This window comes from Hyla sarda, chromosome 1 (genome assembly GCF_029499605.1).
Source record: "Hyla sarda isolate aHylSar1 chromosome 1, aHylSar1.hap1, whole genome shotgun sequence".
NCBI classification, from domain to species: domain Eukaryota; kingdom Metazoa; phylum Chordata; class Amphibia; order Anura; family Hylidae; genus Hyla; species Hyla sarda.
Genome location: NC_079189.1, coordinates 19,315,506 through 19,459,684, shown reverse-complemented (window position 1 = coordinate 19,459,684; position 144,179 = coordinate 19,315,506). Strand labels below are relative to the sequence as shown.

General features: G+C 46.5%; 1 protein-coding gene across 1 annotated transcript; it reads left to right on the top strand.

Annotated features, from left to right (window-relative positions):
• Positions 1–52,325: 52,325 nt before the first annotated feature.
• On the top strand, positions 52,326–93,601 carry LOC130357680 (vomeronasal type-2 receptor 26-like). The gene is made up of 6 exons (XM_056560673.1): positions 52,326–52,381; positions 53,828–54,119; positions 56,979–57,863; positions 76,836–77,057; positions 85,052–85,175; positions 92,697–93,601. The coding sequence occupies exons 1-6, from the start codon at positions 52,326–52,328 to the stop codon at positions 93,599–93,601; spliced, it is 2,484 nt and encodes an 827-aa protein (XP_056416648.1).
• Positions 93,602–144,179: the final 50,578 nt, after the last annotated feature.

The window sequence follows — 144,179 nt, the reverse complement described above, 5'->3', positions numbered from 1 at the left end:
ATGCTGTGGGTTCAGCTCCACTATTTACTGAGGACGATCTAATGGAGGACCGTCAGCAGCTACTGCCCAGCTAAGAAGGGGAGGAGACATGCGCCGCTTGCTCTGCTAGGCGGCCAAGTAGGGATGTGGAGAGGGATGTGGGAGGCGGTGTTGCAAGGGTTCAGGGTCCTGAAGCAGACACTGTTGGGGAACCTGAGGAGGACATCAGTGATGTGCACACACCTGTAGATGATGATGAAGCCGATCGCAATTGGGAGCCGGGTGCAGAAGGGGCTTCATCATCTTCAGGAGAAGAGAGTTGCAGATTGCCCTCACAGTTAGCAGTCAGCATGGTGGCAGGAGTGGAAATTCAGGAGCCAAACGTGCCAGGGTGAGACCACCTGCTTCGCAGCAGCCTACCTTTCCGGAAGGTAGTGGAACATGGGTTCCTGGAGACGGCGCCAGTAGCAGTCAATTAGTGCGGACTGTAGGTGGGAAAATCAGCTACTCGGTGGTGTGGAAGTTTTTCATCAGGCATTCGGAGGAGGTTCACGTAGCCACATGCAAGATCTGTCAGCAGAAGGTGAAGCGTGGCCAGGGTCCCAATGTCGGCACCACGGCCCTGCGTCAACACATGCTTCGCCACCATAAAGCAGCCTGGGAGAACCGTGGCTCCAATGTAGTGGTCCAGTCTGCTGCATCACCCAGTGGCCATCCGCTCCCTCTTTCATCCAGCCAAGGCTCCACCACCTCAGCCGAAGGGAGCTGTGTGTCAAACCCTCCTTCTGTCGCTCCAGATGCTCCTGATTCTCCTGCTTTTAGTCAGCCATTCCGCCAACAATCCATCGGCGAAGCCATGTCCAAGAGACAACAGTGTGCACCCACTCATCCAACAGCGCAGAAGTTGAATGTGCTCCTGTCCAAGTTGCTGGTGCTGCAGTCCCTCCTTTTTCAAGTGGTGGACTCTGCACCTTTCAGAGAATTGATGGCTTGTGCCGAGCCGAGGTGGAGAGTCCCAAGCCGTCATTTCTTTGCGAGGAAGGCAGTACCAGCCCTGCATAATTTTGTACAAGAGAAGGTGGGCCAGTCCTTGAGCATGTCGGTGTGTTCAAAAGTGCACGGCAGCGCCGACGTGTGGAGCTGTAACTACGGGCAGGGACAATACTTGTCTTTTACGGCCCACTGGGTAAATGTGGTTCCTTCACAGCCACAACAGCAACTTGGACAGGTCACACCGCTTCCTCCTGAAAATGGCAAGTGTTACGCCGAGCGCTCCGGGTCCCCGCTCCTCCCCGGAGTGCTCGCAGCGTCCTCTCATTCACAGCGCCCCGGTCAGACCTGCTGACCGGGCGCGCTGCGACATTACTCCCAGCTGGGATGAGATTCGCGACGCGGGACGCGCCCGCTCGCGATGCACATCCCGGCTCCCGTACCTGACCCGTTCCCCGTCTGTGTTGGCGCGCGCGGCCCCGCTCCTTAGGGTGCGCGTGCGCCGGGTCTCTGCCATTTAAAGGACCACTGCGCCATTGATTGGCGCAGCAGGCCTAATCAGTATCATCACCTGTGCACTCCCTACTTATACCTCACTTCCCCTGCACTCCCTCGCCGGATCTTGTTGCCATTGTGCCAGTGAAAGCGTTTCCTTGTGTGTTCCTAGCCTGTGTTCCAGACCTCCTGCCATTGCCCCTGACTACGATCCTTGCTGCCTGCCCTGACCTTCTGCTATGTCCGACCTTGCTCTTCTCCACTCCCTTGTACCGCGCTTATCTCAGCAGTCAGAGAGGTTGAGCCGTTGCCGGTGGATACGACCTGGTTGCTACCGCCGCTGCAAGACCATCCCGCGGGCTCTGGTGAATACCAGTAGCAACTTAGAACCGGTCCACCGACACGGTCCACGCCAATCCCTCTCTGACACAGAGGATCCACCTCCAGCCAGCCGAATCGTGACAGCAAGGAAACTGTGCATGCACTTCAGCCACTCGTACACCGCCAAGCACACCTTCCTTGAGCTGCAACGTCAGAACGGTATTCCCACAACATAGTCTTATTTGTGATGTTGCCACACATTGGAATTCCACCCTCCATATGATGGACAGACTATACGAACAAAGAAAAGCCATCACCGATTTCTCGATGATCCAAGCAGATAGGACTACTCCCCTGTGTAACTTCAATGTGAACCAGTGGCAGCTCATACGTGACACCTGCCGTTTGCTGAGGCCCTTTGAGGAAGCCACATTATTTGTAAGTCGCCTGGATTATGCCATGAACGACGTAATTCCACTCCTACATTTCCTACAACAAATGATTGAAACGATGGCTGGTCGCGGCAATGGAGATGTTGCGCCTACATCTCAAGACTTCATGAGCCCTGTGGGGGCTGAACTAGAGGAGGAGGATGAGGGGCAGAGTGGAGCACAGATTAGGTTGGATGAGATGGCTGGTGTTTCTAGTCATTGGACAGGAGAGGAGGAACAGTAGCAGCCAGAGGAGCTGGAGGGTTATGAGGAAGGCGAGACAGAGGACCTAGACACATCATGGCAGTATGCAGTGCAGATGGAGGCAGGTAGTCCCTCCGAGTCACTGGCGCAAATGGCACGATGCATGCTCAGTTGCTTGCGTAGTGACCCCCGAATTGTCAAAATTCGTCAGCGGGATGATTTCTGGATCTCTACCTTATTAGACCCTCACCACCGTCCCAGAATGGGGGCCTTTTTTACACCCATTGAGAGGGATGACAAACTGACCTACTACAGAGAGATTCTACGTAGTCAGTTGGCCCATGCCTATCGGCCACATTGTCCATCCACTCGCAGGTCTGACTCGGGGGCCCTCTGCGCTCACCTTCCACTGCCATGGCTGCTGGGGAGGGGTGGCAGGAGCAGTACCAGCTCAATCAGCAGCAGCCTGAGTCTACAGTCGCTGATGAGTAGCTTTCTTCACTTGCATAGTGAAGCAACTCATCAGCAGCAGGTAGACATGGAGCAGAACGTGAACCAGCAGGTGGTGGCATACCTTGACATGGCCATGCCAACAACCATTGAAGATCCGCTGGACTTCTGGGCAGCCAAACTTGATTTATGGCCGCAACTAGCAGTCACCCCTTGGGGCCATAGTCACCCCAAGGCAAACTCGTCTGTCCATTAAAAATGTGGAGAGACTGACGTTTGTCAAGATGAATCAGGTATGGATCAGCCAGGATTTCCAGCCACCAATGCCAGATGCCTCAGAGTAGATTGACCATGCTGCTACACCAACACTTTCCAATTATGGTTATAAAACCCTCTTGGGTTATCAATTAGGGTTATGAAACCCTCTTTGGTACTGCGATTGCCTGCTCCTGGCTCATCCTGTGTCTTTCAGGAACTACTCGCCTCACAGATGCTTCGAGCCTTGGCCCTTTTATTTTTGGATGTTTAGCAGTAGCTAAATACATGCTTAATGCAAATTTCAATATTGATCTTTAAATGTAAGGGGTTATGAAACCCTCTTGGGTACTGCTAATGCCTGCTCCTGGCTCATCCTGTGTCTTTCAGGAACTACTTGCCTCACTGATGCTTCTGGCCTTGGGCTTTAAATTTTTAGAAGTTTGGTAGTAGCTAATACATGCTTAATGCTAATTTCAACATTGATCTTTAAATTCTCGGCACTCTGCCAGTGCCGTTGCCTACACCTCCGGGGCCGATCCGCGCACCTCACTAAACCATTCAATCGGTAATAGAGACAGGCAGTGTGTACAAAGGCCAGGGACTTAATGAACCCGAGTGTAAGGGACCGGACTGGTATGCGGGGAGGACACGGGTAGTGGATCCTCTGTGCCAGAGAGGCGATGGCATGGGCCATACCAGGGGAACAGAATCTAAAGGATTACTGGTATTCACCAGAGCCCGCCCCAAAGCGGGATGGACTTGCTTCGGCAGGTAACCCCCAGGTCGTTCCACCCGGTGGCGACTCAACCCCTCTGGCGGCTGAGACTGGCACGGGACACAAGGATAAGGCAAAGGCAAGGTCAGACGTAGCAGAAGGTCAGGGCAGGTAGCAACGGTTTGTAGTCAGGGGCAACAGCAAGGGTCTGGATACACAGGCAATGGGCTCACAAAAACGCTTTCACTGGCACAAGGCAACAAGATCCAGCAAGGACAGAAAGGGGAAGTGGGTTTTTATGTGTTTGGGAGTGATTGGGAACAGATTGAGCCAGGCACCAATTAATGGTGCACTGGCCCTTTAAATCTGAGAGACCCGGCGCGCGCACGCCCTAGAGAGCGGGACCTCGTGCACCGGGACTGAGCGGAAGGAGGACGGGGCAGGTGAACAGAACAGGATGCGACCCACGGGCACGTCCCGCCGCGTGGATCGCATCCCCGCACTGCAAACAGGAGCCAAACGCCGCAAGCTCTCCGGGGGAGGAGAGGGACCCGGAGCGCTCGGCATGACAGTACCCCCCCCGCTTGGGTCTACCCCTCTTTTTGGAACCAAGGAATTTGTGGATGAGCTTCTTGTCCAAAATATTGGCCTCAGGCTTCCAGGACCTCTCTTCAGGACCACAATTCTCCAAGTCAATAAAAAAAAATCTTATACCTCGGACAACTTTAGAGGCGAGGATTTCCTTCACAGAGAATACATCGGAGGAGCCAGCGACAGGAGTAGGAACAGTGACCTTGGGAGAAAAACGGTTAAAAACAACAGGCTTGAGCAAAGAAACATGGAAAGAATTAGGGATACGGAGAGAGGGGGGAAGTTGAAGTTGATTAAAAATCGAGGGCTTATCTTGTAACTGGGTACCCGAAATCATATGTACTTTGCAGAAAGCCATACCTTGTCATCGGGAGAAAAAAACAAGAGGAACCCTTCTCTTCTTGTCGGCGTGTCTCTTCATAAGGGAAGACGCCATTAGAAGAGACTTTCGAGTGTCACGCCAAATAGAGGAAACATTTTTAGTCAGTTAATCCATGGCAGGAACTCCTGAAGGAGTGGGTATGGGGAGGGGGGGAAGAGGGTGACGGCCGTACACCACAAAAAATGGAGACTTAGAAGAGGATTCAGAGTTTTTAAAATTGTAGAAAAATTTGGCCCAAGGCAGAAGGTCGACCCAATCATCTTGACGAGATGAAACAAAATGTCTGGTTCACTCTTTCCACTTGACCGTTGGAATGTGGGTGGTAAGCAGAAGAGAAATTTAATATAATTTTTAATTGACTGCAGAGTGCCCTCCAGAATTTAGAAACAAATTGAATGCCTCTGTCAGAGACGATGGCCCTCATTTACAAAGACTGGAGTGTTGGTTAGGTTTTTTTTTTCAGTGTACTCGTCTTTTTTTTCCTTGTGATTTACTAATCTGTCGCCCAATTTCCCTTTCTTTCTGTCGCAGGTTTTTTTTCTGTCACACAAAATGTATTCTGTGCGACAGAAAAAAGTCTCTGCAAATTCTGACTACATTAGTGCTTGTACTACTACCCCCATCATGGAACAGGGTCTGTTCCATTTTGGGGGTAGTAGTACAGGGGCTGAGGGATTGATCGCACCGGGTCTCACTTCTGAGACCCGATCCGATCAGATGTTATTAAGCAAGGGAGCGGGCGGCATGTTCCGATCCCCTGCAATGTACAGTAAACTTTCATTTTTAAATTCCCCACCAGTCCACCAGGAGCCCTGAATGGCCGGGACCGAGGAGCCAATCAGGGCTCCTGGCAGAGTTTTAATATAGAAGCGCTGTGGTGGGCAAAGATGTATAGAATCGCTGGGGGGGTATATATTTGGCCCCTCCAGTGTTTCTATATATCTTTCCCCCTGCTGCACTATATCAAACTTAGTGCCCGCTGCGCTTGAATAAAAGTACTGCCCCCCCAGCACTATTATATATCTATACTGACCCCCCGCTGTGCATATACTGACCCCCGCTGCGCATATTTATATATATATGCTGCCTCCCCCAAGCTGCGCATATTAATCTTCATCTTCTCCCTCCCCTGGCTGCCAATGAATGAAAACTCTATAAGCGGGGGAGCGGAGGGCTGCTGCCCGCTCTCGCTGCTAAGAGTTTGTCATTCATAGCGGGCAGCAGCAGCATATCATGCTGTGGGGGTCAGACATATGGATATATGTCTGACCCTCACAGCATACATATACAAATGCCGGCTCACCGCTATGAATGACAAGTAAGCTATTGGCAGCAGCAGCGAAGCCTCCGCTCCCTGCACTGCTTTACTTGTCATTCATAGCGGTGAGCCGGCACCTGTATATATAGATGCGCGGTAGGGGTCAGACATATGGATATATGTCTGAAGTGTCCTGTTAGTAAATGAGGGCCGATGTGCGTGGGAAGCCAGTGGAGACAAAAAATTTGAAGAAAAAATTGTTTCGCCAATTGTGGCGCGGAAGGAAGACCTGGCAGAGGGACAAAATGAGCCATTATAGAAAAACGATCAACGACCACCCAAATGACTGTGTTGCCAAGAGAAGATGGAAGGTCAGTGATAAAATCCACTGCAATATGGGACCATGGCTGTTCGGGCACTGGCAGAGGAAGGAGAAGACCTGCAGGCTTCTAGCGAGGAGTTTTATCACAGGCACAAACTGTACAAGCCCGAATGAAATCAGTCACATCCTTCTCCAGGGAAGACCACCAATATAGCCGGAAAATTAACTGAATGGATTTTTTGATTCCAGCGTGGCCTGCAAAAAGAGAGGAGTGACCCCATTTGAGGATCGAAGATGTGGAGGGACAAAAGTCTTTCCAGGAGGAATTTGCACCAGAGAGGCTGGGGCAGAGGAGATCAGGCACTCAGGTGGTATAATGTGCTGTAGAGGAGCTTCAGACTCGGAGGCATCGGTGGAACGTGATAGAGCATCAGCCCTGACATTCTTGTCAGCAGGACGAAAGTGTATTTCAAAATTGAAGCGGGCAAAAAACAACGACCATCTAGCCTGGCGAGGATTTAGCCGCTGGGCGGACTGGAGGTAAGATACATTTTTATGGTCCGTGTAAATGGTGATTGGGCAAAAGGATCCTTCAAAGAGATGTCTCCACTCCTCAAGCGCCAACTTAATGGCCAAAAGTTCACGATCTCCAATGGAATAGTTTTTTTCTGCAGGAGAGAAGGTTTTGGAGAAAAAAACGCAAGTGATGTTTTTTCCAGGAGCGTTTTTTTGAAGAAGAATGGCTCCAGCTCTGACCGAGGAGGCGTCAACCTCAAGGAAAAAAGGCTTCATAGGATCAGGCCTGGACAGGAACGGTGCCGAGGCGGAGGCGGTCTTGAGTCGGTTTAAAGCTTCATCAGCTTGGGGAGGCCAAGATCTTGGATTCGCGTTTTTCTTAGTCAGTGCCACAATTGGAGCAACGATGGTGGAGAAGTGGGGAATGAACTGACGATAATAGTTAGCGAATCCAAGAAAGCGTTGGATAGCACGTCCAGAGGGGCGTGGCCAATCCAATACCGCGGAGAGTTTGTCAGCATCCATTTAAAGACCCTGACCCGAGACTAAGTATCCCAGGAAAGGAAGGCTGCTGCATTCAAAAATACATTTTTCAAATTTGGCGTACAGATGATTTTCACGAAGACGCTGAAGCACTTGACAGACATGGAGACGATGTTCCTCTAGGTTGGAGGAAAAGATTAGAATGTCATCTAAGTAGACTACCACGCAGGTGTACAGCAAGTCCCGAAAAATGTCATTAATGAAATCTTGAAAGACTGCAGGGGCATTGCAAAGTCCAAACGGCATGACGAGATATTCAAAGTGTCCATCTCTATTGTTAAATGCGGTTTTCCACTTGTCACCCTCACAAATTCGAATGAGGTTATATGCGCCCCTTAGATCAAGTTTGGTAAAAATTTTTGCTCCAAGCAGTCGATCAAAGAGTTCAGAGATGAGTGGCAGAGGATAGTGGTTTTTCACTGTGACTTTATTAAGATCGTAGTAGTCTATACAAGGGTGTAGAGATCCGTCTTTTTTGGCAACGAAGAAGAATCCAGCTCCAGCGGGAGAAGAAGATTTCTGGATAAAACCTGTTTTTAGGTTTTCCTGAATGTATTCAGTCATGGCTTGCGTTTTTGGAGCAGAGAGTGGGTAAATTCTGCCACGGGGCGGTGTGGTACCAGGAAGCAAGTCAATAGGGCAGTCGTAGGGTCTGTGTGGTGGTAAGACCTCTGCTTGATTTTTACAAAAAACGTCAGAATAGTCCTGATAGGCCTTAGGAAAGCCTGGCAATGGTGTAGCGATGGAGACTTGGCTGGTAGGAACAGACTTGAGACATCGCTTGTGGCAGGAAGATCCCCAACTTTTAATGTCCCCAGTGGCCCAGTCGAGGACAGGTGCGTGACACTGGAGCCAGGGCAAGCCAAGAAGAATTTCAGAGGTGCAGTTGGGCAATACAAAAAATTCAATATTTTCATGATGGAGAACTCCAACGCTCATGAGCAGAGGTTCTGTGCGGAAACGCACGGTGCAGACCAGTTTTTCTCCATTCACTGATGAAATGAAGAGAGGTTTGACGAGACAGGTAACAGGAATATTGAATATGTTGATGAGAGAGGCTTCAATGAAATTTACTGCTGAACCTGAGTCCAGAAAGGCCACAGCGGAGAAGGAAGTATTCGTATTTGCGGGTAGAGAAATCCGCACAGGAATAGTCAGTCATGGAGAGGAAGAATTCAGACCTAGCAACGCCTCTCCCACATTAACTAGGTGGGCGCGTTTCCCTGACGCGGAGGACGAATAGGACAGTCCTTCAGGAAATGTTCGGTACTAGCACAGTACAGGCACAAGTTTTCGTTCCTGCGGCGAGTCCACTCTTGTTGGGTCAGGCGAGATCGATCAACTTGCATAGCCTCCTCGGCAGAAGGCACAGGAAAAGGTTGCAAAGGACACTGGAAGAGAGGTGCCAAGCGAGGAAACTGCCTGGTGTGAACAGGATCCTTTTCCTGGCGAAGCTCCTGGCGTCTTTCTGAGAAACACATGTCAATGCGGGTGGCCAAATGAATGAGTTCAGACAGGGTAGCAGGAATTTCTCGTGCGGCCAGAACATCTTTGATGTTGCTGGATAAACCTTTCTTGAAGCTCGCGCAGAGGGCCTCATTGTTCCAGGCTAGCTCAGAGGCGAGGGTGTGGAACTGTATGGCATATTCGCCCACTGAAGAGCTCCCTTGGACAAGATTCAATAGGGGAAGCCCGGGCTGGCTCCTCAAAGACACTGCGTACTTCGCAGAAGAAGGACTGAATAGTAGTAGTGGCAGGATCGTTGCGGTCCCAAAGCGGTGTGGCCCAGGACAAGGCCTTTCCAGACAGCAAGCTGACCACGAATGCCACCTTAGACCGTTCTGTGGGAAATTGGTCCGACATCATCTCCAGGTGTAGGGAACACTGGGACAGGAACCCAGGGCACGGCTTAGAGTCCTCATCAAACTTATTAGGTAGGGACAGATGGAGTCTAGAAGCTGCCACTCGCTGCGGAGGAGAAGCAGGAGCTGGCGGAGGAGATGGTTGCTGCTGTTGAGGCAGAAGCTGCTGTAGCATGGCAGTCAACTGAGTCAGCGGTTGTCCTTGTTGGGTGATCTGCTTAGGTCAGCGATACTGGGCAGCACCTCAGCGGGATCCATGGCCGGATCTACTGTCAAGGTCCAGACTGGTATGCGAGGAGGACACGGGTAGTGGATCCTCTGTGCCAGAGAGGTGATGGCGTGGGCCATACTAGGGGAACAGAATCTAAGGGATTACTGGTATTCACCGGAGCCCGCCGCAAAGCGGGATTGACTTGCTGCGGCAGGTAACCCCCAGGTCTTTCCACCCGGTAGCGACTCAACCCTTCTGGTGGCTGAGACTGGCGCGGGACACAAGGATGAGGCAAAGGCAAGGTCAGACGTAGCAGAAGGTCAGGGCAGGTAGCAACGGTTCGTAGTCAGGGGCAACAGCAAGGGTCTGGATAAACAGGCAATGGGCTCACAAAAACGCTTTAACTGGCACAAGGCAACAAGATCCGGCAAGGACAGGAAGGGGAAGTGGGTTTATATGTGTTTGGGAGTGATTGGGAACAGATTGGGCCAGGCACCAATTAATGGTGCACTGGCCATTTAAATATGAGAGACCCGGCACGCACGCCCTAGAGAGTGGGACCGCACGCACCGGGACTGAGCAGAAGGAGGACAGGGCAGGTGAACAGAACGGGATGCGACCTGCGGGCAGGCATGTCCCGCCGCGCGGATCGCATCCCCGCCGGGGGAAACAGAGCAGCGCTCCCGGTCAGCGAGTCTGAGCAGGGCGCTGCAAACAGGAGCCGAACGCCGCGAGCGCTCCAGGGAAGGAGAGGGACCAGGAGCTTATGACCCGCACTTAGTTGGAATTCTTCTTTCACGGCAAATAATTGCAATCATCGATCCCTATCACGAACGGAGTTGAGCGGGTTACCCGCACTTGTCGGTGAAGGATAGACACACGCTGGTCTGTTTAGTGTAGCGCGCGTGCAGCCCCGGACATCTGAGGGCATCACACACCTGTTATTGCTCGATCTCGCGACTGATTGTGCAATGTAAGGGGTTATGAAAGCCTCTTAGATACTGCCGATGCCTACTCCTGACTGCTCCTGTGTCTTTCAGGAACTACTTGCTTTCATGATGCTTCTGGGCTTGGGCCTTTAATTTTACTATTGGTGAAATAGATACATACATACATACTTAATTAAAATTTCGACATTTATGGTGCAATGTATGGGGTTAGTAAACCCTCTTAGGTAAATTATTTTTTCAAATTTTCTGATAATTTTCTCAGTAATAAACTTGAATTTTCAAGAATAATAACCATTATACCATTGAACGCTTGTTGTGTGTGATTCTTTAATTAAAATTGTCAAAAATAATACGGAGATGGATGAACTCTGCTTCTTTATTTCAGAAAACATTACTTTAGAGAAGAATGTCTTTTTGTGGTCCACCGTCCTGCATTATAGAGTCTTCTGGACTCTTGGATATGCGTTTCTTCTTTGTCATTCAGGCAATATATGGCGCTGCTGGGCCTGGGTCTGGGAATTAAAATTTTCTCATAGGCAGCACCCGCTATCCAAAAGTCTTCTTCATAAATTTCTACAATTGTTGTGTTTTTTTGCGGGGATTGTGAAGCCCTGGTGTGTACTCATGCATCAGCCAACTCCAGGCTGTCATTCAGGCAATGTATGATTTACTGATGCCACTGCTGGGTCTGGGTCTGGGAATTAAAATTTTCTCATAGGTAGCACCCGCTATCCAAAAGTCTCCTTAAAAAATGTCTACAATTGTGGTGTTTTTTGCGGGGAATTGTGAAGCCCTGTTGTGTACTCATGCATCAGCCAACTCCAGGCTGTGTCATTCAGGCAATATATGGTTTACTGATGCCGCTGCTGGGCCTGGGTCTGGGAATTTCAAATTTTCTCTCAGATAGCACATGCTATCCAAAATCTTTTTCAAAAACTTCAAAAATTATTGTTTTTATGTGGGGGGATTGTGAAGCCCTGCTGTGTACTCGTGCATCAGCCAACTACAGGCTGTGTCATTCAGGCAATTCATGGTTTACTGATGCCGCTGCTGGGCCTGGGTCTGGGAATTTCAAATTTTCTCTTACATAGCAAATGCATTCCAAAATCTTATTCATAAATTTCTAAAATTGTTGTGTTTTTTGGGGGGGATTGTGAAGCCCTGGTGTGTACTCATGCATCAGCCAACTCCAGGCTGTGTCATTCAGGCTATATATGGTTTACTGATGTTGCTGTGGGGGCTTGTTGGATTTGGTCCTTCGTACCCACACGATGGGGGCCCCTCAAAGTTTGATTTAAATTTCAAATAAAAAAATCAGACATTTCAATGATCTCCTCATGCATCAGCCAACTCCAGACTGTGCCATTCAGGCAATATATGGTTTACTCATGCCGCTGTGGGGCCTGGGTCTGGGAATTTCAAATTTTCTCATAGGTAGCACCCGCTATCCAAAATCTTCTTCAAAAATTTCTAAAATTGTTCTGTTTTTTTCTTAGGGATTGTGAAGCCCTGGTGTGTACTTATGCATCAGCCAACTCCAGGCTGTGTCATTCAGGCAACATATGGTTGTCACGATTCGGCTAGCTGGATGTGGATCCTCTGTGTCAGCGAGGGATTGGGGTGGACCGTGTCGGTGGACCGGTTCTAAGATGCTACTGGTATTCACCAGAGCCCGCCGCAAAGCGGGATGGTCTTGCTGCGGCGGTAGCAACCAGGTCGTATCCACCGGCAACGGCTCAACCTCGCTGACTGCTGAGAAGGCGTGGGACAGAAGGACTAGGCAGAGGCAAGGTCAGACGTAGCAGAAGGTCGGGGCAGGCGGCAGGGTTCGTAGTCAATGTGGATAGCAGAAGATCTGGAAACACAAGCTTTGGACAACACTAAACGCTTTCACTGGCACAAGGCAACAAGATCCGGCAAGGGAGTGCAGGGGAAGTGAGGTATTATAGCCAGGGAGCAGGTGGAAGCTAATTAAGCTGATTGGGCCAGGTACCAATCATTGGTGCACTGGCCCTTTAAATCCTAGAGAGCCGCGCGCGCCAGCACATGACAGCCGGGGACCGGGACAGGTAAGTGACTTGGGATGCGATTCGCGAGCGGGCGCGTCCCGCTATGCGAATCGCATCCCCACCGGCAAAGTCAGTGCAGCGCTCCCGGTCAGCGGGTCTGACCGGGGCACTGCAGAGAGAGAGACGCCGTGAGCGCTCTGGGGAGGAGCAGGGACCCGGAGCGCTCGGCGTAACAGTACCCCCCCCCCTTAGGTCTCCCCCTCTTTTTGTCTCCTTGTCCCTTCAAAAGAGATGACAACATGGGGGACGCCTCTTGAGTCTCCTTCTGAACAAAGAAATTCTGGGTAGCTATACCAGCGGCAGGTAGTTCAGAAGAAGTGGAAATGGGGAGGGGGGGCAGAGGGTGAAGCTTGTCACGGGGCAGAGTGTCACCAGGACAGGGGCTATGAGGAGGCACAGCACAGTCCAGATAGGCCTTGGGGAGGCTAGGCACAGGAGGAGACACTGAGGCCCGACAGACGGGACTGGGAGCCGATGTGAGGCATCTCTTACGGCAAGCAGGGCCCCAATTCTTGATCTCCCCGGTGGTCCAGTCAAGGATGGGAGAATGATGCTGGAGCCATGGAAGACCGAGGAGGACTTCAGAGGTGCAATTGGGAAGGACGAACAATTCAATCTTTTCGTGATGGGGTCCAATGCACATTAAGAGGGGTTCTGTGCGGTAACGCACGGTGCAGTCCAATTTAACTCCGTTGACCGAGGAAATGTAGAGCGGTTTGACGAGACGGGTCACAGGGATGCAGAACTTATTCACCAAAGAGTCCAGAATAAAATTTCCAGAGGCACCAGAGTCCAAGCAGGCCACGGCTGAGAGGGAGGAGTTGGCAGAAGGAGAAATCCGCACGGACACCGTGAGACGTGGAGAAGCAGATTTCGTACCAAGAGACGCCACACCCACGTGAGCTGGGTGCGTGCGTGCGTTTCCCAGACGTGGAGGGCGAATAGGGCAATCCACCAAGAAGTGTTCGGTACTGGCACAGTACAGACATAAATTGTTATCCCTACAGCGAGTCCTCTCTTCGTGGGTCAGGCGAGACCGATCCACTTGCATAGCCTCCTCGGCGGGAGGCACAGGGGTAGATTGCAGAGGATACTGTGAGAGAGGTGCCCAGAGATCAAGGTCTTTTTCCTGGCGGAGCTCCTGGTGTCTCTCAGAAAAACGCATGTCAATGCGGGTGGCCAAATGAATAAGTTCTTGCAGGTTGGCAGGAATCTCTCGTGCGGCCAGCACATCCTTGATGTTACTGGATAGGCCTTTTTTAAAGGTCGCGCAGAGAGCCTAGTTATTCCAAGATAATTCGGAAGCGAGAGTACAAAATCGGATGGCGTACTCGCCTACTGAAGAATTACCCTGGATCAGGTTCAGCAGGGCAGTCTCGGCAGAAGAAGCTCGGGCTGGTTCCTCGAAGACACTACGGACTTCAGCGAAGAAGGACTGGACTGTGGCAGGATCATTGCGGTCCCAGAGCGGTGTGGCCCAAGACAAGGCCTTTCCAGAAAGAAGGCTCACTACGAACGCCACCTTAGACCGTTCTGTAGGAAATAGGTCCGACAACATCTCCATATGTAGGGAACATTGAGATAAGAATCCACGGCAGAGTCTAGAGTCCCCATCAAATTTGTCCGGCAGGGACAAGCGGAGGCTAGGAGCGGCCACTCGCTGCGGAGGAGGTGCAGGAGCTGGCGGAGGAGATGGTTGCTGCTGTAGTAGTGGCAGAAGTTTCTGTAACGTGGCGGTTAACTGCGACAGCTGCTGTCCTTGTTGGGCGATTTGCTGCGATTGCTGAGCGACCACCGTGGATAGGTCAGCGAGACTTGGCAGCGGCACCTCAGCGGGATCCATGGCCCGATCTACTGTCACGATTCGGCTAGCTGGATGTGGATCCTCTGTGTCAGCGAGGGAGTTGGGGTGGACCGTGTTGGTGGACCGGTTATAAGATGCTACTGGTATTCACCAGAGCCCGCCGCAAAGCGGGATGGTCTTGCTGCGGCGGTAGCAACCAGGTCGTATCCACCGGCAACGGCTCAACCTCGCTGACTGCTGAGAAGGCGTGGGACAGAAGGACTAGGCAGAGGCAAGGTCAGACATAGCAGAAGGTCGAGACAGGCGGCAGGGTTCGTAGTCAATGTGGATAGCAGAACATCTGGAAACACAAGCTTTGGACAACACTAAACGCTTTCACTGGCACAAGGCAACAAGATCCGGCAAGGGAGTGCAGGGGAAGTGAGGCATTATAGCCAGGGAGCAGGTGGAAGCTAATTAAGCTGATTGGGCCAGGCACCAATCATTGGTGCACTGGCCCTTTAAATCTTAGAGAGCTGGCGCGCGCGCGTCCTAGAGAGCGGAGCCGCGCGCGCCAGCACATGACAGCCGGGGACCGGGACAGGTAAGTGACTTGGGATGCGATTCGCGAGCGGGCGCGTCCCGCTATGCGAACCGCATCCCCGCCGGCAAAGTCAGTGCAGCGCTCCCGGTCAGCGGGCGCTGCAGAGAGAGAGACACCGTGAGCGCTCTGGGGAGGAGCAGGGACCCAGAGCGCTCGGCGTAACAATGGTTTACTGATGCCGCTGCTGGGCCTGGCTCTGGGAATTTCACATTTTTTTCTAAATTCATCTTTTAATCTTAGGAATTGTGAAGACCTAGTGCCTACTCATGCTGCTGGCAACTCCGGGCTGTGCCATTCATCCACTATATGGTCTCCTCATGCTGCCAACACCTCCACGCTGTGTCATTCAGCCACTATATGGTCTCCTCAGGCTGCCAACACCTCCACGCTGTGTCATTCAGTCACTATATGGTCTCCTGACATTAATGCCACTACCAGGGTCTGTCATTGTGCTGCTGTGTGGCAGTGATTCTAAAAGCAATGCCGGTAATTTGCATGTTATTCTGAATAACAGTATTATTTCACTACCCCAGCATACTCCATATGCGTTCTATACCTCTATAGAGGCTGTATGTAGGCTAGAAATAGCCTTTTTAATATAGATTTGCCGCAAAAAATTTCGGATCAAAACAAACTTTTTCGGAAAATTCGGCGAATCGGCCGAATCAAATTTTTCAAAAGTTCGCTCATCTCTAGTAATATGGCTTAAAATAATCATAAGCTTTAAATTAGAACTGCATATTAGTATTTATGCCTATATTTAGTTGTACTATTTTGAGTCATGACACATGTTCTTGTTTTTCCTTTTTTTTTTTTTTCTTTCTATGATGAGTCTAGGTCCTTTGCAAATTTCATAGAGCGAGGAGACATGGCTCCTACTATTTAGATCACCTTTAAGGCTTCAGTCTTCCCTCTGGGCCTTCTGCCTTCTGTTCCCCATAGTTGAGGAATTTTCTTTTTCCCTCAGGCTGTTGAAGCTTTAGGTGTTAGTGATAGCTTGAGATTCCTCACACTCAAGGGTTATATCCCTTTTGTTATTAGGTTATATTACCTTTTTTTTTTATTAATATTGCTTTTATGCATATGTTTTTTTTTATTGTCTTATTTTTTTCTTTTTCAGATTTTTAGTTTTTCTTGTCCTTCCTTTGCACGGTCTGAACTCCTGAAACTGATGCTCCACCACTTCATGTCATCTCCACATTGGGTCTCCTCTGTGATCAATTCATACCTAAAGGTCTGGTATGGTAGGTTCTTGCATATTATCTTATATGTCCCTTCTCAGTTTTTATCATGTCGCGTTTAATGTCACTTAATGTTAAGGGGTTAAACACAGATGTCAAGAGACACCTCCTCTTGAAAAAGTTGAGGACTAAAAAATAGACATAGCTTTGGTGCAGGAAACCCACCATGACGAATCCTGCTGATTTAAATTCGCCCTCAGATATTACCTTGAAATTTTTATGGCCACTCTAGATAAAAAGAGAGGAGGAGTTGCCATATTGATGTCATGTACTTGCCCTTTCCAAATATCCTCCACTGATGCGGACCCGAGTGGCAGATTTATCATAATTTCAGGCAAATTGTCCAATATTCCTATAACAATTTGTAACTTATACGCCCCAAATACTCCACAGATTGACTTTTTAAATAGTTTTCACAAAACTTAACTCCTTCCTCCCTACCATGTTAGTTATAGGTGGTGACCTTAATGTCCCCTTTTCAATCCTGATGAATAGACATTCTGTTTTGCACCCTACCCTTTCTCCTGCAACCATAAGACTTTCTACAAGCTTTCTGCAAACTAATAAGGAATTCTTTGACTTATGGAGAATTTGCAATCCAAAATCTAGAGAATTTACCTACCTCTCCCATCCTCACTCTACTCACACGCGAATTGGCACGTTTATTGGTAATATCCCCGCCCTTAGGATAAAGTGAAAATCCACCCAATAACATGGTCAGATCACGCTCCTGTCACTTTGGAATTGAGAACAACAACTATTCCCTAGAAATTATGTCATTGGAGGCTCAATGAGACTTTAATTAGAAAAGAACTACACATGGAAGTCTTAGCAACAGGTCTCAAGGAATACTTGGGGAGTCTGCTGTTAAACAGACAAGCCCTGTTAGCGAGCCATGTCTTGGCGTGTAGGATACTTGGCTGATTCGGTCCTCGTGGAGACGTGCGCACATCAATGATGCGCTGAGTATGCTGTGAGTCTTTTGGCACGTTCTTTAGGATATCTGACCGGAAGTGTGGCGTGGGTACAGGTCAGTATCAGACGCGTTTCGAGACGCCTGGGCTCCACCTCAGTGATGTGTGGACTGGATGTGGTTGTGGTTCTATTTATAGTGCGACTAATGGGCATGCATGAAAACATGTAGTGGAGCACTATTATAGAAATACTTTTGATGGCTCAATATAAAACCTGGAGTGGAGCACTATTATATAAATACTTTTGGTGGCTCAATATAAAACCAGGACTGTATACAAAATAGGAAAATTTCCAGGGTATATATAAATAGGTAAGGTGAAAGAGTAAATGAATGTGCATAGATAAATTTGGGAATAAATAGAAATCCTTGTATATGTCTGTGTTGTTTATAAAAATTGCTCTTTAAACATATTAGAGGTATGGAGGTATGAACATGTAATACGATATGTATAGGAAATAAATAGTAATGGTGAGATATAAGACCATGTGGGTGAGCTATAAAAACAATTTTCATATCTAAAAAAAAGATATCTATCTTTAAAATTGTCATTTTTTATATCCAGTCCTGGTTTTCTATTGAGCCACCAAAAGTATTTATATAATATTAATCCACTACAGGTTTTATATTGAGCCACCAAAAGTATTTATATAACAGTGCTCCACTACAGGTTTTCATGCATGCCCATTAGTAGTATAAATAGAACCACAACCACATCCAGTCCACACATCACTGAAGAAAATCCAAGGCGGCTCGAAACGCGTCTGATACTGACCTGTACCCACGCCACACTTCCAGTCAGATATCCTAAAGAACCTGCCAAAAGACTCACAGCATACTCAGCGTATCATTGCTGTGCGCACGTCTCCACGAGGACCGAATCAGCCAAGTATCTTACACGCCAAGACATCGCTCGCTTACAGGGCTTGTCTGTTTAACAGCAGATTCCTCTGCTTGAAGCTAGAGAACCGGCGCGATCTGCGGAGATCCGAAGCTTGAGGACGTCCCGTGCCTGGAACCAAGGGTGGGTGAGTGAATCTTGGTTTCATTTCTTCCATTTCTGGGTGAGTCGCGTTACAGTGTCTCACCCACCACCAACGTCACAGCAATTGTATAATATTTACATGTTTATGGATTTATCAAATACATGGATCAGACATTCAGCGCATTAGCGCTTATCCAACGCGCAGAACATTAGCACAGCAGGAGTGAGCCAATTCTTGAGGTGCTCCAGCGCTTCATTTACTTCACACAAACAGCCACCTTTTTCTATTTCTTCATGCACCATCGTCTTTTGGCAGCTGTGACAAATTTTTAACACAAATTGGAAGGTATCTGTGGACAGTGTTTACTAGTTTATGTCACGATTCGGCTTACGGGTTGTGGATCCGCTGTGTCAGCGAGGGATTGGCGTGGACCGTGCTAGTGGACCGGTTCTAAGAGGCTACTGGTTTTCACCAGAGCCCGCCGCAAAGCGGGATGGTCTTGCTGCGGCAGTAGCAACCAGGTCGTATCCACTAGCAACGGCTCAACCTCGCTGACTGCTGAGAAGGCGTGGGACAGAAGGACTAGGCAGAGGCAAGGTCAGACGTAGCAGAAGGTCGGGGGCAGGCGGCAAGGTTCGTAGTCAGGATGGATAGCAGAAGTTCAGGTACACAGGCTTTGGACACACTAAACGCTTTCACTGGCACAAGGCAACAAGATCCGGCAAGGGAGTGCAAGGGAGGAGATCAGATATAGCCAGGGAGCAGATGGAAGCCAATTAAGCTAATTGGGCCAGGCACCAATCATTGGTGCACTGGCCCTTTAAGTCTCAGAGAGCTGGCGCGCGCGCGCCCTAGAGAGCAGGGGACCGGGACGGGTAAGTGACCTGGGATGCGATTCGCGAGCGGGCGCGTCCCGCTGTGCGAATCGCATCCCCGACGGCCATGACAGTGCAGCGCTCCCGGTCAGCGGGACCGACCGGGGCGCTGCAGGGAGAAAGACGCCGTGAGCGCTCCGGGGAGGAGCGGGGACCCGGAGCGCTAGGCGTAACAGTACCCCCCCCTTTAGGTCTCCCCTTTTTTTTGTCCGGTAACTGCCTCCCCTGGGATGAGGACTCCGGGAAAGAATGGAGGGTTTCCTCAACGGCAGGCAGTACAGCAGGAGTTGGAATGGGGAGGGAGGGCAGAGGGTGAAGCTTGGCACGGGGCCGAGTGACACAAGGACGGGAGCCATGAGGAGGCACAGAGGCTTGCCTGACGGGACTGGGAGGGGGGGAGAGGCACTTCCTATGGCAGGCAGAGTCCCAGTTCTTGATCTCCCCGGTGGTCCAATCAAGGGTGGGGGAATGAAGCCGGAGCCATGGCAGACCGAGGAAGACCTCAGAGGTACAGTTGGGTAGGACGAAGAGCTCAATCACTTCGCGATGGGGTCCGATACACATCAGGAGGGGTTCTGTGCGGTAACGCACAGTGCAATCCAGTCTGGCTCCATTGACCGCGGAAATGTAGAGCGGCTTGACGAGACGGGTCACCGGGATGCGGAATTTATTCACAAAAGACTCCAAAATAAAATTCCCGGAGGCACCAGAGTCCAAGCAGGCCAGGGCTGAGAGGGAGGAGTTGGCTGAAGGAGAAATCCGCACGGGCACCGTGAGACGTGGAGAAGCAGACTTAGAACCAAGAGACGCCACACCCACGTGAGCTGGGTGCGTGCGTGCGTTTCCCAGACGTGGAGGACGGATAGGGCAATCCACCAAGAAGTGCTCGGTACTGGCACAGTACAGACAGAGATTTTCTTCCCTACGGCGATTCCTCTATTCCTGGGTCAGGCGAGACCGATCCACTTGCATGGCCTCCTCGGCGGGAGGCCCAGGCGTAGACTGCAAAGGATGCTGTGGGAGAGGTGCCCAGAGATCTAAGACTTTTTCCTGGCGGAGCTCTTGGTGTCGCTCAGAAAAACGCATGTCAATGCGGGTAGCCAAATGGATGAGTTCTTGGAGGTTGGCAGGAATCTCTCGTGTGGCCAGCACATCCTTGATGCGACTGGATAGGCCTTTTTTAAAGGTCGCGCAGAGAGCCTCGTTATTCCATGATAACTCGGAAGCAAGAGTACGAAATTGGATGGCGTACTCGCCCACTGAAGAATTACCCTGGACCAGGTTCAACAGGGCAGTCTCGGCAGAAGAAGCTCGGGCTGGCTCCTCGAAGACACTCCGGACTTCAGCGAAGAAGGCCTGGACTGTGGCTGTGGCAGGATCATTGCGGTCCCAGAGCGGTGTGGCCCAAGACAAGGCCTTTCCTGAAAGAAGGCTTACTACGAACGCCACCTTAGACCGTTCTGTAGGAAACAAGTCCGACAACATCTCCATATGCAGGGAACACTGAGACAAAAATCCACGGCAGAGTTTAGAGTCCCCATCAAATTTGTCCGGCAGGGACAAGCGGAGGTTAGGAGCGGCCACTCGCTGCGGAGGAGGTGCAGGAGCTGGCGGAGGAGATGGTTGCTGCTGTAGCAGAGGCAGAAGTTGCTGTAACGTGGCGGTCAACTGCGACAGCTGCTGTCCTTGTTGGGCAATTTGCTGCGATTGCTGAGCGACCACCGTGGTAAGGTCAGCGAGACTTGGCAGCGGCACCTCAGCGGGATCCATGGCCGGATCTACTGTCACGATTCGGCTTACGGGTTGTGGATCCGCTGTGTCAGCGAGGGATTGGCGTGGACCGTGCTAGTGGACCGGTTCTAAGAGGCTACTGGTTTTCACCAGAGCCCGCCGCAAAGCGGGATGGTCTTGCTGCGGCAGTAGCAACCAGGTCGTATCCACTAGCAACGGCTCAACCTCGCTGACTGCTGAGAAGGCGTGGGACAGAAGGACTAGCAGAGGCAAGGTCAGACGTAGCAGAAGGTCGGGGGCAGGCGGCAAGGTTCGTAGTCAGGATGGATAGCAGAAGTTCAGGTACACAGGCTTTGGACACACTAAACGCTTTCACTGGCACAAGGCAACAAGATCCGGCAAGGGAGTGCAAGGGAGGAGATCAGATATAGCCAGGGAGCAGATGGAAGCCAATTAAGCTAATTGGGCCAGGCACCAATCATTGGTGCACTGGCCCTTTAAGTCTCAGAGAGCTGGCGCGCGCGCGCCCTAGAGAGCGGAGCCGCGCGCGCCAGCACAAGACAGCAGGGGACCGGGACGGGTAAGTGACCTGGGATGCGATTCGCGAGCGGGCGCGTCCCGCTGTGCGAATCGCATCCCCGACAGCCATGACAGTGCAGCGCTCCCGGTCAGCGGGACCGACCGGGGCGCTGCAGGGAGAAAGACGCCGTGAGCGCTCCGGGGAGGAGCGGGGACCCGGAGCGCTAGGCGTAACAGTTTATTTATTTTATTGCATTATTCTAACTATTTTATGTTTCATGTTTTGAAGTGGATTGTCGGCATCCACTTTGATGTTTTATGAACTATTTACTCATTAACACCGATACAGCTTTCGCAAGGGGAGACAGGATTTACCTGTCTCAAAACACTTTGTGGATTGTAAACATACTGAGAGGGATCTTAAAGTGATTATTGTTGATCAGGTTCCCCCACTAAAACGGGGGGAGATAGAAATTCTTTTTAAAAAAGCTGGAACTAAAGTGGATTTTTACCCTCGATATGTTGAGACCGAAAGGATTAAATGTCGAATTTAAAACCTACCCTAGAATGTTCAAACGCTGACAGATCCCCTTAGCTTGTTTGTACCCCCGATGGGTCTGAAACCCGTGTGAGTGAGAAACATGGTAAAGTGAGTCTTTTTATATTAATTAAGATATTCTTATTTATTTTTTTCTGATGTTTTTTACAGATTTACATTGCCTATTGGACAATCTCACCACTGACCAAAATACTATTATTTAAATATATAAAACATCAATATCGGGATGAGAACGGATTGCTCACCTATTCTTTTTTTTTTTTTCTTCAAAATATATCTTTATTAAAGTATTCATAGTGCAGTACAACAAGAGCACTGTAAATAATCTTTAGACGGTACTACAGAAGTCATATAAACAGCATAAAACAAGGACTAAGCGTCATGGGACATAGAGAGCAAGAGCATAGCAATGGAAAACGATTGATTATATGGTAACTCACACACTCTCATCTAACGTCTTCAATACAGAGGTGATCAGTCGCGTCATCAGTGGGTGTCTTCTGTACTAGCATTACCAAAAGTGGAACTAAAGTGTGTTAGTCTGTCTGTAACAGGTGTCTGTCAAGACAGGATGCGTCTGTCAGTGGTCCACCTTGGGTCAACAGTGCATTCTTGAATGTGAGACAAGAGAGGGAGGTAAAAGTGAGGGAATAGAAAGAGACGGAAGAGACGGAAGAAGGGGGAAGAATGGGAAAGAATAGATTAACAGTCAAAGAGTACTTACCCTGCGGCACGGTGCGACGCCCGGAGATCTCAAGTACCTATAGCATGAACACCGACAACAAGTATTAGTGTCAGGAGCGCGTTTTAAGTGTCAGGCCCATGGATGGTCGTGAACTCGTCCGAGGGCATAGCTCACCTATTCTATTATTGTACATTTTATTATTTTTTCTAATGTCGATCGCTTACCCAATATATGGCGGAATAGTGGATGTGCCTATTGTGGCAGCAGAAACTCCCCCAAATTGGGACTCTAAGAGCGAAGTTCCCAGAAGTCTGATTGGAGGACGGTTCAATGCTAGGATCGATTCTTTGACAAGACTAAAGTTGGCAGACTGATGACATGAGGGCCATTCACGTTTGCTGATAATGGAAACTTTCCCTGATGGACTTGTGGAGTTGCTGCAGCATCGAATGAGTTAAGTTCCTACGCCTCTGATCGGGTTAGCCCCCACTACAAATGGATGTATTGGAATAGCAGGAGGCATTACGCATGCTCCTCCACGATGATTGATGTTGACAACAAGTAGGCCTTTCTTTTGATTGGGTGAAGCAATCTGACTCTCTCCTGACGCAGACGCGGGTTTTAGACCTAGCGCCTGCGCAATAATATTTCACCCACGCTAACGTGGTGGCCAATGTCTCTGCACGTATACCCGGTACAGTGGTGAGTGTCCGCCTCCTTATTAATTACTTTGAGCATCAATTTAACGTTGATTTTAACTTGCACTGTACACTTTATGGATCAGAGCAGATCTTCTGAAACTGTAAGCACTTTATTACTAGATGGATGCACTGATATGTATTTTATACTGTATATGGAGACACTGGATTGATATTTTATTGTATTTTCACTTTGTAATGTATTGGGTACCATTCAAGTACCTCGTGTTCACTCACTTACTATGCTTGAAAAAGACGTCGACAAGGCCGTCGAAACGTCGCACTTGTTTATATTTGAGGATGGAATAAACACTTCACCTTTTTGCTGAACTACTTTTGTGTGCTGCGGTCTTTTCCCTGTGGATCTAACCGGACTCCTTGACCAGGAATCCCATGATGGCGTGCACCTAACTAATTGTGAGACACCTGAGGGGTTGTGCTGTTCTTTGGCCTACACTACTCATTAAACTAGCTATTTTAAAACTGTAAATTTCTGCTATTTATTTACTTTTGGGCATTTTTCAGGCTATATCCTTGTAGTCTACTACTCACATATACACACTTATATTATCTACTTCACCCACACCACCAAATGAGTCCTTGAGAACCAGTATGTTTTCCTTCAATTTAGGTAGGTAGCTAGGTAGTTATGTAGGTAGGTTGTTAGGAAGCCAGGTATGTAGGTAGCTAGGCATGTAGGTAGGCCACCAGTAAGTTAGGTAGCCAGGTAGATATGTAACCTAGTATGTATGTAGGTAAAGTAGCCATTTAGTCCCCTCAGATAAGCCACTCCATGTAGGCAGGTATTTGCCCCACATTAACCCCCAGTAGGCAGATAGATCCCTCAGATTAAATTCCCTCCCCAGTAGTCCGGTAGTCCCCTCAGATTAAACTCCCTCCCCAGTAGTCAGGTAGTCCTCTCAGATTAAACTCCCTCCCCATTCATCAGTTATTCCCCTTGGATTTTTATATTAGACTCCCCCCAGTTGGCAGGAAGTCCCCGCTTGTGGCTGCAGCCATCTGTGCACCACACTTCATTGAGGACAATGCTGCTGCTGAAGGCAAAGGCTAAAGTTGTTCTGCCTCCAGGTTTTATTCATTGCCCTGACTTGACCTCCTGGTCCATTTGCATTGGAGCTAAGATACCTTTCGCTGCCGGGCAGAGGCTCCTCCCCAAGATGACGAGCAGTGTGCAGCCATACAGAAATGGCAGCCGCATAATGAGGTAGAACGTAGTGACGCACTGGCCCTGTGATTTTGGGAACTTCATTACATGTCCGTATCTGTATGGCTGCACACTGCTCGTCATCTGGGGAGGAGCCTCTGCCAAGTAGCAAAAAGTATCTTGGCTCTGAAGCAAATGGTCTGGGGATGCTGGGTTGGCGCAATGAGTGAGAGGCGGAGAGACTTTAGCTTTTTCCTCCTCGCCTACATGGGCTTAGTTATGTTGGCACTTCCGTGCCAACCGGCCTTTAGAACAGGTCCTACCATGAATTTCTTTGGTATGCCGGTAGGCCAGTCCGGCCCTGACTCTGACCCTGACCACAGCTTACTTTCTGCTTGCAGAGATGACATAGTGCCACGTTGTCTGCATTTGGTAAGGTAGAAAATAATTTTAACACAGCAGAATACCGGGCACAGACTGCACTACCTGACTGTGCCCCTCCTTGGGAAGGTTTCTTTATAGAACCTAAACATGCAGCAGCGTCGCTGTCACCAGAGCTCGTGAGACCAGCAGCCCTATATCTGTTAGGTTTCACAGGTTTTCTTCCTCTACCTCAGCAACGCTCTTCTTTGCTGCCACTTCCACTATCTTCCTGCTCTGAACACGTCAGCTTCTCCTTAACTGGTTTCCATGTCCTGTCCAACACGACATTATCCTCAACATTAAACTCCTCATTTACATTTTTGGGTTAATCAAACTTGCCCATTAAAAAATCCCACACTGGGGGGACCTAGTGAATGACCTGCAGAGAGCTGGAGGAAACCATCAGTAACACACTACGTCTCCAGGGACTCAAATCATCCAGTGCCAGAAGTGTCCCCCTGCTTAAGCCAGTACATGTCCAGGCCCATCTGACGTTTGCTAGAGAGCATTTGGATGATCCAGAAGAGGATTGGGAGAATGACATATGGTCAGATAAAACCACAGTAAAACTTTTTGGTAAAAACTCAACTTGTCGTGTTTGGAGGAGAAAGGATGCTGAGTTGCATCCAAAGAACACCATACCTACTGTGAAGCATGGGGGGTGGAAACATCATGGTTTGGGACTGTTTTTGAGCAAAGGGACCAAGACAACTGATCCGTGTAAAGGAAAGAATGAATTGGGCCATGTATCGTGAGATTTTGAGTGAAAACCTCCTTCCATCAGCAAAGGCATTGAAGACGAAATGTGGCTGGGTCTTTCAGCATTACAATGATCCCAAACACACCACCCGGGCAACAAAGGAATGGCTTCATAAGAAGCATTTCAAGGTTCTAGAGTGGCCTAGTTAGTCTCCAGATCTCAACCCCATAGAAAAGCTTTGGAGGGAATTGAAAGTCCGTGTTGCCCAGCAACAGCCCCAAAACATCACTGCTCTAGAGGAGATCTGTATGGAGGAATGGGCCAAAATACCAACAACAGTGTGTGAAAACCTTGTGAAGAAAACGTTTGACCTCTGTCATTGCCAACAAAGGGTATATAACAAAGTATTGAGATGACCTTTTGTTATTAACCAAATACTTATTTCCAACCATAATTTGCAAATAAATTCTTTAAAAATCAGACAATGTGATTTTATGGATTTTTTTTCTCATTAGGTCTCTCATAGTTGAGGTATACCTATGATGAAAATTACACCCCTCTCTTATCTTTTTAATCCCTTAAGCACTCAGGGCATACCTGTACGCCCTGATCCCGCTAATGGGGTTTAAACTGTTCTCACGAGCAGAGAACGGGTTAAACCCTGTGGGTCCCGGTTGTTACAGGCAGCCAGGACCCACGGCTAATGCCAGGCACCGCCGATTGGCCAATGCCCAGCATTAACCCTTTAGACATGGTGATCAAAGTTGATCACGGCATCTAAACTGAAAGTAAAATTATCCCAGCAGCTCATCGAAGCTGATTGGGACTATCGCGACAGAATCGCAATGTCCCGATCAGCTTACTGGATGACAGGAAGGTCCTCACCTGCCTCCTCATCATCCGATCGACGATCTACTAGTAAAAAGTGGTAAAAAAAATAAAAGAATAAATGTAAATAAGCCCCCCCCTAATAAACATTTTAATCACCCCCTTTTCCTATTTTTTTAATAAAATAATGTAATTAAAAAAAATCATATGTGGTACCACCGCATGCTTAAATATCCAAACTATGAAAATATAAGGTTAGCTAAACTGCACGGTCGATGGCGTGCACTTAAAAAAATACCAAAATCCGAAAAGTAGTAAAATAAATAAAACCTACATAAATTGCGTATCCCTGGGTAGTCCTTAAGGGGTTAAGTGGGAGAACTTGCACAATTGGTGGCTGACTAAACACTTTTTTGCTCGACTGTATCAGTCCGATCACAACACGGTTAGACATACATGTTCATCCTGTACCATGGGTTAAAGGAGTAGTCCAGTGGTGACTCAGTGGTGAGCAACTTATCCCCTATCCTAAGGATAGGGGATAAGTTGCAGATCGCGGGGGGTCCGACCGCTGGGGGCCCCCGCGATCTCCTGTACGGAGCCCCGACAGCCCGCGGGAAGGGGGCCTGTCGACTTCCGCACGAGACGGCGGCCGCCACGCCCCCTCAATACAACTCTATGGCAGAGCTGAAGCGCTGCCTTCTGCAATCTCCGGCTCTGCCATTGAGATGTATTGAGGGGGGGTGTCGGCCGCCGCTTCGTGCAGGGGTCGACACTTGCTATCTGGGCGGAGAGCCGGGGCCCCGTACAGAGAGATCGCAGGGGGCCCTAGCGGTCGAACCCCCCGCGATCTCAAACTTATCCCCTATCCTTAGGATAGGGGATACGTTTTTCACCACTGGACTACCCCTTTAAGTATCATAGGTTTTATTTTATTTCATTTTTTTTAACTACAAGAGAAAAGGTGATACAAATAAGAAAAGAAAAACAAAATGCCAAATTTGTATTAAGTTTGTATTTATGACTTGGAAGCATCTGGTGACAATAAGATTAGATTGTGACTAAATTGTATATTCTCCAGAAAGCTTCTACCAGCGTATATATAAGGGCTGAAATTCTGCAGGTTCAAGCATCGCTAGAAAATGATTTGGATGTGTCAGGGAAGCTATATAACTAATTTACAAAGGGTTACATGTGATTTTACTCCGAGATATTTATTCACCATAACTGAACATGATGAAATTCGGAGCAGCCTTTTCTCCAGTAATGATGGGTATGATCCTCTCCTCCCTTACACTGTCTATGACTTTGGCGCTGTCTCCTGTGTGTAAGCTGAGCCTGAAACCCTCAATTGATGATTATAAGTATTATAAACATGGAGACATCATCATTGGAGGGATTTTTACCGTATATTTCCACATGGATGAAGTAGAAACTGGGACTAATGGAAAAATCATGTGTTGTGATGGGTAAGTGATCCAGTCTATAACATTATAAACATCCCTTATTTGTATCACTGTCTAAAAGTATATATGTGTATATGTTATATAAAAAAAAAAAGTCATTACAAAGTACATACAATTGGTTCCACAAAAAACAAGCCCTCATATGGGCATGTAGATGAGTTATGGCTAATAAATAAATTTTAATACAGTATAATCTTTTTACAGTCTAGTCCATCTTTATGCAGAACAGCAATCCTGTTTTTTCTGATCTTTACAGAGTTCTTTATCCTTAGGTGCCATAGTTTAAATGACACAACATGGAGCTGGCAGCAGCATGAGTAGACACTAGGGCTTCACAATCCCTAAGATTTTATTTTATTTTTTTATTCGTTTTATTGAAAAGTTAACAAATCAGCCGTCAGGCCCATTAAAGTGAAGAAAGGTTACAATCAAAGTCCACATAATAAGGCACTTGAAGTCTAGTACAGGTGAGTAGAATGTAAACGACAGAATAGCCCATCCTAGTTCGAACAATGTAAATTAAAGACAAAGACAACAAAATAAAATAAATAGCTCCAAACTGAGGTACATAAAATAAACATATGGCCTAAAACAGTATCTTTTAACTACACAGCAAAGATTGTTGATACCACCGTGTTTCAAAAGAGGTGGATAAATAATTCAACCTAAAAGAACCATGCATCCACATATACGACAGAGGATGGGCAAACATAGACTCATAGAGTACTAACAGAAGACAACAATAGACAACATAAATGCTATAGAGGAGCTGTTACGGGGCCTGAGGAGAAGACATGGAATAGGAACACTGAGTTAACAGAGAGGAGCACCAAATACCCCACACTGAGAGAAATTTACCCGGGCATTTCTTATTCTTGTATACGATATGTGAGAAAGGGATTGTTGCATTAACAAGTGCCTTCCATTGAGATAAAGTAGGAGGGCTGGGGTCCATCCATTTGAGAGCAATAGCTTTCCTGGCCATGAACAAGGTTTCCCGCAAAAGTTTGCATGCGCGATGCGTCCATATCTCCTCATCCATGACACCAAATAGACAAATCAAGGGATCAGGAAACAGGGAAGGCTGAGCCAGAGTAGCGAGAAGTCGGAGGACTTCATGCCAAAAGGACATAATGGAGGGGCAAGCCCATATCAGGTGCCAGAAGTCCGCCCTAGCAGCACCACAAATGACAAGCATCAGAGTCAGAACGACCCATTCTATGCAATCTAAGGGGGGTAATATAACTATAATGAATAATGTTCAATTGGATCAATTTATTATTAGCTGCCGGCGACACTTGCATGTGGGAAGAAAAAATGGCCTACCAATCATCTTTAGTCAAATTAGGAATATGAGAGTCCCAATGCCGGACCGCCGGCACTGAGGAGTGGAAGTTCTTTGCCTGAATGAGGTGTGTGTAGAGCAGTGATGGCGAACCTATGGCACGCGTGCCACAGGTGGCACGCCGAGCCCCCTCTGTGGGCATGCGGCCACAGGCCCCCGTCACATTCCGGACATCCCTGTGTCCCGAAAGGTCATTTCGGGACACAAGGATGTCCCGGTTACCTCTCTGCGGTCCCGCGTTAGCTTTAAAAACGCAGGGACTGCTGGGAGGTAGAGCATGCAGGGACATCACGTCACTATCGTCACATGTGTGCGCCCATAAAGCAGAGCAGAGTGGAGCATCGGAGAGGACCGAGGATGGCGCACGCATGGTAAGTGACCAGCGGGACGTCATCTTCTGTGTTCCGAAACAGACATACAGCCTCCAGCCATACACTGTATATGGCTGGAGGCTGTATGTCTGTGGGGGAACACTGCCTGCCTAATGTGGGGGAACACTGCCTGTCTAATGTGGGGTAACACTGCCTGTCTAATGTGGGGGGAACACTGCCTGCCTAATGTGGGGGGAACACTGCCTGTCTAATGTGGGGGAACTCTGTCTGCCTAATGTGGGGGATCACTGCCTGCCTAATGTGGGGGAACTCTGACTGCCTAATGTGGGGGAACTCTGACTGCCTAATGTGGGGGAACACTGCCTGCCTAATGTGGGGGAACTCTGACTGCCTAATGTGGGGGATCACTGCCTGCCTAATGTGGGGGAACTCTGACTGCCTAATGTAGGGGAACTCTGACTGCCTAATGTGGGGGAACACTGCCTGCAAAATGTGGGGGAACACTGTCTGCCTAATGTGGGGGAACACTGCCTGCCTAATGTGGGGGGAACTTTACTGCCAACCTTGTGGGGGCAATTATACTGCCAACCTTGTGTGGGGAATTATCCTGCCAACCTTGTGGGGGGAATTATACTGCCAACCTTGTGGGGGGGAATTATACTGCCAACCTTGTGGGGGGGGGGGGAATTATACTGCCAACCTTGTGGGGGGGAAGTATACTGCCAACCTTGGGGGGGGGAAGTATACTGCCAACCTTGTGGGGGGGGGAAGTATACTGCAAACCTTGTGGGGGGGAAGTATACTGCCAACCTTGTGGGGGGAAGTAAACTGCCAACCTTGTGAGAGGAAGTATACAGCCAACCTTGTGGGGGGAACTATACTGCCAACCCTAATGTGCGGGGAACTATACTGCACCTAATGTAGGGGAACTATACTGCACCCAATGTGGGGGAACTATACTGCCAACCCTAATGTGCGGGGAACTATACTGCACCTAATGTGGGGGAACTATACTGCCAACCTAATGTGGGGGAACTATAATGCTAATCAAATGTGGGGAACTTTAGTACAACCAATGTGGGGGAACTATACTGCCAATCCTAATGTGGGGGAACTATACTGCCAACCTAATGTGGGGGAACTATACTGCACCCAATGTGGTTGAACTATACTGCCCCTAATGTGGGGGAACTGTACTGCACCTAATGTGGGGGAACTATACTGCATCTAATGTGGGGGAACTATACTGCACCTAATGTGGGGGAACAATACTGCCAAGCTAATGTGTATTCTGATTTAATTGCTGTGCTGGCACTTTGAGGGGAACAAAGTTGGCGTGCATTACGGTTCGTGCCCTCGGGCTCAAAAAGGTTTGCCATCACTGGTGTAGAGGATGGACACCAGCCCCCTAGGTCCTTGCGATTTCAGGACTCCAATGAGAGAGAAAGCCGAGATCGGTGAGCTCCCGGTGAGGAACTGAGCATTCAATAAATGGTGCAGCTGTAGATATTTAAAAAAACTGTTTCTTGGTAAATCGTATCTAGATTTTAACTGATCAAATGAACATAGCACATTGTCACGGTATACATGTTCTAAAGTGAGTACCCCTACATTCTTCAAAAAAAATGGGTCCAGTGCAGTATCAAGATGGGTGAGGTGAGGGTTATGCCACAATGGGGTATCCTCGGGCACGTCAATATAACCATAGATCCCTTTAGCGGCCCGCCAAACCTTTATATCTAACTAGCTGAGTACCCGACGTTGCCCGGTTTTTCCTTCCTCATCCTTGTTGGGGAGGAAAATCAACAAAGGAGGAAGCTTTTGACTTCAAATCCCATCCTCATATATTGTTGTCATATCCCAAGCCCATATCCCATTCCTCATACCCCGACCTCCTATCTCGACTTCCTATCTCGACCTCCCATCTCGACCTCCTATCTCATCCTCTTATCCCGTCCTCCTATCCCGTCCTCCTATCCCGTCCTCCTATCCTGTCCTCCTATCCCGTCCTCCTATCCCGACCTCCTATCCCGTCATCCTATCCCGACCTCCTATCTCAACCTCGTATCCCGACCTCGTATCCAAACCATCCCGTTCCTCCTATCTTGACCTCCTATCTCGACCTCCCATCCCAACCTCATATCCCGACCTGTAATATGTGTACCAGGTATTGAAATATCTCCAGCCGTACGGAAGTTATGTGGGAACATACATTTCCCATTGATTTGCATGGGACTTTAAACAAAAACCCAGACCCTCAAAAATGGGGGTAGCTAAGGGTTAAATTAACTATCCTATATTTTAAGTGGACATATAAGTAACATGTGACCAGATATTATCGAAATATTTCCAGACGTTTGGAAGTTATGCAGTAACATATATTTCCCATAGACTTGTATAGGACTTTAAACATAAACCGCGCCCCTGGCAAATGGGGTTGAGTAAGGGTTAAATCACCTATCCTATGTTTGTTGTTTACATATAAGTAACATGTGTCAAGTTTCATGTTAATATCTTTAGCCGTTTGGAAGTTTTTGTGGAACATACATACACATACACACATACATACATACACACACACACACACAAACACGTTGAGTTTTATATATATAGATTTATGGAGAGGTAGATATGCCCGGCCACCGGGGGTGGGGCTTTCTAGCAACATCCGCAGGGTCAGGGACAGGACGAACCGAGCAAGCAATTGCTCCAAATCAGGCCCCACATCATCACTAATCCAATGCCTAATATAGCGAATCTGACCCTCTAAATAATAAAGATAGAAATCTGAGAGTGACAAACCCGCTTCCAACTTGGGCCTTTGTAATGTTGTTAGTTGAATTTCAGGCCTATTGGGGCCCCAGATAAATGGAGAGAGGAGGGAGTGAATAGAGAAAAAAAAAGACTTAGGGACATGATCAGAAGCATATTCCAAGGCATATAAACATTCAGGTAAGATAATAAGCTTGATAAGGTTAATGCGGCCAGTGACCGACAGCGGCAGCGTGGCCCATATGCGGAATTTGGATTTAATGTACAGGAATAAAGTGAGGACATTAGCGGTAAGGTCAAGCATTGGATAACTATGAATGTAAATCCCCAAATATTTAAAGGAATTAACAACTGGAAGACCATTCATGACTGGGGGCCAATCTTTAGACAAAAGCAGAATCACCGCAGATTTGGTCCAATTAATATATAAACCTGAAAGAAAAAAAAACGATCCATCAGGGCCATAGCATATGGGAGCATGAATACTGGGTCCGAAAGGAACAACACCATGTCATCGGCGTATAAGCCGATATGCTCCTCCCTGCCCCCATAGACATACCGGGGAAGCCAGGATCCTGCCGAATACGCAGAGCTAGGGGCTCCACTGCCACTGCAAACAGGAGCGGAGACAGGGAGCATCCCTGACGCGTACCCCTGCCAAGGGCAAACTGGGGAGAACATACACCATTCACCAGGATCTGAGCCCGCGGACATCTATAGAGAAGGGAGACCCACTTCCGAAAGTTGGGGCCAAAACCGAACTTAGTGAGGACTGCCAGTAAATAACCCCAATCCACCGAGTCAAAGGCCTTGGCGGCATCTAGTGACGCCAAGGCCCTATCCCCTCCTAGAGCGCTCCCCACCAAGACGGCGGTTTGGACAAGACGGATGTTGTCCGATGTGGATTTACCCGGCATAAAGCCGGACTGATCAGGATGAAATATGGACAGAATTACATGATTCAAACCATTAGCTAAAACTTTTGTAAGAATTTTGTAATCCAAGTTCAGCAAGGAAATTGGCCTGTAAGAGCCACACTTTACAGAATCCTTGTCAGGTTTTAGGAGGACAACTATGGTCGCCTCATAAATGGATTCCGGCAAGGCACCATCGTCAAACTCCCTCTCAAACATGGCGAGCAAAGGCATAAGGAGCGTGTCGGAATACCTCAAGTAAACCTCCAGAGGAAGGCCATCAGGGCCCGGAGATTTACCTTTGGTCATGTCCGCCATGGCATCCTGTATTTCCAACAAGGTGAGGGGGCATCTAACATTGTCCTGTCACCATCAGATAAAACGGGGAAGTCAATGCCGTCCAGGTAGGTGGTCAGCTCAGCATCGTCATACTGTACCTGTGAAGAATAAAGGTTAGAATAAAAGGAGGAGAAACATTGTGCCATTTCCACAACGCCTAACAGCTCGGACCCATCCGAGGCCAAAAGTTTAAGAATTGGCAGAGGAATTCTGCCTAACCATATGAGCTAACAGTTTACTAGATTGATTCCCATGTTCGAAATAAAATTGCTTAGCAAAAAATAATTTCCTATTGGACTTCTCATGAAGGTGCAACATATAATGCCGACCCGCACGTAGCCAAGCTACTTTATTAGCCTCAGATGGGTCCGCAACATATCGGGCCTCCAAGTCTGCACACTGTCTGGCCAGCTCCACCGCCCTCCTAGATGTGGACTTTTTAATGAAAGAAATCGTAGAGCGTAAGCAGCCCCGCAGGTACACCTTCAACGTCTCCCACACCAATACAGGAGAACCCCTTGGAAGATTAGCCTGGAGAAAAACCTGGAGCTGGTCCGGGATGCGATCATTCGGGCCAATCTGGTCAAGCCAGAAGGGATGAATCTTCCACCTACGCGGTGTACCAGAATAGGCCATGGAGATATCAAGCAATAATGGGGAATGGTCAGATATAGCTCGCGGCTCATAGGAAACCTTAGAGACCTGGGAGAAAAGAAGAGAGTTACCACAAGCTAGGTTGATTCTGGACAGCGCATTCCTTCCTAGGGTATGACACGAGTATTGCCTAGTCTGAGGGTGCCTAGCCCTGAAAATGTCTACCCAACCAACCTCCTCCAAGAACATGGAGAGTGGAGTACCCCCAGTACTCAGAGGAACCCTCCTAGGACTATGATGATCCAACGCCTGGTCCGACACCATATTGAAATCCCCCATGCAAAGAACACGGACAGAAGGGTAACTAGCAGCAAAAGTTACTGCCCCATGCAAGATTTCCATAGAGGCAGGTGGAGGATTATAAATAAACAGTAAAACATATGGTACATTATTTAAGTAGGCATAAACAAAAATGAAGCGGCTCTGCGAGCTCCTACGTACTGTAACAGGCTTCCACCTCACTAGCCGACTAACTAAAAGGGAAACCCCCCTAGAGAAGGACGTGTGGAATGAGTGTTGGGACCACTGAACCCATAATTTAGTAAACTGGCCAGCCCTATCAGGAGTGAGATGAGTTTCTTGCAAAACCACTATATGAGGACGATACCGCCTAGTGTGAGAAAAGATTAAAGTGCGCTTACGTGGGTTACGGGCTCCTCTAATATTCTATGACATTATCCTAAGCTCCGCCATAGGAAAAGACAGAACGTACTATAGCAAGGAAGTAAACAGAAACACAGAGGACAGACAGCGCCCAACCAGGGCGGGAGACAAAAAACAAAGATGCATGGGTCTGAGTATACACAAGAACACGTAGGTGGTAAGGTATGGGAGTAGTACAGGGTATATCCCAAAGACAGGTAACAGAGATAAAGAGAGATCCCTAACAACACAAGGGATAAAAAATAAACTGAACAGAAAACAAAACAATACCAGTACTGAATTAGCATCAGTTGAGCAATAGCTCCATCTAGTGGGGAGAACCTGATTATACATGATGACAATGGAGATCCTTGAACAGACACAAAGAATAGAGGACCAGAGAAAACAAAGGAGGAGGAAAGGAGAGACAGGGCTGGAAACAAAAGGTGAGGAAGAGCAGTGAGCCAGAGGGAGAGAAGAGGAACTGTCAGAGGTAAGACCGACATCGAATAGTATCGGAGGGGGAGGGGAGGATAGGAAGAGAGAGGAAGTAGGGAAAAGGGGCCAAGGGAAGAGGAAGAGAGGAAGATAAGGAAAAAAAAGGGGAGGGGGAGATGGGAGGGAGGTGAAGGAGCAGGAGAAACAAAGAACAGGAAGCCTAAGGAAGAGAGAAAAGGGGGCAGGAGAGGGTGTTGGAGAGAGAAAAGAGAAAAGAGAAGCACCCAGAATCAGGAAACAAAAATACCAGAGTGCAAAAGGCAAAGTGCAAAATACTCCCATCCCAGACAGCAAAGCGTCCAGTCAGAACCCCAATAGTTCACCAAAGAGGGGGGACCCCAGCTCTCAAGGGTCCTACAGCAGTGGAGATACAGGACAAGTATCTTGATTCATAGGCCGTATTGTGGGGGGGGGGAGGGAAAGGGAAGGGGGAAGGTGAAACGTTAGAGTCATAGACCATGGCGGTGGTCCGCCAGGGGCACACATCCAGGGATTGCTGAGGGAAATGTATGGGAGGTAGGTGGCAGGGGAGGCCGGGGGGGGGGGGGGGCGCAGGGGGAGCAGGGGGGGAGAAAAGGGAATATGGGGTAGAAAGCCACAGGGCCGAGCATGGGCCATAGGGAAAATGTACAGTACCTTGCTTCCAGCGATATGGGGGGAGAAACAAAAAGGGTGAAAGGGAGATGGAAGGTGAGGCTCACAGCAAGGGTCATCACAGCAGGCTTCGGCAGAAGGGAGCTCAGGGAATCCCAGGATCAACGCTGCCAGTGGAGCCATTCATTAGCATCTTGTGGTGTAGAAAAAAACATGGCCCGGTCACCATCCACGACGCAAAGGCGGGCAGGGTAGGCCATGGAATAGGGTACCCCTCGCTCCCTCAGCCTTGCCTTTATAGAGGTGAAAGAAGCCCTTTTGCGTTGCAGGTCAGAGGAGAAGTCCGGGAAAATCGACACTTTAGTGTTGTGCACTATAATTTCAGGCAATCGCCGAGCCGACTGGAGGATCAGGTCCCTATCGTTGCAATTGAGGAATCTTGCCAGTAGTTGACGCGGAGGGGTGCCAGGGATGGGTGGCGCTCCATTGCATACGCGGCCGAGAAGGGGACATCTGGAAAGAGATCTCTGATCCACGTTTGCACGTAGGCCCCTGGGTTCTGGCCCTCCACCCACTCCGGAAGGCCTATCACCCGGATATTGTTCTGGTGCAGCCTGTTCTCCAGGTCGTCATTCTTCTGCAGCGCTGTCTCAAGCTGCTCCTGCACCGCTCTGAGAGAGGAGGGAAAGGGGCTGCACCGTGTCCTCCAGTGTGGAGATGCGAGTCTCCATCTCTTCCACTTGATCCCGTAGGTTCTGCAAGTCCTGCCGCAGGAGACCGACATCCACCCTTATCTCCTCCATCTTGCCGGTGAGTGAGGTCCGGCTCATCTGTATAGCCAACAAAAGCGTGTCGCTCACAGGGTCAGCTCAGGGGTTTCAGAGCCCTCATCAAGTGGAGGAGTGTCGCTTCCCTCCAGGTCCGCAGGCAAAGCGCGGGCACCGGCCGGCGCAATCTTGTTTTTCAGCGCGGGCATAGTCCCGAAGCTTTTCCACCGCGGGATGGTCCTTCAGGATCCAGTTTAGGGGCCATAGCTCTGGAGACGAGTCTGAGGGGTCAAGGACTCCAGGATTCAAAGCAGTATCAATGAATTGTTCTGAGTGGGAGCTCCTACATCGTGCAACCGCTCATTCCAACCGCCAGGCCACGCCCCCCACAATCCCTAAGATTAAAAGATGAATTTTGAAATTTAAATTGATTCAAATTTTTAGGCCCAGGCCCAGCAGCATCAGTAAGCCATATATTGGCTGAATGACACAGCCTGGAGGTGGTTGAAGCATGAGGAGACCATATAGTGGTTGAATGACACAACCTGGAGTTGGCAGAAGCATGAGGAGACTATTGAAATTTGAAGGGGTACTCCGGTGGAAAACTTTTTTTTTTTTTTTTTAAATCAACTGGTGCCAGAAAGTTAAATAGATTTGTAAATGATTTCTATTAAAAAATCTTAATCCTTACAGTACTTATTAGCTGCTACAGAGGAAATGATTTTATTTTTGGAACACAGAGCTCTCTGCTGACATCATGAGCACAGTGCTCTCTGCTGACATCTCTGTCCATTTTAAGAACTGTCCAGAGTAAGAGAAAATCCCCATAGCAAACATATGCTGTTCTGGACAGTTCCTAAAATGAACAGATATGTCAGCAGAGAGCACTGTGTTCCAAAAAGAAAATAATTTCCTCTGTAGTATTCAGCAGCTAATAAGTACTGGAAGGATTAAGATTTTTTAATAGAAGTAATTTGCAAATCTGTTTAACTTTCTGGCACCAGTTGATTAAAAAAAAAATTAAGATTTTGAAATTGAAATTTTAACTCCCAAGTTTTAGTGTCCCAGGTAGAGATGAGCGGACTTTTCAAAAATTTGATTAGGCCGATTCGCCTCAATTGAAGCATGAGGACACCATATAGTGGCTGAATGACACAGAATGGAGGTGTTTGCAGCATGAGGACACCATATAGTGGCTGAATGGCACAGTGTGGAGGTGTTGGCAGCATGAGGACACCATATAGTGGCTGAATGACACAGCTTGGATGAAGCTGAAGCATGAGGACACCATATAGTGGCTCAATGACACAGAATGGAGGTGTTGGCAGCATGAGGACACCATATAGTGGCTGAATGGCACAGTGTGGAGGTGTTGGCAGCATGAGGACACCATATAGTGGCTGAATGACACAGCTTGGATGAGGCTGAAGCATGAGGACACCATATGGTGGCTGAATGACACACAATGGAGGTTTTGGCAGCATGAGGACACCATATAGTGGCTGAATGACACAGCTTGGATGAAGCTGAAGCATGAGGACACCATATAGTGGCTGAATGACACAGCATGGAGGTGTTGTCAGCATGAGGGCACCATATAGTGGCTGAATGACACAGAATGGAGGTGTTGGCAGCATGAGGACACCATATAGTGGCTGAATGACACAGAATGGAGGTGTTGGCAGCATGAGTGTTACGCCTAGCGCTCCGGGTCCCCGCTCCTCCCCGGAGCGCTCACGGCGTCTTTCTCCCTGCAGCGCCCCGGTCAGTCCCGCTGACCGGGAGCGCTGCACTGTCTTGGCCGTTGGGGATGCGATTCGCACAGCGGGACGCGCCCGCTCGCGAATCGCATCCCAGGTCACTTACCCGTCCCGGTCCCCTGCTGTCATGTGCTGGCGCGCGCGGCTCCGCTCTCTAGGGCGCGCGCGCGCCAGCTCTCTGAGACTTAAAGGGCCAGTGCACCAATGATTGGTGCCTGGCCCAATTAGCTTAATTGGCTTCCACCTGCTCCCTGCCTTTATCTGACCTCCTCCCATGCACTCCCTTGCCGGATCTTGTTGCCTTGTGCCAGTGAAAGCGTTTAGTGTGTCCAAAGCCTGTGTACCTGAACTTCTGCTACCCATCCTGACTACGAACCTTGCCGCCTGCCCCCGACCTTCTGCTACGTCTGACCTTGCCTCTGCCTAGTCCTTCTGTCCCACGCCTTCTCAGCAGTCAGCGAGGTAGAGCCGTTGCTAGTGGATACGACCTGGTTGCTACTGCTGCAGCAAGACCATCCCGCTTTGCGGCGGGCTCTGGTGAAAACCAGTAGCCTCTTAGAACCGGTCCACTAGCACGGTCCACGCCAATCCCTCGCTGACACAGAGGATCCACTACCTGGAAGCCGAATCGTGACAGTAGATCCGGCCTTGGATCCCGCTGAGGTGCCGCTGCCAAGTCTCGCTGATCTTCCCACGGTGGTCGCTCAGCAATCGCAGCAGATTGCCCAACAAGGACAGCAGCTGTCGCAGTTGACCGCCATGTTACAGCAACTTCTGCCTCTGCTACAGCAGCAACCATCTCCTCCGCCAGCTCCTGCACCTCCTCCGCAGCGAGTGGCCGCTCCTAACCTCCGCTTGTCCCTGCCGGACAAATTTGATGGGGACTCTAAACTCTGCCGTGGATTTTTGTCTCAGTGTTCCCTGCATATGGAGATGTTGTCGGACTTGTTTCCTTCAGAACGGTCTAAGGTGGCGTTCGTAGTAAGCCTTCTTTCAGGAAAAGCCTTGTCTTGGGCCACACCGCTCTGGGACCGCAATGATCCTGCCACAGCCACAGTCCAGGCCTTCTTCGCTGAACTCCGGAGTGTCTTCGAGGAGCCAGCCCGAGCTTCTTCTGCCGAGACTGCCCTGTTGAACCTGGTCCAGGGTAATTCTTCCGTTGGCGAGTACGCCATACAATTCCGTACTTTTGCTTCTGAACTATCCTGGAATAATGAGGCTCTCTGCGCGACCTTTAAAAAAGGCCTATCCAGTCGCATCAAGGATGTGCTGGCCGCACGAGAGATTCCTGCCAACCTCCAAGAACTCATCCATTTGGCTACCCGCATTGACATGCGTTTTTCTGAGCGACACCAAGAGCTCCGCCAGGAAAAAGACTTAGATCTCTGGGCACCTCTCCCACAGCATCCTTTGCAGTCTTCGCCTGGGCCTCCCGCCGAGGAGGCCATGCAAGTGGATCGGTCTCGCCTGACCCAGGAAGAGAGGAATCGCCGTAGAGAAGAAAATCTCTGTCTTTACTGTGCCAGTACCGAGCATTTCTTGGTGGATTGCCCTATCCGTCCTCCACGCCTGGGAAACGCACGCACGCACCCAGCTCACGTGGGTGTGGCGTCTCTTGGTTCCAAGTCTGCTCCTCCACGTCTCACGGTACCCGTGCGGATTTCTTCTTCAGCCAACTCCTCCCTCTCAGCCGTGGCCTGCTTGGACTCCGGTGCCTCTGGAAATTTTATTTGGGAGTCGTTTGTTAATAAATTCAGCATCCCGGTGACCCGTCTCGTCAAGCCGCTCTACATTTCCGCGGTCAACGGAGCCAGATTGGACTGCACCGTGCGTTACCGCACAGAGCCCCTCCTCATGTCTATTGGACCCCACCTTGAGAGGATTGAGTTCTTCATTCTCCCCAACTGTACCTCTGAGGTCCTCCTCGGTCTGCCTTGGCTCCGGCTTCATTCCCCCACCATTGATTGGACCACCGGGGAGATCAGGAACTGGGACTCTGCCTGCCACAGGAAGTGCCTCTCCCCCCCTCCCAGTCCCGTCAGGCAAGCCTCTGTGCCTCCCTATGGCCCCCGTCCTGGTGTCACACTGCCCCGTGCCAGGCCTCGCCCTCTGCTCTCCCTCCCCATTCCCACTCCTGCTGTACTGCCTGCCGTTGAGGAAACCCTCCATTCTTTCCCGGTGTCCTCATCCCAGGGGAGGCAGTTACCGGACAAAGAGAAGGGGAGACCTAAGGGGGGGGGGTACTGTTACGCCTAGCGCTCCGGGTCCCCGCTCCTCCCCGGAGCGCTCACGGCGTCTTTCTCCCTGCAGCGCCCCGGTCAGTCCCGCTGACCGGGAGCGCTGCACTGTCTTGGCCGTTGGGGATGCGATTCGCACAGCGGGACGCGCCCGCTCGCGAATCGCATCCCAGGTCACTTACCCGTCCCGGTCCCCTGCTGTCATGTGCTGGCGCGCGCGGCTCCGCTCTCTAGGGCGCGCGCACGCCAGCTCTCTGAGACTTAAAGGGCCAGTGCACCAATGATTGGTGCCTGGCCCAATTAGCTTAATTGGCTTCCACCTGCTCCCTGCCTTTATCTGACCTCCTCCCATGCACTCCCTTGCCGGATCTTGTTGCCTTGTGCCAGTGAAAGCGTTTAGTGTGTCCAAAGCCTGTGTACCTGAACTTCTGCTACCCATCCTGACTACGAACCTTGCCGCCTGCCCCCGACCTTCTGCTACGTCTGACCTTGCCTCTGCCTAGTCCTTCTGTCCCACGCCTTCTCAGCAGTCAGCGAGGTAGAGCCGTTGCTAGTGGATACGACCTGGTTGCTACTGCCGCAGCAAGACCATCCCGCTTTGCGGCGGGCTCTGGTGAAAACCAGTAGCCTCTTAGAACCGGTCCACTAGCACGGTCCACGCCAATCCCTCGCTGACACAGAGGATCCACTACCTGGAAGCCGAATCGTGACAATGAGGACACCATATAGTGGCTGAATGGCACAGTGTGGAGGTGTTGGCATCATGAGGACACCATATAGTGGCTGAATGACACAGCTTGGATGAAGCTGAAGCATGGGGACACCATATAGTGGCTTAATGACACAGCCCGGAGATGCCAGGAGCATGAGTAGGCACTAGGCCTTCACAATCCCTAAGATTAAAAGATGAATTAAGAAATTTAAACCGAAGATTTTGGATAGCGGGTGCTGCCTATGAGAAAATTTGAAATTACCAGACCCAGGCCCAACAGCGGCATCAGTAACCTATAAATTGCCTGAATGACACAGCCTGGAGTTGGCTGATGCACGAGTACACACCAGGGCTTCACAATCCCTCCAAAAAAAACACCACAATTTTAGAAATTTTTGAAAAAGATTTTGGATAGCGGGTGCTACCTATGAGAAAATTTGAAATTACCAGACCCAGGCCCCACAGCGGCATCAGTAACCCATATATTGCCTGAAGGACACAGCCTGGAGTTGGCTGATGCACAAGTACACACCAGGGATTCACAATCTCTCTAAAAAAACACCACAATTTTAGACATTTTTGAAAAAAATTTGGGATAGCGGGTGCTACCTATGAGAAAATTTGAAATTACCAGACCCAGGCCCAACAGCGGCATCAGTAACCCATATATTGCCTGAATGACACAGCCTGGAGTTGGCTGATGCACGAGTACACACCAGGGCTTCACAATCCCTCCAAAAAAACACCACAATTTTTGAAATTTTTGAAAAAGATTTTGGATAGCGGGTGCTACCTATGAGAAAATTTGAAATTACCAGACCCAGTCCCCACAGCGGCATCAGTAGCCCATATATTGCCTGAATGACACAGCCTGGAGTTGGCTGATGCACGAGTACACACCAGGCATTCACAATCTCTCCAAAAAAACACCACAATTTTATACATTTTTGAAAAAAAATTTTGGGATAGCGGGTGCTACCTATGAGAAAATTTGAAATTACCAGACCCAGGCCCAACAGCGCCATCAGTAAACCATATATTGCCTGAATGACACAGGCTGGAGTTAGCTGATGCATGAGTACGCACCAAAGCTTCACAATCCCTAATAAAAAAGACAAACATTTTTGATGAAAAATTTTAAAGAAAATTTAGGACAGCGAGTGCTCTCTATATATTACCAGAATGACGCAGCCTGGAGTTGGCTGCAGCATGAGGAGACCATTGAAATGTGTGATTTTTTTTTTGAAATTTAAATCAAAATTTGTGTTCCGGACCCAGCCATGTGGGTACAAAGGACCTAATCTCACAAGCACCCACAGGGCTCATGTGGCCGTAAGATGTAGGCGCAACGTCTCCATAGCCCTGACCGGCCATTTTTGTTTTTTATACCTTTGTTTAAGAACAAGCGCATATCCAAGAGTCCAGAAGACTCTATAATGTAGGATGGTGGACCACCAAAAGACATTCTTCTATAAAATAATTTTTTATGAAATTAAGAAGCAGAGTTCATCCCTCTGCGTATTTTTTTTGAAAATCGTTCAATGGTGTAATGGTTATTATTGTGAAAAATTCAAGTTTATTACTGTGATAATTATCAGAAAATTTGAAAAAAACACTACCCAAGAGTGTTTAATAACCCCATACATTGCACCATAAATGTTGAAATTTTAATTAAGCATGTATGTATGTATTTCAAAAATCCTAAAATTAAAGGCCCAAGCCCAGAAGCATCAGGAAGTCAAGTACTTCCTGAAAGACACAGGAGCAGTCAGGAGTAGGCATCAGCAGTACCCAAGAGGCTTTAATAACCCCTTACATTGCACGATCACTCGCGAGATCGAGCAATAACAGGTGTGTTATGCCCTCAGATGTTCGGGGCTGCACGCGCGCTACACTGAACGGACCAGCGTGTGTCTATCTTTCACTGACAGGTGCGGGTTACCCGCTGAACCCCCTTCGCGATACGGATCAGGGATTGCAATTATTTGCCAGGAAAGAAGAATCACAACTAAGCGCCGGTCATAAGCTCGGGTTCATTAAGTCCCTGCCCTTTGTACACACCGCATGTCTCTACTACCGATTGGATGGTTTAGTGAGGTCCTCGGATCGGCCCCGGCGGGGTAGGAGAAGGCCCTAGCAGAGCGCCGAGAATTTAAAGATCATTGTTGAAATTAGCATTAAGCATGTATTAGCTACTGCTAAACTTCCAAAAATTTAAGGGCCAAGGCCTGAGGCATCAGGGAGGCAATTATTTCCTGAAAGACACAGAATGAGTCAGGAGCAGTCAGGAGCAGTATCCAAGAGGGTTTTATAACCAACCCCTTACATTTAAAGATCAATGTTGAAATTTGCATTAAGCATGTATTTAGCTACTGCAAAACATCCAAAAATTGAAGGCCCAAGGCCTGAGGCATCAGGGAGGCAAGTAGTTCCCGAAAGACACAGAATGATTCAGGAGCAGTCATTCGCAGTACCCAAGAGGGTTTGTAACCATCCCCTTACATTTAAAAGTCAATGTTGAAATTTGCATTAAGCATGTATTTAGCTACTTCTAAACATCAAAAAATTGAAGGACCAAGGCCTGAGGGCAGGGAGGCAAGTAGTTCCTGAAAGACACAGAATGAGTATGGAGCAGGCATTCGCAGCACCCAAGAGGGTTTCATAACCGCTTACATTTAAAGATCAATGTTGACATTTGCATTAAGCATATATTTTGCTACTGCTAAACATCCAAAAATTAAAGGCCCAAGGCCAGAAGCATCAGTGAGGCAAGTAGTTCCTGAAAGACACAGGATGAGCCAGGAGCAGGCAATCGCAGTACCCAAGAGGGTTTCCTAACCAACCCCTTACATTTAAAGATGAATGTTGAAATTTGCATTAAGCATGTATTTAGCTACTGCTAAACATCCAAAAATTAAAGGCCCAAGGCCAGAAGCATCAGTGAGGCAAAGAGTTCCTGAAAGACACAGGATGAGCCAGGAGCAGGCAATCGCAGTACCAAAGAGGGTTCCATAACCCTAATTGATAACCCAAGAGGGTTTCATAACCAACCATAATTGGGAAATGTTGGTGTAGCAGCTTGGTCAATCTACTCTGAAGCATCTTGACAAACGTCAGTCTCTCCACATTCTTAGTGGACAGACGAGTTCGCCTTGGGGTGACTATGGCCCCGGCCGCACTAAACACCTGCTCTGATGGCACACTACTGGCCGGGCAGGACAGCTTTTCCAGGGCAAACTCTGCTAGTTTTGGCCATAAATCAAGTTTGGCTGCCCAGAAGTCCAGCGGATCTTCAATGGTTGTTGGCATGGCCATGTCAAGGTATGCCACCACCTGCTTGTTCAGGTCCTGCTCCATGTCTACCTGCTGCTGAGGAGTTGCTTCACTATGCGGGTGAAGAAAGCTTCTCATCAGCGACTGTAGGCTGCTGCTGATTGAGCTGGTACTGCTCCTCCCACCCCTCCCCTCCACAGCAGCCATGGCAGTGGAAGGTGAGCGCAGAGGGCCCCCGAGTCAAACCTGCGAGTGGATGGACCATGTGGCTGATAGGCATCAGCCAACTGACCACATAGAATCTCTCTGTAGTAGGTCAGTTTGTCCTCCCTCTCAGTGGGTGTAAAAAGGCCCCCATTTTGGGACGGTAGTGAGGGTCTAATAAGGTGGAGATCCAGAAGTCATCCCGCTGACGTTTTTAGACAATTCGGGGGTCACTACGCAAGCAACTGAGCATGCATGGTGCCATTTGCGCCAGTGACTCGGAGGGACAACCTGCCTCCATTTCCACTCCATACTGCCACGGTGTGTCTGGGTCCTCTGTCTCAACTTCCTTATTACCCTCCAGCTCCTCTGGTTGCTCCTGCTCCTCCTCTCCTATCCGAAGACTAGAAACACCGGCAATCTCATCCAACCTAAACTGTGCTCCGCTCTGCCCCTCATCCTCCTCCTCCTCCTCCCCACAGGGCTCATGTAGCCTTGAGATGTAGGCGCAACGTCTCCATTGCCATGACCAGCCATAGTTTCAATCATTTGTTGTAGGAAATGTAGGAGTGGAATTACGTTGTTCATGGTGTAATCCAGGTGACTCACAAATAATGTGGCTTCCTCAAAGGGCCTCAGCAAACAGCAGGTGTCACGTATGAGCTGCCACTGGTTCACATTGAAGTTACACAGGGGAGTACTCCTATCTGCTTTGATCATCAGGAAATCAGTGATGATTTTCTTTGTTCGTATAGTCTGTCCAACATATGGAGGTTGGAATTCCAACGTGTGGCAACGTCACAAATAAGACTATGTTGTGGGATACCGTTCTGACACTGCAGCTCAAGGAAGGTGTGCTTGTCGGTGAACGAGCGGCTGAAGTGCATGCACAGTTTCCTTGCCATTTTCAGGATGTTTTGCAAATGGGGTGAAGACTTGAGGAAGTGCTTGACAACCAGATTCAACACGTGTGCCATGCAGGGCGCATGTTTCACACTTCCTTGTCGCAGCGCGGACACAATGTTCTTCCCGTTGTCTGTCACCATGGTTCCCATTTCCAGATTTCGTGGAGTAAGCTATACTCAGATTTCTTATGAATTAACTTTAGCAGTTCCTCCCTTGTATGACTCAGTTCGCCAAGGCAAACCATGTGAAGAACAGCTTGACACCGCTGTACCCTACACACATGGTACGATGAATGGCCACCGAGATTTGGACGTGCAGTGGAGGCCGATGACACGGTGGAGCATGAGGAGGCGGCGTCGCACACTGTAACAGGACCAACTGCCTGGGAGCAAGAGCGTGGAGGAGGAAGCGGTGTGACCTGTCCAAGTTGCTGTTGTGGCTGTGCAGGAACCACATTTACCCAGTGAGCCATAAGAGACAAGTATTGTCCCTGCCCGTAGTTACAGCTCCACACGTCGGCGCTGCCGTGCACTTTTGAACACACTGACAGGTTCAAGGACTGGCCCACCTTCTCATGTACAAACTTATGCAGGGCTGGTACTGCCTTCTTCGCAAAGAAATAACGGCTTGGGACTCTCCACCTCGGCTCGGCATAAGCCATCAATTCTCTGAAAGGTGCAGAGTCCACCACTTGAAATGGGAGGGACTGCAACACCAGCAACTTGGACAGGAGCACATTCAATTTCTGCGCCGTTGGATGAGTGGGCGCATACTGTTGTCTCTTGGACATGGCTTTGCCGATGGATTGTTGGCGGAATGGCTGACTAAAAGCGGGAGAAGCAGGAGAGACAGAAGGAGGGTTTGACTTACAGCTCCCTTCGGCTGAGGTGGTGGAGCCTTGGCTGGATGAAGGAGGGAGCGGTTGGCCACTGGGGGATGCAGCAGGCTGGACCACTACATCGGAGCCACGGTTCTCCCAGGCCGCTTTGTGTTGATGCAGGATGTGTTGATGCAGGGCCGTGGTGCCGACATTGGGACCCTGGCAACGCTTCCCCTTCTGCCGACAGATCTTGCATGTGGTGACTTGAACCTCCTCCGGATGCCTTATGAAAAATTTCCACACCGCTGAGTAGCTGATTTTCCCACCTACAGTCCGCACTAATTGACTGCTACTGGTGCCGTCTACAGGAACCACTGTTCCACTACCTCCCGGAAAGGTAGGCTGCCGCGAAGCAGGTGGTCCCCCCGGGCACGTTTGGCTCCAGAATTTCCACTACTGCCACCACGCTGACTGACAAACATGCTACCGCCTTGCTGCCTCAAGGACAACCTGCAACTCTCTTCTCCTGATGATGATGAAGCCCCTTCTGCACCCGGCTCCCAATTGCGATCAGCTTCATCATCATCTACAGTTGTGTGCACGTCACTGATGTCCTCATCAGGTTCCCCAACAGTGTCTGCTTCAGGACCCTGAACACTTGCAACACCGCCTCCCTCGTCCCTCTCCGCATCACTACTTGGCCGCCTAGCGGAGCAAGCGGCGTATGTCTGCTCCCCTTCTTGGCTGTTCAGTAGCTGCTGACTGTCCTCTATTGGATCATTCTCAGTAAATAGTGGAGCTGAACCCACAGCATAAGATACTTCTTTAGGAGAGGGAACAGGATAGGACAAAGGCAATGGGAGGACACGGACTGCTCCTGGGCCATGCCAACTGAGGGTTGTGTCTGAGGAACCCACCGACTGTTGACTAGGGGTGTCAGATGTCACTTGTGATGATGTGGATGAGCGTGTTAACCAATCGACGACGGCAGATGGGTTGCTGGTGGAGACACGACCGCTGTCTGATAAAGGGAGCTCAGGCCTCTCACTGCGACTCCTGCTGCCACTCGCTCCAAGTCTGCTGCCAACTCTGCCTGAAGTATTTAGGCCTCTGCCACTCCTCTGTGCACGTCCTGGCACTTCTCTGCCTGACATGCTCAGTGCGTTTATGAGGGTATTACAATACGCTACACTACTCTTTAAACAGTATTTGTCTAGAACAGCAGCAGGTGATTACTTACGGCAGATTAACAGGTACTAGATGGTACAATACTTGGATGTACCTATGCGGTATGCACTGATGAGGGCAGTAATATGCCTAACTATTAGCAGAAAAAACTCTGTATTTTTGTAAAACACCAGCCGGTTGATACTATTGTTTGGACTTTGACGGTATGGAGCACCTTGACAGCTTAACAGGTACTAAATGGTACAATACTTGGATGTACATATGCGGTATGCACTGATGAGGGCAGTAATATGCCTGTTAGCAGAAAAAACTCTGTATTTTTGTAATACACCAGCCGGTGGATACTATTGTTTGGACTTTGACGACATGGAGCACCTTGACAGCTTAACAGGTACTAAATGGTACAATATTTGGATGTACCTATGCGGTATGCACTGATGAGGGCAGTAATATGCCTTTTAGCAGAAAAAAATCTGTATTTTTGTAAAACACCAGCCGGTGGATACTATTGTTTGGACTTTGACGGTATGGAGCACCTTGACAGCTTAACAGGTACTAAATGGTACAATACTTGCATGTACCTATGGGGTATGCACTGATGAGGGCAGTTATATATGCGTAACTATATGCAGAAAAAACTGTTTAAAAATTTTTTGGGGACTTGCACAGTATGTTGCCCCCTGACAGATTAACAGGTACAAAATGGTGTAAATGCACTACAGTCCACTGAACAATCAAGTATTTCTGAACAGCAGCAGGACCCAACAGTGCAGCACCACAAAAAAAAAATCCAGGGATTAAACCCTAAATTGCACTCTGTCACACAATTCTGAGCAGCAGAAGTTTTGTGGAGCAAATAAAAATAAACTCAATTGGGCTGAACAATGAGGAGATAAGATGCTTCAGAGAGTTCAGGCAGCTTGGAGATCTGTATGAGGCAGCTGACAGCTATCTGCCCCTCTCTGCTGCAATGCTCAATAACGTGAATAGGAGGTTTAGCAATCAATGATCCTTCTCAGTGTAACAGCAAAGCACTCTGCACTCCTGTCTTTCCCTAATGCTGATGTGACTAGCAGTTGCAGTGTAATGCTGTGGTATGAGCTATTCACACACACGCAGTCCCGTCCTCTCTATCTGAGTGCATAGATGAAATGAAGAGAGGCAAGATGGCCGCCGATTATATAGGGGCTGTGACATCACAGGGGTCAGTGAACACTGATAGGCTGCATCTCACATGGGATTCAGGGTCAGCCTGCCTATCTTCACTCCCACCACTGTTTCCCGCCCTCCCATAATCCCCTGCCCCATGTACTCACATGTGGATCCGCCATCTTAGGTCCCTAATAGCCTGGAACGCTGTAAAATGGAGTTTAATGAAGCGATTCGTGCAATAGAATTGCGGCGATATTCGTATTCATTGCAAATTGAATTTTTCATGAAATTTGTAACAAATTTGGGTTCGTCAACTTCGATTCGCTCATCTTTAGTCCCAGGCCCCGGCATGAGGGTACAAAGCACCAAATATAACAAGGAGTCACATGGCAGTACAATGACAGAGCCTGGAGGTGGCATCAGTATGAGAAGACCATATAGTGCCTGAATGACTGCCTGGAGTTTGTGGCAGCATGGGGAGACCATATATAATGTCTGAATGACACAGCCTGGAGTTGGCTGAAGCATGAGGAGACCATATAGTGTCTGAATGGCACAGCCTGAAGGTGGCTGAAGCATGAGGAGACCATATAGTGGCTGAATGGCACAGCCTGGAGTTTGTGGCAGCATGAAGAGACCATATAGTGGCTAAATGGCACAGCCTAGAGGAGGCTGAAGCAAGAGGCGACCATATTGTGGCTGAATGGCACAGCCTGGAGTTGGCTGAAGCATGATGAGACCATGTAGTGTCTGAATGGTAAAGCCTGTAGGTATTTGAAGCTTGAGGAGACCATATAGTGTCTGAATGGCTCAGCCTGGAGTTTGTGGCAGCATGAAGAGAACATATAGTAGCTGAATGGCACAGACTCGAGTTGGCTGAAGCATGAGAAGAGACCATAAAGTGGCTGAATGAGACAGTCAGGAGGTGGCAACAGCAGCATCAGGAGTCCTAAAAGTGACCCGGTGACAGATTGGTGAAGGTGGGTGAAAAAAGGTCTGATGTGGAGGAATATTTGTAACTGGGGAGCAGCGCCTTAAATCTGTTTGGCACTATCCATATATCAACCAAGTGTTGGTGTGGCACCATTGGACAATCTACTCTGATGGATCAGGCATTGGTGGTTTAAACTCCTGGCTGATCCATGCCTGATTCATCTTCACAAAGGTCAGTCTCTCCACATTTTTCATGGACAGACGAGTTCTCCTTGGGGTGACTATGGCCCCCGCCGCACTAAACACCCGCTATGATGGCACACTACTGGCCGGGCAGGACAGATTTTCCAGGGCAAACTTCTAGTTGAGGCCACAAATCAAGTTTGGCTGCCCAGAGGTCCAGCGGATCTTCAATGTTTGTTGGCATGACCATGTCAAGATATGCCACCACCTGCTGGTTCAGGTCCTGCTCCATGTCTACCTGCTGCTGATGAGTTGCTTCACTATGCGGGTGAAGAAAGCTACTCATCAGCGACTGTAGACTTAGGATGCTGCTGATGGAGCTAGTACTGCTCCTGCCACCCCTCCCCTCCCCAGCAGCCATGCTGGGGAGAAACCACTGATCAATGTAAAAGATCAGTGTGTGCAGTGCTATAGGTCCCTATGGGGGCTATAACACTACAAAAAAAAAGTGGAAAAAAAACGTGAATGAAGATCATTTAACCCCTCCCCTATTAAAAGTTTGAATCATCCCCCTTTTCCCATAAAAAAATAAAATAAAAAGTGTAAATAAAAATAAACATATGTGGTATCACCGGGTGTGAAAATGTCCGAATTATAAAAATATAACGTTAATTAAACCGCACGGTCAATGGCAAAAAAAATCAAAAGTCCGGTATGCGCAAAAAAATTCAAAAGTCCAAAATAGTGCATTTTTGGTCACTTTTTATATCATGAAAAAATATCAATAAGTCCTATCAATGCAAAAATGGTACCACTAAAAACTTCAGATCACGGTGCAAAAAATTAGCCCTCATACCGCCCCATACGCGGAAAAATTTAAAAGTTATAGGGGTCAGAATATGACAGTTTTAAACGTATACATTTTCCTGCATGTAGTTATGGTTTTTTCCAGAAGTACGAAAAAATCAAACCTATATAAGTAGGGTATCATTTTAATCGTATGGACTTACAGAATAAAGATAAGGTGTCATTTTTACCGAAAAAATGTACTTTGTAGAAACGAAAGCCCCCAAAATTAACAAAATGGCGTTTTTTTTTCAATTTTGTCTCACAATGATTTTTTTTTTCCGTTTCTCCGTAGATTTTTGGGTAAAATAATTGACGTCATTACAAAGTAGAATTGGTGGTACAAAAAATAAGCCATCATATGGATTTTTAGGTGCAAAATTTAAAGAGTTATGATTTTTTAAAAGTAAGGAGGAAAAAAACGAAAATGCAAAAACGGAAAAACCCCGGGTCCTTAAGGGGTTAACAAGTACAAAATTGTACACTACTTAGATGTAGGTATGTACTTATGAAGGCAGAAAAATGCGTAAGTTTACGCCCTGGGTCCTTAACAGGTTAAAGGGGTATTCCAGGCAAAAACTTTTTTTATATATATCATCTGGCTCCAGAAAGTTAAACAGATTTGTAAATTACTTCTATTAAAAAATCTTAATCCTTTCAGTACTTGTGAGCTTCTGAAGTTAAGGTTGTTCTTTTCTGTTTAAGTCCTCTCTTATGACACCTGTCTCGGGAAATGCCCAGTTTAGAAGAAAATCCCCATAGCAAACCTCTTCTAAACTGGGCGTTTCCCGAGACAGGTGTCATCAGATAGGACTTAGAAAAGAAAAGAACAACCTTAACTTCAGAAGCTCATAAGTACTGAAAGGATTAAGATTTTTTAATAGAAGTCATTTAAAAATCTAGAAAAAAAATATATAGGGGATCTCAGCTCAGACTTGCGCGGCTACCTCCAGACATGTAGAAAAAAAAGCAAAAAAGCCAGCAAGTAGAAGTAAAACGTCCGTCTTTATTCAGGGTTCTTCCTTAAAAGCCTTCACGGTGGCAGACAAACAGTGAACATATCAAAAATGTAAAATATTGCACAAAAAGAGAGGGGTCCCAAGCATGGCTGACGCATTTCCGATCTATTGATTCTAGTGATCCTTACTATGAGTAAAGATCAATAGATCGGAAACGCGTCAGCCATGCTTGGGACCCCTCTCTTTTTGTGCAATATTTTACATTTTTGATATGTTCACTGTTTGTCTGTCACCGTGAAGGCTTTTAAGGAAGAACCCTGAATAAAGACGGACATTTTACCTCTACTTGCTGGCTTTTGTTAATTTACAAATCTGTTTAACTTTCTGGAGCCAGTTGATATATATAAAAAAGTTTTTGCCTGGAATACCCCTTTAAGGTTGACAAATAAAGCAATAGAAAATTTTACTCACTTTCATTGCTCCCGGATACGAGAAAGTGAAGTTCAACAGTGATGGGACGTGTGAGACTGGGCAATGTTATTATTAAGCCTGCCAGGAAGCGAGGAAGGTGAGTTAAAGGGGTTTTCCAGGAATATAAAACAGAGCTACTTTCTATCAAAAAATGCTCCCCGTCTGTCTCCAGGTTGGGTGTGGAACTGCAGCTCAGTTCCATTGAAGTGAATGGAGCCAAGTTGTAAAACCTGGAGACATACGTGGAGCTGTTTTTGAAATAAATTAGCTGTGTTTTTCTATTCCCCTTTAGACAACCCCTTTATGGTAGGGTCACGTGTAGCATATATGATGTGTATTTGATGCTGCGTATTTGATACTGCGTATTTCTGTGCTAGCAAAGTCAATGGGTGTTAAAATTAACACCCTTAGCTGGGTCTATTTTACTTTCATTTTAGACGCCACTTTCAACTTTGATTGCGGCGTCTAAGGGGTTAATGCCGGGCATCACCACGATCGGTAATGTCCGGCATTAGGCACAGGTCCCAGCGGCTGATAGCAGCCAGGACTACATAGCTATGATGCAGGGTAAGTTTCTGAGCCTGCATCATAAAAGTGGATCGGACACAGAGCATTCATGTACACCCTGCATCCTTAAAGGGGAACCGCCCAGTTTAGAAGCAAATCCCCATAGCACACCTCTTCTAAACTGGGCGTTTCCCGAGACACGTGTCATCAGAGAGCACTTAGACAGAAAAGAACAACCTTAACTTTAGAAGCTCATAAGTACTGAAATGATTAAGATTTTTAATAGAAGTAATTTACAAATCTGTTTAACTTTCTGGAGCCAGTTGATATATATAAAAAAAAAAAGTTTTTTCCTGGAATACCCCTTTAAGGGGTTAAAACACACACATACTAAAAGCAAAGGCCAAATATTCCATCCTCTTTAAGAAGGGTTAATAAAAGTTCATCAATAAGTTATTTAGACCTCAATATGATACAATTTATAACTAAAACATTGCCCATATAATACAAGCCTAAGAAAATACACATGGCTTTCTTGTTTTAGCAACAAGTTTGAGGAGGAATGCCAAAAAAATTTGGAGGACAGCCCACTTGGCAAGCATAGCGAAGGTCGTCAAAAAGTCACAAACTTTGTAGCTTTTTGCCTATGCAGATGTTAAAAAATTCCCCTTAAAGTTTCCGACTCGTACATCCAACCAATAAATTGTACATACAGCTGCTTAAAGGGGTACTCCGCTGCTCACCGTTTGGAACAAACTGTTCCAAAAGCTGGAGCCCTTCCCCCTCATGATTTCATGTCATGCCCCCTCAATGTAAGTCTATGTGAGGGGGCGTGACGGATGTCACGCCCCCTCCCATAGACTTGCATTGAGGGGGCAGGGTGGGGCGTCATGAGAGTGTGGGGCTATGATGTCACAAGCTCCTGGCGCCGGCTCCAGCACCAGTTCCAAATGCTGGGCAGCGGATTACCCCTTTAAGGAGGGACTGAGTTTAATATTATTACAATCTGCTGTTCATCATTTTTTATTATTTACAGAATAGATGCATTCAATTACAAATATGTCTTAAATTTTCTATTCGCCATTGAAGAAGTGAATAAAAATCCAAATATTTTACCCAATGTGACTTTGGGATTTCACATATATGATTCTTGTTCCAATGCTAATAAAGCTGTGAAAAGTACAATACAAATATTATCAGGACCTGGAGCTACTGTACCCAACTACTACTGTACAGGAGAAGAGGACATTGCGGGTTTTATTGGAGATCTGTTATCTGTAACAACTGTTCCCATAGCCCAAATACTGAATGTGTACGGGTATACACAGGTAACTACCATACATTGGTTAGCCAAAATATTGAACATGGCCTCATATTGTTCCGCAAACACAACTCTGTTCAATTCATGTTGAAGATATCCTGTGCTACCTGGGTCAGACTTGTTTTTCCAAATCCCACAGATGCTAGCTCATCCCAGAGATTCTTTCTAGATCTGTGAATTGTTAAAGTGTACCTGTCATTCACAAAAACGTTGTGATGTCACAGTCACGCCCACTCATGATGTCACGTCACCCTTCTCCATTCATGTCTGAGATCGCGGGGGTCCTAGCCACGGGACCCCTGCAATCAGACATCTTATCCCCTATCCTTTGGATAGGGGACAAGATGTCTTAAGCCTGAATACCCCATTAATGGAAAACTGTCGCATGTTTGCTCCCGCACTAACCACAGGTACTGATGGATAGTGTGGGAGACGCTGATTCCTATGATCCCTACCTTGGCCGGATCCATCCGACCGTTCAACCGCAATCTTAGTTTTATTAAGTGGCTGTAACTGGCATGGGCGGGGTTGCTGTAGCTTAACTGGCACTGACGTCAGCGCCGCCCGTCCGCAGCACCGCCCGCTTATGAATATTAACCCCCCCTCCAGCTCTCCCTCTCTTCACCGCTCCTAACTGGTCTTCACTGCGCATGCACCGCTTCCTGACATGAGCAGTGAAGTCCAGTTAGGAGCGGGAAAGAGAGGGAGAGCTGGAGGGAGGGGGGATGAATATGCATGAGCCTGTGGTGCTGCGGACGGGCAGCGCTGAGGTCAGTGCCAGCTAAGCTACAGAAACCCTGCCCGTGCCAGTTACAGCCACATTTCCAGATATAATAAAACTAAGATTGTGGGCGAACGGCCAGACGGATCCGGCCAAGGTAGGGATCATAGGAATCAGTGTCTCCTGCACTATCCATCAGTACCTGTGGTTAATGCGGGAGCCAGCATGTGACAGTTTTCCTTTAAATAACTAAGGGGTAAATTTAGCAAGGAGATGAGTTATTTTTTTTAGTAAGTAACGGGAGCAAACACAAGCAGACTGTTGCCCTATGTCATATTTACAGAATTTATTATGTTTTAGCAACAAATTTGGGGTTTTCACTCACCAGTGTGTGGATTATTTTTTGAGCTATAATTTTTTGTGTCATTTTTTAAAAAATTGTGCAAAATTATACACATCTATACTCCACTTCTGGTCAGATGTAGTTTATACACACTCAACCCAAAGGTAAAGTGGTAAAAAAAATTTGCAAAATGTATGAAGAAGCTTGTGCATTTGTATAAATTTTATGCATAAACTTCATGCGCAACAACAGTGAAAAATAAAAAGCCAAAAACGCAAATTATAAATGTTCCCCTAAATTAATGTATTTCAATGAGTTCAATAGGGTTCAGAAGAAATTAGTTTTAATAAAATTTTGGAAACGAAATACAAGAACAAGGGGGCACGATGTAGGGTTACTTGAAGGAAAGATCAGAAGTAACATAACAGAATATTGTGCTGATAGAATAACAGATGCTTGGAACAAACTTCCAAAAGATGTGGTTGGTAAATGCATAGTAAGTGAATTTAAACCTGCCTGGTGTAACGGCTGGTGGTGTGGATCCGCTATACCTGTTGTGGACGATGGCATGAGCCGTACCATGGAGCGGAGTCTAAGGAGCCACTGGTTTTCATCAGAGCCCACCGCAAAGCCGGATGGACTTGCGGCAGGAGGCGACTCAGCGGTCGTTACCCCTGGCACGACTAGTTCACAAAGGCTGCTGAAGAGATGCGTGGCACAGAAGGGAAGAGATGGAGTCATAATGAGGGACTTGCAGGAAGTCAGGACTGGCGGCACAATAGCAAGGTCAGGTCATGTAGAAAGAGGTCAGAAGGCAGGCCGCACAGGAGCAAGGTCAGGATATGTAGCAATGGGGTCAGACACACGGCAAGGCAAGACACAAACAGTATGCAAGAAAGTTGTAATGGCACAATAATCCGGCAGGGGTATGGAGGAACTGAGGGATATATATAGGGTCAGCGTCCAATTAATGGTGCACTGGCCTTTAAATTTTACAAAGCCTGCACTCGCGCGCCCTAGGAGGTGGGCACGTGCGCACCGGGAGCCAGGGAGAGAGAAGGAGCAGCGAGATGAGTAACAGACTGACGGCCGCTTGTGAGCGCATTCTTCAATGCGCACTGTGGCACTGCCGGTATGGGAGGATGTCTGGCCGCAGTGTATTCCATTACACCTTGAAAAAATAAAAAAAGGTAATCATAAAATATAAGATTAGGTAGATCAAAAAGGGTCTAAATGTTGAAAGTGCAAGTAAGATATTGGGAAAAGAGGTGAAATTCTTCCTTGAGGAGAACACCATAAGGGCATGTGGAGGTTCATAGGCCTTTCCACTTGGAATTATGGAAAGAAAGAACAAGCAAAGCAGCTAAATCCCAACACCTTTTCAGATAGTTTTGATAAACTTCAGTGTTTCACTCCAACTCCGGAATTTTAGAAACTGATTGGGAATTTATACCAAGCAAGAAATCTTTCCAGAAGGAAAAAGAAATATCTATCTTCAGACAGCTGTTTAAGGGGGATTGCCCCTTGTTAGTACAGGACAGTGTGTTTTGGCTTGGCTTGTGAGAGGTTTGTCGACATGGGTCAAAGAGGTAAGATTTCTCCTTGAGGAGAACACAATAATGGTGTGTGGAGATTCATGGGCCATTTTGAGGTGTATCTATAGGTGCCCCTGTATATGAAAAAGATCATGGAGATGTAAAATCATCATAACGGACTATAATAAAGATAGGTTATTGAGTAAGTAGAAGTAATCAATACTTTTGTATAAAGGAATTCAAGCACTAATGTGTCTTTCTCTCTAGATCAGTTATGGAGCTACAGATCCGATGCTCAGTGACAGAGTTGTGTATCCATATCTCTTCCGTACAGCACGCAATGACCACGTCTACTTTTCTGCCATGCTAACAGTACTGAAGCACTTTTCATGGAATTGGGTTGGGATTGTCATGAGTGACGATGACAGTGGAGAAAAGGAGAGCAATATTATTTCCTCAATTCTTAACAGCCGAGGCGTCTGCATAGAGTTTACTGTGAAAGTTTTTCCTTTTACAGCCAACAAACTTATAGACCCAAAAATAAAAACCACGATTGAAAAATTGCAGGAGATAATTTTACGCTCATCCGCTAGTATCATTATTGTTTGTGGAACCTATTCTTACTATATGATGGAATTTTTTAAGATGCCTGATAATGTTCTGAATACAAAAACTTTTCTCCTGCCGCCCAACTGGTTTAGAGATAGTGAAATGTTATACTTTTCCTTTGAAGCGTTTAACTGTTCCTTTGGCTTTCTGTGTCATATGAATGAACATCTCGAGGATGAGAGTGGTAAAGAATTCATGGGAGACCTGTACAGTGTAAACAACTTTATACAATTTCTTTCAAACATCCGTCCTTCAAATTATCCGGACGATAAATGGCTTGAGGATCTTTGGATTTTGATTTTTAAGTGCTTGTCTCCAAATGATTTAAAAAATAAAGACTTTGAAGCTGAATTGAATGAACAACTGCACGACTGTACAGGAGAGGAGGATATCACAGAATTCGCTCTCTTGGGAAACCATGGTGGTTCTCCCGTTGAATACAATGCAGTAATAACCATGGCGTACGCAATTAATTCTATGCATGCATCTCTTGGAAGAGAAGTTTCTATGAATTATTTAGAAAAACCTACATATAGACATAAGGTACAATACAAATAGTAGTGCTTAAATAGTAACGTAAAAAAGTTTGTTTTTCTGTAGCCAGTGATACACAGCAACATGGACGCGTTTTGAGCACATGCACGCTCTTGATCAAGAGTGCGCATGCGCTCAAAACGCGTCCATGTTGCTGTGTATCACTGGCTAGGTCGTGTGCTGTGAGTGCTATCTGCAAAAGATTTTTATGCTGTCTAACTATGAATAAAATCAACGTTTTATTGGAATTGCTGGATCCACTTCGAATTCTTTTACATACGACGTATCAAGCTGGGCCAGGCTGAGGATCCGCGCAAAACCATTGGGAGATGAGCTGCAGATATTCCTTTAGTTTTCCATGAGACATCAGAATGCCATCAGAAGAAAATAACGTCCTTAGTAAGAAAAAAATCTACATCTAGGCAGTGATATAACAAAAAATTTGAGAGGGGCCCCAAGCTCCTCCCCCACAAGCTATGGCACGCCCATACCAATATACCCCGCCAATACCAACTTAATATGTATGATATATAAATTAAGGAAATGATCTTTCCACAGCACACAGGATAAAGTGCAAAAAATTGGTGATTTATTCCATATTAAAAAGTGTTTTTACAGCAAGCGACGTTTCGACCAGGCTCAACCAGTCTTTTTCAAGCAGTGCACATTGAAAGGGTATACACACATATAAATAAGGGTACCAATCAACTAGTACCAAAGTGTCACAATTACATAATTATGTGAATAACATCCAAATATTGCAATATTCATTACATATACAAAGTGCAAATAATGCATAAAATATTCCAAAATACATATGATAAAGTGCTTGTGTATTAAAACATTTTAAAATCAGATACTGCCCCAGATAGTTAATGAGACATCATATGTACACATCTGAGAAAAACACTCATTTGATTAGGGGGTGGAGATGTCATAACACTCACCAGATGCTATCAGAACTATAATGGCTGCCATAGCCGTCTCTCCGGCATCATGATGTTCTAACTGCGCATGCGCGCAGGTTCCCTATAGCGCACTCGCGGGCATGTGTGTTATTCAGCCAATCAGCGTATCCATATCGTCACGTGACGCACGTATCTAACGTGCGCATGCAGCTAAATTTCCAGAGTGTCAGGCTCCGTATATTCGCGCCTGCGCACTTTGTAATGCAGGCTCTGTAATGCAGGATGCAGATATCAATAGAGAACCATACGCTATAACTAGCGATATTGTATTATAAGAAAAACGAAAGCAGCGCCAACACATTCACAGGGAAATCAATAGGTATGAACCCCATGGTGTTATTCACACCCATAGGTCACACCTTAGAATTACACCAGGCAAAGGCAGCTGGTCCTGTCCCATTCGAGCGACAGATGTCAGCCTTGGTGTTACACCAACTCAATATGACAGAGGCAACCAGCCTAGTCACAATGAAGTGACCAGACTGTTGCCTAAGTCACACATGTACAATTTCTCACACACACACATGCATTTGCTGCTTGCTGAATTGTTTTTAATTTTATTAATAAACTATGGTTCTCTATTTATTTTTGCTGGAGACATCAGGTCCCCAATCCAATTCAAAGAGTGCCAGATGCCACATATATGAGTAACACAGAATCCTGCGCTTGTATATAGGTCCCACAATAATACCGTATATACTCAAGTATAAGCCGACCCGAATATAAGCCGAGGCCCCTAATTTCACCCCAAAATCCCAGGAAAAGTTATTGACTCGATTATAAGCCTAGGGTGGGAAATACATCATCCCCCCTGTCATCATCCAGACCCCCGTCATTAACACCCTCATCATAATCACCCTGTCATCATCCCCCCTTCATCATCACCGCCTGTCATCATCCCCTCGTCATCATCCCACACCCCCCTTCATCATCCCCTTGTCATCATCCCACACCCCCCCTTCATCATCCCCTTGTCATCATCCCACACCCTCCTTCATCATCCCCTTGTCATCATCCTACACCCCCCTTCATCATCCCCTTGTCATCATCCCACACACCCCTTCATCATCCCCCTGTCCTCATCCCCACCCCCCTTCATCATCCCCTTGTCATCATCCCACACCCCCTCTTCATCATCCCCTTGTCATCATCCCACACCCCCTTGTCATCATCCCCTTGACATCATCCCACCCCCCCCTTCATCATCCCCTTGTCATCATCCCCTCCCCCTTGTCATCATCCCACACCCCCCTTCATCATCCCCTTGTCATCATCCCCTTGTCATCATCCCCACCCCCCTTCATCATCCCCTTGTCATCATCCCACCCCCCCTTCATCATCCCCCTGTCATCATCCCCCCCTTCATCATCCCCTTGTCATAATCCCCCCCTTCATCATCCCATTGTCATAATCCCACCCCCCATTCATCATCCCCTTGTCATCATCACCACGTGTCATCAGCCCCCCCCTTCATCATCACCGCTTGTCAATGTCTGATACAGTGGTCTTCAACCTGCGGACATCCAGATGTTTCAAAACTACAACTCCCAGCAAGCCCGGGCAGCCATCGGCTGTCCGGGCTTGCTGGGAGTTGTAGTTTTGAAACCTCTGGAGGTCCGCAGGTTGAAGACCACTGCGGCCTTCGACATCATCCAGCCCCCCCTCCCCCTCCCTCACCCCCTTTAGTTCTGTACTCACCTCCGCTCAGCGGGACGTTAGGGTGCGCTGGACCGGTGCTACAGGACTGTACGGTGGGGAGGTCGTCCGGTGGGATAGTGGTTCCGGGCTGCCATCTTCACCGGAGGGCCTCTTCTCTGCGCTTCGGGCCCGGAATAGAGGCGTTGCCTTGACGACGACGCAGAGGGACGTTGGTAATGAACGTCCCTCTGTGTCGTCGTCAGGGCAACGTGACTATTCCGGGGCCGGGCCCGAAGCGTGGAGAAGAGGCCCCCCGGTGAAGATGGCAGCCCGGAACCACTATCCCACCGGACGACCTCCCCACCGGAAAGTCCTGCAGCACCGGACCAGCGCACCCTAACATCCCACCGAGCGGAGGTGAGTACAGAACTAAAGGGGGTGAGATGGGGGGGCTGGATGATGTCGAAGGCCGCAGTGGTCTTCAGCCTGCCGACCTCCAGAGATTTCAAAACTACAACTCCCAGCAAGCCCGGACAGCCGTTCACTTGAGTATAAGCCGAGGGGGGTGTTTTCAGCACGAAAAATCGTGCTGAAAAACTCGGCTTATACTCGAGTATATACGATATAGTTGTTTTATTGGTAGCCAAAAAAATACAAAAATAATAAAAAATTAAACAATAAATTATAAAAATAAATTTACCAATTAGAAAAAAGAAACAAAAAACTGATGAAAATTAAGTAAAAAATATGATGAATAAGATTCTGCATCAGATGAGTGTTGCAAGACGTCTCCTCATATAGATATCTAAAATAAAAAATATAATTATATCATAAACCGACTGAATGTGCAAGAATATACCGACATATATACAAAACTCATCCTGCAGATGTACCCATCTGAATCTGTTTAAGTTGCTTTTAGAAGTCTTAAACTCGACATTTAATCCGTGCGGTTTCAAAGTATTAAAGGGGAACTCCCATGGAAAACTTTTTTTTTTTAAATAAACTGGTGCCACAAAGTTAAATAGATTTGTAAATTACTTATATTAAAAAATATTAATCCTTCCAGTACTTTTTAGGGGGTATATACTACAGAGGAAATGCTTTACTTTTTAGATTTCTCAGATTTCACGACCACAGTGCTCTCTGCTGACCTCTGCTGACCATTTTAGGAACTGTCCAGAGAAGGAGAAAATCCCCATAGCAAACATATGCTGCTTTGGACAGTTCCTAAAATGGACAGCAGAGGTCAGCAGAGAGCACTATGGTCATGACATCAGAGAAATTTAAAAAGTAAAGCATTTCCTCTGTAGTATTTAGCCCCCTAAAAAGTACTAGAAGGATTAAGATTTTTTAATAGAAGTAATTTACAAATCTGTTTAACTTTCTGGCACCAGTTGATTTAAAAAAAAAGTTTTCCATTGGAGTACCCCTTTAAGTGTGTATATCCATTTAAGTTCACACTTTTTTAGAGCAGCCTGCCTATCCCCTCTTCTTTTTGATACTGGAATGTGGTCCAAGGCCATGAATCGTAATTCCCGCTCACCATGTCCATTTTTTTCTGCAAAATGACTAGACACAGGTAAATCAAGTTTTTTCTTTCTGATTGAATACCTTTGTTGGTTTAGGCGTGTTTTAAGGACCCATGTGCTCTCCCCCATATAGAGGAGACCACATGGGCACCAAAGGACATAAACGACAAAAGATGTATCACATGTCAAGTAGAATTGAATTGGATATGTCTTTCCGGTAGTTGGATGCGTAAATATGTCGCCCTTACTCATCAGGTCACAATTCACACAACCTCTACAGGGAAAACATCCCTTTTTAGCCAATGTTAAAGAGCGCTGTGTACACCCTGATTTTATGGAGATGTCACCCCTGACCAACCTATCTTTAGGTTATTATTCCTCCTGTATGACATCAATGGATACTCCTCAAAATCCTTGATGTTAAAGCCCTCCTTTATCAAATGCCAGTGTTTACGAACAATCCCAGCTACATCTTTCGAAAGACCATTATAGGTGGTAACAAATGGAATTCATGGATTGTGTGGGGTGGCTCTTTTCTGTCTATTGTAGCCCCTTCAAAACCTTTTCTTTCTGTTTCTGCACTAGAGCCCTGGGATAACCCCTATCTCGGAAATTGTTCACCATTCTGTTTACTGCAGCGGAAAGTCTTTACTCATCCTGAACAATCCTCTTGGCCCTCAGCATCTGGCTATATGGTAGACTATTAACCATAGCCCGAGGGTGGCAGCTACTGAAAGTCAAGAGGGTGTCACAATCAGTTTCTTTTACATATAAATCTGTAATCAAACGATCATTCTGGACCATCACTTTAACATCTAAGAAGCTAATTTCTTTAGTAGAGTGTGTAAAAGTAAATTTAATACTGGTGTCCACATTATTTAACCCCTTAAGGACTCAGCGTTTTTCCATTTTTGCATTTTCATTTTTTCCTCATCACCTTCTAAAAATCATAACGCTTTAAATTTTGCACATAAAATTCCATATGATGGCTTATTTCTTGCGCCACCAATTCTACTTTGCAGTGACATTAGTAATTTTACCAAAAAATCCACGGCGAAACGGAAAGAAAATTCATTATGTGACAAAATTGAAGGTCCATACGGTTAAAATGATACCCTACTTATATAGGTTTGATTTTGTCGTACTTCTGAAAGAAATCATAACTACATGCAGGAAAATGTATACGTTTAAAATTGTCGTCTTCTGACCCCTACAACTTTAAAAAAAATTCCGAGTACAGGCCGATATGAGGGCTCATTTTTTGCGCCGTGATCTGAAGTTTTTATCGGTACCATTTTTGCATTGATCAGAATTTTCGATTGCTTTTTATTCATTTTTATATGATATAAAAAGTGACCAAAAGTACGCTATTTTGGATTTTGGAAATTTTTTGCGCATACGCCATTGACCGTGCAGTTTAATTAATTATATATTTTTATAGTTCGGACATTTCAGCACGCGGCGATACCACATATGTTTATTTCTATTTACACAGTTTTTTTATGGGTTTTTTGCAGTGTTATAGCTCCCATAGGGGGCTATAACACTGCACACGCTAATCTTTTACCCTGATCCCTGCAAAGCCGTAGCTTTGCATGGATCAGCGATATAGGGGCTCGATTGCTCAAGCCTGTAGCTCAGACTTTTATCGCGATAGTCCCGATCAGCCCGACTAAGCTGCCTGGAAGCGTCTACTTTAATTTTCAGCACGGCGATCAACTTTGATCGCCGCAACTGAATAGCAGCAGGGACCGACCCTGTGCAATCCACATTGCACAGGGTCGGTCCCTGCTGCTATTCAGTTGCGGCGATCAAAGTTGATCGCCGCGCTGAAAATTAAAGTAAACGGAGTGACCCCATTTTAAACACCGGGACCAGGCGCAGGGCGTACAGGTACGCCCTTCGTCCATAAGAGGTTAATAATACATGGAACTGTTCTAACTCAGACTCTGTCCCAGCCCAGATGAGGAAAATGTTGTCTATATATCTCCACCACTTCAGGACATGCCTAAAGTGGTGGGATACATAGATCGACATTTCCTCAAAATGAGCCATATAGATATTGGCTTAAGTGGGCGCCACTTTGCTCCCCATGGCGGTCTCCTGTTTCTGGATGTAATATTTATCAATGAACGTGAAATAATAGGACCACTCTGAGGAGCAACGTGACAAAATCCATCATGTGACGATATGGATACGCTGATTGGCTGAATAACACACATGCCCGCGAGTGCGCTAAAGGGAACCCGTTCACTGCGCGCGCGAATGCTCAGTTAGAACATTATGATACCGGTGAGCCGGCTATGGCAGCCATTACAGTTCTGATAACATCTGGTGAGTGTTATGACATCTCCACCCCCTAATTAAATGATTGTTTTTCTCAGATGTGTACATATGATGTCTCATTAACTATTTGTGGCAGTGTCTGCTTTTAAAATGTTTTAATACACAAGCACTTTATCATATGTATTTTGGAATATTTTATGCATTATTTGCACTTTGTATATGTAATGAATATTGCAATATTTGGATGTTATTTACATAATTATGTAATTGTGACACTTTAGTACTAGTTGATTGGTACCCTAATTTATATGTGTTTATACCCTTTGAATGTGCACTGCTTGAAAAAGACTGGGTGAGCCTGGTCGAAACATCGCTTGCTGGGAAAACACTTTTTAATATGGAAAAAATCACCAATTTTCAGCACTTTATCCTGTGTGCTGTGGAAAGATCCTTTTCTTTGGTTATATCATTGGTGGGCTTCTGACCATAGCTCCAGTATCCGCGTGCACCATCAGTGTGTTTAACTGTTTTTGGTGTGCTGTACTTCTTCTCATTGCTGATGTATAAATTAGCTATAGACAATGGGCAGATAAACAGGCAGTAGGTAGTGTTATATACAATATATATATATATATATATATATATATGTATATTTATATATATATATATATATATATATATATATATATTTATTTATATCAGTGGGGGGAATTTATCAAAGTTGTCTATTTCCTGTATCAATATAGACCAACCTACAGAGTGTAAGGCAGGTCTATTGTGCTCTTAATTTATCAAAAGTTGCACGGCTCTTGATAAATTCTGTGCACAGACTTTGGAATCTATGGTTTAGATTGTATTTAAACCTACTTCAGTATGGTCTGAAATTTCAGCGTTCTTTCAGCCAATGCGACTTTTTCAATTGTTAAATTCAGCACCAATGCATTTTTCTGTCTAAAATAGACTAGAATGCATCATGTTCTAAAAATCCTCTAAAGCAAAAGTCATGAAAAAGTTGCACATATTTAGACTGTGACTATCTGTGTGACAAATTTAGACAGGAAAAACCAGTCTTAATCCTTTGATAAATCTCCCCATAGTGTGCATGTGTGTTTGTATGTATGTGTGTGTATGTTCCAGTATCACTTCCAAACGGCTAAAGATATAACCATTAGAGATGAGAGAATTTTTGAAAAATTTGATTTGTCTGATTAGACAAATTTTCGGAAAAAATGTTTTGGTCCAAATTTATTTGTGTTTAATCTGTATAAAAAAATGGCTATTTCTAGCCTACAGAGAGCCTCAGTAGGGGTGTAGAACACTTTGCCTTGCTGTAACACGCATAGGGTGTGTGCTGGTTTAGTGAAATAATACTGCTATTCAGTATGACATGCAGATTAGAGGTGTCGCTATTAGAATCACTGTCGCAGAGCTGCACAATGACAGCCTAGAGGTGGCATCAGTATGAGGAGACCACATAGTAGCTGAATGACACAGTGCGGAGATGGCGGCAGCAAGAGCAGACCATGTAGTGGCTGAATGACACAACCTGAAGGTGGCGACAGCATGAGAAGACCATATAGTGGCTGAATAAAACAGCCTGGAGTTGGTGGCAGCATGAGGAGACCATAAAGTGGCTGAATGAAAGCCTGGAGTTGGCAGCAGTTTGAGGAGACCATATAGTGGCTGAACGACACAGCCTGGAGTCGGTGGCAGCATGAGGAGACCATATAGTGGCTGAATGAAAGCCTGGAGTTGGCAGCAGAAAGAGCAGACCATAAAGTGGCTGAATGACACAGCCTGGAGTTGGCGGCAGCAAGAGCAGACCATATAGTGGTTGAATGACACAGCCTGGAGTTTGCGGCAGCATGAGGACACCATTTAGTGGCTGAATGACACAGCCTGGAGGTGGCAGAAGCATGAGGAGACCATATAGTTGCAGAATGAGACAGCCTGGAGGTGGCAGCAGCATGAGGAGAACATATGGTGGCACAATGAGACAGCCTGGAGGTGGCATCAGCAGCATCCGGAGTGCTGAAAGTGACCCGGTGATATAGTGGGGCGGCAAGGGCGGACACAGACAGCATAGGGCCCCTGTGCAAAGAACGTGCCTGGGCCCCCCCCATACATCAATTGTTCAGGTAGGAGATAAATATGAGATAGATAGATATGAGATAGATAGATAGATATGAGATAGATAGATATGAGATAGATATGAGATAGATAGATATGAGATAGATAGATAGATATGAAATAGATATGAGATAGATAGATATGAGATATATATGAGATAGATAGATAGATATGAGATAGATAGATAGATAGATATGAGATAGCTATGAGATAGATAGATATGAGATAGATATGAGATAGATAGATAGATAGATAGATAGATAGATAGCAACAGAAGAATGCAGCAGCACACTGCCAGCACAAGGATATAGGTGCAACATGAATATGCAGTTAAAACATGGAGAGCTATACAGCTATGGTGTAATAGATGCAAATGTGAAACTATGAAATAGTGAGGCACTTAGCTCGCAAATTTGTCTCCGCCGGCGGTCAAATAGCTTGGACCGTCCCACCGCGATAAGGTAGCCTCCTGGGACGGACCCTACTCTGTGAATATGCCTCTGTGTGAACAGTTCAGTAAGCATGGCAGGATCTGGAACATCCAAGCCACCTTATATACACACCTGATAGAGGTGGGTGGGGTGCAAGGCCAACATGGAGGTAGCCACTCCCCCGTATGTGCAATACAGACAAAGAATAAGTCAGCCAGCACTTTAGTTGATACCAAACTATTATATGGACCTGGCCTACAGGTGCACGCTACTAGGCTAGAAATACAGCAACAGAAGAATGCAGCAGCACACTGCCAGCACAAGGATATAGGTGCAACATGAATATGCAGTTAAAACATGGAGAGCTATACAGCTATGGTGTAATAGATGCAAATGTGAAACTATGAAATAGTGAGGCACTTAGCTCGCAAATTTGTCTCCGCCGGCGGTCAAATAGCTTGGACCGTCCCACCGCGATAAGGTAGCCTCCTGGGACGGACCCTACTCTGTGAATATGCCTCTGTGTGAACAGTTCAGTAAGCATGGCAGGATCTGGAACATCCAAGCCACCTTATATACACACCTGATAGAGGTGGGTGGGGTGCAAGGCCAACATGGAGGTAGCCACTCCCCCGTATGTGCAATACAGACAAAGAATAAGTCAGCCAGCACTTTAGTTGATACCAAACTATTATATGGACCTGGCCTACAGGTGCACGCTACTAGGCTAGAAATACAGCAACAGAAGAATGCAGCAGCACACTGCCAGCACAAGGATATAGGTGCAACATGAATATGCAGTTAAAACATGGAGAGCTATACAGCTATGGTGTAATAGATGCAAATGTGAAACTATGAAATAGTGAGGCACTTAGCTCGCAAATTTGTCTCCGCCGGCGGTCAAATAGCTTGGACCGTCCCACCGCGATAAGGTAGCCTCCTGGGACGGACCCTACTCTGTGAATATGCCTCTGTGTGAACAGTTCAGTAAGCATGGCAGGATCTGGAACATCCAAGCCACCTTATATACACACCTGATAGAGGTGGGTGGGGTGCAAGGCCAACATGGAGGTAGCCACTCCCCCGTATGTGCAATACAGACAAAGAATAAGTCAGCCAGCACTTTAGTTGATACCAAACTATTATATGGACCTGGCCTACAGGTGCACGCTACTAGGCTAGAAATACAGCAACAGAAGAATGCAGCAGCACACTGCCAGCACAAGGATATAGGTGCAACATGAATATGCAGTTAAAACATGGAGAGCTATACAGCTATGGTGTAATAGATGCAAATGTGAAACTATGAAATAGTGAGGCACTTAGCTCGCAAATTTGTCTCCGCCGGCGGTCAAATAGCTTGGACCGTCCCACCGCGATAAGGTAGCCTCCTGGGACGGACCCTACTCTGTGAATATGCCTCTGTGTGAACAGTTCAGTAAGCATGGCAGGATCTGGAACATCCAAGCCACCTTATATACACACCTGATAGAGGTGGGTGGGGTGCAAGGCCAACATGGAGGTAGCCACTCCCCCGTATGTGCAATACAGACAAAGAATAAGTCAGCCAGCACTTTAGTTGATACCAAACTATTATATGGACCTGGCCTACAGGTGCACGCTACTAGGCTAGAAATACAGCAACAGAAGAATGCAGCAGCACACTGCCAGCACAAGGATATAGGTGCAACATGAATATGCAGTTAAAACATGGAGAGCTATACAGCTATGGTGTAATAGATGCAAATGTGAAACTATGAAATAGTGAGGCACTTAGCTCGCAAATTTGTCTCCGCCGGCGGTCAAATAGCTTGGACCGTCCCACCGCGATAAGGTAGCCTCCTGGGACGGACCCTACTCTGTGAATATGCCTCTGTGTGAACAGTTCAGTAAGCATGGCAGGATCTGGAACATCCAAGCCACCTTATATACACACCTGATAGAGGTGGGTGGGGTGCAAGGCCAACATGGAGGTAGCCACTCCCCCGTATGTGCAATACAGACAAAGAATAAGTCAGCCAGCACTTTAGTTGATACCAAACTATTATATGGACCTGGCCTACAGGTGCACGCTACTAGGCTAGAAATACAGCAACAGAAGAATGCAGCAGCACACTGCCAGCACAAGGATATAGGTGCAACATGAATATGCAGTTAAAACATGGAGAGCTATACAGCTATGGTGTAATAGATGCAAATGTGAAACTATGAAATAGTGAGGCACTTAGCTCGCAAATTTGTCTCCGCCGGCGGTCAAATAGCTTGGACCGTCCCACCGCGATAAGGTAGCCTCCTGGGACGGACCCTACTCTGTGAATATGCCTCTGTGTGAACAGTTCAGTAAGCATGGCAGGATCTGGAACATCCAAGCCACCTTATATACACACCTGATAGAGGTGGGTGGGGTGCAAGGCCAACATGGAGGTAGCCACTCCCCCGTATGTGCAATACAGACAAAGAATAAGTCAGCCAGCACTTTAGTTGATACCAAACTATTATATGGACCTGGCCTACAGGTGCACGCTACTAGGCTAGAAATACAGCAACAGAAGAATGCAGCAGCACACTGCCAGCACAAGGATATAGGTGCAACATGAATATGCAGTTAAAACATGGAGAGCTATACAGCTATGGTGTAATAGATGCAAATGTGAAACTATGAAATAGTGAGGCACTTAGCTCGCAAATTTGTCTCCGCCGGCGGTCAAATAGCTTGGACCGTCCCACCGCGATAAGGTAGCCTCCTGGGACGGACCCTACTCTGTGAATATGCCTCTGTGTGAACAGTTCAGTAAGCATGGCAGGATCTGGAACATCCAAGCCACCTTATATACACACCTGATAGAGGTGGGTGGGGTGCAAGGCCAACATGGAGGTAGCCACTCCCCCGTATGTGCAATACAGACAAAGAATAAGTCAGCCAGCACTTTAGTTGATACCAAACTATTATATGGACCTGGCCTACAGGTGCACGCTACTAGGCTAGAAATACAGCAACAGAAGAATGCAGCAGCACACTGCCAGCACAAGGATATAGGTGCAACATGAATATGCAGTTAAAACATGGAGAGCTATACAGCTATGGTGTAATAGATGCAAATGTGAAACTATGAAATAGTGAGGCACTTAGCTCGCAAATTTGTCTCCGCCGGCGGTCAAATAGCTTGGACCGTCCCACCGCGATAAGGTAGCCTCCTGGGACGGACCCTACTCTGTGAATATGCCTCTGTGTGAACAGTTCTTCTATTGTGTATCTATTACACCATAGCTGTATAGCTCTCCATGTTTTAACTGCATATTCATGTTGCACCTATATCCTTGTGCTGGCAGTGTGCTGCTGCATTCTTCTGTTGCTGTATTTCTAGCCTAGTAGCGTGCACCTGTAGGCCAGGTCCATATAATAGTTTGGTATCAACTAAAGTGCTGGCTGACTTATTCTTTGTCTAGATAGATAGATAGCTATGAAATAGATATGAGATAGATAGATAGATAGATATGAGATAGATAGAAATGCGATAGATAGATATGAGATAGATAGATATTAGATAGATAGATAGATATGAGATAGATAGATAGATAGATACATATGAGATAGATAGATATAAGATAGATAGATAGATAGATAGATAGATATGAGATAGATAGATAGATATGAGATAGATAGATATGAGATAGATAGATATGAGATAGATATTAGATAGATATGAGATAGATAGATAGATAGATATGAGATGGATATAGATAGATAGATATGAGATAGATAGACAGATAGATATGAGATGAATATGAGATAGATAGATAGATATGAGATGGATGGATAGATAGATAGATAGATAGATGTGAGATAGATATGAGATAGATAGATAGATAGATGTGAGATAGATAGACAGATAGATATGAGATAGATAGATAGATAGATAGATATGAGATAGATAGCAGAAAGAGCAGACCATAAAGTGGCTGAATGACACAGCCTGGAGTTGGCGGCAGCAAGAACAGACCATATAGTGGCTGAATGACACAGCCTGGAGTTTGCGGCAGCATGAGGACACCATTTAGTGGCTGAATGACACAGCCTGGAGGTGGCAGAAGCATGAGGAGACCATATAGTTGCAGAATGAGACAGCCTGGAGGTGGCAGCAGCATGAGGAGAACATATGGTGGCACAATGAGACAGCCTGGAGGTGGCATCAGCAGATAGCATAGGGCCCCTGTGCAAAGAACGTGCCTGGGCCCCCCCCCCCCCCCCATACATCAATTGTTCAGGTAGGAAATAAATATGAGATAGATAGATATGAGATAGATAGATAGATAGATAGATAGATAGAGATAGATAGATATGAGATAGATAGATATGAGATAGATAGATAGATATGAGATAGATATGAGATAGATAGATATGAGATAGATAGATAGATAGATATGAGATAGCTATGAGATAGATAGATATGAGACAGATAGATATGAGATAGATAGATAGATAGATATGAGATAGATAGATATGAGATAGATGAATAGACAGATATGCGATAGATAGATATGCGATAGATAGATATGAGATAGATAGATAGATAGATATGAGATAGATAGATATAAGATAGATAGATAGATAGATAGATAGATATGAGATAGATAGATAGATAGATATTAGATAGATATGAGATAGATATTAGATAGATATGAGATAGATAGATATGAGATAGATATTAGATAGATATGAGATAGATAGATAGATATGTCCATAGCACGGAGGAGCAGCACACCAGGAATGCAAAGGTGTAGCGGGTGCAAGCGGGCCCAATCGCAGCCCGGGTCACTTGCAGCAGCAGTGATGTATAGCTTTATTCTACTATAGATAGATAGATAGATAGATAGATACATATGAGATGGATATAGATAGATAGATAGATAGATAGATAGATATGAGATAGACAGATAGATAGATATGAGATGGATGGATAGATAGATAGATAGATGTGAGATAGATATGAGATAGATAGATAGATAGATAGATAGATGTGAGATAGATAGACAGATAGATATGAGATACATAGATAGATAGATAGATATGAGATAGATAGATAGATATGAGATAGATGTGAGATAGATAGATAGATAGATAGAAAGATATTAGAAGGATAGATAGATGATAGAAAGATACAGTAGATAGATAGATAGATGATAGATAGATATAAGATGGATACAGTAGATAGATAGATGATAGATAGGACATGGACATCTTTTTACCAACCAGGGTGCCTCCAGATGTTGCAAAACTAAAAAGCTACAACTCCTGGGCCTTTGGCTGTTGAGGTATGCTGGGAGTTGTAGTTTTGCAACAGCTGGAGGCACCCTGTGGGATGGATAGATCGATAGGTAGATAGAGTTTTCCAACTAGGGTGTCTCCAGCTGTTGCAAAACTACAACTCCCAGCAAGCCTGGACTGTAGTTTTGCAACAGCTGGAGGCACCATGGTAGGAAAATACTGATCTATGCCCAGTCAATCTATCTATCTCAATGTTTACCAACCAGTGTGCCTCCAGCTGTTGCAAAACTACAACTCCCAGCATGCCGGACAGTCTTTAGCTGTCCGGTAGTTGTTGTTGTGCAACAGCTGGAGGCTCCCTGGTTGGGAAACACTGCCTTAATGGATTAATGATAAATAAACAAGCAGTGTGTCCACATGTTGTGGCCCCAGTGGGGTCACTTTCCCTCCTCCGGGGTCCACAGGTCACCTACAGGTCACATTACAAGATACATTTTTTGAAAAATCGTGGCAAAAATGGCGCAGTTTTACCACGATTTTTCGAATTTTTGACGCAATTTTTCCCAAAAATTGTTCTTGTAATGTGACCTGTAGGTGACCTGTGGACACTGGAGCAGGGAAAGTGACCCCACTGGGCTGCTACCCCCCAGCCCCAGGTTATACTGCTAGTGAGAAGAGAGGCAGGACAGGGGACATAACTTCCCCTCACAGCCGCTGTGCTCCTGGGAGGCCGGTCAGCTCTCGGCCTCCGTCCTCTTCCTGTGCTGGGGGCGGAGCCATGAATCAGATACCTTCATACTGCGCTACTGCCTGTCTCCCTAATGATACCGGAGCAGGAGCAGCGCAGGGATTGTAAAAAAAATAGTGCTTGTCTGAGTGGGGATCGGGACAACTGTCCAGGATCCTCACCAGCTGCACCTCTCTCTCAAGGGGACCCTTGGCCAGTGCCTGAGGGCCCATGTGCAATGGCGGGCCCCTGTGCAGCTGAACATGCTGCACATGTGATTTGTCCGCCCCTGTGGGGCGGTGGGTGGCAATACCAGTACCGGGTGTCATAGGTGGGTGAAAAATGGAGAACTTGGCATCAGATGTATGGCATCAGGTGGGTGGCAGGATCAGAATAGAAGCTAAGGCAGGTGGGCAGAAGAAAACGGTCTCTTTTGTAAAAGTGTTAGTGTGCACAAGTAAGTAATGTGGATATGCATTACATAAAACTTAACTTTAAATAATATTCTTTTGATAAAATATCCCAAAATTTTCCCACCAACAGTCTGCACTGCTACTGCCACTGACTCCAGGAACCCCTGTTCCACTACCTCCTTGGTAGGTAGGCTGCCGCGAAGCAGTTGGTCTACCCCAGGCACGTTTGGCTCCAGACTTTCTACTTCTGCCAACCATGCTACCACCTTGCTGGCTCAGCTGTTGCTTCACGGGCAACCTGCAACCATCTTCTCCTGATGATGATGAAATCTGCAACCATCTTCTCCTGATGATGATAAAGCCCCTTCTGCACCCGGCTCCTAAGTGCGACCGACTTCATCATCATCAACAGGTGTGTCTGCACGTCACTGATGTCCTCCTCAGATTCCTCAACGGTGTCTGCTTCAGGAGCCTGAACACTTGCAACACCAACATGCCACTTTCCTCTTCACTACTTGCCCGCCTAGTGCAGGAAGTAGCTGATGCCTCCTCCACTTCTTGGCTGGGCAGTAGCTGCTGACTGTCCTCTATTAGATCGTCCTCACTAAATAGTTGAGCAGAACCCACAGCATAAGGTACTTCTGTGGGGGTGGGACAGCATAGGACAGAAGCAATGGGAGGACAGGGACTGCTCCCAAGCCATGCCAACTGAGGGTTGTGTCTGAGGAACCCACTGACTGTTGACTGGGGGTGTCAGATGTAACTTGTGATGAAGTGGATGACTGTTAATCAATCGATGATGGCAGAAGGGTTGCTGGTCGACACACGACCGCTAGCTGAGCCGGGAGCTCAAGCCTCTCCCTGCAACTCCTGCTGCCACTGGTCCCTAGTCTGCTTCGACCTTTGCCTGAAGAATTTTGGCCTTTGCCACTCCTTTGTGCAAGTACTGGCATTTCTCTACCTGACATACTTAGTGTCTATTTGAGGGGAGTACAATATGCTCCACTATGCTTCAAACAATATTTGTCTACAACACCAGCAGGTGTGTACTTTTTGCTGGCCTTTCACAGTATCTAGGCTCTTAAGACTTTAACAGGAGCAAAATGGTACACCACTTAGATGTACATATTTGGTATGCAATTATGAGGAGAGGACAATGTGCTCCAGTACGCTTAAAACAGTATTTGTCTACAACACCAGTAGGTGTATACTTTTGGCAGGCCTTTCACAGTATCTAGAACCTTAAGACTTTAACAGGAACAAAAGTGTACACCACTTAGATGTATGTATGTGGTATGCACTTATGAGGGAGAACAATGCGCTCCAGTACGCTTAAAACATTATTTGTCTACAACACCAGCAGGTGTGTACTTTTTGCTGGCCTTTCACAGTATCTAGGCCCTTAATACTTTAACAGGAACAAAATGGTACACCACTTAGATGTACGTATGTGAGGGGATATGAGGACAGGATATGGAGTTGGGATTTGAGGATGGGATATGAGGACACGATATGAGGACGGGATATGAGGAAGGTATATAAGGACAGGATATGGGGATGGCAAATGAGGAGAGAATATAGGGCGGGACATAGGGACGGGATATAGGGATAGGATATGAGATCGGGATATGAGGATGGGCTATGGGGACGGGATATGAAGATGGGATATGAGGTCGGGATATGAGGACGGGATATGAGGACAGGATATGAAGACAGGATATGAGGTCTGAATATGAAGAGAAGATTTGGGATTGTCTATGATGGGAGTAGTTGTCCAGGTACTGAGGGACTGATGGCACTGGGCACATATCAGCACCTGGACAACTACTTTCATCATAGAACAGAGTCTATACTATTATGGGAGTAGCACACCTAGAATAAAATTTTAAGTACCTAAAATAAAAGTAAAAAATGTTAATAAAACACATACATTACACATTCATTTAGTACACAAAATAAATTATTACTTTACACATTAGAACGCTGCACCCCATTAGAATCAGCCCCCGGAGCGTGCTTGCTCCGGGTCTGATTACTAGCGATTATGGTGACGGAGCATAGTGACATCACGGCTCCGCCCCCGTGTGACGTCACACTCCGCCCCCTCAATACAAGCCTATGGAGGGGGCGTGACAGCTGTCATGCCCCCTTAATAGGCTTGCATTGAGGGGGCAGAGCGTGATGTCACACGGGGGCGGAGCCGTGACGTCACTATGCCTGGCAGTAAGTGTTTCTCTGCTCTGAGCTTGATTGTCAGCTGCACAGAAAGGGAAAACTCCACATATTCTCACAGAAAGCTACAAAGACTGACAGCTGAAGGAGAGCCTCACTGAAATCCGCACAGACTGAAACATGCACAGAGCTTGAGGTCTTCTATTCATCACAGTGCTGACACAATGTGAGGGCGGAAGTTGTCCCCCAGCAGGCTTCAGTGATGTCATTCCCGCTGAGAAATGCCTATTTTCTCCTGCTGAGAAATTGCACCATGCAAGCAAGAAGAAAGGTATTATACACAGCTTTTTAAGGCTCTGAAATAGTTTTTAAGGGCAGAAGAGGTTTTAGGAGTAGTAAGGGAACAAAGCCAGAGGTAGTTGAGAGCAGTTTATTTGGTTACAGGTACTTTTTTAATCAAAAAAGCTTGATCCTTTTTTAGATCGCAAAAGTAAAAAACAAGAAAAAAACGCCAATGTTAGAGCCCACATGGCTTTTTTTGTGTCATTTTTTCACTCCCATAGACTTTTTTGGGAGAAAAACGGCAAGATTTTTCCGTAAATAAAGCCATAAAGTCAAAACATGAGGGCATTTTTGAAAAATGCCCACTAAGCCCAAAATAGCAGAAAAACTGTGTTGGATGTGGCATTTTCGGGTCCTTATTGACTTGCAGCCAACATCTGGCCACAGTGTTTTTTCAAGGAAAAAATGCAGTGCTGCAGAATTGGCGTTTTTTGGGGTGTTTTTGCTGAAAAAAAAAAAAAGGGGGGAAACCTAGCCTAACTGAGCCTTAAAGGGGTACTCCGGCCCTAAGACATCTTATCCCCTATCCAAAGGATTGGGAATAAGATGTTTGACCGCTGGGGTCCAGTCGCTGGGGACCCCCGCAATCTTGCATTCGGCGCCCACCTCTTTGACCTGCACGCCGCACTGCCAGCTCGCAAACTGATGGGTGCCGACCACGGGGCCGGAGTATTGTTATATCACAACTCCGCCCTCGTGTGACATCACGCCCCGCCCCTGCTATGCAAGTCTATTGGAGGGGGTGTGACATCACACGGGGGCGGAGTTATGATGTCACGATACTCCGGCCCCGTGGTCAGCACCCGGCAGTGAGCTGGCAGACCGGCGTGCAGTTCAAAGAGGTGGGTGCCGAATACAAGAATGCGGGGGCCCCAGCGGCAGGACCCCTGTGGTCAGACATCTTATCCCCTATCCTTTGGATAGGGAAAAACATGTCTTAGGGCCAGAGTACCCCTTTAAAACCCATTTAGAACTGTTGAAAAGTTGAATACATTCCTATCCCTTTTCAAAAGTTTTCTCATCTCTCATCCCTTGTAAAACTATTTTTTTACATGTTTCTCACTTTCTATTGAAAGCTGAACAAATATTTGAAAGAATTTGAATACACAGATAAATCAGGAAAGAGAAAATATTATGATGAAAGAGGAGAATTAAATACAATATTTCATATTTACAACTGGATAACAACAGAAGATGCATATTCCATGTATGAATTGGTGGGCTCCTTTATACCCTGGGCTCCACCAAATAAGAAGCTTTTAATCAATTCAACTAAGATCATCTGGAAAAATAAGAAGGTAAGAAGCTACAATCAGGTTTCGAAATTGACTAAATTGTTTTTATAAGATTTGTGAGGTGGTCATAGTTTATTTTAAGAGATCTAAACAGATAATTTTTTCCTTTATTTTCCACACTTCCATTATTACATTTTTTTTCCACATATATTCTTCGAGTTCCTTCTGTAGAATAAAGTGGACCTTATTCAAGGGGTAATCAGTCGTTGCCAGAAAGTTGTAAAGATTTGTGAATTAATTCTATTAAAAATTGTTAAACCTTACATTACTACTTATTAGCGGCAGTATGCTCCAGAGGATGTTGTGTTGTTCTTTCAAGTCTTTTATGTACATTTCATCACGAGGTGATCACAAGAACCCTAAGTTTCCCAGTGGATGGGAACATTAGGGTTCTTGCGATCACCAAATGAATCAAAAGAGCATATAAGTGTATATATATATATATATACCGTATATACTAGAGTATAAGCCGACCCGAGTATAAGCCGAGACCCCTAATTTCAACCCAAAATCCCAGGGAAAGTTATTGACTCGAGTATAAGCCTAGGGTGGGAAATACATCATCCCCCCCTGTCATCATCCAGACCCGTCATTAACATCCTCATCATCATCATCGCCTGTCATCATCCAGACCCTCATCATCATCACCTGTCATCATCCCCTTGTCATCATCCCACACCCCCCCTTCATCATCCCCTTGTCATCATCCCCACCCCCTTTCATCATCCCCTTGTAATCATCCCACACCCCCCCCCTTCATCATCCCATTGTCATCATCCCCACCCCCCTTCATCATCCCACACCCCCCTTCATCATCCTCTTGTCATCATCCCACCCCCCCCCCTTCATCATCCTCTTGTCATCATCCGCCCTCAGTGGTCTTCAACCTGCGGACCTCCAGAGGTTTCAAAACTACAACACCCAGCAAGCCCGGGCAGCCATCGGCTGTCCGGGCTTGCTGGGAGTTGTAGTTTTGAAACCTCCGGAGGTCCGCAGGTTGAAGACCACTGCGGCCTTCGACATCATCCAGCCCCCTCTCACCCCCTTTAGTTCTGTACAGTACTCGCCTCCGCTCGGCGCTGGTCCGGTGCTGCAGGACTGTCCGGAGAGGAGGTCGTCCGGTGGGATAGTGGTTCCGGGCTGCTATCTTCACCGGGGGCGCCTCTTCTCCGCGCTTCAGGCCCAGAATAGAGGCGTTGCCTGGACGATGACGCAGAAGTAGGTTGGCAATGAACGTACCTCTGCGTCGTTGTCAAGGCAACGTGACTATTCTGGGGCCGGGCCCGAATCGCTTAGAAGAGGCCTCCCCGGTGAAGATAGCAGCCCGGAACCACTATCCCACTGGATACTGCGAGATACTGCGAGTACTGTACAGAACTAAAGGGGGGTGAGAGGGGGCTGGATGATGTCGAAGGCCGCAGTGGTCTTCAACCTGCGGACCTACGGAGGTTTCAAAACTACAACTCCCAGCAAGCCCGGACATCCGATGGCTGCCCGGGCTTGCTGGGAGTTGTAGTTTTGAAACCTCTGGAGGTCCGCAGGTTGAAGACCACTGCGGGTGGAGAGTTCACTCGAGTATAAGCCGAGGGGGGTGTTTTCAGCACGAAAAATCGTGCTGAAAAACTCGGCTAATACTCGAGTATATACGGTATACACTTTTTCATTTTTTGTTTTTACTTTCTTTTTATTATTATCATTATTATTTTTAGTCATTTATTTTTATATTTAACCTTATCTATTTTTATTTTTTCTTTGATTTTTTTTATTTTTATTTTTTTTTTATTTTTTCTTTGTATTTTTATTTTATCTTTATTTTCAGTTTTTATAGATTTTTTATTTATTTATTATTATTCAGTCATTAGTTATTTATTTTTATCCATCATTTTCGACTATTGAATACATACTTTGTAAAGTGAAATGGACAATGGTATTAAATATACCCGTGCCCAGTGTGTGAGAGAGTATTGCGGGGCTGCCCTTGGTGGATACCCACCTCCATAGGCCTATCACTAGGGACCCGAATTTGACGGTTAACGCCGGCGGGTACCTTGAAGTGAATCCCCCCAAATAATTGGGGCGAGCATGGGCGACTGAGGTGCTGGGCCTGAATAGCTCGATGTGTGTGTCAATCATGCGTGGAGCCGGGTTTAGACCACTGTCCAGAATGCATTATCACCATCTAAAATGTATCATTACTACTATTATTATTATTTTATCATTTTTTCTTTACTTTATTTTTATATTTATTTTCATTTTTTTATTTTGTTTATTCATTTATTTATTTATTATTTATTACTTATTTTTTATTATTTATTATTTTTACTTTGATTATCTTCATTTTACTTCTCTATTTCTGCTTTAAATGTATATCCATTATCTATGTCTCGACTTGTGCCTTTGTTTAGGCACACTCGAGACAGTGATGCCGGATTAGGCTGGGTCCACACTACGTTTTGTCCCATACGGGAGCGCATACGGCAGGGGGGAGCTAAAAGCTCGCGCTCCCGTATGTGACCGTATGCGCTCCCGTATGTCATTCATTTCAATGAGCCGACCGGAGTGGGACAAAACGTAGTGTGGACCCAGCCTTACTCTGGTTCTTTTCCAGTTTTTCACATTCACATACTCTTACATGCACATTCAGATTATGCACTTGTTACTTGTGCTCCGATGTGCGTCTTATTCTGATGCACTCCGGATAGGGAAATCGGGTTGCCTGACCTTCCCTTATAAACCATGGCAGTATGTGCTTACTTTCTATAGTACGCGTGCGCAGGCGGGGGAGCTGTCACGTGACATCCGAGTCAGCTGATGTCGTGGTCATGTGGCCGCTCTTGGCGTCCTGCAAGGATTTGACTATGTTAGATACATGCTGTAACCTTGGGAGAACGTGACCATCCTGCCCCCGCCTCTCATCATCTCTGATTAGCTACACATGTAGCAGTCCTTTCATATGTATATTGATTTTAATCTCACTAATGGGCACTTGTGCAATTTCTATATTATAGTGGTTTGAACTACCCTATATCTTAAACGTATATTTTACACTTTATTTGCACTAATTGATTTATCACATGTTTGATTAATTTGTTTGTTCATTTGCATATAAATATCTTGTATGGTCACCATTTTGTTGCTTGAAAAAGACTGCATTGGCAGCAGAAACGTTGCTAGCTTGTATTACCATGGAATAAACCACTGTTTTTGTACTTGAACCCTCCGTGTGCTGCGGCATCCTTCCTAGATGTCTAACCTGCCTTGACCAGGTGACCAGGGCTGCACTCGCCGCTTGCACCACTATCATATTTTCGTGGGATGTGCTGCTCTATCCTTTCTTTTGTGTTATATATATATATATATATATATATATATATATTTTTTTTTTTTTTTTTTTTTTTCTATGTTCTTTTAAGCCTGACCACAGTGCTCTCTGCTGCCACCTTTTTCAGTGTCAGGAATTGTCCAGAACAAAAGCAAATCCCCATAGCAAACTTCTTCCTGACAGGAGCAGAAGAGGAGGCAGCAGAGAGCACTGTGGTCAGACTGCAAAGAACCACACAACTTCCTCTGTAGCATACAGCAGCTGATGAGTGCTGGAAGGATTAAGATGTTTAAATAGAAATAATTAACATATCTGATTAACTTTTTGGCACTGCTTTATTTAAAAACATTTTTTTTCTTCCAGAGTACTCCTTTAAAATATGGACAGGGACATTGTAAGTAAAAAAAAAAAACTGTCTTTTACCATTCCTGTTCCCGCGTTGCTGCGGGAGCTCCACTGCAAGGTTTGGCGACGCTCAGCCAATCTTTAGATAGGTTGGGACAGTTTTGCCAAACAACCACTTTTTGCTAAGGATCTAGCAGCGCCACCTTGAGGACATAGAGTGACCTGTGCTTCATTTCTGTTTTCTTCTCACTGGATGAACGATAAAGAACCTGTTCCTGGACAAACCTGGACCTATTTTTTGGAATACATTTAGTGTATCTTACCCTTTTTTGAACACTTTTATGTTTACCACACTCAGCTTCATCTACATGCCATGTGTGGGTAGATCATCCCCTCTAGTATCAACCTGGCCTTTTTACTCTGCCTAGGTTTCTACATTTATCACAATGGTTAAGATCAGTGAGAAAGTCAGAGAGAACCGCCAAAATCCTCTAAGACTTTTTTTTTTACTCAATGGGACCAGGGGTACGTTCACAAATGGATATTATTGCTGCAGATATGCTGCTGCAGATTTTGCTGCCCATTGACTTCATTGGGCAGCAAAATCTGCTGAAGCAAATCTATAGCAGATCTGTAGAAGAAAATATGCATGTGGGAATGCACCCTTAGGGCTCATTGACAAGGGGGATGCACAGTATATTTTATGCTGCAGATCCACCGACAATGGACCCCTACAGTGTGCCTCAGATGTGCCTGTTGGGAGCAGCAATCCCCCACTATGAGCAGACACACTACGATATGCGAGTTGCCGCGATTGAACCCCACTTTTATCTCATGGGGTAAACTCCCCACAAACTCTCCTGCCTGTTTTCATTAATTCTGAGCATGGTTCCTGCCTGTTACATGTGCCTACTGACTGCATGCATCACATGGGAGGTTGCTATGACCTATTCAAAATCTCAGAACTTCTTCAATTTTTCTGTGAACTGTGCTTGTATCAGGTACTGTCCAGAGCAGGAGAAAATCCTCATAGCACACCTATGCTACTCTGGACAGTTCCTGACACGGACAGAGGTGTCAGCAGAGAGCACTGTGGACAAGACAAAAAAGAAATTCAAAAAGCAAAGAATTTCCTCTGTAGCATACAGCTGCTAACAAGTACTTGAAGTAATTTACAAATCTGTTTAACTTTCTGGCACCAGTTGATAAAAAAAAAAAAAAAAAAGTTTTCCACTGGAGTACCCCTTTAAGCACTCTAGAAGCAATCTTCTAGAAGCTGTCAGCAAATATTAGGACACTTGAAAAAGTACCTGTCACCAAGTAAACTTTTCTAAACTAACTCAGGCTATGTTCTCCAACTACTCCTCACACCTCCACCCTTATCTTACCTTTATTCTTGCTCACATAGTGCAATCTCCCAGCAGGAGAAAGTGGGAGTTCCCCAACAGGCATGACATCACTGAAGCCTGCTGGGGGACCACTTCCGCCTCTTACATCACTGCAGTGCTGTGATGAATAGAAGACCTCAGGCTCTGTGCCTGTTTCAGTGAGGCTCTTTGCAGCTTTCAGTAAGGATATGTGCAGCTGTCAATCAAGCTTAGTGCAGACACTTTCTGAGTTTGGTCTCCTGCCAGGCTGGGAGGAGAATAAACTCATTGTTTTAATAGTGGCAGGGAACAGAACAGAGCCACCTAGTGGTTGTTTTTTCGTATTACATTTTAAACATATTTATGTTGATAATTTTAAAAGCAAGTGAATGGGAAAGTGTCTGCTAATTACACAAGGAACACTATATTAACATTTTTATTTGATAACAGGTACTCTTAAAGTGTTAAAGATCTACCTTTATCTAGGTTGTTCATCAACGCAGTGCTATTTAAGACTATATACTGTATGCTCTGGACTGTGACATGCAAAACTCCAAAAAAGAAGTCAAACACATTAGTAAGAGGGTAAAGTCCTTGGAAGCTTCACATGCTAAAATTCTATAACTTCTCTACTACCTCTACACAATCCTTTCAATTGTGTCAACACCTCAAAGAAAATGGCAGATTGGTTGGGAGACCAGAATAATCGAGGCAGGAGAGTGTACCAAGAGTCCTTCTCCGATAACATCTTTTTACCCACTCCAAAAAACAAATATTCAAAGGGCAGACACACCTTAACACCCTAAACACTCAGCCCATTTTCACCAAAAATCTTAGTTTTTTGCACTTTCTTTTTTTTCCTGCTCCCCTTCTAAAAATCATAACGCGTTCAATTTTGCACCTACAGACCCATATAAGGGCTTGTTTTTTTGCGTGAACAATTGTACTTTGTAATGACATCACTTATTTTATAACTTATTCTGCAGCAAAACCCAAAAAACTTATTGGTGGGGTGAAATAAAATAAAAAACACCATTGTGCAAATTTTTAGGGCTTCCGTTTCTACGTAGTTAACTTTTCTGTAAAAATGGCACCTTATCTTTATTCTGTAGGTCCATACGGTTACAAGGATAACTTAAATAGGTTTTATTTTATTTTACTACTTAAAAAAATTATAACTACATGCACCAAAATTTGTATATTTAAAATTGTCATATTCTGACCCGTATAACTTTTTTATTTTTCCGCATATGGGGATGTGTGAGGGCTAATTTTTTTGCGCCGTGGTCTGTAGTTTTTGTTTTGATTCGTCCTTTTGATCGCTTTTTATTAATATTTTTATGGTATATGAAGTGACCAAAAATGCACAATTTTGGACTTTGATATTTTTTTACGTGTACGCCATCCACTTATGATTAATTTTTTATTACATTTTTTTATTAAAAAAATGGGAAATGGGGGGGGGGGGGGTGATTCAAACTTTTATTAAGAGAGGGGCTTATTGACATTTATTTAAAAAAAAATGTTTACACTTTTGACTTTTTTTTTTAGCCCCCATGCAGTCTTTTGATTGCATACACTGTTCAATGCTATGCCATTGCATATCATTGATCAGTGTTATCGATGCTCTGCTGCTCCAGCCTGCATGGCAAGTCCTCAAGTGGTTAATAATGTAGGATACTTACTAATAAATATATCATAACTGGTAATAATACCTTAGAATGTGCTATAGTTGATATAGTATTAACTTTAACTCCAAAGATTTAAAAAAAAAAAAAAAATATATATATATATATATATATATATGTATATATATTAGTTGTAATATAACTGTTAATTCATAAGAGTGGTGTACATTGTTTATATGTCATAATGACTGATGAATGTATTATGATGACTAGATAGTTGTCTTTTTAAGGCTGGGTTGACATCACATTTTTACCAATATGGGACCGCATATGGCTGGGGGCTGCTAAAACCTTGCGCTCCCGTATCCCTGCCATATGCCGCCCATATGTAATTCCTTTCAATGAGGTGACTGGAGTGAAACTGACTCCGGTCAGCTAATTTTTGCCCCATATGCGGTTTTCTCACCGCACCTAAAACCGTAGCCGACCACGGTATGATGTCTGGTGGAAAACGGCATACGGGGCAAAAATGAGCCGACCTGAGTCAGCTTTCACTCCGTGCAACAAGGGGGACCTATGAGTGGAGGGTAAATCCAATATTATTAACATTTGACCGCTAAGCGGTCACTGAGACCCTAAATTTCCCACCCAATATAAAACTTAACGTTTAATGAGCCAAGATTAAAATAACCTCACACATATTGATCCATAGTGCATTGATTGGCATGACACTGCATGCTATAGAAGTGAATTGAAAAAATAGACTGTGGCTGCAGTCCACAGTCTATAGTGTGAGACAATTAAAATTCTAACACATTGCCCGCCCGCCCGCGGGCGGGCAATGTGTTAGAATTTTAATTGTCTCACACTATAGACTGTGGACTGCAGCCACAGTCTATTTTTTCAATTCACTTCTATAGCATGCAGTGTCATGCCAATCAATGCACTATGGATCAATATGTGTGAGGTTATTTTAATCTTGGCTCATTAAACGTTAAGTTTTATATTGGGTGGGAAATTTAGGGTCTCAGTGACCGCTTAGCGGTCAAATGTTAATAAGCTTTCACTCCGGTCACCTCATTGAAATGAATTACGTACAGGCGGCATATGGCAGAGATACGGGAGCGCAAGGTTTTAGCTCCCCCCAGCCGTATGTGGTCCCGTATTGGTAAAAACGTGATGTCAACCCAGCCTAAGCCATATTGCCTTTTTTATTTCTTTAATAGAATGGGATGTTAAATAAGAAGAAACCCCTTTCTATGAATAAACTTGGAAGCTACACAATATATAGAATATATTTTTACTAAAGAAAATGTTATTGATTTTTTTTAACAGATCCCAAGATCTCGGTGTTCGGAAAATTGTCCACCTGGTAGCAGAAAGCTGAAGAATGATATGAAACCGATCTGTTGTTATGACTGTGTTATCTGTCCAGAAGGAGAAATATCAAACACAACTGGTAATGCTCAAGTTAAAGGAATTTAAAAAAAATAGCTCAGTCAAAAATATCTACACTACAGAGTGAGCTTGGTTTGAAAAATGAACACAAATTTCGGTATATACAATTGTGTGAAGCATATAGATGCACTGAAAAAGAAAGAAAATGTAGGATATATACACATGGGGTGATGTGAACTTAGTGGGGGGGGTAGAAAGTTAAATTATGCAAATCGGTTACTCCTATAAACTGTACCGGTCATGTTTCAGGAGAATAAAAAGAGGAGATGGGAGACCATACTGGGCCCAATCTTAAGGGAAGCATGGCATGACATTCTGAAGAATGTTAAAAAGTGTTCCATTAATAAAAGTCAACAAATTATGCAATTAAGAATAATCCACTATTTGTATTACTCACCAGTACTTTTAAAAAATATAGACTGTTGCAGGAAGGCAGATTGCCCTAAGTGTTGTACTTCTGATGCAGATTTAATCCATTTATTATGCCCAATTGTGAGAGAATTTTGGGTTAAGGTATTTCAGATTATTGGGAATAAATTAAATCTGAAGAGAGAATGGTTGGGTACAGAGGTTATTTTAGGGAATTTGTGTAATATTGGGAAAAGTCGAGATTTAGTAAATCGTATCCTTATGTTGGCCAAGGTAGTGATCCTGAGAGGGTTTTTGGTAGTATGGGTCAATATATAATAGAGGGGAGTAGGTTAATCCTTGTCAGGATTCGGCAGGCTGGAGGTGGAACCTCTGTGTCAGAGAGGGATTGGCGTGGACCGTGTCGGTGGACCGGTTCTAAGTTGCTACTGGTTTTCACCAGAGCCCGCCGCAAATCGGGATGGACTTGCAGCGGCGGTAGCAACCAGGTCGTATCAACCGGCAACGGCTCAACCTCTCTGACTGCTGAGATAGGCACGGTACAAGGGATTAGACAAGAGCAGGGTCGGACGTAGCAGAAGGTCAGGGCAGGCAGCAAGGATCGTAGTCAGGGGCAACGGCAAGAGATCTGGAACACAGGCTAGGAACACACAAGGAACGCTTTCACTGGCACAATGGCAACACGATCCGGCAAGGAAGTGCAGGGGAAGTGAGGTATTATAGAGAAGTGCACAGGTGAAGACACTAATTAAAACCCGTGCGCCAATCAGTGGCGCACCGGCCCTTTAAATCGCAAAGACCCGGCGCGCGCGTCCTAGGGAGCGCGGGCCGCGCGCGCCGGGACAGCACAGATGGGGAACGAGTCTGGTAAGCGGGTCGGGATGCGCACCGCGAGCGGGTGCGTCCCGCATTGTGAATCGCATCCCGGCTGCTGACATTATCGCAGCGTACCCGGTCAGCAGGTCTTACCGGGGCGCTGCGAACAGGAGAACGCCGTGAGCGCTCCGGGGAGGAGCAGGGACCCGGAGCACTCGGCGTAACAGTACCCCCCCCCCCCTCCTTGGGTCTCCCCCTCTTTTTAGAACCCGAGAACTTGTGGATAAGGTCCTTGTCAAGGATGTTGTCCTCGGGTTCCCATGACCTCTCCTCCGGGCCGCAATTCTCCCAATCTACAAGAATTTTTTTTTTACCTCTGACCGTCTTGGATGCCAGAATTTCTTTAACCGAGAAGATGTCAGAGGACCCGGAGACAGGAGTAGGAGCAACAACCTTAGGAGAGAAGCGGTTAAGGATGAGTGGTTTAAGGAGAGAGACATGAAAAGCATTAGGAATACGGAGAGAAGGAGGAAGAAGGAGTTTGTAGGAGACAGGGTTGATTTGGCATTTGACTTTAAAAGGACCAAGATAACGTGGTCCCAGTTTATAACTGGGGACACGAAAGCGGACATACTTGGCGGAGAGCCACACTTTGTCTCAAGGAGAAAAGACAGGAGGAGTTCTTCTTTTTTTGTCGGCATGTTTCTTCATCCGGGATGAGGCCTGTAGGAGAGATTTTTTGAGTCTCTTTCCAGATGGTGGAGAAGTCCCGAGTCACCTCATCAACAGCGGGCAAACCAGAAGGCATGGGAGTGGGGAGGGGGGGAAGAGGGTGACGGCCGTACACCACAAAGAATGGGGATTTAGCGGAAGACTCAGAGACTTTGAAATTGTACAAGAATTCGGCCCATGGTAGGAAATCGGCCCAGTCATCCTGGCGGGAGGAAACAAAATGTCGCAAATAGTCACCAAGAACCTGATTAACTCTTTCCACTTGCCCATTGGATTGGGGATGATAAGAAGACGAGAAGTTTAATTTGATTTTAAGCTGATTACAGAGGGCCCTCCAGAATTTAGACACAAATTGAACGCCTCTATCCGAGACGATATGCGTGGGAAGCCCGTGAAGGCGAAAAATGTGCACAAAAAATTGTTTCGCCAACTGAGGCGCAGAAGGAAGACCTGGAAGAGGAATAAAATGTGTCATCTTAGAAAAACGATCAACAACCACCCAAATAACTGTGCTGCCATGGGATAAAGGTAAGTCTGTAATAAAGTCCATAGCAATCTGAGACCATGGTCGCTCAGGAATAGGCAGCGGATGGAGGAGACCAGCAGGGTTCTGGCGAGGAGTCTTGTCCCGGGCCCAGACTGTACAAGCCCGAACAAAATCAGCAACATCTGTTTCCAGGGTAGCCCACCAATAAAAACGAGAGATGAGCTGGACGGATTTCTTGATGACAGCATGGCCGGCAAGGTGTGAGGAGTGTCCCCACCTGAGAATCCTGAGACGCTGGCGTGGAGGGACGAAGGTCTTTCCTGGAGGAGTTTGTATGATGGAAGCTGGAGAAGCGGAGATCAGACAGTCAGGAGGAATAATGTGTTGCGGGGAGGCTTCCATTTCAGAGGCATCCGAGGAACGAGAGAGAGCGTCAGCCCTAATGTTCTTGTCAGCGGGGCGAAAATGAATCTCAAAGTTAAAACGGGCAAAGAACAACGTCCACCTAGCCTGGCGAGGGTTCAGCCGTTGGGCAGACTGAAGATAAGAGAGATTCTTGTGATCGGTGTATATAATAACTGGGTATTTGGACCCCTCAAGCAGGTGCCTCCATTCCTCGAGAGCCAGTTTTATGGCCAGTAATTCTCGATCCCCAATGGAGTAGTTTTTTTTCCGCCGGAGAGAAGGTCCTAGAAAAGGAACCACAAGTAACAGCATGTCCAGAAGAATTTTTCTGTAGGAGTACAGCTCCAGCTCCCACCGAGGAGGCGTCTACCTCCAGTGAGAAGGGTTTAGATGGATCAGGTCTGGAGAGTATGGGAGCAGAAGAAAAGGCAGTTTTGAGACGGTTGAACGCCTCTTCCGCTTGAGGAGGCCAGGACTTAGGGTTGGCATTTTTCTTGGTTAGGGCCACAATTGGGGCCGCAATAGTGGAAAAATGTGGAATAAACTGTCTGTAGTAATTGGCAAACCCCAAGAAACGTTGGATAGCTCGGAGTCCGGAGGGGCGTGGCCAATCCAATACAGCTGATAGTTTGTCCGGGTCCATTTGGAGTCCCTGGCCAGAGACTAAATATCCTAGGAAGGGAAGAGCTTGACATTCAAAGAGACATTTTTCCATTTTGGCATATAACTGATTGTCCTGAAGTCTCTGAAGAACCATGCGGATATGCCGGCGGTGTTCTTCTAGGTTGGAAGAAAAAATCAAAATATCGTCTAGGTAAACCACAACACAGGTATATAAAAGATCACAAAAAATTTCATTTACAAAGTCCTGGAAGACGGCAGGGGCGTTGCAAAGCCCAAAAGGCATAACCAAATATTCAAAGTGTCCATCTCTGGTGTTAAATGCGGTCTTCCACTCGTCCCCCTCCCTGATGCGGATGAGATTATATGCACCTCTTAAATCCAATTTGGTAAAGATGTTGGCGCCACGTAGGCAGTCAAAGAGTTCCGAGATAAGAGGTAGGGGATATCGTTTTTTTATAGTGATTTTATTAAGACCGCGGTAATCAATGCATGGTCGTAAGGAGCCGTCTTTTTTGGAGACGAAGAAGAATCCAGCTCCAGCAGGGGAGGAAGACTTGCGGATAAATCCCCTTTTTAAATTTTCTTGGATGTACTCCGTCATAGCTTGTGTTTCCGGAGCAGACAGGGGATAGATTCTGCCCCGGAGTGGAGTAGTACCAGGGAGGAGATCAATAGGACAGTCATAAGGCCTGTGAGGAGGCAAAGTCTCTGCTTGTTTTTTGCAAAAAACATCAGCATAATCCAGATAGGCCTTGGGGAGACCAGGTATCGGAGGAGCCATAGGGTTTTGACTGACAGGACTAGGAGCAGACATAAGACACTTTTTGTGGCAAGTATTACCACAGTTTTTGATTTCCCCAGTGGTCCAATCGAGGGTAGGGGAATGGCGTTGAAGCCAAGGTAGTCCAAGAAGAATTTCAGAAGTGCAGTTAGAGAGGACCGGAAATTCAATCTTTTCATGATGGGGTCCAATGCACATTAAGAGGGGTTACGTGCATTAACGCACAGTACAGTCCAATCTTTCACCATTAATAGAGGCGATGTAGAGGGGTCTGGCGAGACTGGTCACTGGGATGTTGAACCTGTTAACGAAAGAGGCCAAAATAAAATTTCCTGCAGATCCGGAATCCAAAAAGGCCACAGCTGAGAAGGAGAAGGTAGAAGAAGAAATCCACACAGGCACATTAAGCCATGGAGAAGCAGAGTTCACACCTAGAGCTGTCTCACCTTTGTGCGGAGTCGGAGTGCGTCTTTCCTGACGTGGAGGTCGGATAGGACAATCCTTCAAGAAGTGTTCAGTACTGGCACAGTACAGGCATAGGTTCTCAATGCGGCGGCGTGTCCTCTCTTGAGGTTTTAGGCGAGACCGGTCTACTTGCATAGCCTCCACGGCGGATGGCACAGGAACAGATTGCAGCGTACCAAAGAAGAGAGGAGCCGGGGAGAGAAACCGCCTCGTGCGAACAAAGTCCATATCCTGGCGGAGCTCCTGACGCCTTTCGGAAAAACGCATGTCAATGCGGGTGGCCAGATGAATAAGTTCATGCAGGTTAGCAGGGATTTCTCGTGCGGCCAGCACATCTTTGATGTTACTGGATAGGCCTTTTTTGAAGGTCGCGCAGAGGGCCTCGTTATTCCAGGACAATTCGGAGGCGAGAGTACGGAATTGGATGGTGTACTCGCCCACAGAATAATTACCCTGGACCAGGTTCAGCAGGGCAGTCTCGGCAGAAGAGGCTCGGGCTGGTTCCTCGAAGACACTTCGAATCTCTGCGAAGAAAGAGTGTACAGAGGCAGTGACAGGATCATTGCGGTCCCAGAGCAGTGTAGCCCATGACAGGGCTTTCCCAGACAGAAGGCTGACCACGAAAGCCACCTTTGACCTTTCAGTTGGAAATTGGTCCGACATCATCTCCAAATGCAGGGAACATTGCGAGAGAAAACCACGGCAAAGTTTAGAGTCCCCATCAAACTTGTCCGGCAATGATAAACGGAGGCTGGATGCAGCCACTCGCTGCAGAGGAGGTGCAGAAGCTGGTGGAGGAGATGGTTGCTGAAGCTGTGGTAGAAGCTGCTGTAGCATCACAGTCAGTTGAGACAGCTGGTGGCCTTGTTGCGCTATCTGTTGCGACTGCTGGGCGACCACCGTGGTAAGGTCAGCGACAACTGGCAGCGGGACCTCAGCGGGATCCATGGCCGGATCTACTGTCAGGATACGGCAGGCTGGAGGTGGATCCTCTGTGTCAGAGAGGGATTGGCGTGGACTGTGTCGGTGGACCGGTTCTAAGTTGCTACTGGTTTTCACTAGAGCCCGCCGCAAAGCAGGCCCGCCGCAAAGCAGGATGGACCAGGTCGTATCCACCGGCAATGGCTCAACCTCTCTGACTGCTGAGATAGGCGCGGTACAAGGGATTAGACAAGAGCAGGGTCGGACGTAGCAGAAGGTCAGGGCAGGCAGCAAGGATCGTAATCAGGGGCAACGGCAAGAGGTCTGGAACACAGGCTAGGAACACACAAGGAACGCTTTCACTGGCACAATGGCAACAAGATCCGGCAAGGAAGTGCAGGGGAAGTGAGGTATTATAGGGAAGTGCAAAGGTGAAGACACTAATTAAAACCCATGCGCCAATCAGTGGCGCACCGGCCCTTTAAATCTCAAAGACCCGGCGCGCGCGCCCTAGGGAGCGGGGCCGCGCGCGCCGGGACAGCACATACGGGGAACGAGTCTGGTAAGTGGGTCGGGATGCGCGCCGCGAGCGGGCGCGTCCCGCATCGCGAATCGCATCCCGGCTGGGGACATTATCGCAGCGCACCCGGTCAGCGGGTCTGACCGGGGCGCTGCGAACAGGAGAACGCCGTGAGCGCTCCGGGGAGGAGCGGGGACCCGAAGCGCTCGGCGTAACAATCCTTAAAGTTAGAAAATATGAGAAATGGCGAATTGGCAACTCCAGAAGAGGTCTAATCAGATATAGAGCAATTTGGGCTGAATGGGAAGAGTAAGAGGATAAAAGCAGTATTTACATTTTTTTTCTCCTTCTGACAGAGGGGGTAGTGTATTTATGTGTGATCAAATTATTTTTGTCTATGGTATTTTGTATGTGAAATTTGTAATAAAATGTAATTATAAGTAAAAAAAAAAAAAAAAAAAAAACATCTTCACTTGGTTAAATGTAATTTTTTTTCATGTTTTCTGATAATGAAAGTAACCATATTAGTTCTATCTAAAAGCAAGTTAAATCATGTATTAGATATTTAAAGGGAATATCCAGAAATAGAAGAACAAAGCCAAAATTTTCCCCAAAACATCATCACATCTGTCCACGCATTGTGTGTGATATTACAACTTAGCTCCATTAACTTGTTTCCATGTAACTTAGCTGCAATACCACACAGCCTGAGGACAGGGTTGGCACTGCTTTTTGAAGCAATCAGCTTTGTTGATCTAATTTTATAATCCCTTAAAGGGGTACTCCGCACCCCTAGACATCTTATCCCCTATCCAAAGGACCCCGGGATCTCGGCTGCAGCACCCACCTGTAAGGCTTCCGGCAACGTTGGAGGCTTCGGATCCCGACCACAATGGCGGAAGAGCGTGACGTAACGACTCCGCCCCGTGTGACATCACACCGCGCCCCCTCAATGCAAGTCTATGGGAGGTCCGTTACGCCCCCTCCCATAGACTTGCATTGAAGGGACGGGGCGTGACGTCGGCGGAATCGTGATGTCACGCTCTTCCGCCATTGTGATCGGGATCCGAAGCCTCCAGCATTGCCGGTGTGAGGTGGAAGCCGTACAGGTGGGTGCTGCAGCCAAGATCCCGGGGTTCCCCAGCAGCAGGACCCCCGCGATCTGACATCTTATCCCCTATCCTTTGGATAGGGGATAAGATGTCTAGGGGAACACTCCATTTTGGCCTTAAGGACACAACCAGTTTAATTTTTTCCTTCTTACCTTCTAAAGGCCATTATTTTTCCATTCACAGACCCATATAAGGACTTGTTTTTTGTGCAGCCAATATATATAAAAATATATATAATTTGTAATTACATTGTTCTAAAAAAATGTTCATGTTAAATTCTATCATTCCAGATAGTGAAAACTGCATAAAGTGTTTGGATACTGAATGGTCAAACAGTAAAAGAGATCAATGTTTCACCAAACTTGAAGAGTTCCTTTCCTTTTCGGATGGACTCTCTATAGCTCTATCTTCCATTGCTCTTCTTTTTTGGACAATGTCTATTCTGATATTAGGAATTTTTATATCATATAGAAATTCACCAGTTGTGAAGGCTACTAACAAGAACTTGAGCTTTATCCTTCTCATCTCGCTGTCATTGTGCTTTCTCTGTGTGCTTTTATTTATTGGCCGCCCTGAAGATAAAACCTGCAAATTACGACAAATAGTTTTCGGCATCATCTTCTCCATTTCAGTATCATCTGTTTTGGCTAAAACCATCACAGTCTATACAGCTTTTAAAACATCAAGACCTGGAAATAAATGGAAAAAACTGATTGGAATGAAAGTGTCCAACTCTATAGTTGTGTTGGCTTCATCCATTGAGGTTATTATCAGCATTATTTGGCTATACTTCTCTCCCCCATATCTGGAGCAGGACACACATTCCTATCAAAGAAAAGTCATTATCCAGTGCAATGAGGGATCTCAAGTCGGTTTCTTTGCTGTTCTAGGTTATTTATTTTTCCTGGCAGCTATTAGCTTTACTGTAGCTTATTTGGCTAGAACATTACCAGATCGATTTAATGAAGCCAAGTACATCACATTCAGTATGCTGGTGTTCTGTAGTGTCTGGATTACTATGGTACCTTCCTATCTGAGCACCAGAGGAAAAAACATGGTGGCTGTAGAAATCTTCTCCATCTTAGCTTCCAGTGCTGGACTCTTAAGCTTTATCTTTTTCCCCAAATGTTACATTATTTTGATGAAGCCTCAATTAAACACAAAACAGCCATATATATGTAGAACAATAAACTGATAACCACCACCAAGGATTTTATAACAAATAAAAACTCATAAAAAGAATCTTACAAAATTATAGAAAACACAAAAAATTATGGTTTTTCCTTCATTAAAACTGTTAATATATTAATACTATTTAAATGCTTGAAGCAAAAAACTGGGCATGCGATAAGCATTTTAAAACCCAGATGAACTATCATTAAATCTAACCCAAAACTCAGCTAGCAAATTATGTTATGTCTTGTAGGGGGCAGCTCAGACTTGGCCAATCCTCCCTAAATGGCATTCCCTTACTGGATGTCTCTATCCTTGTTAAGTGCACAGGGACATCAGGGGAAGGTTAAACAGGCCACATGGGCAAGTTAGGAGCCAAATCAGAAGAGAAAGGGTTAACCGGGGACAAGCAAGAGAGACAAAACTTAGAGGGTAGAGTGGTATGAAAATGGATTCAGAGTCAGAGAAGTCCGAGTGAGCAAGGGTCAAACCAGGAGGGCAGCATAGTACAAAATCAGAAGGCAAGAGAGTAGGTCCCACCAGGTCAAGATTATAGGCACATGGCGACAGGAACCCTGGTGAAGAGAAGAACCACAATCATAGGCATCTTAGTGTGGCAGCTTCCTAGTTTAATTATCCCGCCCTTCTTATTGGTCAGCTGGGCTTATGACTTGGGGCTGAGATGCTCCCAGTTGTACCCTGCAGGAATCCAAACAAAGTGTGGGAGCAACGATAGTTAAGTTAATGACAGACTTACACAATTATTTTCTTTTAACTCCTTAATGATGCAGCGATATTTAAATTTTTCCTCATCTTTTAAAATCTATAACTCTAACAATTTTACATATGCAGAACCATAAGAGGGCAACCCATTGTACTAATGTTAGGGGGGTTTGAATCTACAAAGTGCACTTATGGTTAAAATGACACATTACCTTTATTCTGTAGGTTATTACAATTACAAAAATGCACAATTTATACAGGATTTGTTTTTATTTTACTACTGAAAAAATGACAACTTTTGTTAGGAAAAGGAGTATGCTTAAAATTGTCCTCTTCTGAGCCCTATACTTCTCATTTTTATACACAGGGCAGTATGAGGGCTGCCAAAGGAGCCTAAAGAAAGCAAAAGGAGATTGGATGGTATGGAGGCAGGTAAAGACAGTCAGTTGATCAGGACCCCATTATCACACTGCGGTTGTCCCAATCAGCTTTAGTCAAGGACTGGTGCTAGTATTTTACAGTCTTTAGGTCCTATGATTGGCTTTGATAATTATTTAATATACTAACCCCACATATAAATTTACTTTATATACTAATCTCATTTATGAATTCATATAGTAGGACACATATGGGGGGTAAGAGCAAGGCACAAATAGGGAGTAGAGAAGGACGCATATAGGGGAGCACAGCAGGGCACATATGAAGGAGTACAGCAGGGCACATATGGGGGGAGTACAGCAGGACAAAAATGGACAGTAGAGCAGGGAGTACAGCACAGCACATTTGGGCCAGTACTCAAGGATAGAGATGAGCGAACTTTTGAAAAATTTGACTCAGCCGATTCGCCGAAGTTTCCGAAAAAGTTCGCTTCGATCTGAATTATTTTGCGGTGAATCTATATTAAAAAAGGCTATTTCTAGCCAACAGACAGACTCAATAGGGGTATAGCACACTTTGCTGTGTTCTAAAACGCATATGGAGTGTGCTGGGGTAGTGAAATAATACTGTTATTCAGAATAGCATGCAGATTACCGGCATCGCTTTTATAATCACTGCCGCACAGTAGCACAATGACAGAGCCTGGTGTCAGGAGACCATATAGTGTCTGAATGACACAGCGTGGAGGTGTTGGCAGCATGAGGACACCGTATAGTGGCTGAATGACACAGCTTGGATGAGGCTGAAGCATGAGGAGACCATACAGTGGCTGAATGACACAGCCCGGAGTTGGCTGATGCATGAGTACACAACAGTGCTTCTCAATCCCCCCCAACAATTTTAGAAATTTTTGAAAAAGATTTTGGATAGCGGGTGCTACCTATGAGAACATTTGAAATTCCAAGACCCAGGCCCAGCAGCGCCATCAGTAAACCATATATTTCCTGAATGACACAGCCTGGAGTTGGCTGATGCACGAGTACACAGCAGGGCTTCACAATCTCCCCCAAAAAACACAACATTTTAGAAATGTTTTTAAAAGATTTTGGATAGCAGGTGCTACCTATGAGAAAATTTGAAATTTCCAGACCCAGGCCCAGCAGCACCATCAGTAAACCATATATTGCCTGAATGACACAGCCTGGAGTTGGCTGATGCACGAGTACACAGCAGGGCTTCACAATCTCCCCCAAAAAACACAACATTTTAGAAATGTTTTAAAAAGATTTTGGATAGTGGGTGCTACCTATGAGAAAATTTGAAATTCCCAGGCCCAGCAGCGCCATCAGTAAACCATATATTGCCTGAATGACACAGCCTGGAGTTGGCTGATGCATGAGTACACACCAGGGCTTCACAATCCGCCCAAAAAAACACAATTTTAGACATTTTTGAAAAAGATTTTGGATAGCGGTTGCTACCTATAAGAAAATATGAAATTCCCAGGCCCAGCAGCGCTATCAGTAAACCACTTATTGCCTGAATGACACAGCCTGGAGTTGGCTGATGCATGAGTACACACCAGGGCTTCACATCCCCCCCCCCCCCCCCCCCCAAAAAAAAAAAACACAACAATTGTAGAAATTTATGTAGAAGACTTTTGGATAGTGGGTGCTACCTATGAGAAAATTTGAAATTCCCAGACCCAGGCCCAGCTGCGCCATCAGTAAACCATATATTGCCTGAATGACACAGCCTATAGTTGGCTGATGCATGAGTACACACCAGGGCTTCACAATCCCCCCAAAAAAACACAACAATTGTAAAAATTTATGAAGAAGACTTTTGGATAGCGGCTGCTACCTATGAGAAAATTTGAAATTCCCATACCCAGGCCCAGGACCGCCATCAGAAAACCATATATTGCCTGAATGACACAGCCTGAGTTGGCTGATGCATGAGCAGACCATTGAAATATCTGATTTTTTTTTTGAAATTTAAATCAAACTTTGAGTGTCCCGGACCCCAGCATGTGGGTACGAAGGACCAAATCCAACAAGCCCCCAGAGCATCATCAGTAAACCATATATTGCAAGAATGACACAGCCTGGAGGTGGCTGATGCACGAGTACACACCAGGGCTTCAAAATCCCCCCCAAAAAACACAACATTTTTAGAAATGTTTTTAAAAGATTTTGGATAGCAGGTGCTACCTATGAGAAAATTTGAAATTCCCAGACCCAGGCCCAGCAGCACCATCAGTAAACCATATATTGCCTGAATGACACAGCCTGGAGTTGGCTGATACACGAGTACACAGCAGGGCTTCACAATCTCCCCCAAAAAACACAACATTTTAGAAAATGTTTTAAAAGATTTTGGATAGTGGGTGCTACCTATGAGAAAATTTGAAATTCCCAGGCCCAGCAGCGCCATCAGTAAACCATATATTGCCTGAATGACACAGCCTGGAGTTGGCTGATGCATGAGTACACACCAGGGCTTCACAATCCTCCCAAAAAAACACAATTTTAGACATTTTTGAAAAAGATTTTGGATAGCGGTTGCTACCTATGAGAAAATATGAAATTCCCAGGCCCAGCAGCGCCATCAGTAAACCACTTATTGCCTGAATGACACAGCCTGGAGTTGGCTGATGCATGAGCAGACCATTGAAATATCTGATTTTTTAATTTGAAATTTAAATCAAACTTTGAGTGTCCCGGACCCCAGCGTGTGGGTACGAAGGACCAAATCCAACAAGCCCCCAGAGCAGCATCAACAAACCATATATTGCAAGAATGACACAGCCTGGAGTTTACTGATGCATGAGGAGACCATTGAAATGTCTGATTTTTTTTATTTAAAATTAAATCAAACTTTGAGTGTCTCGGACCCCAGTGTGTGGGTACGAAGGACCAAATCCAACAAGCCCCCAGAGCATCATCAGTAAACCATATATTGCAAGAATGACACAGCCTGCAGTTGGCTGATGCACGAGTATACACCAGGGCTTCACAATCCCCCCCAAAAAACACAACAATTTTAAAAAATTTTGAAAGAGATTTTGGATAGCGGGTGCTACCTATTAGAAAATTTGAAATTCCCAGGCCCAGCAGTGCCATCAGTCAACCATATATTGCCTGAATGACACAGCCTGGAGTTGGCTGAAGCATGAGGAGACCTTTGAAATGTCTGATTTTTTTATTTGAAATTTAAATCAAACTTTGAGTGTCCCGGACCCCAGCGTGTAGGTACGAAGGACCAAATTCAACAAGCCCCCACTGGGCTCATGTGGCCGTGAGATGTAGGTGCAATGTCTCCATTGCCCTGACCGGCCTTTTTTTTTTTTTTTTTTTTGTACCTTTGTTTAAGAACATGCGCATATCCAAGAGTCCAGAAGACTCTATAATGCAGGACGTTGGACCACAAAAAGACATTCTTCTCTAAAGTAATGTTTTCTGAAATAAAGAAGCAGAGTTCATCCATCTCCATATTATTTTTGAAAATTTTAATTACAAAATCACACAACAAGAGTTCAATGGTTATTATTCTGGAAAATTCAAGTTTATTACTGAGAAAATTATCAGAAAATTTGAAAAAAACATTACCCAAGAGGGTTTAATAACCCCATACATTGCATCATAAATGTTGAAATTTAAATTAAGTATGTATGTATCTATTTTAAAAATCCTAAAATTAAAGGCCCAAGCCCAGAAGCATCATGAAGGCAAGTAGTTCCAGAAATACACAGGAGCAGTCAGCAGTAGGCATCAGCAGTACCCAAGTGGCTTTCATAACCCCTTACATTGCACGATCAATCGCGAGATGGAGCAGTAACAGGTGTGTGATGCCCTCAGATGTCCGGGGCTGCACACGCGCTACACTGAATGAACCAGCGTGTGTCTATCCTTCACCGACAAGTGCAGGTAACCCGCTGAACCCCGTTCATGATAGGGATCGGGGATTGCAATTATTTGCCATGAAAGAAGAATTCCAACTAAGTGCGGGTCACAGACAGAAGACACAGGCGGTGGAGTCGCACACTGTCACAGGACCAGCGGCCTGAGAGCATGGAGAATGAAGCTGCGTGACCTTTCCAAGTTGGTGTTGTGGCTGTGCAGGAACCACATTTACCCAGTGGGCAGTAAAGGATTTGTATTGTCCCTGACCATAGTTACAGATCCAGACATCGGCACTGTCGTGCACTTTGGTACACCGACAGGCTCAAGGACTGGCCCACCTTCTCTTCCGCAAAATTTTGCAGGGCTGGTACTGCCTTCTTCGCAATGAAATGACGGCTTGGGTCCCTCCACCTATGCTCAGCACAAGCCATCAGTTCTTTGAAAGGTGCAGAGTCCACCAGCACCAGCAACTTGGACATGAGCACATTCAGCTTCTGCGCCGTTGGATGAGTGGGCGCATAGTGTTGTCTCTTGGACATGGCTTTGCCGATGGATTACTGGCAGAATGACTGACTCAAAGTAGGAGGAGCAGGGGCATCTGGAGCGACAGAAGGAGGGTATGACACACAGCTCCCTTCGGCTGAGGTCGTGGAGCCATGGCTGGCTGAAAGAGGGAGCAGCGTGCCACTGCGTGATGCAGCAGGCTGGACCACCACATGGGAACCACGGTTCTCCCAGGCTGCTTTATGGTGGTGCAGCATATGTAGACGCAAGCCGTGGTGCCAAGTTTGGGACCCTGGCCACGGTTCGACATCTGCTGACACATCTTGCATGTGGCTATGTTAACCTCCTCCAGGTGCTTGATGAAAAACTGCCACACCGCCGCCTATTTTCCCCCCAACAGTCCGCACTAATTGACTGCTACTGCCGCCGTCTCCAGGAACCCCTGTTCTACTACCTCCTGGGAAGGTAGGCAGCTGCAAAGCAGGTGGTCTCCCCCGGGCACGTTTGGGTCCAGAATTTCGACTTCTGTCACCATGCTGACTGCCAACCATGCTACCACCTTGCTAGCTCAGCTGCTGCCTCACACGCAACCTGCAACCCTCTTCTCCTGATGATGATGCAGCCCCTTCGGCACCCAGCTCCCTATTGCGATTGGCTTCATCATCATCAACAAGTGTCTGAACGTCACTGATGTCCTCCTCAGGTTTCTCAACAGTGTCTGCTTCAGGACCCTGAACGCTGGCAACACCACCTCCCACGTCACTCTCCTCATCACTACCTGCCCTCCTATCGGATGGAGTGGTGAATGTCTTCTCCACTTCTTAGCTGGGCAGTAGCTGCTGACTGTCCTCTATTAGATCGTCCTCACTGAACAGTGAAGCTAAACCAACAGCATAAGATACTTCTGTGGGGGAGGGAACAGCATAGGACAGAGGCAATGGGAGGACAGGGACTGCTCCCGGGCCATGCCAACTGAGGGTTGTGTATGAGGAACCCACCGACTGTTGACTGGGGGTGTCAGATGTCCCTTGTGATGAAGTGGATGATTGTGTTAACCAATCAACGACGGCAGATGGGTTGCTGGTCGAGACACGACCACTAGCTGATACCAGGAGCTCAGGCCTCTCTGCTGCCACTCGCCCCTAGTCTGCTGCTACCTCTGCATGATTAATTTAGGCCTCTGCCACTCCTCTGTGCATGTACTGGCACTTCTCTGCCTGACATACTTAGTGCATATATGAGGGGAGTACAATATGCTCCACTACGTTTAAAATAGTATTAGTCTACAACACCAGCAGGTGTGTACTTTTGCCTGGGCCTTTCACAGTATGTAGTCCCTCAAGACTTTAGCAGGAACAACATGGTACACCACTTAGATGTACGTATGTGGTATGCAAATTTGAGGGGAGGACAATGGGCTCCAGTACACCTAAAACAGTATTTGTTTAAAACACCAGAAGGTGTGTACTTTTGGCTGGCATTTCACAGTATCTAGGCCCTTAAGCCTTTAACAGGAACAAAATGGTACACCACTTGTGATGAAGTGAATGACAGTGTTAACCAATCGATGACTGCAGATGGGTTGCTGGTCGAGACACGACCGCTAGCTGATACCGGGAGATCAGGCCTCTCGCTGCGACTCCTGCTGCCACTCGCCCCTAGTCTGCTGCGACCTCTGCCTATGCCTGATGAATTTAAGCCTCTGCCACTCCTCTTTGCACATCCTGGCACTTCTCTGCCTGACATACTTAGTGTGTATATGAGGGGAGCATAATACACTTCACTATGCTTAAAGCAATATTTGTCTAGAACAGCAGCAGGTGTGTGCTTTTGGCTGGCCTTTTACAGTAACTAGGCCCTCAAGCCTTTATCAGGAACAAAATAGTACAACACTTTGATTTACGTATGTGGTATGCACTTATGAGGGCAGAAAAATGCGCTACAGTATGCTTAAAATAGTTGTCTTGTACAACACCAGCATTGAGTATGTTTGGCTGTCCTTTCACAGTATCTAGGCCCTTGAGACTTTATCAGGAAAAATATGGTACAACTTGTACGTATTTGGTATGTACAGATTTACGTATGTGATATGCACTTATGAGGGCAGAAAAATGCGCAACAGTATGCTTAAAAACGTTTTTGTGCACAACACCAGCAGTAGACACCAGTGCTGCAGCACACAGTCGCTGTGTACTACAGCCAGAATCTCACTCCCTTCCCTATCAGTGCTTCTGGGCAGGATTTATGCTTGAGCTGAATCGTGGCTGTGGCTGCAACACACTACTCTCGGATCCTCTCTATAATAGAATGCTGTAGACAGTGACTGGTAGGTGAATCACTGTAGTAAGAATGCTTTTCTGTGAAAAAAAATCTGCTCTCTGCCCAACGTTGACTTGACTAGGAGGTAAATCGCTGCTGGAAAAAGCTTTTCTTTGTAACACACAGGGCTGTCTGTCCCTATCTATCTCTCTGCAGTGTAAGGATGAAGTGACTGGCTGCAATATGGCTGCTGATTATATAGGGCTTTGACATCACAGGGGTGACTGGCTGCTGATAGGGTGCATCCTGCATGTGATTCAGGGTCATCCCGCCTACCCTTGTTCCCCCCTCCCCAGGATTCCTTGTCCTCACATGTGGAGCCGGGACCACACTTAATGGAGTTTAATGAAGTGATTTGCGTGATAGAATTGCAGCGATATTCGCATTCGTTGCAAATCAAATTTTTCCTGAAATTCGTAATGAATTCGGATTAGTAAGATTCGATTTGCTCATCCCTAATTTTAACCTATATTTTTTCATCACCAATCCCCTTATGACTGCACCGAACCTCCTGGTAAGATCTCTACATATACGGTCCTCTTTAATTATAAGATTAATCTTCAAAAATCTACTTGCCCTCTTCTGTTTTTCTTCTCTTTATGTCTCTTTCCCTTTTCGTTTGGCTACTTTTGTCCCTAAAAATACTTAGGCGTCTTACTTATTCCATGGGTTTCCGATATTTATCAAACCAAGCAGGTTGCAAGGTATCTTCTTTAAAGACATAATGTTGAGGGTGACCTCGCATCATACACTTGAGCTGGACTGGCATCGACATGATGCCACCAGGTTGTGGTTCTCAATAGGAGCTCATCTCTTCCTGTTATCTTTGCTAGTATTTCCTTGGCTGGCTCCAGTGTTGTGCTCCCCTTTGTCTCATCCAATCCTCCCTACTACCCTAAATCTGTGATAGATTTTTGGGGGAGGCACCCTTGCTCCCTCGTAGTCCCTTTTTCTCTGACCTTCTCAATTTTTTCCTGACCGCATGGAGCAGAAGTTTCGCTGGCTGGCTGACTCTGGCAAGCTGAGAGCAATGGACTACATTCAAAATGGCTCCTGGTTATCCGTGGAGGATCCCGATAATTAAGGATCGCAGAGTGAGTTAGATTTCTTGTGGGCTCAACAGCTTTGTCATTTTCTTTCCTCGCTACCCTCAGTTTCCATTTTTTGCCCTACTAAGATCCCACTTTAAGTTACTTTGGTCTGAGTCTGAAGTGACTTGCCACACACTCTCTGGGGTCTATGCAATGTTGGGGTCCCTGCTGGGTTCTCCCTACTCCAGGCTATCTTGCAGCCTTGGAACGCAACCTTGGGATCTCTTTTTAAAATCTCAATGGAATGCCTTGATTCACTGGGCCCACTCCTCCTTCTCTAGCAGGTACCAGAAGGCGGCATTCAAAATTTCAACTTGATGGTGCCATGTACCAAATTGCCTTCATAAATGTTCCTTGCTACTTTACCTTTTTGTTAGATGGGCTGTGGCCAGTGTGGGTCACTCCTTAATGTATTCTGGGAGTGCCTGTTTCCTCATATAGGAGGTAAGTTTATAAACTGTCCATGCCTTTTACAAACAGTGTTTTACCTTTCACCCCAGCCTTCTTTCTTCATCATTTTTCTGACACACCAATCTCATTATACAGTTTCTCTATTCTGCATCATCTGGTCGATACTGCAAGTGCTTGTATTCCGTGTCTGTGGAAGCGTCCGGGACCTCCCTCCCTGCAACTGTGGATCATGAAAATCCTGGACATACAACGCTTGGAGGAGCTTACTGTTCTAAAAACTGGATTTACTGCTTGTCTTTTAAGGAGACACCTGAATATTTTGCCTTTCTCTATTCCTGTTGGGGACTCCCCTTGGCGAGGGTCGTCCTGCACTTTCTACTGGCTTACGCCCCATCCCTGGGCTGTTGGGGGCTCCTTATTGTTACAGAGCTGGATGTGGACCCTCTAACCTGTGTGGCTGATGACTCGGACCGTATCAGGGAGCGAAGTCTAAGGTGCCGCTGGTCTTCACTAGAACCCGCCGCAAGGCAGGATGGGCAAGCTGCGGCAGTTGACACCCAGGTCACTACCCCCGACATGGCTCGACCACACAGGTAGCTGGGCTAGGCGAGGTGCCTAAAGATAAGGCATTAGCGTAGTTAAATGTGACAGAAGGTGAAGGCAGGCGAGAAGGTGCAAAGTCAAATAACGTAGCAGAAGGTCTGGATACACGGGTAAGGCAACAGTCAATATGGAACGCTTAATCTCAAGCTAGGGGCACTGAAGATCCAGCAGGGAAGTGTGGGAGGTGCAGGGACTTATAGAGTAGTGTCAGGTGTTACACATAATTATGGGTGTACTGGCCCTTTAAATTTCAGAGCTCCGGCACGCGAGGGCCCAAGGAGACAGGGACATGCACGCTGGAGCTGAGACATAGTGGAGGAGGTGGCAGGCGCTCACAGTCGGAGCACCGGACCGGAGCGCTCACTGTAACAGTACCCCCCTTTGGTCTCCCCCTCTTATTGTAGGACAAGAACTTTCGAATGAGGTCATGGTCTAAAATATTGTCCTGTGGCTCCCAAGACCTCTCCTCTGGCCCAAATCCTTCCCAATCCACAAGGAAAAAATGTATTCCTCTGAAAAACTTGGAATCCAGAATTTCTTTGCCGATATAAACTTCGGGAGTACCAGAGATGGGAGTAGGAGTGATGTCTTTTTTAGAGAAGCAGTTATGGATAACAGGTTTTAAGAGAGATACATGAAAATAAGACTTGCTGGCGCTGCTGAGATGAGACGATCAGGGGGAATAATATGTTGAAAAAGAGATTCCTGGCCTTGAACATCAGAGGATATGGTCAGAGCGTCAGCTCGAAGATTCTTCTCTGCAGGACGGAAGTGGATTAAGAAGTTAAATCTAGAGAAGAACAGAGACCAACGAGCCTGCTGGGGGTTGAGACAATGGGCAGATTTTAGATAGAGCAAGTTCTTGTGGTTGGAATAGATAGTAAGCGGGTGTACAGAGCCTTCCAAGAGGTGGCGCCATTCTTCTAATGCCAACTTAATGGCCAAGAGCTCACAATCTCCAATGGTATAATTTCTCTCCGCAGGGGAGAAGGTTTTAGAGAAAAATCCACAAGTTAAAGTTCTCCCCTTAGAAGACTTTTGCGTTAACACTGCACCTACGCCAACTGAAGAATCATCCACTTCCAAGATAAATGGCTTGGTAGGATCAGGCCTAGACAGAACTTGAGCAGACTTTAACTGTTTGAAAGCTTCTTCAGCCTTAGGAGTCCAAACTTTTGGATTTGCAGTCTTCTTTGTAAGCGAGACGATGGGGGCAACCAGAGTGGAGTAGTGAGGAATAAATTGCTGATAGTAATTGGCCAAGTAGATGAGTATGTCATCCAAACAGACAACTAGACAGGAGTACAGGAGGTCACAAAAAATATCATTAACAAACTCCTGGAAGACTGCTAGAGCATTGCAGAGTCTGAATGGCATCACAAGATACTCGAAGTGTCCGTCACGAGTATTAAATGCAGTCTTCCATTCGTCCCCTTCAAGTATACGAATCAAGTTATAGGCCATACGAAGATCCAGTTTAGAGAAGATTTTGGCACCTCGCAGACGATCAAATAACTCTGAGATTAAAGGAAGTGGGCAGCGGTTCTTTACTGTAATTTTATTAAAGCCTCGGTAGTTGATACAAGTTCGCAATGACCCATCTTTTTTTTCACGAAGATGAACCCGGCTCCGGCTAGGGAAGAGGACTTCCTGATAAATCCCTTCTGAAGGTTCTCCTGGATGTAATTGGACACGGCCTGAGTTTAAGGAACAGACAAAGGGTAGATTCTACCCCTGGGAGGTGTGGTGCCGGGTAGTAAGTCAATGGGACAATCATAGGGACTATGAGGTGGTAGAACTTCAGCTTGCTTTTCACTGAAAACATCAGCAAAGTCCTGAAGGAACAAAGGCAAACCAGGCACAGGACAATTTGTCCAATTTAGACAAACGTATATGAATACAATGCGGACCCCAGTGAGGAACTTTTCCAATCCAATTGCGGAGCAGGGAGTTGCAACCAAGGTAGGCCAAGCAAAAAAGAGAAGTACAGCGAGGGAAAACATAGAAGGACAAGTACTCCTTATGCAAGAGTCTGACCTGCATAGATAACGGTTCTGTGCGATATAGCACAGTACAGTCCAGTCTTTCACAATTGACCGTAGAGATATACAAGGGCTTTAACAGGCAGGACACTGGGAGACATTGCCTATGTACTAGGGAGGCATAATAACATTTTCCACGGAGCCAGAGTCCAGGAAGGCAAGAATGGAGATGATCTCTTTGGAGGGTAGGGAAAGCTGGACCGTCAAATTTAAATATGGAGCGGTGATATTCACACCTAGGTAGGCCTCTCCCACAAGCCTTAGCATTTCCCTGTTACTGTGAATGCAGAGGACAATACTTGAGGAAGGGATCTGCACTGGCACAGTATAGGCATAGATTCTCTGTTCGTCAGCAATTTCTTTCCTTCAGGGTCAGGAGAGACCTGCATAGCCTCCACTGCAGGAGGCAACGAAAATTGTGGTGGTTGCTGGAAGACAGATGCTAGACGAGAAAAGCGCCGAGGCCGTGCAGACTCCCTTTCTTGGCGTCGTTCCTCACAATGCTCTGAGAAACGGATATCAATCCAGGATGCCAACTGTATGAGTTCCTTCAGGTTAAATGGCAGCGAGGACATCCTTGATATGACTTGATAATCCACTCCTGAAGATGGCGCAAAGAGCTTCATTGTTCCATGATAACTCCGATGCCAGGGTACGAAAACGGATAGCATACTTGCCCACAGAGAAGTTGCCCTGAGAAAGACTCAGGAATGCTGTCTCAGCGGATGAAGCTCGAGCAGGTTCTTCGAAGACACCCCGAAATTCTGCCAGAAATGCCTGGAGATTGGTTGTCAGAGCATTACTGCGAACCCAAAGTGGAGTTGCCCAGGCCAAAGCCCTTCCAGTTAAGAGACTAAGGACGAAGGCCACAGGGAACTGTTCCACCATGAGTTCAATGTGCATGGAGCACTGAGTCATGAAACCACGACAGGACTTGGGATCCCCCTCATATATCTCTGGAAGAGACAGGCGGAGTTTTGATCCAGAGACGACTGCAGCAGTGGGAGGCAGCAATGGAGCAGGAGGAGGCTGTGGCAGTTGTTGCGCAGTGAGCCATTGCTCAACTGCGCATTGAGCAAATTGGCTCAACTGCTGTGCCTGCTGGGCCAACTGCTGTGCCTGGGGTGACACAATGGAAGCGAGATCCAGATTATCTGGCAGAGGAACCCCAGCGGGATCCATGGTCAGATCTTGCTGTTACGGAGCAGGATGTGGATCCTCTAACCTGTGTGGCTGATGACTCAGACCGTATCGGGGAGCGGAGTCTAAGGTGCCGCTGGTCTTCAAATTTCAGAGCTCCGGCGCGTGCACCCTAGGAGACGGGGACATGCGTGCCGGAGCAGAGACACATTGGAGGAGGTGGCAGAGGACTGTGGTAAATGACGGGCTGGGACTCGCATGTGGGCATCTTCCGCAATGCGAATCCCAGCCCCACCGGCTGCAGCAGGAGACAGGGCCATAGTGGAGGCAGGTGAGAAGGGGTGGAGGTGAGCATTCACAGTCAGATCGCCGGACCGGTGCGCTCACCGTAACACTTATCTCTCCCTTCCCCTCCTCTGATACCCCAATAGATGTTGTTTCTTGTCTGAGCAATCATGTTGTCCTTTGTTTTCCAATTTTTCCTCTTTCCTCCCTTCTTTCTTATTTCTCTTACTTGCTTTATGATTTTTCCACTGTTTTTCCTTTGGAACTTGCACTGTGTTCTTTTATAATAAATCCCCTGGCCGGGGTCCGTCCTGCACTTTCTGCTGGCTTTCGCCATAGTTTGTTTCCAGTTTCTGATTTGCTGACTTCCCCATGCGTAGAAATGGTTTTGTCATATGCTTATGCTTTAAATTTGAAAATAAAGAATTATCTAACAAACAAACAAACAAACAAAAAAAAAAGTTGGAAACCTTATGGGCCAGATCAACATGGATTACATAGTGGTTTAGTGTAGTAGTAGGTTTTGTCAGCCATGTGATGAATACATTGCTCGTATTCCTTTTATTTAGACATCAGAACCAACCTGATCATTTTTTTTAAATAGAAAACATCACTTGCCCCATTTTCCAGGACACTGGACCCCTATCCCCCCTAAAAAAAATTCTGGGAGTGCAACTGCATAGAGGAAGACAAGTGAGAGCCTAGCGATGTGAATTCACCTATAAGAATAGGAAAACCTCTTATATTTAATCGAACAACAAGAGAAGAAAAAGAAACGGAGCACTCACACTGCTGTTGGTGGTCTTCAGACTAAATTCACAGAGGTAACCAAAGATATGTGACCAAAGTTGCTTTTCAACTCGAAAAGTAAATTGCGTTTGGTGCAAAACACTTTAGTATACCTCCTATCAAATAAATGCACCAGACGTGAAAATATAAATAAAATAACAAGCTTTATTAAACATTGATAATAATAAAAATAGAAAACATAAATAATGAGAATCAGCAATAGCCAGAAAAATGTGTAATGATCTAATAAGGACTATTCTCTTAAAGGTTTGCCATCACCAATTCACGGAGGGCTCGGTTAGACGGCGGCCGCCGTCTGAGCTTCCCCCCTATTCCATCTAGCCTTCCTGCAGAGGATCCTCTAACCGAGCCCTCCGTGAATTCAGTCTGAAGACCACCAACAGCAGTGTGAGTGCTCCGTTTCTTTTTCTTCTCTTGTTGTTCGATTTACCTGTACTTACACACGCGATGCACCATACACATGCTGGGTCATTGACCTCCTAACCATCCATTGGAATATATATATATATATATATATATATATATATATATATATATTTGCCACTATTTGCTATGCTTTCTTCTTGTTGTTTTTACTCTTATATTTAATAATTTCATGTGTATGATGTAATGTTAAGAAAAGTTTGACCTTTTAGAGTTTTCTTCTGTTGTAGATCGGTCTCTGGTGGTTGTAACTATATTTCTGTTGTGTCTTTCTGGTGTAACTCAGCAATGATACTTTGTGGTTATTTTGAGTTGAAAAGATGAATATATTAATTTCTCCCTGTCACCCTTCACTTCATTACTTCAGGATTCTCAATGAAAGTAATGATACCGGCGTGTCCATCATGTCTGTATTTCCTGATAGTGTTCCTATGGTTGTTCTTTTGTGCGGTCTTTGTTATTTGTGAGATCCAGGACCCTTCAGCTCAATGTGATCTTGTACAGAATCATACGAACGCACCACAGCAAGATATGTTTAATTACAGTTATTATAAGAAAGGCAATATCATTATCGGAGGGATCGTCACCGTACATTCCTGCATGAATTATAAGCACGAATCAAGTAAAACACTTTTTCAAGGTATATGTGGATGGTGAGTACAAAAACTATCGCTGTGGATCTAACACTCACACAATGGAGACTTCACAAACAATTCCTTATAAGACTACAGCAGGAGTATAAGTGCAGGAGCTGCTATGGAGACAAGTACACATATTTCTCATATAATTTTGTTACATTTAAAGGGGTACTCTGGTGGAAAACATATATAATATAGTAACCCCCCGACCTACGATGGCCCCGACATATGATAAATCGCCAAAATCGACATACGATGGCCTCTCAGAGGCCATCGCATGTCGATGTCAGCATCGACATACGATCCTTTTTTATGTCGGGGCCATCGCATTAACTGCTATCCGACAGCGCAAAATGCTTAAGCTGCTGTCGGATAGCAGTTTAAGCATCCCTGGCAGGTCCGCTTACCTATTCCCGCTGCTCCGGGTCCACTTCGGGATCCTCCGGTGTCTTGCGCATCTTCTCCAGGGTCCGGGCCTTGCTTTCCGGCGTCGTTATTACGTCACTACGCACGCCGCGCCGGCGCAGCAGCATAATAACGTCACCAGAAAGCGAGGCCTGGACCCTGCAGAAGATGCGGAAGAAGCCGGAGGATCGCGAAGAAGACACCGGAGCAGCGGGACAGCATCGGGAGCCCCTGGGACAGCATCGGGAGCGGTGAGGACCTGGTCCGGAGCGACGGGGACAGGTGAGTACAGCTTCCTATACTTTACATTGCACGGATCCCTCAACATACGATGGATTCGACAAACGATGGGTCGTTTGGAACGAATTACCATCGTATGTTGAGGGACCACTGTATATATATATATATATATATATATATATATTTTTTTTTTTTTTTTTATAAACTGGTGCTAGAAAGTTAAACAGATTTGTAAATTACTTCTATTAAAAAAATCTTTGCCCTTCCAGTACTTTTTAGCAGCTGTATACTACAGAGGAAATGTTTTGTCTTGTCCACAGTGCTCTCTGCTGACACCATTGGTCCGTGTCAGGAACTCTCCAGAGCAGGAGAAAATCCCCATTGCAAACCTTTGCTGCTCTGGACAGTTTCTGGCATGGACAGACGTGTCAGCAGAGAGCACATCCTGTAGTTCAGAGCAGTTCAGTGTGCAGCTCATTCGGGTGTGTCTCTTTGTGTGTGCTCCAGAGACTTCCAGCAGACCAGAGCAGGTGTTTCATCAGCCTCCCCAGGAGTGTGGCAGCCTCCTCGGGAGAGCCTCCCTGCATGGCGTCCCTGGCCTCCACCTCCCGTTCTTCAAGGCTGGCGGGGGGTGGAGAGCAAACAGCAACAGCCTTTCCGGTCGGGGGGAGAAGATCTGGCAGAGTCTGCAGTAATGCAGACTCTGCTCCCCCAGCAACGGGTGCCAGCCAGAGATCCAGTGGTGGAAAGAAGGCAAGGAGGAAAAGCTTGGAGTTGTGGACTGAAAGAGGACCCAAGGAAACAAGTGCAACATTCTGCTCCCGCATGACCGCGCGGTTTGCGGAGTATGAGAAGTGTGGTAAAGAGCTCAGGCTGGCCAGAGAGGACCTGCGTGGGGCACAGAATCTCGCAAACACGTGTTCCAAAAAGAACCGGCCTGAGCTGAAGAGAAGAGTCACGGCACTGAAAAGTAAAATCGTAAAGTTGGAGGAAAGGAGGGCAGAGATCCTGGAGGGGAGCGGTCTCTTCCGAGAAAAATTGGAGAATAGAGACCGGTTTGCCGCCATGAAATCCCCAGGTAAGGTGGAGGTGGAGGATGGGGAGAGTAGTGGCGGTGAAGAAAGGGAGGATGGTGGTGATGGTGTAAAGGAGGAGGAGGAGGAGAAGTTGGAGGAAAGTGTAAAGGTTGTGGAAGATAAGGACGCATTGCCTGTCCCTGCTCCCTGTGACACCCAGACTTAGGACAGTTACATTGAGCCGGCACAGGTGGCGCTGCCACTTAGTGAAAGCGAAGAGGAAGATGTGGAGAGTGAGGCTGGGGGATTGCTGAGGGCTATAGTGATGCAGGAGTCCCCAGCCCACCTCCAGAATTTTACTTTTGGTGATGACCTGTGCGAGGATGTGGCAGTAAAGCGCAGGTCAAAGAGGCAGAAGATCCAGGAATCCATACAATATGTGTTTGTTCCTTTCCAGCAGTCTGGGCCAGCTGCAAAGCTGGTTCACACCGCTGGGCCCCCCAGACTGCCAGACCCCGTTTCTGTGGTGGAACGGAGCCAGCATGGGGGGTACAGCATGGCGTCAGTAAAGGCTGTGGACGCAATAGATGTGAAGCCCACCCATTGTGCCGGTAGGGAGGGGCAGGATGGGCTCATGGTGGGCAGTGGCGAAGTAAGCTATCCTGCAGTGTGCTCGGGGTGCGGTTCCCCGAGTGCTGTGGGCATTACCGGCGCTGCGGGGCATTCCCCTGTGAGGGGGGGGAGTGTCCGGGTGACGGTGGAGGAGAGTGGTAGGTCTGTGTGCTCGGGGGGCAGTCCTCTGAGTACTGTGTATTCTGTGGGCGCTGCGGGGCACTCCTCTGTGAGTGTCCGGGCGCCAGCATCATCCCCAGAACCCGTGCGGTCGGGCAAAGCGGGTGCTGGCACTGTGGGAGGTGCTGGGGTGCGCCCAGAGGGGCAGCCCCAGACTCCGGAAGTGACTTCAGCTATGGAGAAGGAACCACCAGCATCAACCCCGGCAGCAAAGCCAGTAAAGAAGAGTATAATAAAACATGCAACACTACAAGTCCCAGCCAGCCCAGAATCTGTTAGTCAGGATAAGAGTGCAGGATGTGAGAATGCTGAGTGTGGAAGTGTTGCGGATGAGAGGAATGTATGCGGGAGTGTCAGTGCAGTGAATGATGGTGGGAGTAGTAGTGGTATGAATGAAAAGTCTGGTATGGATAGGAAGAAAGATGATGACAGTAGTGTTGTGAATGGTGTTATTAGTGGTTCTGGGTCAGGTTCTGGGTCTGGTCCGGCTGCCCCCCCGGTAGTGACTGCTCCTAGGAGCTATGCTAATGTCACTGCCGGGGGTTCAGGGGGGTCCCCATCTCCGTCCGGCCCTGGGGGCCACTTGCAACAGCGCCTCCTGGAGGCTCTACGCAGGGGTGACAGGTCGATCCAGGTAGAGGGAAGGGGTGAGGTCGACCTGTCTTTCTGGATAGAGAGGCACGGTTTGGGGGCTTTCCGAGAGCGAAATGGGGAGGTGGTCTGGTCCCTCCCGACACCCGGGCAGGACAATAACCGTAGGAATGTGGTCCGTCTGATTTGGAGGGGTGAGGATGCGTGTCCACCTCGCACAAAAGTGGTTGAGCTCCTCCTTCAGATGGAATTCAGGGCGAGTGACATCTTTGCCCTGATTCACCCCTACGGATCGTCTGAGTTTGACGTCAGTTTTGTTCGGCCAGAGGGTCTTGAACTCTTCTGGTCAAACTACGAAGTGGCGAAGAACGAGCCCGGCTGGCGGGATTTCGCTGTAAAGGCGATTTCCCATCAGAACTCTGTCAAGAAAGTGACCGTTTTGACCGGTAATGAGTCGCTTTCTTGTTATGACATCATGACCTGGCTTGGACGTTATGGGGATGTGACGGATATGCCCAAGAAAAACTTTGATGAGCACGGGATCTGGTCCGGGGCCTGGACGTTTTCCGTCAAACTCAAGCGTTCAGGGAGTACGGTTGCCCACATTCCGTCAGCCGCCTTCCTTGGACGTGATAGGATCCAGGTCTTCTACCAGGGGCAGCCTAAGGTCTGTCACAGGTGTGGCAGCCCCACCCACTTTAGCGCAGCCTGTACTGTACAGGTCTGTGCTTTGTGTGGTGGGGTGGGTCATCTGGCCGCATCCTGTAGGCAGATCCGCTGTCATCTGTGTGGTGTCCTCGGGCACCCTTTCAGCCGTTGTGCAGCGGCCGCTCCGGCTGAGGAGAGCTGTGAAGTTGCCTCGGCTGGAGAGGGTACGGGCAGGGATGGGGGTGCAACAGGGCTAGTGAGGAGGAAAAAGGGCCCCGCCAAACTAAGGCGGGAGGAAAATCGGAGGAGGAGTAGGGAGCTGGAGTGTGCCCAGGTGACGGGGGTAGCTCCGGACCCTGCTCCTGAAGCTGGCCCTGTAACTGCTGAAGCCCTGGGGGAGAACGTGCTGGATGAGGAGATCAGGAGACTTCACAGAGAGGATGGCAATATGGCCGACCCTTCCGATTCCTCCCACTATGAAAGTGTGGATGAGGAGAGTGGGGTGAGGCCCAAAAAGAAAGTTAAGAGCAAAAGGAAAGGGAGAAAGAAGAGGTCAGAGCCCTCTGTTCCTTGTACTGCGGGCCAGGTCAAAAACGGAAGCCTGACTGCCCCCCCTCTGATTGACCTGTCAAACCGGTACCTCGTCCTCGATACCATCTCCTCCCCCTCCTTGGAGGGGGAAGGTGAGGGCGGGGTGCCTCGGGAGAAAGAGCCTCTGGGGGGAACTGGGCCCTGTCCTGTCGAGGCACCTTCCTCGGAGGGCAGGGCTAGACCGGGGCCGGACGGAGACTTGGACCTTATGGACCAATCAGAGTCGAAAAAAAGATGTAAGAGTGGTCCTGCCCTCTCGTCGTCTTCGGGGGATGAGGGGGCTAAAAAGAAGGGTAAAAAGAAATAAAGGGTGAGGCCATCTAATTCAATCACCCTGTATGGCGGCACTCACCCCATTGACGCTGGCATCTTTCAACTGTGCCAGCATTAAGTCGGATACGGCTAGATTTGCAGCCTTTGATTTTCTCGGCCGTGTTGAAGCTGACATTTTCTTTTTACAGGAGACCAGGTTGTCAGATCTAGCCTCTCTGGTAAAAGCCAGGAGAGAGTGGAGGCGCGGTCCCTCCCACTGGTCTCTTGCGGCTGAGCCGTATAGTGGGGTGGCGGTCCTTTTTACCGCTCCTGTTGAATGCCGACGGGTTATTGAATTAGAAATGGGGAGGTGCCTGATCTTAGATGTCTTCATGAAGGGACAAGAGCTCCGGCTCATTAACATCTATGCCCCGCAAACTAAGCGGGGCCGTAAAGATCTCTTTATGAGGATTAAGCCCTTTCTTTTTACGAGTCGGCAAGTGATCTTTGGAGGGGACTTCAATAATGTCACGAGGTCCCAAGATAGGAGAGGCTCCAATGGTCCACTGACTTGCGATAGTGTGGCACTGATTAGCATAGCTAGAGAAGCTCGCCTGGAGGACGCCCACATCCGGAGCCCCTCGGGCCACACGGGTTTCACCTATCATCAAGGTAGTCGCAGGTCTAGGATAGATAGGTTTTATTTAAAGGAGGAATCCGTCTCTTCCGCAGTGTCCGTGGTTGAGGTGGAGTTCTCCGATCACTGAATGATTTCTTTTTCCCTGAATGTTTCAGAGACCCCCCGGATGGGAAAAGGTTATTGGAAGCTGAATTCGTCCCTCCTGGAGGAAGTGGAGATAAGACAGTCCTTTGAGGATTTTCTTCAGAGTCAGGTACCTTTACTGGACCTATGTAGTAGTAAGTCAGAGTGGTGGGAGATATTCAAGAAGCGGGTTGCGGGGTTCTTCCGCCAGCTCTCGAGCATCAGGTCCCTGAACAGGTATCGCTTGTATCAGGGTCTGAGGAGGAAACTCGAGCTTCTCGTCTCGACTGGAGGTAGCCGAGAGGATATCTCCAGAGTGAAATCCTTGCTGATGGGGTGTCAGTACGATAGGCACGCATCTTTGGTTTTTGAGAGGGATTTCGGGAAGTACCGCTCGCCCGACCCTTACAGAAACTGTAAGATGTCAGTGAGTAGTAAAGTCATTTCAGGACTGATTGATAGTACGGGATCTCTGAATCGGTTCAGATCAGGGATCTTGGAGGTCGTCAGATCCTTCTACTCGCACCTCTTGGGAAGGAAGGATCTAGATCGAGACAGGATGTCGGCTTTCCTGGCTGAAAGCATTCCTGAGCCAGGGGTAGACCCCTCTCTTGATGTTTTGGCAGAAGAAATCAGGGAAGAGGAAGTGAGACTGGCGATCGAGGGGCTCGCCCCTAAGAAGTCGCCAGGTCCGGATGGCTTAACATCCGAGTGGTACAGGACTTTTAAGGAGTCTTTAGCTCCCCTCTTGACTGAGGTATTCAATGAGTGTCTCTCCTCGGGCACTCTACCAAAGTCAATGAGGAGGTCAGCCCTGATTCTTCTCTCAAAGGGTAAAGATCCCAGCCGAATTGAGAATTGGAGGCCCATAGCTCTTCTCAATACGGACAGAAAGCTTCTGGCCAAGATACTGTTTAATCGGCTGGTGAAGTTTGCACCACGGCTCCTTTCAGGGACTCAGCACTGCTCTGTTCCAGGCCGAAGCACCTTAAGTGCGGTCCTTAGTGTCAGGGAGGCAGTGGAGCGGAGTAGTGCGGGTTTCTGGAAGGGGTACTTGCTGTCCCTGGATCAGGCCAAGGCGTTTGATCGGGTGAACCACGAGTACCTCTGGTCCGTCCTCCTGAGATATGGCTTACCGTGTACTTTTGTTAATTGGCTTAAGATCTTGTATGCAGGGGCAGAGAGTTTCCCGCTGGTGAACGGTTGGTCTGGCCGCTCTTTTGAGGTGGGGTCCGGAGTCCGTCAGGGTTGTCCTTTGAGCCCGCTTTTATACGTGTTCGCAATCAATCCCTTCGTCCGGAGGGTAGATTGTGGGCGGTTGGCGGGAGTCGGGATGACTCTGGCGGAGCTGAATGTCACCCAGAGAGTGGTGGCGTACACTGACGATGTCACTATTTTCGTCTCCTCGAGAGAGGAGGTCGATGTGGTGATGTCGGAGGTGGACCGCTACTCGGAGGCATCCGGGTCTAAGATCAACCGGGATAAGTGTGAGAGTCTCTGGCTGGGAGGGGGGATCCCACGTTTGATCTCCCGGACACCCTTCCAAGGCCCCAAGAATCAGCAAAAGTCTTAGGCATCACATTCGGCCAGGATGATTATCCCACCAAAAACTGGGATGGTAAGCTCCAGGATGCCGCTCAGAAGGTGGACCAGTGGAAGGGTTGGTCTATGACCCTCAGGGAAAGGGTACACCTGATCAAATCGTACCTGCTCCCCTTGTTTATCTATCTGGGCAGCGTATGTATCTTACCAGAGGCTTACTACACTAGGATCTACAGCCTGTTTTTCCAACTGTTATGGGGGAACAGGATGAACCTAGTCAAGAGGGAGGTTACGTACCGCACGAGGAGACTAGGGGGTTTATCTATGGTAAACCCTGTGGTGTTCTTTACGAACACCTTCTTGAAAGCTAACATTGCAAACCTCTGGAAAGAGAGGGCTCCTCCGTGGGTAATCTCCTGCAGGGAATGGTTTCGGCCTTTCTTCCAGGAATGGGAGAGAGGAGGGCAAGTGAAGGACCTCCGTACGCCCCATGGATATCTTCCGGCTTATGCTACCCCAACTCTGAAGGTGATACGTCGGTGGGGTCTGGGAGTGTGGGAGATCAGGACCCAGTCAAGGCAGTTCCTTGACAAACGGGTTCTGTTGACCCATTTCCAGAAGCCTCTGGCGCTCATGGACTGCCCAGGTCGGGATCTGAGGGTGGGGTTGTACCTTTTAAACATGAAAAGGATCCCCCAGAAGTTTTGGGACTTGGCCTGGCGCTGCTTTCAGGGGAAGCTATATGTAAGGGACAACCTGAAGTGCAGGAACTCTGATGACCGGGGATGTCCCCGAGAAGAGTGTGGGGACACGCTGGAAAGCATGGACCACTTCCTGCTTCATTGTCCCTTTTAATATAGGGGTTTACAACCGGGTGGGCGCTTCCATCGGCTGGAGTCAACTTGCCGGCCTAACCTATCCAGAGTGGGCTTATGGGGCATTCAGGAACCTGGGTGTCCGAGATCGGGGCACTTTATTCTTAGTTAGTTTAGTGGTTAGGTACTACACGTGGAACGCACGGTGTTTAGTGTCGACCCAACAGAAAATCCTCTCCAAGGTGGAGGTCTGTAGGAACATCACCGGTGACCTCGGGAAGATCAGGTCTTTGGAGTATGGCAGTCTTGGTACCAGTAGGGCTTCTCTCCTGTGGAGAGGTTTTTCTTTTGATGTGCCCTAGGTACTAGACCTTTTTAGGTAGAGTACCTTTATTTTGGTTAGGGGCAGTGTTATAGGGATAGTGATAGGGTGAGAGCAGGGTCAGTTTTAATGGAGGGATAGAATTAGGGAAAATTGTAGGGGGGAGTTAGGGAATGAGTTTAAAATTTTCATGTATCAAGTCTGCCATCCTTCTTCCTGGTGGTGGGCTAATGCATGCACACGCTAGCTTTTTGTTTTGTTTTAAGCTGATATGGTATGAAGGGCTTACAGGCGACCAAACTTGGGCCTAAAGTGGCTTTGGTTCAGTGTGTATATGTTAGTATGTATAAGTTTGTGTGTAAGTTGGTCGGGAGGAGTGCTAGGTGGGGAGGGTGTATTTGTGGGTGGTGGTATTTTGCTTTTCTTTTGGGGACCTGACATGGGTCAGTTAGGGACAGGGCTTTGTGTACGAACGGTATGGACTCTGACCCATGTGCAGGAGGGGTGGTGTGGGAGAGGGTACAGTTTTAGTGTAGGGATTTTGGTAGGGTTTTCAATAGTTTTTGTAGGTTTTCTGTAGTGTATATATATTTATTTTTAGTTAAATACTATATTATTATGTTCATGTGATTTTGTATGTATATTGTTTATATGTATATATATATATATATATATATATATATATAATATATATTATTTTATTTATTTATTTATTTTTATATTACAGCATTACACATTACAGTAGTTATGGCAGTCGGACCAGTTATTATGTTACGTGGTTTACGTGGTTTATTTGAGTTTATTATGTTGTTACGTTGTTTATTTTTTTTAATTTAAAAAAATTTTTTTTTTTTTTATATATATTTTTTTTGTAGCCAGGTAGTGCTAAATGTAATGTCTATGTTTATATTTTGCTATGCCAAGTTGTGTATTTGTTTTTTTTTTTTTTGCTTTGTTTTTTCTTGTTGTGTTTCCCGAATATGGATGGTTTTGAGTTGTAGCCAGGTAGTGCTAAATTTTATTTTCATATTTTGATAAGCCAAGTGCTATTTTTATGTTCATTTTTGGTATGCGTGTGAGTGTGTTGTTTGGTTCGGTTAGGTGGGTTGTCATATTTTAGGTTTTTGTAAAGCTGGGCTGGCCGGTAATGCAGGGTTTTGCTTTTGTTCTTTGGTACCAGTATATTTCTTATTTATGTTATAGCTGGTTAAGCTTGTTTTGTGTTTTTGTATACGTTTTGTACTTTTATAATAAAAAAGAGTGTCAGCAGAGAGCACTGTGGACAAGACAAAAAAAATTCAAAAAGAACAGAATTTTCTCTGCAGCATACAGCTGCCAAAATTTATTGGAAGGGTAAATATTTTTTTTAATAGAAGTGATTTACAAATCTGTTTAACTTTCTAGCACCAGTTGACTTATAAAGACCTTAAAAAAAATGTTTCCACCAGAGTACCCCTTTAAGATTCCAATAGAAATGCATTTTTTTTTCACTAAAGGTAGAGGTTCATATTCCTTATTTTCAGATTGCTGGGGGTGAACAATAACAAGGAGCCTATAATGCCAGGACAAGAACCTACCCCTGTACTGTTACTGGCCCTACATTAAATGACATATAACAAAATGTATCTCCTATATACCAGGATATACTGTAAAATCTTTGGTCCTTAGAGTCAGATGTATAGTGTTCTTTGCCTCTACTGTCTGCCTGAATGAGAAAGGGAAATCCATAAAGTATATGATAGGAAGGAAATACAGATAGAGAAGAGGGGTGTCACGATGCCGGCTGGCAGAAGGTGGATCCTCTGTGCCAGAGAGGGATTGGCGTGGACCGTGCTAGTGGACCGGTTCTAAGTCACTACTGGTGTTCACCAGAGCCCGCCGCAAAGCGGGATGGTCTTGCTGCGGCGGTAGTGACCAGGTCGTATCCACTAGCAACGGCTCAACCTCTCTGACTGCTGAAGATAGGCGCGGTACAAGGGAGTAGACAGAAGCAAGGTCGGACGTAGCAGAAGGTCGGGGCAGGCAGCAAGGATCGTAGTCAGGGGCAACGGCAGGAGGTCTGGAACACAGGCTAGGAACACACAAGGAAACGCTTTCACTGGCACAATGGCAACAAGATCCGGCGAGGGAGTGCAGGGGAAGTGAGGTATACATAGGGAGTGCACAGGTGAACACACTGATTAGAACCACTGCGCCAATCAGCGGCGCAGTGGCCCTTTAAATCGCAGAGACCCGGCGCGCGCGCGCCCTAGGGAGCGGGGCCGCGCGCGCCGGGACAGGACCGACGGAGAGCGAGTCAGGTACGGGAGCCGGGGTGCGCATCGCGATCGGGCGCCACCCGCATCGCGAATCGCATCCCGGCTGGAGGCAGGATCGCAGCGCACCGGGTCAGTGGATCTGACCGGAGCGCTGCAATAGCGAGAGTGTAGCGAGCGCTCCGGGGAGGAGCGGGGACCCGGAGCGCTCGGCGTAACAAGGGGGAAATAATAGGCTGATAAAACAGGGGAATTAAAGGGGTACTCCTGTGGAAAACAGATTTGTAAATGACTTCTATTAAAAAATATTGTAATCCATTCAGTACTTATTAGCTGCTGAATACTACAGAGGAAATTCTTTTCTTTTTGGAACACAGTGCTCTCTGCTGACATCAGGACCACAGTGCTCTCTGTTGACATCTCTGTCTATTTTAGGAACTGTCCAGAGCAGCATATGTTTTCTATGGGGATTTTCTTCCACTCTGGACAGTTCCTAAAATGGACAGAGATGTCAGCAGAGAGCACTGTGCTCGTGATGTCAGCGGAGAGCTCTGTGTTCCAAAAAGAAAAGAATTTCCTCTGTAGTATTCAGCAGCTAATAAGTACTGTAAGGATTAAGATTTTTTAATAGAAGTCATTTACAAATCTGTTTAACTTTCTGGCACCAGTTGATTTAGAAAAAAAAAAGTTTTCCACCGGTGTACCCCTTTAAATCTAAGTAGACCAGTGTTTCCCAACCAAGGTGCCTCCAGGTGTTGCAAAACTACAACTCCCAGAATGCCTGGACAGCCAAAGGCTGACTATTGTGATTCTATCAGATAGGAAGACAAAGGCTGTAAATGTAATTTTGTGTTTCACAACATTGTAACAGGGTCTGCTGGGGGTTTTTACTATAAAAGATTCATTGTAAATGACCAGATTTATAAAGGAATAAATATTAACAAGAAATGTGCTCAACTCAGTACATTACTAAGAGATGCAGTACATGGTCCCCTCCTGTCCATCTCCTTAGTAGAACAAAGAAAGCGTTGGACAGCATTCAGCTATCCTAGAAAGAGTTAAATGGGCACTATCAGATGCAAAAACTTTTGATATGTTGTAAAGCATGTAAAACCACTAGATTTTGTAAGTGCTTCCATTAGAAAATTTTCAGTGTTTCATACTGAAAAAGCCAGTCAAACAACTGCCCCCCCCCCCCCCCTGCCTGCTTGGACACATACTAGTCCTGCTGTGTCCATGCGTCATCACCTATGTCATGGACACACTTCCTTGATTGACAGCTGTGAGTGCAGGGTTCAGAGCTAGAGGAAAAATTCTCTCACTGTCCGCTTGGGAGGACTGAAGCAAAGCGGGATGGACTTGCTGCGGCAGGCGGCACCCAGGTCGCTACCCCTGGTATGACTCGTCCACACAGGCTGCTGAGATGAAACGTAGCACAGGAAGGATGAGGTAGAAGGTCAGGGCTGGCGGCACTGATGCGTGGTCAGGAAACATAACAGACAGGCGACACAGAAGCAAGGTCTGGTCACGGAGCGGAAGGTCAGAACACAGGCTGGGCTATACACAGTAATGCTTTCTCTTGGGCACAGGGCACACAATGATCCGGCACAGGAAATAGGAAGTGCTGACCATTATAGAGTCAGTACAGGTTTAAACAATTAAAGGAAAACTGTCGACTTTCTCCCCCTGCACTAACCAGCAGTACTGGCTGGTGGTGCGGGCGGACACTGATCAGTTTGATCCTTACTGTGCCCGGATCTGCCGTTCCGTTCTTCCGTAATCTTCTATTTTCGGAATATGTAAATTTTCGTCGATACTTGCATGATTTCTTGGTGAAAAATTCAAAAATGTCATGAAAAATTAGAAAATGTTGCATTTTTATAACTTTGAAGCTCTCTGCTTATAAGGGAAATAGACATACCAGATACATTATATATTGATTCACATATACAATATGTCTACTATGTTTGCATCATAAAGTTGACATGTTTTTACTTTTTGAAGACATTAGAGGGCTTCAAAGTATATCAGCAATTTTCCAAGTTTTCAAGTACATTTCAAAATCTGAATTTTTCAGTGACCAGTTCAGTTTTGAAATTAATTTGAGGGTCTTTATGTTAGAAATACCCCATAATGCACCCCAAAATTTGTAACCCAATTTCTCAAGAATAAGGAAATAGCTCATACGTGGATGTAAAGTGCTCTCTGGGTGCACTAGAGGGCTCAGAAGAGAAGGAGCGACAATGGGATTTTAAAGAGCAAATTTTGCTGAAATGGTTTTTGCGGGGCATGTCGCATTTAGGAGGCCCCCATGGTGCCAGAACAGCAAAAAACACCTCACATGGCATACTATTTGGGAAACTACACCCCTCAAGGAACATAACAAGTCATACAGTGAGCCTTAACACCCCACAGGTGTTTGACAATTTTTTTTATAAAGTTGGGTGTGAAAATGAAAAATACAATTTTTTTCACTAAAATGCTGATGTTACCCCAAATTTTTCATTTTCACAAGGGGTAATAAGTGAAAATGTCCCCCAAAATTTGAAACCCCATTTCTCTCGAGTAAGGAAATATCTTGTAAAGTGATCTGTGGGTGCACTAGGGAGCTCAGAAGGGAAGGAGCGACATATGGCTTTTGGAAAGCGAATTTTGCTGTAATGGTTTTTGCGAGGCATGTCTCATTTAGGAAGCCCACATGGTGCAAAAAACACCCCACATGGCAAACTAGCTCGGCTGGGGGCTTTATTGGTTCAGTGCAGAATTTAATTTCTGCACGGATCAGACCCGAGTTAGTGGAGGAGAAATAGTTGAAGGAGGTGGACCTGGGCAGGATGGCGGGTCCGTTTGACTCCCCTCCTTTGCTGGGATTGCGGGTTTCCCCGCTGGGTTTGGTGCCTAAGAAGGAGCCGAACAAATTTCAGCTGATTCATCAGCTTTCCTACCCGGCGGGGGATTCGGTGAACGATGGGATTGACCCGGCGCTTTGTGCAGTGTCCTATACTTCCTTCGACCGGGCTTTAGTGTGGGTTCAGCGCTATGGGCCTGGGGCCCTGCTGGCAAAAAACGAGATTGAGGCAGCGTTTAGGCTCCTTTCGGTTCATCCTGAGAGCTTTTCGCTGTTGGGGTGTTGTTTGCACGGGCGTTATTTTGTGGACCTGTGTCTCCCAATGGGTTTCCTGTTCTTATTTTGAACTGTTTAGCTCGTTTTTGGAATGGGTGGTTCGAAGGGAGTCTCAAGTTGACTCGGTGCTTCACTACCTTGACGACTTTTTGTTTATTGGTCCGGGGGGTTCTATGGGCTGTGCGATCTTGTTGCAAGTCATGCAGAGGATGGTGGGGTGGTTTGGGGTGCCGTTGGCCCTGGACAAGACTTAAGGCCCGTCGACTATGGTGAAGTTTTTGGGTATCATGATTTATACCGTGGCCATGGAATGCCGGTTGCCGGAGGACAAGTTGGCTGAGTTGCGGGTGGCGGTCTCCCAGGGGAGGCGGGCTAGCAAGTTGCGTTTGAGGGACATTCAGGTTTTGTTGGGGCGGTTGAATTTTGCCTGCCGCATCCTGCCTATGGGGAGGGTATTTGGCTGCCACGGCAGGGGTGGTGCGGCCGCACCACTTTGTCCGTTTGTCGGACGCTGTGAAGGTGGACTTGGACATTTGGGGTGAGTTCCTGGTTAGTTACAACGGTCGCTCCTTAATCATGGACAGGCCGTTGTCTGGCCGGGATTTAGATCTGCTTACAGATGCTGCGGGTAGCCGTGGGTTTGGGGCTTATTTGCAGGGTCAATTGTGCGTGGAGGAGTGGCCTGCTGACTGGCGGGCGGCGGGGTACACTAGGAACCTGGCTGTGCTCGAGCTATTCCCTATCGGGGTGGTCACGGTGGTGTGGGGCGGGCAGTTGAGTGGTAGGAGGGTGTGTTTTCACTGCAACAATATGGGTGTGGTTCAGGCTATTAATGAGCAGACGGCGAACTCTCCGCCAGTGGTGAGTCTACTTCGCAGACTGGTGCTGCGGGGGTTGGAGCTGAATTCTCAATTTGTGGCTTTGCATGTGCCGGGGGCGTGTAATGACATCGCTGACGCTCTCTCTCGTTTTCAGTGGGAGCGATTTCGAGAACTGGCACCAGGACAGCGGAGGAGGTGGTCCCATGTCCCGACTGGCTATGGAGTCTGGTATAGCGGTGGCATTAGGCCTGGTTAGCTGGTCTGTGGGTTTGGCTACTTGGGTGGCGTACTGAAGGTGGTGGCGGGGTTGGATTTGGGGACGGAAGTTTCTGATTGGGAGGCGGCGTTACTTTTTTACGTGGGGAGGGCTTTTTGTGAAGGGATTTCTCCTTCGGGGTTGGGGCGACGGTTGTCCGCCCTCGCATTTTGGTTCAAAGTTCGTGGGTTGCAGGATGTCACCAAGTTCTTCTTGGTGTGCCAGCCGGTGCGGGGCTTTCGGAGGGTTGTGGTGCATAGGGATAAGAGGAAGCCAGTGTCCTTTTCTCTGTTATTACGGTTGGGGGTTTTATTGGGGGCCTCTGTGATTCTCCCTATGAAGTTTGTTTGTTCAGATTGGCGTTCGCCTTTGCGTCTTTTTTGGCTTTTCGCATTTCTGAACTTGTGGCGCCAAGTAGGACTACGGCTGGGGGTTTGCTTTTTCAGGACGTACAGGTGGTGGCGGGAGTCTTAGAGGGTTTCTTGCGTTACTCTAAGACGGATCAGTTGGGTAGGGGAGTGGTGGTTCGGCTTGCAGCGTTGCCAGGGTCGGGGATGTGCCCGGTGGCTTGTTATGGGCATTTTTTGGAGGTTCCCCCGGCAATGTTGGGCCCACTGTTGGTGCACGAGGATGGTTGCCACCTGTCCCGCTTTCAGTTTACGTCGGTTTTCCGCAAATGTTTGCGGGAGGCTGGCTTTAAGGAGGAGTATAGCTCTCATTCTTTTCGCATAGGCGCAGCGACTGAGGCTTCTTGGTGGGGGTAGGAGCCAGGGGTGATTAAGAGGATTGGGCCATGGGAATCTGATCATTTTAAGCTCTATGTTAGGCCGCATCTGTTGTGAGGTTTTTTTTTTAAAGTTCCGTGCTGGCATGTTCTTTTCTATGTTTTAGGATCCAGGAGGTGCCTTGTCTGGATTGTTGGACACTCGTATGTGGTCAGAGGGGGGGCCAGGGCTGCAGTGCTCCCGGAGGGTCGGCAATTGGGCTTCCCCAGGTCGGAGGTGGAGGTTCACTGGCTGGGCCAAGGGGGGATGCGGTGGTCCGAGTTGCTGCCTTGCGTGCATTATTATGCCAGGATGGACAGGGCCCCGGATGTCTTGGTCTTACACCTGGGAGGGAACGACCTGGGATATCGTACGTCCAGGGAGCTGATGAGGGATGTCAAGTTAGACATATTGCGGCTCTGGTCGGTTTTCCCTGGACTGATCATCCTGTGGTCGGATATGGTGGCCAGGAGGCGCTGGAGGGGAGCCAGGTCGGTGGCGGGCCTGAATCGTGCTCATGGGAAGGTGAACAAGGTGGTGGGACGGTTCATGGCGCGGAATGGAGGGTTAGTGGTGCGCCATTTGGACTTGGAATCCGGGGACCCGGACTTCATGGCTTCTGACCTGGTCCACCTGAACGCCTTGGGGATGGACCTGTGGCTGCTGGATATTCGAGAGGTGGTGGAGTGTGCTTTTGAGGGTGTGGAGGAACGTGGCCGAGTAAGGGGTCACTCGTCCTCGTTGTGGAGTGGGCAGGAGAAGTTCCGGAGGCATTAGGTACTATTGATCGGGAGTAAAGTGGGGCGTGGAGGAGATAGGCCTGGTGTTATGGTTCCTGTGGCCATGGGGCGCCCAGGGAAGGATACGGGGCTCTGAAGGCGGTGCTCCCGAGCCAGGTGCTGGTCGGCCGGGAGTAAGAGTAGGAGGTCCCAGAAATTCATGTTGGTGGAAATAAAATGGTCGGTGCCTCTGGGGCTTCTCTTGCTATGTTGGGTTTAATGGTTATGGTTATATGTATATATGTATGTTATTGTTGTATAACGTTCATACAAAAGTTATATTTATGAACAATGTTCTAATTGTTGTTAATAAAGTTGGGCTGCTGTGGTCTTTGCACTATACAGACGTGTCGATCATTATTGGGGGAGGGTTTGTATGGTCAAGGACAGGCAGCTAGAATCTCCCCTAGTCAAGTAAGCCCTGTAATGAAGAGAATCGGAGAGGAGGGGCGCATGACAGGGGGATTATGGCCAGAGAGGAAAGGGTTAAGGTAGGTTGTGTGCGTGTAGTTAAGGGTGGAAGAAGAAGGAGGAGTTGTGCAGGGGTATAAAGCAGAGGGGAGGAGAGGAGGAGTCAGGCAGTTGCCCCACACAGGAAGAAGCTTCCCGCCCACCCTCCCTTGTGTTATCCGTTTTCCTTGCAGCAGTGGAGGGGGCAGGAGAAGTTCCGGAGGCATTAGGTACTATGGATCGGGAGTAAAGTGGGACATGGAGGAGATACGCCCCAGTGTTATGGTTCCTGTGGCCATGGGGGGCCCAGGGAAGGATACAGGGCTCCGAAGGCGGTGCTCCCGGGCCAGGTGCTGGTTGGCCGGGAGTAAGAGTAGGAGGTCCCAGGAATTCATGTTGGTGGAAATTAAGTGGACGGTGCCTCTGGGGCTTCTTTTGCTATGTTGGGTTTAATGGTTATGGTCATATCTATATATGTATGTTATTGTTGTATAACGTTCATACAAAAGTTATATTTAAGCACAATGTTCTAATTGTTGTTAATAAAATTGGGCTGCTGTGGCCTTTGAACCATACAGACGTATCGTTCATTATTGGGGGAGGGTTTGTATGGTCAAGGACAGGCAGCTAGAATCTCCCCTAGTCATGCAACAACTGGAGGAGAACAGTTTGGAGACCACTGTGTAGTGGTCTTCAAACTGTAGCCCTCCAGATGTTGCAAAACTTCAACTCCAAGCATGCCCAGACTGCCCAGGCATGCTGGGAGCTGTAGTTCGGCAACATCTGAAGGGCCAAATGTTGCTGAACTACAACTCCCAGCATGCCTGGACAGTCTCGGCATGTTTTGAATTGACATCTGGAGCGCTACAGTTTGGACACCACTGTATAGTGGTCTTCAAACTGTGGCCCTCCAGATGTTGCAAAACTACAACTCGCAGCATGCCCAGACAGCCAAAGGCTGTCTGGGCATACTGGGAGTTGTAGTTTTGAAACTCCTAGAAGCTGCAGTGAAGATCACTTTACGGCGATCTTCACTGCAGCATCTGACACTGGCACCGCATCACTTGCCTGCTTCCGGTCCCGGTCCCCGCGTGATCCCAGGTAACAGCCGCCAGTCCCGCCGCATCAACGGCCCCTGGGACCGAAATTCCCACAGGCGTAAAGGTACTCCCTCCGTCCTTAAGTCGTCAAACACCTCTGGGGTACTAAGGCTCACTGGACCCCTTGTTACTTTCCTTGAGGGGTGTAGTTTCCAAAATAGTATGCCATGTGTTTATTTTTTTTGTTTTTTTGCTGTTCTAGCACCATAGGGACTTCCTAAATTCAACATGCCCCCCAAAAACCATTTCAGCAAAATGTGCTTTCCAAAAGCCAAATGTGACTCATTGTAGTGCGCTCACAGTGCACTTGATGTCCACATATGAGGTATTACCATACATGTAGTTTCCAAAATAGTGTGATTTTTTATTTTTTTTGCTGTTCTGGCACCATAGGGGCTTCCTAAATGTGACATGCCCCCCAAAAACCATTTCAGAAAAACTCACTCTCCAAAATCCCACTGTTGCTCCTTCCCTTCTGAGCCTTCTAGTGCACTCACAGAGCACTTGACATACACATATGAGGTATTTCCTTATTAAAGAAAAATTGGGTTACACATTTTAGGAAGCTTTCTCTCCTTTTACCCCTTGTAAAAAACTGGGTCCACAAGAACATGCGAGTGTAAAAAATGAATCTTTTGAATCTTCTTCTTCACTTTGCTTCTATTACTGTGAAACACCTAAATGATTAAATCACTTTCTGAATGTCATTTTGAATACATTGAGGGGTCAAGTTTTTATAATGGGGTCATTTATGGGGTATTTCTAATATAAAGGCCCTTCAAATCCACTTAAAAAACTGAACTGATCCCTGAAAAATTCCAATTTTGAACATTTTGTGAAAAATTTGAAAATTGCTGCTGAACTGTGAAGCCCTCTGATGTCTTCCAAAAGCAAAAACATCTCAACTTTATGATGCAAACATAAAGTAGACATATTTGATATGTGAATCAATATATAATTTATTTGGAATGTCCATTTTGCTTATAAGCAGAGAGCTTCAAAGTAAAAAAAAAATGAAATTTTCAATTTTTTCCATCAAATTTTGGAATTTTTCACCAAGAAATGATGCAAGTATCGACAAAAATATTCCACTAACATAAAGTAGAATATGTCATGAAAAAACTATCTTGGAATCAGAATGAAAAGTAAAAGCATCCCAGAGTTATTAAAGGGGTATTCTGCCCCTAGACATCTTATCCCCTATCCAAAGGATAGGGGAAAAGATGTCAGATCACCGTGGTCCCGCTGCTGGGGACCCCTGGGATCCCCGCTGCGGCACCGCACTATCATTACAGCACAGAGCGAGTTCGCTCTGCACATAATGATGGGCGGTACAGGGGCCGGAGCATCGTTACGTCACGGCTCCGCCTCTCGTGATGTCACGGCCCGCCCCTTTCAATGCAAGTCTATGGGAGGGGGCGTGGCGGTCGTCACGCCCCCTCCCATAGACTTGCATTAAGGGGACGGGCCGTGATGTCACGAGGGGCGGCGCCATGACGTCACGCTGCTCTGTCCCCCGTATCGCCCATCATTACGCACAGAGCAAACTCCGTCCCCATAGTCAGAGTCCCTAGGAACGTCGGGGTCCCTCTCCTATAGTTATCCCCTTGTCACCCCTCAGTTAGTCTATGACTATATAGAAATTCTTATAATTATAAGTATAGCTATATGTATATATTTAGTTGCCTACCTATTCAGCGTAGCAGGACCTGCGGGTCACGTGATTAGGTTAGAACTCTATGGTATTGCTACAGGACCTTTGGTGGTTCTCATGACATGCTCACCCACAATGCAATGTAACGGTGAGTGACAGCTGTTATGGACCAATCCAAAACAGCCAGCCCCTGCCCATATAAGGGACCCTCTCCATCTTGATCCCTCTCTTGGGTTGCTGACTCTGGAAGAGGTAGGACCTCCGCAGCTTACAAGATGATTTACTAGGCCAAAGCCTTGTGGCCTCGGCCTCTAACATAGCGGATAGCCGAAGCAATTCCCTGCTACTCACCGCAAGATCACAGGACCTAATTACTCCCCTAAATCCAGCAGATCTCTGCTACAAAATACCTAGAAGCTAAATTGAGCTCATCTGATCCCAACCGACTGTCAATCGCTGCTCAGCTATATGCATAGAGACTCTGTTATCTGGACTGTTACTATTGCTGCATGTACAGAAATTCCTCAGTAAAAGTTCCTGCAAGTTTTCAGTTAACAGCAGTTGTGGACAATCCTTTATTTCTACATTCACCTATTGCTCTTGGGAAGGGTGGCAATAGGCCTATCAAGATTGCAGTATTGAACCCCCACCCTGGCGTCACGAGGGGCAAGGGTTAACTGCGTCCTTTATTATCCCGAACAGCAACACCCTAATTACCCTACACCCCACAAGGCTTGCCACACAATCCACCACCACATGTCAATCAAGGAAGTGTGTCCATTACATGGGTGATGACGCATGGACACAGCAGGACTAGTATGTGTCCAAGCAGGCGGGGGGGGGGGGGGGGGGGGGGCTGTTAGTTGTTTGACTGGGTTTTTCAGTATGAAATAATGAAAATTTTCTAGTGAAAGCAATTACAAAACCTATTGGTTATACATGCTTTACAACATACCAAAAGTTTTTGTGTCTGACAGTGCCCATTTAAGGTGAAAATGGGCTGGGTCCTTAAGGGGTTACATAGTTACATAGTTAGTATGGTTAAAAAAAGACATACGTCCATCAAGTCCAACCAGGGGATTGAAGGGAAGGGTGTAAGGGGATAAGGGAAAGGGATGTAGTTTTATAATTCTGCATAAGCATTAATGTTATTTTGTTCCAGGAATGTATCTAACCCTGTTTTAAAGCTGTTAATTGTTCCTGCTGTGACCAGTTCCTGAGGTAGACCGTTCCATAAATTCACAGTCCTCACGGTAAAGAAGGCGTGCCGCCCCTTTAGACTAAACCTTTTCTTCTCCAGACGGAGGGAGTGCCCCCTCGTCCTTTGGGGGGGGTTTAACCTGGAACAGTTTTTCTCCATATTTTTTGTATGGGCCATTTATATACTTATATACATTTATCATATCCCCCCTTAAACGTCTCTTCTCAAGACTAAACAATTGTAACTCCTTTAATCGCTCCTCATAGCTAAGATGTTCCATGCCCCATATTAGTTTAGTCGCGCGTCTCTGCACCCTTTCCAACTCCGCAGTGTCCCTTTTATGAACAGGCGACCAAAACTGAACAGCATATTCCAGGTGAGGCCATTCCAATGCTTTATAAAGGGGGAGTATTATGTCCCTGTCCCTTGAGTCCATGCCTCTTTTGATACATGACAATATCCTGCCGGCTTTGGAAGCAGCAGCCTGACATTGTGCTATTCTGTAGTCTGTGATCTACAAGTACATCCAGATCCTTCTCTACCAGTGACTCTGACAGTTTAATCCCCCCTAAGACATACGATGCATGCAGGTTATTAGTACCCAGATGCATAACTTTACATTTATCCACATTGAACCTCATTTGCCAAGTGGATGCCCAGACACTTAGTCTATCCAAGTCATCTTGTAACCTATACACATCCTTTATAGACTGTACCGTGCTACAAAGCTTGGTGTCATCTGCAAAGATAGAAACAGAGCTGTTAATACCATCCTCTATATCATTGATAAATAAATTAAACAGCAGCGGGCCCAGTACTGAACCTTGGGGTACACCACTAATAACCGGGGACCAATCAGAGTACGAATCATTGACCACCACTCTCTGGGTACGATCCATGAGCATCCCTTATGGGCATGCTGGGACTTGTAGTTTTGCAACAGCTGGAGGCACATTCTTTCTATGTAAAAGTGTACCTTCAGCTGTTGTGTAACTACAACTCCCAGCTTGCACAATCAGCTAAAGTGCATGCTGGGAGTTGTAGTGGTGCATCTGGTGGTTGCATAACTACAACTCCCAGCATGCCCATTGGCTGTCGGTGACTGCTGAGAGTTGTAGTTTTGCAACAGCTGAAGGCACACTGAGTTAAGTAGTAAACCAGTGTGTCTCCAGCTGTTGCATAACTACAATCCCCAGCATCCCCAGCCAATGTAGTATGCCTCCGGCTGTTGCATAACTACAAGACCCAGCATGCCCTTCCGCTGTCCGTACATGCTGGGGGTTGTAGCTTTTGCAACAGCTGAAGGCACACTGGTTGCAAAACACTGAGTTTGTTACCAAACTCGGTGTTTCACAACCTGTGTGTCTCCAGCTGTTGCAAAACTACAACTCCCAGCATGCACTGATAGACCGTACATGCTGGGAGTTGTAGTTTTGCAACAGCTGGATGTTTCCCCCCCCCCAATGTGAACGTACAGGGTACACTCACATGGGCGGAGGATTACAGTAAGTATCCGGCTGCAAGTTTGAGCTGCGGCAAATTTTCTGTCGCAGCTCAAACTGCCAGCGAGAAACTACTGTGAACCCCCCGCCCATGTGACTGTACCCTAAAAGCACTACACTACACTAACACACAATAAAATAAAAAGTAAAAAAACACTACATATACACATACCCCTACACAGCCCCCCTTCCCTCCCCAATAAAAATGAAAAACGTTTGGTACGTCACTGTTTCCAAAGTGGAGCCTCCAGCGGTTGCAAAACTACAACTCCCAGCATGCACTGATAGACCGTACATGCTGGGAGTTGTAGTTTTGCAACAGCTGGATGTTCCCCCCCCCCCCCCCCAATGTGAACGTACAGGGTACACTCACATGGGCAGAGGATTACAGTAAGTATCCGGCTGCAAGTTTGAGCTGCGTCAAATTTTCTGCCGCAGCTCAAACTGCCAGCGAGAAACTACTGTGAACCCTCGCCCGTGTGACTGTACCCTAAAAACACTACACTACCACAAAATAAAATAAAAAGTAAAAAACACTACATATACACATACCCCTACACAGCCCCCCTCCCCTCCCCAATAAAAATGAAAAACGTCTGGTACGCCACTGTTTCCAGAACGGAGCCTCCAGCTGTTGCAAAACAACAACTCCCAGTATTGCCAGATAGCCACTGACTGTCCAGGCATGCTGGGAGTTTTACAACAGCTGGAGGCCCCCTGTTTGGGAATCACTGGCGTAGAATACCCCTATGTCCACCCCTATGCAATCCCTAATTTAGGCCTCAAATGCGCATGGCACTTTCACTTTGGAGCCCTGTCGTATTTCAAGGCAACAGTTTAGGGCCACATATGGGGTATCGCCGTACTCGGGAGAAATTGGGCTTCAAATTTTGTGGGGTATTTTCTGCTATTACCCTTTTTAAAAATGTAAATTTTTTGGGAAAACAAGCATTTTAGGTAAAAAAAAAAATTTTTTTTTTACATATACAAAAGTCATGAAACACCTGTGGGGTATAAAGGTTCACTTAACCCCTTGTTACGTTCCCTGAGGGGTCTAGTTTCCAAAATGGTATGCCATGTGTTTTTTTTTTGCTGTCCTGGCACCATAGGGGCTTCCTAAATGCGGCATGCCCCCAGAGCAAAATTTGCTTTCAAAAAGCCAAATGTGACTCCTTCTCTTCTGAGACCTGTAGTGCGCCAGCAGAGCACTTTTCACCCCCATATGGGGTGTTTTCTGAATCGGGAGAAATTGGGCTTCAAATTTTGAGGGGTGTTTTCTGCTATTACCCTTTTTAAAAATGTAAAAATTTTGGGAAACCAAGCATTTTAGGTAAAAAAAAATAAAAAATGTTCACATATGCAAAAGTCGTGAAACACCTGTAGGGTATTAAGGTTCACATTACCCCTTTTTACGTTCCCCGAGGGGTCTAGTTTCCAAAATGGTATGCCATGTGTTTTTTTTTTTTGCTGTTCTGGCACCATAGGGGCTTCCTAAATGCGGCATGCCCCCAGAGCAAAATTTGCTTTCAAAAAGCCAAATGTGACTCCTTCTCTTCTGAGACCTGTAGTGCGCCAGCAGAGCACTTTTCACCCCCATATGGGGTGTTTTCTGAATCGGGAGAAATTGGGCTTCAAATTTTGGGGGGTATTTCCTGCTATTACCCTTTTTAAAAATGTAAAAATTTTGGGAAACCAAGCATATTAGGTAAAAAATTAAAAATTAATTTTACATATGCAAAAGTCGTGAAACACCTGTAGGGTATTAAGGTTCACATTACCCCTTGTTACTTTCCCCGAGGGGTCTAGTTTCCAAAATGGTATGCCATGTGTTTTTTTTTTTGCTGTTCTGGCACCATAGGGGCTTCCTAAATGCGGCATGCCCCCAGAGCAAAATTTGCTTTCAAAAAGCCAAATGTGACTCCTTCTCTTCTGAGACCTGTAGTGCGCCAGCAGAGCAATTTTCACCCCCATATGGGGTGTTTTCTGAATCGGGAGAAATTGGGTTTCAAATTTTGAGGGGTATTTTCTGCTATTACACTTTTAAAAAATGTTAGATTTTTGGGAAACCAAGCATTTTAGGTAAAAAAAAAAATATTTTTTTTACATATGCAAATGTCGTGAAACACCTGTGAGGTATTAAGGTTCACTTTATCCCTTGTTACGTTCCCTGAGGAGTCTAGTTTCCAAAATGGTATGCCATGTGTGTTTTTTTGCTGTTCTGGCACCATAGGGGCTTCCTAAATGTGACATGCCCCCCAAAAACCATTTGACGCTCCTTCCCTTCTGAGCCCTCTACTGCGCCTGCTGAACAATTAACATAGACATATGAGGTATGTGCTTACTCGAGAGAAATTGGGTTTCAAATACAAGTAAAAATTTTCTCCTTTTTACCCCTTGCAAAAATTCAAAAATTGGGTCTACAAGAACATGCGAGTGTAAAAAATTAAGATTTTGAATTTTCTCCTTCACTTTGCTGCTATTCCTGTGAAACACCTAAAGGGTTAATACACTTACTGAATGTCATTTTGAATACTTTGGGGGGGTGTAGTTTTTATAATGGGGTCTTTTATGGGGCATTTCTAATATGAAGGCCCTTCAAATCCACTTCAAACGTGAACTGGTCCATGAAAAATAGCGAGTTTGAATTTTTTTTTAAAAATTTCAAAATTGCTGCTGAACTTTGAAGCCCTCTGGTGTCTTCCAAAAGTAAAAACTCATAAATTTTATGATGCAAACATAAAGTAGACATATTGTATATGTGAACCCAAAAAAAATATTTTGAATATCCATTTTCCTTACAAGCAGAGAGCTTCAAAGTTAGAAAAATGCAAAATTTTCATTTTTTTCATCAAATTTGGTGATTTTTCACCAAGAAAGGATGCAAGTTACCATAAAATTTTACCACTAAGTTAAAGTAGAATATGTCACGAAAAAACAATCTCGGAATCAGAATGATAACTAAAAGCATTCCAGAGTTATTAATGTTTAAAGTGACAGTGGTCAGAATTGCAAAAAACGCTCCGGTCCTTAAGGTGAAAAAGGGCTCGGTCCTTAAGGGGTTAAAGGGGTACTCCCGTGGAAGACTTTTTTTTTTTTTAAATCAACTGGTGCCAGAAAGTTAAACAGATTTGTAAATTACTTCTATTAAAAAATCTTAATCCTTCCAGTACTTTTTAGGGAGTATATACTACAGAGGAAATGCTTTACTTTTTGGATTTCTCTTCTGTCATGACCACAGTGCTCTCTGCTGAAATCTCTGTCCATTTTAGGAACTGTCCAGAGCAGGAGAAAATCCCCATAGCAAACATATGCTGCTCTGGACAGTTTCTAAAATGGACAGCAGAGGTCAGCAGAGAGCACTGTGGTCATGACAGAAGATAAATCTAAAAAGTAAAGCATTTCCTCTGTAGTATTTAGCCCCCTAAAAAGTACTGGAAGGATTAAGATTTTTTAATAGAAGTGATTTACAAATCTGTTTAACTTTCTGGCACCAGTTAATTAAAAAAAAAAAAAGTTTTCCACGGGACACGGGAGTACCCCTTTAATGTTTATAGGTTTTAAGTAATGCCTTTCAAAAAATATTCATAACTTCTTAATTTTCAAATATTTGAAACAGTATTTCGTGCCAAGAATATGCACATATATTGGCTTTTCAGTTTGTAATTGAAAATATAAACCAATTTGAAGATATCATTCCCAATGTCACCCTGGGATATCACATATATGACTTTTGTGGACATGAGAATAAAGTTATAAAAGATGTTCTGCAGATACTGTCTGGACACACAGTGACAGCTCCAAACTATTCCTGTATGGAGAATGATGCAGTGGTCGGTTTTATTGGAGATTTAGGCTCTAGTACTACTCTCCCTATGGCCCAGCTGCTAAATGTATATGGATACCCTCACGTAAGTGACTTTATAAACCTTCTCAAATAAACCTAATTTGTGAATGATGGAAATTTGTTACTATTTGCTATTATGCATGTTTTTTCTTGTTTTGCATATTGACTAACTACCGTACTGTTGGATGTATGTTATGTTGGGCCTAAAGTCCAGGACACAGCAATAACCCCTTAACGGCTGCCGCCATATATTTACGGCTCAGCCTACGGCAGGTCTAGGGGGAACGTTGGAGCCGGTGCCGGGAGCTCATTACGTCATAACCCCGCCCCCTCATGAGGTCCCGCCCCGCCCTCTCAATGCAAGTCTATGGGAGGGGGCGTGGCGTATGTCACGCCCCCTCCCATAGACTTGCATTGAGGGGGCGGGATGTGACATCATGAGGGGGTGGGGCTATGACGTAATGAGCTCCCGGCTCCAGCGTTCGGAACAGTTTGTTCCAAACGCTGAGCAGCAGAGTGCCCCTTTAATTCTTTAGCTGCCACAATCAATGTTGACCGAGGCAACTACACCACTCAGTGGTGCTGATCGGGACCACCGCAAGTCTCTATGCCTCTCTTGATACATTCCATGACTTGGAAGCCCCTGCCTGGCAATGATCCCAAAAGTTGAGCTTACTGTCCACCAGTACCCCTAAGACCTTTGCCGTAGAAGTTTGACCTAGTGTCTTATTTTTCAGCACAAAATTGTACATGTAGTTTTTATGGCCCAAGTGCATAACCTTACATTCATCCACTCTAAATGTAATTTGCCATGTCTGTGCCCAAGCCTCCAGCTGTCACCACCGCCCGCTGAGAAGCAGCCTGCCATGGTAGCGTGATTCTTCTATGCTGTGCTCCCTAGTATGAGCGTAGCAAAGAAGAGTGAGGGCGGATGTTCTCCCAGCAGACTGCAGATGACGTTGCGCCTGCCGTGGAACGCCTCTTCAGGCAACTCACACACCATGATCAGAAGGTGAAATAAAGGTGAAAAAAATAAATAAAGAAATAATTAAAATAAAAGCAAGGGTGGTTAGTATTGGGGGGGGGGTCGTTAGGGAGAAATAAAAAAAATCTTAATGACAGGAATAAGGGTCTGCCTAGCACGGTACTTACCATATTTTTCGTCCTATATACGCACCGGCGTATAAGATGCACCCAATTTATAGATGCAAAATCTAAAAAAATAAAGATTTTGAACCCAATAGTGGTCTTCAACCTGCGGACCTCCAGATGTTGCAAAACTACAACTCCGAGCATGCCCGGACAGCCACTGGCTGTCCCGGCATGCTGGGAGTTGTAGTTTTGCAACATCTGGAGGTCCGCAGATTGAAGACCACTGCATAGGAGGTAATACTCACGTGTCCCCGCCGCTCCGGACCCGTCACCGCTGTCCTGGATGTCGCTCCATCGCTGTCGCCGTGTCCCCGTCGCTCCGGAACGTCTCTGCTGCCGGCCGGGTATCCTCGCTCTCTGTCGCCGCCATCACGGTGTTACGCACGCCGACGCACGTACGCGACGACGTGATGACGAGGAAGGAGAGCGCCGGCCATACAGGGGATCCCTGAACGGAGAAGACACCGAGGAGGCAGGTAAGGTCCCTCCCGGGGTCCTGTAAGCACTAACCCGGCTGTTCAGTCGGGGTGTTCGGGACCGCCGCGGTGAAATCGCGGCGGTCCCGAACAGCCCGACTGAACAGCCGGTTTAGTGTCACTTTCCCTTCAGACGCGGCGGTCAGCTTTGATCGCCGGTCTGAAGGGTTAATACAAGGTAATTCTTGCAAAATCCTGAGATGGACGTCATCTGGGCCCGGTGATTTGTGTTTTTAATGATACTAAGGCGGTGCCACACTTCTTGTTGGGTTAAACATTTGAGATTTTCTGAAGAATTTTCATTATTCCTTCTCCTTTCATCTGACATTGGATTTTCCTGTGTAAATTTTAGGAACTGTCCGGAGCAGGAGAGGTTTGCTATGGGGATTTTCTCCTACTCTGGACAGTTCCTAAAATGAACAGAGGTGTCAGCAGAGAGCGCTGTAGTAAGACAGAAAATAATTTAAAAAAGAAAGGAACTTCCTGTGGAGCATACAGCAACTAATAAGTACTAGAAGGGTTAAGATTTTTAAATAGAAGTAATTTACAAATCTGTTTAACTTTCTGGCACAAGTTGATTTTTAAAAAAATATATATGTTTTCCAGTGGAGTACCCCTTTAAGGAGTGAAAGGGACAGCAATAGTGTAGTTCTTGATGCAATGTGAATTAGCCTTACTGCTACATCTTTATTACTTACAAGACCATGCCTATGGGTGGTATATGGGGAAGGTGGAAAATATATAGAAGATAAAGGAAGTATACACAATGAGGAGCCGTGTCTGAAGGGTTAATACAGAGGTGCCAGCAGAGAGCACTCTGGTCAGACAGAAAGGAAACTTCCTGAAGAGCAAACAACAGCTGATAAGTACTGGAAGGATTAAGATTTTTCTTAATAATAACTTTTAAAGGGGTATTCCGGGCAAAAACATTTTATCCCCTATCAGTCGCTGGGACCCCCCGCGATCTCCCTGCAGCACCCGTATTCTATGCGGGGGCTTCGTCTCCAGTTTCGGAAAGCTCTGGGTTTCCGGGACTGGGGATGTGACATCACGCCACGCCCCCTCCATTCCTGTCTATGGGAGGGGGCGTGACGCCCCCTCCCATAGACATGAATGGAGGGGGCATGACGTCACGTCCCCAGTCCCGGAAACCCGGAGGTTTCCGAAACTGGAGACGAAGCCCTCGCATTGAATGCGGGTGCTGCAGGAAGATCGCGGGGGGTCCTAAATGTTTTTTGTGGGGGGGGTCCTTTGGATAGGGGATAAAATGTTTTTGCCCGGAATACCCCTTTAAACAACCCTTTTCCTCTACGCTAGATCAGTTATGGAGCCTCCGATCCTCTTCTAGGAGACAAAAGATTTTACCCAAATTTTTTTCAAACAGTTCCTCATAATGTGTTGTACTATGAAGCATTGGTCTTGTTACTGGAGAGATTCCAATGGAATTGGGTCGGGATCATCACAACAGACGATGACTATGGACAGCGAGAGTTACAACAACTAAGTGAACTATTAACGTCTCATCAGATTTGTGTGGAATTCAAGGTTCTGATGCATATACTAAACACAAAGAGCATTCCCTTGGACTTGAAGATTTGTTCTACCGATGTCATTATTATCTGTGGTTCCTACAGCGTGGCTTATGTCAACTTTTTATACAATGCGGTTCATGTTCTGAAGAACAAGACTCTTATACTTCTAAAGTCATGGTCATTTCCAGACCGACTAATACTTTTCAATGGGAATGATGTTGCTGCCAACTGCAGTTTAGTGTTTACAACTCCCCAAGTCAACGTTCCAGGAATACAGGATTATTTGCTTAAAGTCCAGATATCTGATCGGCCTCATGACCCGATACTGGAAGAACTTTGGATGCTGGAATTCAATTGCTTATCAAAAAATGAAATGAAGAACGCAATATTTTTAGACATATATTCACCAATTCCTCTATATAACTGTTCAGGAGAGAAGCTGTTTAAAAATCATTTCTATAATCCTGTAGACTGAGTTCCGTACCAAGTGGTTATGTCAGTCATGTTAATGGCTGAGGTTCTCCATAATATCAATTCAATGTTCAATGGAAATAGAACACTTAATGCTGCAAAAATATACACTAAACACAAGGTGAGAGTAAGAAAGCAAATAACAACGGCAAATGCTGGAGAGGATTAAATCTCTTTAACCCCTCAAAGGGGCATTCTGGCTTTATACAGCTTCTCCCCTATCCAAAGGATAGGGAGATAAGATGTATGATCGCAGGGGTCCAGCGCTTCTGTGCCGGTCTCTGCCTCTGGGTCCTAGATGTGACGCCACGGCCATGCCCCCTCCATTCACGTCAATGGGAGGGGGCCCGACAGCCATCAAGCCCCCTCCCATAGACATAAATGAAGGGGGCGTGGCCGTGATGTCACGTCTCGGTCCCAGAGGCAGAGCCTGGCACAGAATGGCAGGGGGGCTGTACCGAGATTACGGTGGTCATGGCGGCGGGACCCCTGCGATCATACATCTTATCCCCTATCCTTTGGATAGGGGATAATGTATAAAGCCGGAATACCCCACTCTTTCTCCTCCGTGACTCCGCTGGTAGGTGGATCATAACACACTCCTTCACTCATGACGACTACCATTAAATTAGCCTCCCTTAATGTCAAGGGATTTAATACCCCAGAGAAACGAGCTAAGATTCTTTACTCTTTTCACAAACAGAGAGTACAGATCTTGTCCCTTCAGGAGACCCACTTTAAAGCGGGTCATCTACCCCCCATTTCCTTAAAGTATTACTCGCACTGGATACATGGTGTCAACCAGGACTCCAGAACTAAAGGTGTCTCTTTAGCTTTCCATAGATCGCTGCCGATCACGTTTACAGCGACACAAATAGATCCCCAGGCCCGCTATGTATTTGCTAATTGTACTGTGGCTGGCCAACCGCTCACAATTGCATTGCTTTATGCTCCTAACCATAATCAGATTTCTTTCCTTCTCGGGGTCTTGGACACCTTAGCATCCTTTGCCACTGGCCCGATACTCCTAGGTGGTGATTTTAATCTCCCCCTGTTCCCAAGGGTGGATACATCCACTGGCTCCTCCCTCCTCTCACATAGCAGGCTCAGGGCCTTGAGAAGGAAACTTCATTCTATGCAACTCAGCGATACGTGGCGATCTCTACACCCACAGGGCAGAGACTATATGTTTTACTCCCACCCACGTCAGATGTACAGTAGAATAGATTACATTTTCTGCCCACACCATCTCCTCCCGTCCATTTCCACTGCTCAGATAGGTACAATTACCCTTTCTGACCATTCACCGGTGTTCTGCCCGCTGACCCTTCCTGCTTTCTCCAAGCCTCATTCTACTTGGAGGTTGAATGATTTTCTCCTCCGTGACTCTCTATGTTTACAAGATCTTAAATCTGCTATATCTCATTTTCAACAAGACCATATCTCAGACCCCTCCTCCCCCATGATCAAATGGGAGGCATTAAAATGTGTGCTTAGAGGTGTTCTGATGCAGCATGGCCCGGTTGAAAAAGGAACGGTCAGCTAAGTTTCAGGCCCTGCATTCTAGACTTTCCGCGCTTGAATCCCTACATAAACAGTCTCAACTAGACAGCACATTCCGGGAACTAGTCCGCACTCGTGGGGAACTTCTGGAACTTCTCTTTTCCCAACATAGATATTACTCACAGTTGACTGGGAGGCGCTACTACGAGTGGGGTAACAAGGCAGGGAAACTACTTGCTCAGGCCCTGAAAGCTCGTAAATCCGCTCTGTTTATCCCGACTATCAAGAACCACATGGGCTCACTCTGCTCCCTCACCCCTGAAATTTTGGAGGTTTTTAGGCAATATTACCATGACCTTTATAACCTTCCGAAACCTGATTGTGCCCCTCCCCAGACTTCTGAGACTATTTCCTTATCCCAATATCTAAACTCCACAGCTCTACCTCGCTTACCTGACTCAGCAGTTCAAGAACTGGAGGAACTGTTTACAGCGGATGAACTAGATTCCGTTATCCCCTCTATGTCATCGGGGAAGAGTCCGGGACCGGACGGCTACACGACTACCTTTTATAAAGTTGTCCGCTCTGAACTGTCCACTCCCTTGCTTGAAGCTTTTAATAATATCTCCCAAGACTCTCCCCCTCCTCCTGATTTCCTACAGGCCTTTATCACCATGATACCAAAGGAAAATGAGGATCCCCTCCTCTGTCCCAATTACCGCCCAATTTCCCTCATCAACACTGATGCCAAACTCTTTACTAAACTGATAGCCAACAGACTAGCGGTGCACATGCCCCTCCTGGTTCACCCGGATCAGGTTGGCTTCCTACCTGGTCGCGAGGCCAGAGATAATACTCTTAAGACCTTTTCGGCTATCCACTTTGCCAAGAAACCTAACTATCCTCTTATCCTCTTATCTCTAGATGCCGAGAAGGCTTTTGACCGGGTGGACTGGGGGTTCATGTTCGTCTCTCTTTCTCAAAATGGGCAAGGGAACGAAATGCTTGCACGTATAATGGCCATGTATGAGAATCCGCGAGCACGGATCCGCATAAATGGTAACCTTTCTACACCGTTTATCGTTAACAATGGCACAAGACAGGGCTGCCCCCTGTCCCCCTTACTATATGCCCTATGTATGGAACACCTACTGGTGGCAATCCGAAACAATCCAGATATCAAGGGCCTAACTACTTCCACTGCACATTACAAGTGTTCAGCCTATGCAGACGACCCACTGCTCTTTATCTCCTCCCACTCCTTTCCCTCCCCTCACTGATGTACACTATACGCCAATACTCCTCTTTCAGTAACTATAAACTTAACCTAACTAAGTGCGAGGCTCTGAACATATCCCTCCCTAAGTCATCTCTTCGCCCCCTCCTTGACTCTTATCCATTCAAATAGCAAACACAAGCACTCAAATACCTAGGTATTCAGGTCCCCGTAAACCTTGCAGACACCTTCAAACTCAACTTCCCTCCACTACTCCATTCTCTGAAGGCAGACTTGGATAGATGGGTGACCAAAGACTTTTCCTGGTTGGGAAGGGTAAATATAATGAAAATGAACGCCCTACCAAAACTCTTATATCTGTTCTCCAGCATCCCACTGCACCTCCCCCGCACCTTTTTACAGAGACTCTCCAGACTTCAGTCTGGTTTTGTTTGGAAACACAAACATCCTAGGCTGGCCAGGCACGTCTTAACCAGACGAAAGCTGGAGGGCGGCCTTGCCCTACCAGATTATATGTCTTACTATTTGGCGGCTGTTCTTAACAGGATCTGTGATTGCTGTAACCGTGATACGACTAAACAATGGGTGTTCTTGGAGGAGCATGCTATTGGTGCACGCCTGGCGGCTTTCCTTTGGACACCCCAAACTTCTCCGCCTGCAATCCCCCCCTCCCAACTTCCACCAGTGCTCCAATCGGTATACTTGGCAAGGCGGAGATACATGTCGAACCTAGAATTGTTCCCTCCTGGTGGCCCACTGACGTCTCTTTTTGATAATCCGCTCTTCCCCCCGACCTCCTCCGGAGGTTCCTTCCTCTCACACACTAGAGACAGTCATGTGGTTATGGGAGACCTCCTGTCCCCCACATCACTCAAACCGTTATCTGAAATTGTAACGGGGTCTCCTGTAGCACCTATCCATCTCTTTCAATACCATCAGCTAACACATTTTTACAACATCTCTAGGATAGACTTGAACTCACACCGCCAACTCACTGAGTTTGAGCGAATATGCATACTTGACCGACCTCCACCCCGCACGGTTAGTCTATTATACTCTCTTCTTCTGGGTAAAGTGACTTCCACTCCGCTGCCCTTCCGGAAGGGTTGGGAATTGGACCTTGGCCACCAGATCTCTGTCGACGATTGACGGGTAGCCCTACGCAATTGCCACAGATCCACTATATCCTGAAAAGCTCAGGAAACTAATTATAAAATCCTTACCAGATGGTACAGAGTGCCGGCTCTATTAGCCACCTTTTATCCGGGGCTAGACAACTCGTGCTGGCATTGCCATACTTCTGAGGGCTCTATGTTACATATCTGGCTGACCTGCCCGTTGTTGTCGAACTTCTGGTCCAATGTTTTCGCCATATCCTCCCACATCTCCTCGACCCCCTTACCTATGTCACCGGAGACAGCGCTATTGTCTATATTCCCACCAGGCTTGTTAAAATCCTGCTTAGTCTCATACCTGCTAATAGCGGCTAGGACGGTGTTACCTATACTATGGAAGTGTTCCCAACCACCCACTATCTCTTCCTGGCTCATGGAAGTGACACGTATTCACAGGATGGAGGAACTCCTGGCAGATTCCCCCTCCAGACTGGCGAAATACAGCTCTACCTGGTCCCCTTGGCTGTCTTTCCTCTCTTCAAAGGAATTCGAAACCATGGGATTATCCCAAACCCTCAATATCTCTTCTACATCCGCCATCCAACCCATCCCTCCCCTGCCAGATAATACTATATGAGCCACACTCGCCATGCCACCTATCACTTGTTCTCTTACTCACAATGGTCCAGCTGGAGTCTGCGGGGGGCTGGATACCAGAGTCGGTTGCGATGTGTGTGTGGAGCGGAGACCAACCTGTACTATACATTTTTTCCTCTTAGTCTTCCCCTCTTTGCCTCCTCCTTACCCTTCCTTTCTTTCTCTCTCTCTTTGTACTTTGTACTTTCACACCCTACATTGCCAGTATTGCCTAGTAGACAACTTCCTGTTGTTCTTCTTGTTGTTACTGTGTCTCTTTGCATGATATAGATACCTCGCTCATTGGTTTTTTCCCTTTTGCGGAACTAGCCTCACTGTTCTGTCCATCAGCAGCCTTCCTCTCTTATAGGTAGTTATTGTACTCATATTAATGAACTGTTCTATGTATGTTCCCTAACCTACTGAGAAATGCAAAGAATGATACAGCTGTTATTTGAAACTCCCTGTGTGGAGCCCATTTTTATGCTCTACCTTGTGCTTATGTGTTTTGGGCCCTCCGGGCGTTGTTTGTTTTCTTGTGTTAAAACCTTAATAAAATTTACTTTAAAAAAAAAAAAAAAAGCCGGAATACCCCTTTAAAGGGGTACTCTGGTGCAAAATATCTTATCCCCTATGAAAAAAAAAAATAAAAAAAATAAAAACACCATTTTGTAACTATTGGGGACTTCCGATTTTACGCAGTGCACTTTTCGGTAAAAATCTTTATTATGTAGGTCCATTTGGTTACAAAGATACCAATTTTTTTTATATATTTTATTAATAAAGGGGTTAATTCACATTTACTAAAATTTTTTTCACTTTTTCATCCTTCTTATAGTCCCTATTACATGCAACCTTCTTCTTGCATATAGGGATCAATGCTATGCCATAGCATAGCATTGATTAGTGTTATCAGTGCTCGATTGCTCCAGTCTGCGGGATCCTAAGGATAGGGAATAAGATGTCTGATCGTGGTGGTCCTGCAGCTGGGGATCCCCACAATCTCCCTGCTGCACCCGGTCTTTGTTTAGAGTGTCGGGTGCAACACCGGAGCACCAGAGGCTTCTGACGTCACTGCCACACCCCGCTCATGATGTCACGCCCCCTCAATGCAAGTCTATGGGAGGGGGAGTGACGGCCGTCGTGCCCGCTCCCATAGAATTGTATTGAGGGGGCATGGCTGTGACATCACAAGCGGGGTGTGACCATGTCATCACAAGCCTCTGCCCCGCATCACCAGTCATCCCTCACAGAGCAAAGTTTGGATGTCTGGGATGCCGCAGCCGAGATTTCGGGGGTAGGGGATAAGATGTCTAGGGGCGGAGTACCCCTTTAAGCTCTGCCCCACAACGGGACTATGAAGGGAGCTCAGGAGCTCAGCAGCCAGCAGCGATCATGGCAATGTCCAGCATCTAAAAGTTAAAATTCCATATGCCAGTGGGTTTGAAGGTCCCTTCCCTGCCTCTGTGCTATCTGTGC

Bases quoted from the DNA above. Each gene is read 5' to 3' on its own strand.
- LOC130357680 (XM_056560673.1), top strand. From the start codon at position 52,326: ATGGGACGTGTGAGACTGGGCAATGTTATTATTAAGCCTGCCAGGAAG. The intron at 57,864-76,835 runs GTACAATACAAA...TTCTATTGAAAG, and splicing joins AACCTACATATAGACATAAG to CTGAACAAATATTTGAAAGA. The intron at 77,058-85,051 runs GTAAGAAGCTAC...TTTTTTTAACAG, and splicing joins TCATCTGGAAAAATAAGAAG to ATCCCAAGATCTCGGTGTTC.